This window comes from Homo sapiens, chromosome 3, assembly GCF_000001405.40.
Source record: "Homo sapiens chromosome 3, GRCh38.p14 Primary Assembly".
NCBI lineage: Eukaryota > Metazoa > Chordata > Mammalia > Primates > Hominidae > Homo > Homo sapiens.
This window is the reverse complement of record NC_000003.12, coordinates 72,362,080-72,505,389: the sequence shown is the minus strand read 5'-3', so window position 1 is coordinate 72,505,389 and position 143,310 is coordinate 72,362,080. Positions and strand designations below refer to the sequence as shown.

Genomic DNA, 143,310 nt, shown 5'->3' with positions numbered 1-143,310 from the left:
TTTTGCTGGACCGATGACGACAGCCTGTAGCTCTGGGTAGCAGTGACAGCCGGCTCCCCTTCCATCTCCTGCTGCCTTCCTCCTTCTCCTTTGTCCTGATGTGGGGCGAAAATAAAGCCAATACACAAAGACAGAAGTGGACCTGGGAGAGGAGGAGAGAGTCCCACCAGCATTATTTCCATTTCTTTTGAATTCTCTTCTGTCACTATTGTTACTTTTGATTTTGATTTTGGTTTTGTTATTGCTTTAGAACAAGAAGGGGCCTTAAAAGTCATTGAGTCAAGTTTTATTGTCTTCCAGATGAATAAAATGGGGTCAGGAGAAGCAGCCCCCTCTCCAAAGCCATGCAGCTTCTAAGTCACAACAGCCACCCCAGGCTTCAGGCTCCAAGACCAGCACTCTTGCTCCTGCTCCACAGCCACCAAGGTGCATCAGTGTTCCATCACCACTTGGGTGATTCGCGGGCTGTCTTGCATGTATAATACCTGAGTCCGAATGCTGCCTCCCCACACTTACTGCTCCCGAATTCTCCTTACTTTGGCCCTGTCTCTCATGAGCCAACAGTGTCTGAAATACCACCGTGGTATTGATTCCTTTGGATTATCCTCGTTTTCTTTTTTCTTTCTTTCTTTCTTTTTTTTTTTTTTTTTTGAGATGGGGTCTCACTCTGTTGCCCAGGCTGGAGTGCATGGCATGATCCCAGCTCACTGCAATCTCCACCTCCTAGGCTCAAGCGATCCTCCCACCTCAGCCTCATGAGTACCTGGGGACCAGAGATGCACACCACTTCAGCCAGCGAATTTTTTTTTTTTTTTTTTGTATTTTCAGTAGAGACAGCGTTTTGCCATGTTGCCCCGGCTGGTCTTGAACTTCTGAGCTCAGGCAATCCACCTACCTCAGCCTCCTAAAGTGCTGGGATTGTAGGTGTGAGCCACCGTGCCCAGCCTGGATTCTCCTCTTTATGCTTCTTATGGGAGTAGTAATACAGACAACTAATTTAAACTATCAGATCAATTGCTTTTAAGATCCTCTTTACCTCCTGAAGGAGAAGATGCAGAGAAGAAAGGTCTTCAGGTATCTTAGGAGAATGGATTGGAGAAGGGAAGGAACGTGACAATGGTTCTAAAAGAGGGAAAATGGTACTGAAAGAGGAGCTCAATGCTCCTGAAGACAAACTACTCCAATATTGGAATCTTTCTGTCTCTCTGTCACCATATTCCCCTTCTAAGGGTTCCTACACAGAATCAGGGCTGATGACCCAGCAGCCATTTCTTTCCTTCTTCTCCCCGGCTTTCAGATTCCATCTCCACTTTAGAGGCTGAAAACGTCAGCAACTCACTTTCGCAGCCTGCCTTGTAGCTAGAGTACATGGCCTGTTCTTGGTCAGTTGGACACGAAGGAAAGTCTGGTGGAGTTGCTTCTGGGAAAGGCTTTCCTCCTTGATAAAAGAGAGACTCATAGGGGAAAGCCTTCTTTATGTCTGCCTTTGAATGAGGTAATATAACAATGTTATGGCTGGAGCTGCTGCAGCCATCTTGCCACCATGAGGGAACAAATCTAAGATAAAAGCCAACACACGGAGGACTGTGGCATGGAAAGAGGCAAAGGATCCTAGATGACACCACAGAAACCTAGATTTCACCACAGAAATAATCCTAAAACAGCCCAAAGACTAGATTCTTGTTATACAAGATAGTAAATCATCTTCATCATTTAAGACACATGTAGTGGGGTGCTTGTTTTCTTGCAGCCAAAAATCATCTTAATAGGTATGCCTTGCACTTGTTTCCAAGAAATTTCCATGATGGAATTTAATTTTGCCTCTAAAATAAAGTTTTTTTGATTTTGTATTGTTTCTGGAAGTTCTACTTGAGTCTTTTTCAAATCTGCTGGGTGGCTTTTGATCATTTCCTGTTCCATGTATATATTCCTGACCTTGTCTTTTATTTCTGCAAACATATTACCAACACTTAGTTTCTAATCTGTGCCTGATAACTCCAATATCTAAAGTCTTAGTAGGACTATTTCTGCGGGCTGCTATTTCTTGCTTGTTCTTGTTCATGGTGCCTTATTTCTTTTAATCCCTGGTTATCTTTGATTGTATGCTGCTCATTATACCTGAAAAAATAACTTGCAGGAGTAATCTGAGGTCTAGGGAAAAGGTACCTTCCTCCAGAGATGATCTGTGTCTGCATTTGTCAGGTGTCTGGGGACCACCTTAAACCAGGTTCAAAGTTTGAAGTTGCCTGGACAATCAAACACTGAATCTGGGCCACAAATCTGATACACCTAGTTCACTTTTTTTTTTTTGTTTTGAGATGGGGTCTTGCTATATTGCCCAGGCTGGTCTTGGACTGTAAGCTCAAGGAATTCTCCTGCCTTAGCCTCCAGAATAGCTGGGTCCTTTTTTAGAGACAGGAGGCTCTCTGTGTTGTCCCAGGCTGGTCTTGAACTCCTGGCCTCAAAAATTTTCCCACCTCAGCCTCCAGAGTAGCTGGATTATAGGTGTGCATCACTGAGCCTGGCTAGGTCTAGTTTATTTTTGGTTCACCTTTTTCCTGAGAGTGTAGGGCTTTGGGGTCTCTGTTATTATGGAGAGGGTCTCCAATTAGACTGCACTTTTGATTTCTGCCTCTCTTATCCCACAAGGCCATCAAAACAAAAGTTCAAATTACTGGATTCAGCCAATGCCCTTGGTTCCAAAGTGACTTCCCAGCTCTGCTTATCTCTTTGGGTTCCTGTTTTCCTTTTAGTTTTGGCCTGGTAATATCCTACTATATGATTAACTCTTACGTGCTTCTAAGATGTTCAATTCATCCAGCATGTTTAGTTGTTTCTCGAAGGAGGGTTGGTCCAAACAGCCTAACCCACCACTAGTGGAAGTGGAAGTCTTTCTTCATCTCATCATGAATTTCTCTGCTACTGCCTAAACCTTGTCTCTGAGATCCTCACACTTGCTCTTTCTTTCTTTCTTTCTTTCTTTCTTTCTTTCTTTCTTTCTTTCTTCCTTCCTTCCTTCCTTCCTTCCTTCCTTCCTTCCTTCCTTCCTTCCTTCCTTCCTTCCTTCCTTTCTTTCTTTCTTTCTTTCTTTCTTTCTTTCTTTCTTTCTTTCTTTTCTTTTGAGACAGAGTCTCGCTCTGTTGCCCAGGCTAGAGTGCAGTGGTGCAATCTCAGCTCACTGCAACCTCTGCCTCCCAGGTTCAAGGGATCCTCCTGCCTTAGCTTCCCCAGTAGCTGGGATTACAAGCATGCGCCACCACGCCTGGCTAATTTTGTGTGTGTTTTTAATGGAGACAGGGTTTCACCATGTTGGCCAGGCTGGTCTGGAACTCCTGACCTCAAGTGACCTGCCTGCCTTGGCCTCCCAAAATGCTGGGATTATAGGCGTGAGCCACTGTGCCCAGCCTGCTTTTTCTTGTCCATGGGTCTGTAGCCCACTTGCCTGTGCCTTCTGACTCCCTCATCCTATTCTTGATCTTGCTGCCTTCCTGATTTCAACCTGTCAGCCTGATTTCCACTTGCCTGGACCCTGGCACTTGCTAACCCTGCAACTTCTACTGGGTCGCCTGTGCTGGCTGACTTGGGTATAACAGGGTGCCAACTGCTTACCCTCTTGACCCGCCAGCTGAGCCTCGGTCCAGGACCTTATGATATTTGCCAACATTGTCCCCTCCTCTGCCTCTCCCACCTACAAGCCTCCTGGCTCCCCATCTGGCCTTAACTTTTCTGATGAATTCTCCTTCCCCTTTCACTAACTGCCTTGGCATCTCCTACCCAGTTCACGGCACCATCTTGGCCTGCCCTTGACTGAGTGTTTTAAGTAGATGGGTTTGAGGCTGTGTCTATTTAGCTATCTTTACCAAATACAGGATCACACTGTGGGGAACCTCATGAATGTTTTATAATGATGAGCAACTCTTAGATTTTATTTACTTATTTTGAGACAGAGACTTGCTCTCTTGTCCATACTGGAGTGCAGTGGTGTGATCTCAGCTTACTGCAACCTATGCCTCCTGGGATCAAGTGATTCTCCTGCCTCAGCCTCCCAAGTAGCTGAGATTACAGGAGCCTACCACCACGACCAGCTAATTTTTGTATTTCTTGCAGAGACAATGTTTTGCCATGTTGGCCAGGTGGTCTCAAACTCCCAGCCTCAAGTTATCCACCTGCCTTGGCCTCCCAAAATGCTGAGATTACAGGCGTGAGCCATTGTGCCCAGCCATCTCTTAGATTTTAAGTCATTCTTTAAAATGTAGAGGATGACCAAAGTTTATGATTAAAAAAAGAAATTGAAAATGACAATAAAATCAGACCTACTCGTAAGACTTTTATTTGGGTTCTGAGAGACTACTTGGTCACATACAAGAATTAGGCAGTTGTGTGTAGTGGTAGAAGACACAGTCTTATAAATTCAGTGGGCCCAGGCTTAATCCCATTTCTCCTCTCTGTTAACTGCATGAACTTGTGCAACTCATTCTACTCAACTTAGCCTCGATTTTCTTATCCATAAAATGGTGCTAATATTACCTTCTCATGAGGTTGTTATGGGGACCGAAGAGATAAAAGGCATACTTAGCACAGTGCTTGCAAACCATAAGCTCTCAAAGGCATTATCATCATCATTATCATTATTGATAGCATTAAAGTCCACCTTCCCCCCAAATATTTCACCAACTGTGTTGTCATGTGCCTATTCATCTTCCATCTCATCCTGAAATCTTCATCATCTGAAGCTTGACTTCATTAAGCAACTGTGTCAGGCTGATTGTGCCCAAATGGCCCTGGGTAAAACACACATGTTCCTCTGCATTCATAGGTGGTCGGGATTTGTTTAATGAAGTGGCGGGTTGAATCAAGTCCCGCTTGATGAAATTTGGGGGTTAGGACAATATGAGACAAGTTATATTTACAGATGAAAAACATCGTTGTTCCTCATGAACAAGAGTCATTTTTCAGAAGACAGCAAAGGCAAAGATAATTAGACTCTTACAAGGACACCAACATACATGGCCTTAAGTATCTTTGATATAAACACCTGTAGGATTTTAAGGCTGAATGGATCAGATCCAACCTCCTCATTTGGCAGATGAGACAACCAAGACTCAGAGATATGGACTGACATGCCAGGTCCACCCAGACCATTGGTGGCAAAGTCAGGACAAGAATTCAGATCCTGGTTCTGCAGTTAACCAGCCATGTGACATGCTAAGTGTGGCAGTTTAAAACTATGTTTGCAAATATGTCCACAAATACCTTGACATTTCTCCCTTCAAAAGCAGAGTGTACTTCCCCCTTCAATATAGGCTACTCTTAGTGACTTACTTCTCATAAATAGAATGTGAGAAAACGATGTTATGTGACTTCTGAAGTTGGATTATAAAAAGAATACAACTTTTGCCTAGTGTTCTTTCTCTCTTATTCTCTCTCTTGCTCTCTGAATCTAGCTGCCATGTTTTGAGGACATTCAAGAGGTCTTCTGGGTGGCCTGAAGGCCACCTGAAGGCCTGAAGTGTGGGAGGAACTGAAGCTTCTCACAAACAATCAATACCAACCTGCCAGCCATATGAGTGAGCCACTTTGGAAGCTGATTTTCTAGTCCTAGTCAAGCCTTCAGATAACTGTGGCCCCAGCTGACACCTTGACTGAAATCTCATGAGAGGATATGGGCCAGAACTACCTAGCTAAGTTGCTATCAAATCTCTGACTCACAGAAATTGTGAGAGATAATACATGCTTATTGTTACCATGTTAAGCAACTAAGTTTTGGGGTAATTGTTAAACAGTGACAGATAACAAATACACTAAGATAACTAATACCCGATTTATTCAGGACTCTGACTTGGAAGTGATAAAAATCTAATTCACCTAGTGAAAAAAAAAAAAAGATATATTGCTCCCGTACTTGGGGATACCAGAGATGGAGCTAGCCTCAGGGATACCAAGTATTTAAATGATGTCATCAGGATTCTTTCTCTTTCTTCATCTCTCTGTTGGCTCTGTAGTGGTTTTTCTCTTTCCTAGTGGCTTCATTCTTTCCTACTACAGAGATACTTTCTTGATACAGCATGGGTTGGCTAGAAGCAATGCAAGATTTCTTCATCCCCACTTAATGGTCCTGAAGGATATGCAGGTTTTCTCTCCCCTGACATTTACATATAATTCCAGAGAAGACTCTAATTGGCCAATTGGTTCTTATGCCTGTGCCTGAACCAATCACTGTGGCTAGGGAAATGGGGCACTGTGATTGGCTACCAGTTCCTTGGCCACTACTAGCTTGTTTTTCAAAGTGTGGTCCATGGACCAGTAGCACCTCAGGGCTTGTTTAAAATGTCCAATCTTAGGCTTCTCTTCAAACTCTAAATCAGAATTTGTATTTTAGCAAGTTCCCCAGATGATTTTATATGCACATTAAAATTTGAGAAGCATTTATTATGTTATAATTTATTTCCAGGAAGAAGTAATCTCTTCTCTTCGTCTTTTATGTCAGTTAACTCCTCTCTTCTTGTTTGGTAGAGTACTTTTTTCTTTTAACCCTATTTATCTTTTGTCTGCATATCTTATCTCTCCTATCATGCTTGGGTCCTTAAAGGCAAAATCCAATGTCTGAAGAACAGCATTCTCTTCTGTAAAATGGGGATAATGCTATTTACCTTTTGCTGTGATTTGAATGTTTTTGCTCCCTCAGAATGTATATGTTGGAAGCTTAATTCCCAATGCAACAGTCTTGGGAAGTGGGGCCTAATGGGAGATGCTTGGATCATGAGGGTTCTGCCTTCATGAATGGAATAATGCTGCTAATTAATTTCCTTTATGAATTGTAAAAAGCTTGTGGGAATGGATTCTCTCTATTTCAGTCTTCTGCCATGTGAGGATACAGTGTTCCTCCCTTCTGGAGGATGCAGTTTTCAAGGTGCCTTCTTGAAAGTGAAGACCAGGCCGGGCGCAGTGGCTCACGCCTGTAATCCCAGCACTTTGGGAGGCCAAGGCGGGTGGATCATGAAGTCAGGAGATCGAGACCATCCTGGCTAACAAGGTGAAACCCCGTCTCTACTAAAAATACAAAAAAAATAGCCAGGCGTGGTGGCAGGCACCTGCAGTCCCAGCTACTCAGGAGGCTGAGGCAGGAGAATGGCGTGAACCCGGGAGGTGGAGCTTACAGTGAGCTGAGATCGCGCCACGGCACTCCAGCCTGGGCAACAGAGCGAGACTCCATCTCAAGAAAAAAAAAAAAGAAAGAAAGAAAGTGAAGACCAGGCCCTCAGTACCTTGACCTTGGACTTCCCAGCCTCCAGAACTATAAGAAATAAATTTCCGTTTTTTATGAGTTACCCAGTTGCAGGTGGGTAACTCATAAATATCTTAGCACAAGAGATATCTTAGCGCAGAGATATCTTAGCACAAAACAAGCTAAGATGTCTCTAGAGATTTCATAAGAATTGGGTGGAATAACACACATGGGTGCATAGCACAGCGCTTATCATATTGTAGATACAGATGATGATTAGCTAGTCCTAATTCCCAAAACTGATGGACGTTTATTGAGTGTTTACTCTGCATCAGGTACTACGCAAAGCCCTTTTTTATGCTTTCTCATGGAATCCTTTCAACCGTATTATAAAGAAAATAAGTATTCTCCCTCATTTAGAAATCAGGAAATTGAGTAATGTCACATAGTTAGTAAGTGACAGAGTCAAGATTTGAGTCCAGAACTGTTGACTCTACTTCCTGGCTCTGAGACGGAGTTTCACTCTTGTTGCCCAAGCTGGAGTGCAATGGCGCCATCTCAGCTCACTGTAACCTCCACCTCCTGGGTTCAAGCAATTCTCCTGCCTCAGCCTCCCGTGTAGCTGGGATCACAGGTGTGCACCACCATGCCCGGCTAATTTTTGTATTTTTAGTAGAGATGGGGTTTCTCCATGTTGGCCAGGCTGGTCTCAAACTACTGACCTCAGGTGATCCACCCACCTTGGCCTCCCAAAGTGCTGGATAACAGGCATTAGCCACTGCACCCGGCCTTACAGCCTGGTTCTTAATAGCTCTGCTGGAACACATGGCACAGTGAAGTCCCTCAACCAATATTTGTTAAATTTGTATAAGGAATAAAAGCTTTTGGCTCCTTGAACCAAGGATCATAAGCTCCAAGCCAACTCCAGTCAGGCAGATGACTGAGGGTCAAAGGCGAAGCCAAGGAAACAATCTCCTCCCTCCTTAATGTAAATTGGTCAAGTAAGTGTGATGATAAATGGCAGGTGACCTTCACCTCAGTGTCAAGAAGGAAAAAGGACAGATGGAGACCTTGGGAGTTGGAGAGCACATGGCCCATCTGAAGGGGCAGAGGTCCCAAACTCCAGCCAGGATACACGGACTTGTCCACCCTGGTGGTTCCTGCCTGACATCTGTTCTGATTGGACAATGCCAGGCCATACGCAGTGTTAAAGATTTGGAGTCAGACCTCTGGGAAGGTTGAACCAGTGTTATCAGATCTGATTTTTCTAATAAAACCAGAGATCTAGACTTTTATGTGAAACCCTTGATTTTTAAACACTGGCAAATAATTTATATATTTTTAAAAGAGATGCGAGCCAGGCATGGAGGTGGGGAGGAGGCAGTAACTAGATTATAACTGCTGTCCTAAACTGTGGAAGGAAATCTTGACTGTTTTTTGCTTTTTGCTTGTTTGCTAAGTGAATACAGAAACAAAGAGGAAGGAAAAAGGAAGAAGGAAAGGAAGGAAGGAAAGAATGAAGGGAGGAAGGGAGGGAGGAAGGAAGGAGGCTACTGACCATTTGAGTCTTAAGTAGTAGCTAAGGTGGCAGACAGATAGCTTTCAACTGGGGAGGGAAGAGAAGAGAGAGGAGAGGCCCTTGGTGACTAACTGTCCCAAGGGCCAGGGCCTCCAATGGGAAGTCCCTTTAACCTCCCAATTCCTCCAAGGGCCAACCCAGCTAATCAACTTTTTATGATACTTTATTTTTTTAAATCACCTTGGAGGCCCTTTCTGTCTTTGTTCAGCTGTAATCTTTCTTAATTAGATAATTGAAATAATCATCCAATTAAGTTGGTTCCCATTGCCCCCCCGCTCACTTGAGTACTTGCAGAATCCAGCTGGCTTCTCATTTCCGCTGACTTCGTTCTGTGCCTCATGCAGGGTCTGAAACAGGTTTCAAGCTGTTTTCTTTCCTCTTTTTCAGTTTGCCGTTGCAGTTCATAGGAGCTACAACTAAATTTCAGTTCTGGCTAATGTCAAAATAGACTCCATAGGCAACTAAAAGCCAAAAGTTGTAACTGGCACTAACACAGTGGTAGTTGAGAGTTTCAGATCCACAGGATTTCAATCCCAGTTCTGTTGCTTACTAACTGGGGTGATCTTGAATGCACCACACTGACTTGGAGCTGCAGTTTCCTCATCTGTGAAATGGGGATTAAAAAGAAGACCTACCCTAGGTGTGTTGGGAGATAAATATGTTAACAGAGATAAAATATGTGAGGCCATCAGCCCCAGGCCTGGCATATAGAGAGCACTCACTCTCTGAGCTTTGTAAATGTGGAAAGGATGTATTTCTAAGAGCTCAAATAGTTGATATCATTTATTTGTTATACACATGGGGAAAGAGAGGTAAATTATACAGATATCTAAGATGTAAACGGTTCTAGACCTTTTGGCCATTTGTTGCATTTATTTGGTGTTTATCTCTTTATCTAGTATCTCTATCCAGTCTTCCTTCTAGTTAGTTCACTCTAGTGCCGCCTGAAAGTCTTAGAGATAGCGGGCTCACCTTGGGGTGGATTCTCTGTAGATGAAATTTCAGTATTCCTTTCTTTGCCCACCAGAATGGAAGGTCCCTGTGGGCAGGGCTGTATCTGCCATGTGTCTCACAGTATCCGTTGGAATTTAACAAGGAATAATTGTTAAATAAAATGTCATACATGGAGGAACTGCTCTCTAAAAGGACATCCGAGGCAGTTTTAAGTGATAACACTACAATACTTAAGACAAGGATACAACACATTGTTAACACATTAGCTAAGGGTGGAGAAAAATCCAGAAAAGGGCTACTATTCCCAGGATCACAGAGTAAAACAAAGATCGGTTGTGACTCCAAAACCCAAGTGTCCCAGATCTTACCTGAACCTGCTTAAAATGCTGATCTCACCAGGAGCCAGGCAGCCAGGAACCGCAGTGGATGCTGTCGGCCCAACCTTAGCTGCATTTCATTCCTCAGCAGGACCACAGACTCCCAGAAACTCAGCCTCATCTTCATTTGTTTCAGAAGAGTCAGGTATTAGAGGAGAATGACAGCAACTCGGTGCAGGGTGTATTTTTCCTTAATGCTTTTTCATCCTGTAAAACTTACATAAGCCATACATCATTTTTTAAAATGAGAAAAATGCCTTCAAGTCGAAAGTGAAAATGAATTTAAAATGATTGTTTTTTAATGGTATTTTTTTTCTGGAGTAGACTTTTTAAAAGTGGTAATCTTAATCTCCCAGATAAGGCAACAATGTGCTTCCTATACAGTCCATTTCTCATGCTGGCAGAAACAAAATGTTTCCTCACACTTTGCTCTAGAGTTCAGCAATGGAAAGAACTTGTAAATGCTCATTTTGCCAAATGTGCCAGTGGGTCACTGTTCTCCAAGACTGGATGACTGGACTTAGGCTAGAGAGGACTGGCTGGGGCTGAGGATGGAGGGAAGTCACTAAACATTCCAGACGAACTGCTCAATCACTTGTTCTCTGAGCACATGCTCCCTATATCTGCCTCTGTGCCTTAGCGACACCCAGTGTGGGAGCCAGCCTCCGTGATGGTCCCCAACAAGCCCCACCTCTTTCTATTCACAGTTTGTATAGGGCTGACTTATGTAATAAATGGAATGTTATAGAAACAATGGAGTGTGCCTTCCAAAGCTAAGTCATGAAAGTCATTGCAGCTTCCACCCTGCTCTCCCTTGAATCCCTTGCTCTGGGGGAGGCCAGCTGCCATGTTGTGAGGAAGCTCAAGCAGCCTGCAGAGAGGTCCATGTGGTGAGAGGCTCTGCCACCAGCCACCCCAGTGAGCCAGCATGAAAGCAGATCTAGCCCCAGACAAGCCTTAGCTCAGCACAGCTCCGGCCAACAGCGTGACCACAATCTCGTGAGCAACCCTGAGCCAGAGCCATCCAGCCAAGCCACTTTCAAATTCGCTATCTGTAGAAACTGTGGGGGGTCATATTTATTTTTGTTTTAAGCTCCTAAGTTTTGCAGTAATTTGTTATGCAGCAATTGGAAATTAATACATACACTCTCCTGTCTACAAAAGCTTACTCTTTTCTTCTCCAAATCATTCTCCCTCAAAATTCACATCAAATTCATCCTTAAGCTTGGATTCTCCAGCCCAGAGGGATCACTCTTCTTTCTAAGCTTCATCACCGTGCTTATACTTTTTTTTTTTTTTTTTTTTTTTTTGAGATGGAGTATCTCTCTGTCACCCAGGTTGGAGTGCAGTGGTGCGATCTTGGCTCACTGCAACCTCAGCCTCCCTGGTTCAAACAATTCTCCCACCTCAGCCTCCCAGGTAGCTGAGATTACAGGTGCCTGGCTAATTTGTGTATTTTTGGTAGAGATAGGGTTTGACCATGTTGGCCAGGCTGATCTCGAACTCCTGACCTCAAATGATCTGCCCACCTTGGCATCCCAAAGTGCTGGGATTACAGGTGTGTGCCACCACGCCCAGCCATTGCCCTTCTTCCTTGGTGTTAACCTGAGCTAGAAGGAAGGGCTGTGCAGGCAGACCTAACATCTGATGTATCATTATTAATAGGTGACCATATTATCCGTACTGAGGCATTTCTGAAAGCTGGTGGGGGGGGTTGCTATTAATAATAATCCTGAAAATCAGCAAAATCTAGGACAGTTCCAGGACAAACAACAGCATTCAGCCACCCATTCTATCTGTAAGAGGTACCTACACCTCCCAAAAAATGTAAGAAGAGGGAGAAAATTGTTTAGCAGGGATGTGGCTTTATTTGCCCAATGCTTATATATGCAAAGAAAATGTAGCTTCTGGCTGGGCACAGTGGCTCATGCCTGTAATCCCAGCACTTTGGGAGGCCGAGGCGGGTGGATCATTTGAGGTCAGGAGTTCAAGACCAGGCTGGCCAACATGGTGAGACCCTGTCTCTACTAAAAATACAAAAATTAGCCAGACATGGTGGCGCACACCTGTAATCCCAGCTACTTGGGAGGCTGAGGTGGAGAATCACTTGAACCTGGGAGATGGAGCTTGCAGTGAGCTGAGATCTTGCCACTGCACTCCAGCCTGGGAGGCAGAATGAGACTCCATCTCGAAAAAAAAAAAAAGAAAAAACGAAAGAAAATGTAGCTTATTTTCTAATTATTTTTATTATTATTTTTAGACAGAGCCTCACTCTGTCACCCAGGCTGGAGTGCAGTGGCCCAACTACAGCTCACTGCAGCCTCGACCTCCTGGACTCAAGCGATCCTCCTGCCTCAGCCTTCCAAGTAGTCAGTGCACACCACCACACCTGGCTAATCTTATCCAATCTCTGAGATCACTCAGTCATTAGGTGACTGAGGAGGGGGAGAAGTGCAGTCAGAGCTCTGAATCCCACCTCCCAATTCTCATCTCCTCCCAACCCCCCCCCCCATCCTTTCATGATGGTACTTAGGAATGTGCGAATTTGGGGTAAAACTGGGAAGTGGAAGGGGAAACAGAATCCGCCCAGGCTGTGAGGAATGGCTGTTCTGAGAGACTCCCTGGACTGGCTGGGGACTATCATTCCACCCAGATTTTTGTAGTGATGTCCTGGAATGAGTGTCATGTCTAAGTGCTGTGAGAGTTACGCCCTCCATGAGGGTGTCCACAGAAGAGCTGAAATCTAGCCAGTGCTTTGCTAGCCAAGCCACAAGCCCATGGGGCTGTGTGAGTCAGAAGAGCAAGCCTTTTTCTAATTTGCACAAAGGCATCCCATGGGCTGGGGCAGGCCCTGGCCAGCAACCAGATTCCAGGTCATTTGCTTCTGGCCTTGCATTCCCTGCCTGTGTCAGCCTGTTCATCCTGATCACAGGCCAGCGTTCTTTTGGCATCTCCCTGGACCCAGCCCAGGCCCCTGGGAAATTTGGTGTCCCCCACAGTCCATGCACAGGCCATGGAGGGCCAAGCCATCTTTCTCAGATTCCTCTATCCACATTCTTGCCACCACCTGTGTGCCATTGCTTTGGGCCTGGGGATACATGGTGCTTAACCAGAGGTGAGGTCCCCCATGGCTGGCAGACTTCCTCACGCAGTGCCCTGTGATGTGATCCACTTACCTTGATGTTCTCAAATTTTCCCCGTCACTTCTTGGATGATTCTAAATCTCCCCACTCCCTAAAGACATCTGACCTTATGAGTGGCCCTTGAGATTTTCCTTCTTTCCACCATCCTCCCAGGGCAGCATGAGCATGTTTGGGGCATTTCTGCAAATGGCAAAACTCAAGGATCTAGGTCAGTTCTTTGACACCTTTTTCTTTTCTTTTTTCTTTTTTTCTTTTTTGAGATAGAGTCTCGCTCTGTTGCCCAAGCTGGAGTGCAGTGACGGGATCTCGGCTCACTGCAACCTCCACCTCCTGAGTTCAAGCAATTCTCCTGCCTCAGCCTCCCGAGTAGCCGGGATTACAGGCATGTGCCACCATGCTCAGATAATTTTTGCATGTTTAGTAGAGATAGGGTTTTGCCATGTTTGCCAGACTGGCCTCAAACTCCTGACCTCAAGTGATCCACTCGCCTCGGCCTCCCAAAGTGCTGGGATTACAGGCATGAGCCACTGTGCCTGGCCAACACCTTTTTCATGGAGTGGCACACATATAAAATAATAAGGGCATGATGTGCTGCATGGCCAAGAGGGGATCTGGAACCTCAGTGGAGGCTATACCAGAAGACTAATGAGATCCCCACCTGTCCAGATCGTGCCAGGCTGCTCCAAGGGCAGAGGTTATCAAATCTCTCAGGGGGTGGTGAGACACTCTGATTGGGAAGATCTCCTTAGAGCTGTCAGCTTGACTTTGCTAGAAGGGATCTGAGGAGTTGAGAAATACCTTTTCTCCTCCATAAAGCCTTGCTTTCAAGGCCCTTGTCCCTCCGCAGAGGTCAAGAATGTCAGCCTGGAGACGCTAATGCTGATCAATGGCCTCTTTATTCTCTGCTTGTTCTCCTTCCCTTAGGCAATAAGCCTGCTGGCTCAGCCCTAGAGCTGGGACATGGCAAAGAGGTACGGTTTAAAGTGGGAAGCAAAATTACTGTAGGCATAAGGTTGGTGAAATGGGATCCCCATACAATTGTAATGATGAGAACTCCTCTGGAAGTGGAGGTAAGTATGGTTTTGGGGTTGGGGGGTGAGACCCCAAGGGAGCAGCACGCTTGAGTGCCAATAAATTGTGGCTTAACTGCCTTCTAGAAACACAGGTTCCTGTCACTTCCAAGGGCGTTTGTTTTGCTGAGTAGTTTATGCAAATGTGGAGCCCTCTGGGTGGCGAGCTGGGTGATGAAGTCAAGAGGGAACTGGCAGTCCTTCTCAAGCCACCCCAGAGGGCTCCCTGGTGCCTCTTCCCAGTCAGTCCTGGTCACCAGATTAATTTTGCCTGTTTTTTCTTTTTTTTGTTTTTTGAGACAGAGTCTCACTTTGTTGTCCAGCTTGGAGTGCAGTGGTGCCATCTCAGCTCACTGCAACCTCCGCCTCCCGGTTCAAGCGATTCTCCTCCCTCAGCCTCCTGAGTCGCTGGGACTACAGGCACACGCCACCGTGCCCGGCCAAGTTTTGTGTTTTTTAGTAGAGACAGGGTTTCGCCTTGTTGAGCAGGCTGGTCTCGAACTCCTGACCTCAAATAATCTGCCCACCTTGGCCTCCCAAAGTGCTGGGATTACAGGCGTGATCCACCGTGCCTGGCTGTTGTGTGTTTTTTGTTTGTTTGTTTGTTTGTTTTTAGAAAACATTATTGCTAAAATAAGTATTGTTTATTTCCGATAAAAGTAATGCATGTTCATTTAGTAAAAGGAACATCCAAAAGTGCAAAGCTTTTAACAAATCATCATCAATACATTCAGTTTTGTACTTGGCTTTTTTACTGAAAATATCGTGAGCATTTTTTCATCCTAGTCCATATGGAAGGAGGCTTATCCTCTTTTTAATTCCTTTTGGCCCCGTTCCTTGTATAGGCTGTCAGCTAATATTTGCAATGATTCTGAGGTTTTACCCAGGAGAGACCTGGAGACAGCTGGTCACCTACCCCATCCGCCACAACCTCCCAGACAGATGCGGGCTGTCTAATATGAGAAAGCGCTGGGTCGAGAGGGCAGGGGCCTCCCTCCTTCACACACTGAACTATCACAAATGGACCTAACAGAGTGGAAGGACAGGTTGCAAATTGAGAAGAGAATGAGGAGTGCGGCAGTGAAATTGGAAAACAGAGTGATAGTCAAGAGGAGGCAAGCAATGAGTTTAGAAAGCAGTGTCGCTACAGCCACTACAAGCGTCTAGGACAGCTCCCCACTGCGCATGAGCTGTTGCAATGTGTCAGTTCAGTAGGATCCACAGATTAATGTTATACAAAAACAGAAAATTACAGAACAGAGATAGAACGAATGGCTTCTCTTTTCCTCCTACTCTTAGTTCATTCCAAATATTGGCAAACTTGGCCAGGTGTGGTGGTTCATGCCTGTAATCCCAGCACTTTGGGAAGCCAAGGTGGGTGGGTCACTTGTGGTCAGGAGTTTGAGACCAGCCTGGCCAATATAGTGAAACCCTGTCTCTACTAAAAATACAAAAATTAGTTGGGTGTGGGTGGTGCACGCCTGTAATCCCAGCTACTTGGGAGGCAGAGGCAGAGAATCAACCCAGGAGGTGGAGGATGCGGTGAGCTGAGATCAGGCCACTGCACTCCAGCCTGGGTGACAGGGAGACTCTGTCTCGAAAAAATAAAAAATTAAAAATATATATATTGGCAAACTTTTCTCAATCTTTTGCCAACACTCATTTTTGCTGATTATATTTGCTTATAAACCTAAGTATCTTGAAGTACCTCTCTGTACTTCTGTGTCTTCATCTGGAAAATGGGGTGAATAATAATCCCTATCTCTGAGAGCAGGACTTCTCAACCTGGACACTATTGCAGTAGGGCCTGGATAATTCTTTGGTGTGGGGCCGTCCCAAGAACCATAGGTTGTTTAAGCAGCATCCCCGGCCTCTACGCACTTAATGCCAATAGCATCCCCCCTAGTTGTACCACACAAAAATGTCTCCAGACATTGCCAAATATCCCCTGCGTAAGGGGCAAAATAACCCCTAATTGAAAATCTCTGGTCTAGCACAGTGGCTCATGCCTATAATCCCAGTGACTTGGGAGGCCGAGGTGGGAGGATCACTTGAGGCCAGACTGGGCAACATAGGGAGATCTTGTCTCTACATGAAAATTAAAAATTAGCCAGGCACGGGGGCTCACATCTGTAGTCCTAGCTACTTGGGAGGCTGAGGCAAGAGAATCACTTGAGTCCAAGAATTTGAGGTTACAGTGAGTCACGACCACGCCACTGGACTCCAGCCTGGGTGACAGAGCGAGCAACCCTGTCTCTTAAAAAAAAAAGAAAGGAAAATCACTGGTCTAGAGTTCTAGAGTTCCTGTAAGTATCACATGAGATGATTCAGGTAAGGTGCTTAGAAGAGTACCTGACACCAAATAAATGCTCAGTAAACTTACGCCATCAGCATAGATGAAGAGGCCCTAGAATAGTAGGGACCATGGCCTGAGCTACTTCACAAACCGATTTGTTTGTTTATCATTATGGTTTTGTGCCTCTTAGGTTCTACCTTCCTAAAGTGCCATGGTTTAAAAAGCTCTTTTATGAGAGGTGCCTTTCTTTGTAGGTACAGAAATAAAGCTTCGAAGTACTGGCATTTGCAAGTGGCTTTTGAAACTGGAGAATGTCAAAGAAATGTAAATCATACTCTTTCAAGAGCACAAGAATGTATCTTTCTCTAAAAGCTTTCACAACTGTTAACTCAGTGGCTACTGAGACAAAGTGTTCTAGTAGGGGTGATGGGAAGGCACCTAAACTGAACTCTGAGTTTTGCTGTTTGTGGAAGGACCAAGCTGGTGAAACCACAGCATCGGTTCGCACAGGCATTTTGTTTGTTTCTGGCTGATGAAGAGAGGAGACTATTCTGTGAACAGCAAGGACTGAGAAAGATGGAAAATGAGGAAGAGGGTGAGATGGTGTTGTCCCTTCAAGCACGGATTTGAATGATGCGGGTGGGGTTGGTTAGGGCCACCTTGCAGGAAAATGTTGGGTAGGACCAGAGGAGTTGGGGACAGCATCCTCATGTCAAGCCCCTCTGCCACAGACGCTGTCAGCTCCAGGAACCTAGGAGCTGGGTGCGTGTGGTTGCAGGTCACCCTCATGCCAGACCCCACTGCCACCAGCAGCCACAAAACACCAAAGTGTGTGATAGGGACCTCTTCCCTCATCTTTTTCAGGTTCCTCAGGGTCCATGGCCCAAGTAGGTACAACCTGTCACTGCCTTTAGCTCAGTTTCCCCCGACTCTGCCAAAAGTTCTACCTGCGTTGAGGGACCAGGAGCACGAATCTTTGAATGATGCCATGTGGTCACTGAGATGAGGCCAGTCAGCAGCTCCTCCTTTTGTTATGGCTACTGCTGTGAGGCTGGTGGCCACAGCCATGGCCACAGCCCCACCCCCAGCTACAGACACAGCCACAGCTTCATAGCCCAGCAGTCCCAGCTACAGTCACGCCCACACAGCCACTCCCGTGACTGTGGCCACCACCGCCCCCCACCCCCCTCCACGGACATTCCTCCTCACAGCTGCCTTCAGCCAAGTGTCTGCCACCAAGTTCCTGAGAAATGACTCACAGGAGCTTGCTAACTTTGGGGGAAATCTCGTGCTTGATTTGTTTGTATGTTGCAAAGACCAATATGATGACGGACCAACAGATTAATACCTGGATTCCAGACCGTTCGGAACTCTACATTCAACGTTTTTCATTTTACTGGCTCCCAAGCCCCCTCTGGGTGAGTCCCTGGGCCTGGTTCCTTCTTTGCTCTCTTGGAGGAGGAGACAGACCAACCCTGAGTACCCTGGCACTGTTGTCTAGCATTGCATTTCAGAGAGGACTCAAAGGACCACAGGACTTCCAAACTGATCTGTGCAGCCCAATGAAACTTAATTTACCATTCCGTCCCTCTGTCCCCAGGATCCTCCCCTAGAGCAAGCGGTTCTAGAGTCAGTTTAGCCCTGAGAACCATGCCATGCTGCCTTGGAAGACCTCAATATCCATTTGGACCGGCTGACCAGCTTTTCCCTCCAGAACCTGAGCTCGCTGAGGTCACAGACTGTGTCTGCTTTACCCTTGTTTACAAGACAATTATGAGCCTGCAAATGTTCACATTTCTTCTATCACCCCACCAGAGGCAACCTTGTCATTGATAGCCCATCTCTTTCCTCTTGCTACAGAGGAAGGATTTGTTTAGGCTGGTGAGAGACTAGATTGATCTGTATAATTAAGGAATGGAAGGCCGGCACGGTGGCTCTACACTTGTAGTCCCAGCACTTTGGGAGGACTAAGCAGGCAAATCACTTGAGCCCAGGAGTTTGAGACCAGCCTGGGCAACATGGCAAAACCCTATTTCTACAAGAAAGATAAAAATTAGCTAGGTATGGTGGCGCATGCCTGTGGTCCCAGCTATTCAGGAGGCTGAGGTGGGAGGATCACCGGAGCCCAGGGAGGTCAAGGCTGCAGTGAGCCATGATTGCACCACTGCACTACAGCTGGGGCAAAGGAGTGAGACCCTGTCTCAAAGAAAAAAAAAAAAAAAAAGAAATGGAGAGAGGAAGAGAGTGTATCCATGAGTGATTCTTAAACTTCACGTGCATCAGAGCCACCTGGGATATTGTTAAAATGCAGATTCTGATTTGGTAGGTCTAGGGTGAGGTTTGAGATTCTACATTTCTAGCAAGCTCCCAACTTGCTAGATTAAGTCAATTAAACCTCTTTCCTCTATAAATTACCCAGTCTCAGGTATGTCTTTGTTAGCAGTGTAAGGAGTGGACTAATACATTATGATACTACTTCACCATGTTGAAGCTGAACCCATGGGCACGCTGGCTTTATACAGATTACATTTGGAGATTATAAATGCTGCTGGTTCTCTGAATACATTTTGCACAGCCGGGGTATAAAAGAGTGGATGTTGGGTGAGGTTTGCGTATAACTGTAGGGAGAAATCCTGTGGAGCAGCTTCAGCGTGTGAGAGAAATGGATAGAAGAGAAAGGGGGATTTTTTTTATAAGTGTTGTCACAGCCTCAGTGGTTGGCTGTCATCATTCTCAAGAAATGCAAAGACCTTCGTTGTTTGTCATCTGCCCAGCTGCTGGTCCATCTTCCAAATTGTCTAGTGGAATGGTTAGCCAGGCCAGCCCTTCCTCCCCAGTGCATGACTGCCAGCAAGGCCAATGGGGACTCCCTCCCTGAAATCTCAATCATGGATTCAGGCCCAAAGCAGAGAACACTTGGAGTGTTCTCATTCCAGCCACAGCAGCTCAGTGAGATTGTTGAGCATTTTCTGCTGCCAAGAACCTCCTGGAGAGGCTGGGTGCCTAATGGCTCCAAGCCTGACTTTTTAGCCATTCCTTTGCTCTAGTGTGCTCTCTAATATCCTTCCAAGAAATTCCCGTTCTGCCTAGATCAGTAGAGGCAGTTTCTGTTGCTTACAATCAAAGCATCCTGACAGATAGAGCCAGTATAATATTTTGAGCTGTTTTGAAATAATGTTTCACCTCCAGATACACGGTGTGTGTGGTATGTATGTGTGTGTGAATTATGTGATATGGTTTGGCTGTATCTCTGTATCCCCGTGTATCAAGGATGGGGCCAGGTAGTGATAATTGAATCATGGGGGTGGTTCCCCTATACTGTTCTTGAGGTAGTTAGTAAGTATCACGAGATCTGATGGTTTTTTTTTTTTTTTTTTGAGACAGGGTTTCACTCTGTCACCCAGGCTGGAGTGCAGTGACGTGATCTTGGCTCACTGTAACCTCCTGGGTTCAAGTGATTTTCATGCCTCAGCCTCCTGAGTAGCTAGGATTATAGGCATGTGCCACCACGTCTGGCTTATTTTTTGTATCTTTGGTAGAGACAGGGTTTCACCATGTTGGCCAGGCCAGTCTTGAACTCCTGACCTCAAATGATCCACCCGTTTCAGCCTCCCAAAGTGCTGGGATTACAGGCGTGAGCCACTGCACCCAGCCTGATCTGATGGTTTTATAAAGGGAAGTTTCCCTACACAAGCCCTCTTGCTTGCCACCATGTAAGGCGTGACTTTGCTGCTCATCCACCTTCCGCCATGACTGTGAGGCCTCCCCAGCCATGTGGAACTGTGAGTCAATTAAACCTCTTTCCTTTATAAATTACCCAGTCTCAGGTATGTCTTTATGAGCATACTTTATGAGAATGACTAATACATTATGATATCACTTCAACACTTTGAAGCCGACCCCATGGGCATGCTGGTTTTATACAGATTACATTTGGAGTACATGCTGAGCACTGTGCCTGAGAGACACACGGTAGGTAGTCAATGAATGGCCACAGAAAGAATGAGCAGTCACTTTACAGCATCTGTGCTGAGCCCCAGCACCTCTCAGCTCCCCCATGCCCAGGGACACTTTAGATGTCCATCAAGCACTAAAATAGCAACACTTATAGGAAGGCATGGGCAAACTTGTAGTAGCACTGGCAAGTACGCTTATGACCTTTTCCTCCAGTTTCCTTTCTCCCTATATATTCTTTAAAGCAAAGGGTTGCAGAAGGTCAGAATGGAGCATGATCTTTGTTCCACGAGTATGTTGTGCTTTGATTAAAATATTCCCAGTTACAGGCTCGGTGAGGTGGCTCGTGCCTGTAATCCCAGCACTTTGGGAGGCTGAGGTGGGTGAATCACTTGAGGTCAGGAGTTCGAGACCAGCCTGGCCAACATGGTGCAACCCCGTTTCTACCAAAAAATACAAAAATTAGCCAGGTGTGATGGTGTGTGCCTGTAGTCCCAGCTACTCAGGAGGCTGAGGCATGAGAATCGCTTGAACTTGGGAAGTGGAGATTACAGTGAGCCGAGATTGTACCGCTGCACTCCAGCCTGGGCGACAGAGTGAGACCCTGTCTCAAAAAAAAAAAAAAAAATTCTTAGTTACATGAGAAGCAGGCCAGTGTTGCCTTCATGGCATTCCCAATTGAAGCACTTATCCCTATGAAGTGACAAACTCTATACATACTATAAAGGTTAATAGCTGGCCAGGTGTGGTGGCTCACACTTGTAGTCTCAGCACTTTCGGAGGCCAAGTTGGGGGGATTGCTTGAGCCCAGGAGTTCGAGACCAGCCTGGGCAACACAGTGAGACCCTGTCTCTATGAAAAGTAAATAAATAAATAAATAAATAAATAAATAAATAAATAAATAAAAAGTTTAAGAGCCCAGCCTGTGGAAGCAAGATGACTTTAATTAAAATTAATCCCAGCTGCTTTATGAACCAGCTGTTCTTGGGACGTCTCAGAGCCTCAGCTTCCTCACCTGTAAAATGGGCATGATAGTAATATCTTTCTCAGGGGCTGTTGTGAGGATTTTGAAAAGCAATGAACATAAATGGCTGACATTCCACCAATACACACTGAGTAAAGTGCCTAGAACATTTTCAGCCCTCAATAAATATAACCTATTAAAACACATGTTCTGCTGAAGCCAGAATCTATGATTCTTCCCTCTCACTCTTAAATAGATTTTTAAAAAAGCATTTGATCTAATTATGTTAAAGATATATATACAAGGGGAAGACAGAAAGAAAACATACTATGATCTTTCCTGTTTGTCTACGTGTGTGATGCTATATATAATTTTTATTTTCTTCTTTCAGGCCTCTTGTGTTCCAGATTCTTTTGCAGTGAGCATATATATTAGTTTTACGACCAGAAGATAAGCCTTGACAAATGCTATCTTTAAAAGAGAAGAAAATATCGAGGCAAACTGCAGCATGATTTTATAGAAACTGAGTGAAAAAAAAAAAATCCCAGCTAGATGGAGAATTAGATGTTTTCTGGTCAAGAGCTTATTGGGAGGGAAATGACATCAATTTGGGTTCGCATCAGCTTGAGTGAAAAATCATAATGCAAAATGAAAGTACACGGGGCGGGTGCGGGGAGGGGCGCTGAACCCACGCTGGGATTTTGCCGTGTGAATCATCAAGCTAGAAATGACCTCAGGAGGGCATGTGGCCCCGCCCCCACCCCTCACCTCGGGAAGGTTGCCCAGCGACTTTTCAGGACAAATGAGCAATGGTCCTATTTATAAGCCCTCTAGGAACTAAATCTACACACATTTCCTTCCTCCTAAGCTTCAGGCAGTCTTGATTTAGCTTTTGCAGGTGCCCTCAACTAGCATTCTCCAACCTACTTCTCCTTCTGCCTGGAAGAGGCCTGGGAGTTGTCCCAGATCTTTCCTACCTACCCCTGAAGGACCCTGGGTCCTTGAGCAAAACCAAATCCCCCGGAAGTCAGTTTTGTCAGCTGTAAAATAGGGATAGGAAGGATTTGAAGAATGCCTAGCTGGGAGTGAAAAGGAGGCCTTCCAGTGCCAGAGGCCGTGTCTTTAACCATGTCTATACCTCCCTGGTGGGAAAAGGCAAGACACAAACAGAGGTAGCTTGTTTACAACAAATTGACAGGAATTTGAAGTTGGGGGTGGCAAGCTTGTTAAGAAGAAGCCAAGGCCACAGAGATGGGAAGCAGGAAGGGATTGAGAGGAGAGGGTCCAGAGAAAAACAGAGGCAGCTCAGGAGAGCAATGATTAGCAAGGACATCTCTAGAGCAAGAGAAGCCCCCGGTGTAGGGACAGTCCAGAAAACTCAAGAACCAGGATGCTATATTGCTTTTTTTATTTTTATTTATTTTTTACTTTTTAAAATATTTTGAGATAGAGCCTCGCTCTGTCACCCTGGCTGGAGTGCAGCAGTGCCATCCTGGCTCACTGCAACCTCCACCTCCCAGGTTCAAGTGATCCTCCTGCCTTAGCCTCCCAAGTGCCTGGGATTATAGGTGTGCACCACCACACCCGGCTAATTTTTTGTATTTTTAGTAGAGACAGGGTTTCACCGTGTTGGCCAGGCTGGTCTCAAACTCCTAACCTAAAGTGATCCACCTGCCTCCCAAAGTGCTGGGATTACAGATGTGAGCCGCTGCACCCAGCCAAGAACCAGGATGCTGTGTTCCTGTAATTGACCAGATATGCAGGACTGCAATACCCCTTCCGTTATCCACAAACACTTTTGGGAACCAGCTTTGTGTTCATGATGCTATGAGGCATGGCAGATGTGAGGTGGTCCAGGGGTAACAGAGATGGGGAGAGAGAATGGCAGCTTCAGGAACAGAGGATGATGGCTAAGGACCAGATGACAGTGGTGACCGAGGGCGTAACCCCCACTGACCAGGAGAAGGTATGTCTTTCTGGAAATCTGTGGAGTTTTTGAAGATGTGTCAGAGTGCTGCAGTGGGGCTGAAACCATTTTCTTTGTTTGTTAAAGAGTGATTACTGAGTTCTGAAGAACCTGGGGCTCTCCAGGAGGGAGGTTTTCTGGGTGACAAGTATTAGCAGTGTAAAATGAGTATTAGTGAAGTGCATTGCTAGCAGCATTTTTTTTTTTTTTAAAGGCAGAATCTTGCTCTATCACCCAGGCTGGAGGGCAGTGGCAGGATCTCGGCTCACTACAACCTCTGCCTCCTGGGTTCAAGCGATTCTTGTGCCTCAGACTCCCAAGATTACTCAGGGTTACAGGCACACACCACCATGCCTGGCTATATTTTCAGTAGAGACAGTGTTTCACCATGTTGGCCAGGCTGGTCTCAAACTCCTGGCCTCAAGAGATCTGCCTGCCTTGACCTCCCAAAGTGCTGGGATTACAGGTGTGAACCCCATGCCCAGCCTGCTAGCAGTTTTGATGTTGGTATTGTATTAGTATTAGTATCTATCTTAGTCTGTTTGTGCTGCTATAACAAAATACCACAAATTGGGTAATTTATCAATTTATTTCTCACAGTTCTGGATTCTGATAAGTCCAACATCAAGGAACTGGCAGGTTTTGTGTCTGGTGAGGGCCCAGTCTCTGCTTCTAAGATGGTGTCTTGAATGCTGTGCCCTCCCACGCAGAAGGCAGAAGGAAAGGCAAAAAAAGAACCAAACTGCCTCCATCAGGCCCTTTTGTGATAGCATTGATCCATTCATGAAGGCAGAGCCCTCCTGATCTAAACACCTCCCCAAAGGTTCCACCTCCCAACACTATTGCATTAAGGATCAAGTTTCCAACACATGAATTTTGGGGGACACATTCAGATCACAGAAATATCCATATTCCTTCCCCTCCCTCAAGTCCTGGATGAGCTCCTACGTGTATTCTCCTAGGGCCAAATCAATGAACCACTGCCCAGACCCTGCCTCCCTGCATGTTGATGAGAGTGGCATGTGGTATTGAATTAAAAGCCCTCCAGAGGCGAGGAGATACACTTATTGCTCCCTTATCCGCATGCCAGGTCACTTCATCATGAGAGGAAATTAAATTGGCTTGGAATGAATTGCTCCTCCCAAAGCCATGCTGGTCCCTAAACCTTCCTAGATGGCTCCAAAGCTGAAGGGTTGATTATCTATTGCAGCATAACAGATTTCTGCTCAGTTAAATAGCCCAAAGTGACAATACACTCACAGTTTATTCTCTCACACAGTTTATGGTAGGCAGGAAAGAGGGAGTGGCTCATTGCATGGTTGTGGCTTGGGGTTGCAGTCAGGAGGTCACCTGGGCCTGTGGTCATCTGAAGATCTGGGCTGGAGAATCTGCTTCCAAGATGGCTCACACCTGCTGGCAGGTTGACAGGGAGGCCTCTGGTCCTTACTTGCAGGACCCCTCCATAGGGCCACTGGAGTGTCCTCATGACATGGCAGCTGGCTTCCTCTAGAATGAATAACCCAAGAGAATATAAGGCAGAGTCACAACGTATTTGTATTAGTCAGTTTTCACACTGCTATAAAGAACTGCCTGAGACTGGGTAATTTATAAAGAAAAGAGGTTTAATTGTCTCAGTTCCACATGGGTAGGGAGGCCTCAGGAAACTTACAATCATGGCAGAAGGTAAAGGGGAAGCAAGGCAAGTCTTACATGGCAGCAGGAGAAAGAGAGAGAGGGGGGAATTGCCAAATGCTTTTAAACCATCAGATCTCATGAGAATTCACTCACTATCATGAGAACAGCATGGGGGAAATCACCCCCATGATCCAATCCCTTCCCACCAGATCCCTCCCTCAACAATTACAATTCGAGATGAGATTTAGGTGGTGACACAGAGCCAAACCATATTTCTCAGCCTCAGAAGTCACGTGCTCTAATTTCTGCAACATCCTATTGGTTACATGGGTCAGCCTTCCTCACCATGGGAGGACACTATCAAGGGCATGAATACCAGGAGGTGGGAATCATTTGGGGCCATCTGACAAGGGCCACTTCCTCTATGCTATAATTCTCAGAACCATTGTTTTTTCTTCTTTGTACATGAGTATAACATTGGCCAATTTTCAGTTATGTAAATAATTATACTAATATTCCCACTTGACATTTGTGCACCAATTTCATCTCCTCAGAGTAATTACTGCCCCATGCTGCAGATGAGAAAATGAAGGCTTGAAGAAGTTAAGTGACGTCTCCGAAGTCCCAAAGTTAAAAAGGTCTGCAGGGCTGGGAACTGTGTTGTGGTTCCTAGTTTAGTGTCCTTTCCATCATACCTCACAGCTGCCATGAAGCCACAAAGACACCTTATGCCTGCTTGTCTTCCAGGGCAAATGGGAATTAAAAAGCAGCTGTAGTGTAGCAAGATAAATCTTATTTTTCTTTAAATTTTTGTATTTCACAGGTGACCCACACTCTTTATGGAAAAGCTATAAAATAGAAATAATTGGGAGTTAAAAAAAATTAAGAAAAGCCATTCCCCCATACTTCTCCCACCCAGATCTACCACTGTTAATATCTTAGTATGTTCCCCTAAGAACAAAGGACATGGTTTTAAAATACGTTACATTAACAGCATTTCCAGGGCAAACTCTGAAGGAAACCTCATCCACTCAGCTTCGCCTGTGGGGAGGAAGTATGTGAAATATGACCTTGAGCATGCAGTAGGCTGTGCATCTGTGTGCGTGTGCAGGTGTGCACACATGTGTAAACGCCTGGTGCTTCTCTGTCCAGGTGGAGAGAGGCTCTGCATATCAGCAGTTAGCCAAGTTGAAGGGGAATTTATTGCAACCTCAGTAGAGAGTGTTTCTTCAAATGAGAGGCAGGGCAGCTCTGGCTTCAGGTGGCAGAAATGGCTTGCCCTCTCGTTTGGTTTAAGTTCCTCTAGGCAGGGAAAGGTTGATTAAGTTTAATTCAATCCATTTGGTCTTCTGAGCTGCCTGCTGAGGTTGGGTCCTTGTGTGCTCCCTTTCATCATATGCCTTACACATGAAATGTCTTGTTTGTGACCAGCTCCCCTGCCCCGCCATGCCCCAACCAGAAGATCAGCCCCAGAGAGGGGGCCTCATCTGCCTTGTTCACCTGTATCTGCCTCTCAGCACCTGCCTCAGGGTCTGGCAGCTTGTATTTCTCAAAATGTGTTTGATTGAATTGAGTGCACGGTTTGGGGGATTGTCCACAAGAAAGTTGCTAGGGGCATCCACAGTTTGTATCCAGAAGGAACTAGACCCCACTCAAGAGGCAGAATCAGGGTCCCAGGCACCTTCTCTGTGTCATCTATTTGTAACTCGGGAACCCCAAGGTCAGGTTGCCACCACCTGGAGACAGAAGAGCTAGGCCACGTTACAAAAAAAAAAAAAAAAAAATTACAAGAACTGCAAGGACTATTCCAAAGTGTTGGGCATCTGTTTTGTCCTGAACTAGAGAGATGAAATGAAATTCACTCTGTTTCATCAATCTTACTCAATTTCAGCTTCTGTGGATTCTTTCCAAGTGCTGGGTCGGGAGGCAGTGAGGTAATATTAAATGTGATGAGCATCAGATTTGGAGTCAAATGCCAGGTCATCTACATTTGAGCTGCATGAGCTGGAGGAGTTTATCTCTCTGAGCCTCAGTTTCCTCATCTATAAAACAGGAATAATAACACTAAATTTGCAGCATTTTGGTGCTTGAATGAGATAAAAGTGAGAGTCGTTAGCATGATGCCTTGACACAGTGTGCCTAAGAATATGTATTTTTTTCTCTGGGAATATCTCCCTAAACCTTGAAAATCTGAAAGCAGTGCCAGCCACGTGACTCTCAAGGTTTCTGCCCATGAACGGCCTCCCATGAGATTAGGAGATGGTGGAGCATGACTCCAGGCAGTGGGGCACAGGAGCCCACTGGGAAGTCCCAGGAGCACAGCCCCAGCATCGGTCAGGCCTGGATAGGATACCTGGGCCCTGAAGGGAGAATGTGGGTAGGAGGCAGCTCCGGGCTCTGCCCATAGCAGGGTCTCCTTTCTTCTCCTGCTTGGGTGGTGGCAGGTGGTCTTTCTCTAGTAGGAATCCAGGTTTTGGGGTCTGAAGCTCACATCACAGGAAAACCAAGGTTTCAGATGATGACCCAAGGACTCGTACATTATCAAATGGGTTGAGTCTGTCCCCTGTGGGTCCCCTGCCAATCTCCTGCTAGACTCCTTCCTTCCCTTTTGGCATCTTTCTTATCAAAGTGGCTCTTGGTGCTTCAGGCTCTCTTATTGTGGCAACTTCTTTCCCCATCAAAATGCATCCACTAGCACTTTGAGAATGTCCAACTCTCTTGAAACCTAATTGCTTTGACAATCAGATCCAGGGTCACAGTTTGCAGTATGTGACAATTTACAATTAACTGGAATGCTTTCTGAAGATACAGCCTGCATTTTTTGGGCTGGAGGACCAGAAATTACTACAATCCTGCCTCCAGGCTCTTCTGTCTTCCCACAGCATCTGAGAGAGCAGTGACAAGGATTAGGTATTTGTCATCTCTGATCTAGACCAATCCCACGGCCCTATTTTTGGATGAGAAATCTAGGGTTCTGAGGGGTGAAGTAACTTATCCAAAGTCTCTTGGTGACTTTGAGGCAGAACCTGTGGAAAAGAAAACCACAGATCTCCTGACTTCTTTCCTACTGCCTGTCCCTCATTCCAGAACTTTCCATCTCAAAATGTGCTCTCTAGACCAGCAGCATTGATGTCACCTGGGAGCTTATTAAAAATGCTGATGCTAAAATCCAACCCCAGCCTGACTGAAACAAAATCTGCATTTTAATACAAGATCCCCAGTTGATTCACATGCACTTCAGAATTTGAAAACCACTGGGCTAGAACTTAAATTTTTCCCTCTTGTTTCATTTCTTATCATTACTTCAACCCCAAGGGTCTATGAATCTCCCAGGCTGAAATTAACCCAATCTCAACATATAATGATGTTCAAGGAGTCCTGGTATTATTAAATATAGTACAGTTTTCCATGAGAAAACATTTCTGCCCTGTTTTCTGACATTTTTTTCACTTTCCTTAATTTAAAATTCTAAAAAGAAAAGCCTCATTAATGGAGTCATTTTTAGAATGGGCAGGAGAATCCAGCACTTTGAACTTAAACAGAAAAGGTTTCATAGAAACTTAATAAACAATCAGACCTGGGTGGTGAAATGTACATGAAAGTGTGTGGTAAATTATAAAGTGGTGCGCAAATGTTACTTATAATTTCCAGGCTGTATGATCACAGAATGATATCCTTCATAAGCCCATTCTGGGTTAAAATGTTTCTCAGGAATATGATGTGAAATTTAAAGTTTTCTAATTATTCTCATTTTATTAGATATCTAAGGAGCTACAGTAGTGGTTATCAACTCTGGTTATGCATGAGAATAACTTGGGGGAGCTTGGTTTAAAAACACATGAGCCTGGGCCCTGGCCCTAGATTTTATTTCTTGAGGTCCTGCAGGTCAGAATTGGTCAAGGGTATGGTTTTAAACACTCCCAGGTGATTCTAATACAGAGTGAGATTGGAGAGCCACTGAGCTGGAAAGTCATTATTTTCCAGGTTTACAGTAAATATATGTGGGTGAGAATTTTATCCATATTTATGATATATCTGATGACCAAAATTTCTAGTTTCTAAATTTTAACAATAATAAGACCATTGGGAGATATCACCTGAATTGAAATACTAATGGTTGCTGATTCTAAATAGTATTGATATGGCAATGACAATTTTGTTAATCATTCACTCTTTCAAAATTTGACATTGCCCCGCTACTATCGATGGTATCAAAGACTGACCTACATCTAACAGTCCATTTGTGTACAGGCTTACACCCTGGTGTCAACAACTGAATTCTTAGGTTCCATATAGTATTTATTCTAATGATTAGAACTTTTTGACAACACAGGCTTGAAAGAGTATTCATGAGGACCTAAAAGCCCTAAGTTCTAGGTAGTGCTCTTTCCCTGAGTTGGCTGATGTTGATTCAATTTCCTGCTCTGAAAAATGACAGTGTTGGCCCAGAGGAGCTCAAATCTGGCTGACCATCACATTCACCTGGAGAGCTTTTCAAAGCCGCAGATTTCAAGGTCCCAGACTTTGAAGGGGAAGGGGGAATGTTGGAAATCCGGATTTTCAAAAGAATCTTTGGAAGATCAGCTGTGTTTGGGAGCCACTGGACAAGATAAGCTTCCAAGTCCTTTTCTGCTCTAAGAGTCTACGGCATTAGATCCACTTAGTTAAATTCTTATATAAGAAAAAGCTGATCTGGGAGCAGGCCTGCCCAGCGGGCAGGGCCTACAGAGAGAGAGAACAGAAAACCGAAAAAACAGTAAAAGGCCTCATCTTTGACTCCCTCCTCTGTATGTCTCAAGGTTTTGTGTTCATGTGGTTTCTGTTCATATCTTTTCATCATAGTCATATTGCTAAATGTTGAACTGTCATTTCATCACATTACCTTTAAAAACTGTTGGAAACAATGTTCTCGGAAGGAATAATCACTTTTCCTGCTACCCATTTCACCTCACTTCTGCTCCAAGACTAAGTTTCAGTAGGCAGAAGAATCTCCCTGGGAAGACTGTTCAAAATACAGATTGCTTCCTGGCATGGTGCCTCATGCGTGTGATCCCAGCATTTTGAGAGGCCAAGGCAGGCAGATCACTTGAGCTCAGGGGTTCGAGACCAGCATGGGCAATATGGCAAAACCCCATGTCTATTAAAAATACAAAAAATTAGCTGGGCATGGTGGCACGAGCCTGTGGTCTCAGTTACTCAGGAGGCTAAGGTGGGAGGATTGCTTGAGCCTGTGAGGCGGAGATTGCAGTCAGCCTAGATCACACCACTGCATCCGGCCTGTGAGACACAGCCAGACCCTGTCTTTAAAAAAAAAAAAAAAAAAAAAAAAAGATTTCTGGGCTTCCCCTTGATTCTAACTCAAGAGATTTGGAGTTTGGTCCAGAGACCTGCATTTTTACAAGCATCCTGGGTATCCTATCTGCTTTTGATCTCCCTGTACAATTTAGTATGTAGCCTTTCCCCAGGTTTCCTTTACGGTAAGAATCTCATGGACTCATCGACAAGTAAACTAAGAAATAAAACATGCTATATCCATACAATGGAATATTATTCAGTCGTAAAAAGGAATGAAGTATTGATATACAGGACAATGGTAGATGAACCTTGAAAACATTATGCTAAGTAAAATAAGCCAGACGCAAGAGGCCACATATCACATGGTTCCATTTATATGAAATATCCTGAGTAGGCAAATCGATAGAGACAGAAAGTAGATCAGCGGTCGTCAGGGGCTTGGAGGGAGAGAGGAATCGGGGGTGACTGCTAATGGGTGTGGGTTTCTTTATGGGGTGATGAAATATTCTCAGATGGTGGTGGTAGTTGCACAACTTTGTGAATATAATAAAAACCACTGAATTGTATAAAAGGGTGAATTATATGGTATGTGAATTATACCTTAATTTTTTAAAAAGGCAAAAAAAAAAAAAAAAAAAAAAAAAGAATGCCCTGGGCAATTGTTTAGAAAAACAGATTCCCAGGGCCCACTGAAGCCGACTGATTTACCACTTCCAGTGGAGGAATACAAGAATCTGTTTTTTAATATCCACCCCCCATCAAGTGAATCAAAAGGGAAGTTTAGGAAACCTTATCAAAAGGGAAGTTTGGCACACTGGAGGCCTGAGCCATCTTTCTGCACGGACCCTTCAGTCCCATCGGTGCCTACTGATGGATGAATGGATTTTTAAAATGTGACATGTACACATGTCTTAGCCCATTTTGTGCTGCTATAACAGAATGCCATAGACTGGGTAATGTATAAAGACATTTATTTCTCACAGTTGTGGAAGCTGGGGAGTTTAAGAGCAAGGTGCCGGCAGGCTTGGTGTCTGGTAAGAGCCCTATCTCCACTTCCAAGATGGCACCTTGAACGCTGTCTCCTCTGGAAGGGAGGGACACTGTGTTCCTCACATGGCAGAAAAGCAGAAGGACACAGACAGAGAACCCACTCCCCAAAGCCCTTTCTAAAAGGCACTAAACCCACCCATAAGAGTGGAGCCCTCATGTCTTAATCACCTCTTCAGGGTCCTACTTCTTCATATGGTTCCAATGGCAATTACATTTCAACATGAGTGTTGGAGGGGACAAACATCCAAACCACAGCAACATACAATGAGCTATTATTCAGTCTTAAAGAGGAAGGAAATTTGGACACATGCTACAACATGGATGAACCTTGAGGACATTATGCTAAATGAAAAAACCAAACACAAAAAGACGAAGACTGTATGCTTTTATGTGTATGAGGTACCTAGTATAGTCAAATTCATAGATACAGAAAGTAGAATGGTGGTTTCCAGAAGCTGGGGGGAAACAGAAATGAGGGTTGTTGTTTAATGAGTACAGTTTCAGTTTTTCAAGATGAAAATTCTGGAGGTCCGTTGCACAACAATGTGAATATATTTAACACTATGAAAGTGCACACTTAAAAATGGTAAAGATAGTTTTCTTTATGTTTGAGACGGAGTCTCGCTCTATCACCCAGGCTGGAGTGCAGTGGTGTGATCCCAGCTCACTGTAGCCTCTGCCTGCCAGTTCAAGCAACTCTCCTGCCTCAGCCTCCCGAATAGCTGGGATTATAGGTGCCTGCCACCATGCCTGGATTAATCCCAGCACTTTGGGAGGCCAAGGCGGGTGGATCACCTGAGGTCAGGAGTTTGAGTCCAGCTTGGCCAACAGGGTGAAACCCCATCTCTACTAAAACTACAAAAAGTAGCTGGGCGTGGCGCCACACGCCTGTAATCCCAGCTACTTAGGAGGCTGAGGCAGGAGAATCTCTTGAACCCGGAGGTGGAGGTTGCAGTGAGCTGAGATCTTGACACTGTACTCCTGGCCTGGGTGACAGAGCGAGACTCTGTCTCAAAAAAAAAAAAAAAAAAGATAGTTTTTTTTTAAAAAAAGACTGTGGCTTCCATTTCGAGCTCCCTCACTCTGTCTTGCTGTGCTTACTCTGTTGTTCACTGGCTCTCTCTTTCAGATCACCAGCTGCCATGTTGGGAGGACACTCAGGCAGCCTGTGGAGGAACTCCCATGGTGAGGAGTCTGCCAACAATCAGATGAGTGAACTTGGACATGTATCTTCCCAGGCCTGCCAACATGTGAATAGGCTGGGAAGCGGATCTTTGACCCCTATGTTGAGCCTTCAAATGAAACCACAGCCCTGGTGAACAGCTTGTTGCAACCTTATGAGATACCTCAGAGCAGCAGTCCCCAACTTTTTGGCACCTGGGACCAGTTTCGTGGAAGGCAATTTTCCCACAGACCGGGGTTGGGGGGTGGGGATGGTTTTGGGATGAAACTCTTCCACCTCAGGTCATTAGCCATTAGAGTCTCATAAAGAACACACAACCTAGATCCCTCTTCACGCTCCTATGAGAATCTAATGCTGCTGCTGATCTGGCAGGAGGCGAAGCTCAGGCAGTAATGCTCACTCGCCCACCGCTCACCTCCTGCTGTGTGGCCTGATCCTAACAGGCCATAGACCAGTACCAGTCTATGACCTGGGGGTTGGGAACCCCTGTCTTGGAGTACAGGTACCCAGCTGAGCTGTGGAAGATTCTCAACACAGGGAATGTGTAGAATAATGAAGATTTATTGTTTTAAGCCACTAAGTTTTGGAGTAATTTGTTATGCAGCAATAGGTAACTAATACACCATCAAATGCATTTGCTCAGTCAGATTGCAAGGCAGAAACTACTAGAGCTCCAGCTGCAACCCTGTTTTTCAGGATATAAAAGTATATATATTGTGGTAGACCAAATAATGAGCCTCCCAAAATGTCCACGTTCCTAATTTCCTGGAACATATTGTGAGTGTGTTACACTACAAGACAAAAGGGACTTTGCAGATGTAATTAAAGTTACAAACTTTAAAATACATTATCTTAGATGAGCTGAGTGGGTCCAATCTAATTACCTGAGCCCTTAAAAACAGAACTTTGGCTGGAGGCAGGAGAGATTTGCCAGAAGTGGAAGTTGGAAAGATTCAAAGTGTGAGAGGACCTCACTGTTGCTGGAAAAGGCAACGTGTAAAGCATGAAAATGAAGATGGGCCGCCTCTAGGAGCTAAGACTCCACCCCAGTTGATAGCCAGCAAGAAGACGGGGATCTGGGCTCTGCAACTGTCAGGAACTGAACAACCTGAAAAACCCTGAAAGCAATTCAGTGCTGGAGTCTCCAGAAAGGAATGCAGCCCTGCTAACACCTTGATTTTGGCCCTGTGAAAGCCAGGGAAGAAAAATCAGTAGCGCCAACTGGGACTTCAGACCTACAGACGTCTAAGATAAATAAATTTGTATTATTTTCAGTTCACTAAGTTTGGGGTAATTTGTTATGGCAGCAATAGAAAACATATCTATATATATGATATTTATTGGTTTTCAGTACTTTCCTACCAAGTGTCATTGCTATGCAGACGCTGCACAATGCTGTTTATCGTTTTCCACTTACTCTGCTGAAGCAGTCATTCACTCTCTCAGTGTCTCTGTGTATTGCAGGGTTGAATGTTCCATGCATTGTTTTTAAGGCTCTCTTGGAAAGACACTCCTTCTTTGGGAGGCTGGCGTCTGGCTGGAGAAAGACTGAATGCCTGCTGGTTGTTTCTGAGGCTACTAATCAATATTTACCATTAGGATGACAACTCCATGCATCACTAAACTTTGACCTTTGTGCCCCAGAGCAGTCCCAAGATGCCAATTGATGTACGGGCAATATACATATTCCATGAACACAATACCCCTTTCATAGACTTTCCTGAATTAAGTTTTAGAGGTGCTGGCAATAGCAAAATAATGTTGCTAGTGTACCAGCGAGCTCAGGATATTTAGAAAGAGTGCTTGGATTGAAGTAACAGTGTTTATGATTTTTTAAAAGATCTTTTGGATGGATACTGTGTATGGACTGCTGACTAGATGTCCCTGTCTTCAGCATAACTGGGTGATGTTGGCATCAAGGGTCCGTTAAGCCAGCCTTGAAAACAAGCACATGCCTATAGGCCCAAGACCTGTGGTATTCCCAGTAAAAGGTGTTGATACTTCAAATGAGATCAATTGCCAAACAGCTGTTTGGACTAAAACCAAATGATTAATTAGGCTTTCAAGAGGCAGTTATTTTGATTAAAGGGACCATATATGAATGGCCTTTGGCAATTTCTTATATCTAATCAGAGAGGTCCACACACTCAGCCCTTGTGTGGAACCAGTGGGTGATGAACAGCTCAAGTCAAAAAGGGTTTATCAGAAGAGAAGATGCATGGAGCCCCATTAAAGAAAGGGTAGCTGAGACTCATAGGAGCTGAAAAACCATTAGGAACCAAGGAAGGCTATTCCTTCCATCTCTTTCCCTCTCTCTTCGTAGCTACTTAGCCTCTCATCATTGCTTTCCCCTGGAATTCTCTGCTTGTTAATGCCCAGGGCCAAAAATTCCATCAGCTTTGATTTTATATCACTTTCAACTCTGTGGAACTGATTCTGAGTCTGAATTCATTTATTTATTTATTTTTGAGATGGAGTCTTGCTCTGCTGCCCAGGCTGGAGTGCAGTGGTGCGATTTTGGCTCACTGCAACTTCTGCCTCCCCAGTTCAAGTGATTCTCCTGCCTCAGCCTCCAAAGTAGCTCCACCGTGCCTGGCCTGAGTCTGAATTCAAATTCACCCAATTTTAAATTCCCAGGACAGAATCTGATTGGCTTAGTGTGATCTGGTGTCTAGCTGTGGTCCAATCAGCTGTACCCAGGATGAATCAGGGGACATATGACATGGTGGGAGCTGGCTCTTCCAAGTGACAGATGAGGCAGGGAAGAGATGACAGAACACCTCCAGAATATTTTCTGAACTGATAATAGCAGATGCCTCTTTGCTACTTCTTTTTTTCACCCATCTGCAAACCTGTTAAAGGGAAAGGACATTTTTTTCATTTTTGTCTTCACTACCATACTTAGCTAAGTGCCTCAGCCAGAGAAGATGCCTAATAAATTTTTAAAAAGATATAAAGGTGGTCATGTTTTTTCCAATCATACATACTTTTTTTTTCTTTTTTATTTCTTTTCTTTTTTTTTTTGGAGTCAGGGTTTCACTCCGTCACCCAGGCTGGAGTGCAGTGGTGCGATCTCGGCTCACTACAGCCTCAACCTCCGGGGCTCAAGTGATCCTCCTGCTTCAGCCTCCCTAGTAGCTGGGAGTACAGGTGCATGCCATCACACCTGGCAAATTTTTTTTTTTTTTGTAAGTTTTTTAGAGACAGGGTTTCGCCATGTTGTCCAGGCTGGTCTCAAACTCTTGGACTACAGTGATCTGCCCACCTCGGCCTCCCAAAGTGATGGGATTACAGGTGTGAGCCACCACACCCAGCCCAATCATACATGCTTCTAATAGTGCTAATCATAATCCAACTTGGTATTGAGGCAAAAAAAAAAAAAAAAGAAAAAGAAAAGAAAGGGGGTCATATATTCTGATCACTCCTGAGTTCTTTCTTCCAGCACTGCTTAGGTTAATAATGGCTATTATTTACTGTTCATTTTCCATGGGGCAAGAATTGCATAAAGTGCTTTATACGTTATTATCCCATTTATCCACTATAATAATCCTTTAAGGAAACCAGAGCTCACAGAAGTGAGCTCAACTTGCCTAACTACACACAGTTCCAAAGTACTATGGCCAATTGTAAACCTAAATCATAGCCCAGTCCTCTTAAGAACTGTATTGTCTTTCCTCCAGTGCTATGAGGAATTGTGAATGAGGCTGAGAGATGAGGCTAAAAGGAGAGGTATTGGCTGGGTCAATGCCAATTTTGTGGAACTAAACAAAATGGTTCCATTCTAACAGTTTTTGAAAGCATTTTGAACATGGCCTTGGGCCTTTCATGGTTCTGAGGATTTCCTACAACACCTCTTAATTGAGTCTTTCCAGGCTGAGCTGCAGGATTTAAGTAATTCAACAACCAAAAAGTTCTCAGAATTTCCCTCCTTTTCCTTTTAGCTGAGTGAGAATGTGTCCCCCAGCTTTCTGCTTTTAACAACTGAAAAATAATCTGGAAATCTGAGTCAAGACCTGGGTCAAACCTGCCATTTTTTATCGTACCTTGCACAGTGAGGGCCAAATTCAGCCTGGCCTCCACTCACCAAATCATGTACTCTGGCACAAGGCTGTACTGCCCAGAGGAAGAGATGCTGTGTTCCAATTCACATCCTAAACCACGCTGTGGGTGGCTTGTGGGCTAGGGGCAGCCTTGGATGGATATAACATTGTTTCAGATATCCCCTGCTTTAGATTTTGATTATGACTTGTGATCATTGTATTTCTGGATAGTATCTCTAATCTCTATTTTGGAGAGAGGAATCCAAATTCTAGAAGTCATTCTCAAGGGAAAGAGGGGCTGATATTGGTACCTAGAACTGGGTTTCTGCATGTTCACTGGAGGGTTTTCTTTTGTCACCTTCTGGCTTGTCTCCCACACACCCCTAGTCCCATCCACAGAGGGCAATCTGGGCAGCTTTGGGACTTGGTTTAGCAAAACAACTGAGTGAAGATACAAACTAAGGAAATCCAGTGTTATTCCTGAGAAAGCCTGGCTTGTCTTAGAGGTTTTTTATTGTAGTTTTTTTTTGTTTTTGTTTTTGTTTCTGTTTTTTTTGAGACAGAGCCTTGCTCTGTAGCCCAGTCTGGAGTGTAGTGGCACAATCTTGGCTCACTGCAACCTCCACCTCCTGGGTTCAAGCAATTTTCCTGCCTCAACCTCCCAAGTAGCTGGGACTATAAGCGTATATCACCATGGCTGGCTAATTTGCGTATTTTTCGTAGAGACAGCGTGTCACTATGTTGGCCAGGCTGGTCTCAAACTCCTGACCTCGGCTGATCTGCTCACCTCAGCCTCCCAAAGTGCTGGGATTACAGGCGTGAGCCACCGCACCTGGCTGTCTTTGATTTCTTTCTAAGGAAGGTGAAAATCCTCTCTCCAACCCACAAGACACTATGGGCACAGCTAAAGTGTTACACAGTATTTTGTTTCTAGGCACTGTTAAAATGCCTTTCCAACATGCTGCCATGATTTTAATTGTGTATGTGTGTTCATCCTCAAGTATATACATTTTAGAATATATGTGGAATGGAATTTGGATTTTAAGGGGACAGAAAGACTGTGAATTTTAAGATCTCCTTCCTTCTGCCCCAGGTGTTCATTTGATACCTAGAGATATTTATGCATGGCAGTACCTAGGGAGTACCTAGGCAGTAAAGTGTAGGAGGTAAAAATGATCAGTCTGGAGGGACAGATCTGGGTGGGTTCAAATCTCATCTCTGCCACTCACTAGCTGTACCTCCTTAAACAAATTCATTAAACACTCTAAGCCTCATTTTCCTCAACAAAGATGGTAAAAGCTTCTTCTTCATAACTTCATTGTGAGGTTCAGTGAGCTGATGCATGTATAATAGAATGCTTAGCATAGAGCCAAGAACATAACACCCAGAAATGCCAGCTCTTCTTCTCAGAAATCAAGATGCAAACCTCAATTCTGGTTGGAAACATGTTGAACATCCAAGACAGCTTTTGTACTCTTTTGTTGGGGGCCCCCTGTTTCCTCAGTGTGAATCCCCTCAGAATTTGTTCACTGTCCCCCAAATCTCATCTGTGTGGCTGCTCCAACCAAGGAGAACCTCTGGTTGCCATGGCATACATTTATCCGGTGAGCATGCTTAATGATCTCGTTCTCCAGGTCCCTGGAGTACAATGTAAGACTAGTGAGCTTGTTAACAAGGGTGCAAAGCTGGTAAGAATGGGCTGTCCGATGTATTTGCTTTAGTTACAAAGTTGTGTGGGAAAATGGAATTGCTGAAAACTCAGGACACTCCTAGAGAATGCTCATGGCAGCAGATTTTCCATTCTCACATGCAATTGCTTCCACCTCCAGGGTATAACAAAACCTTCCAGCGACTTCTTTTTATGTAAGGAGATAGTAGAATGCAGTCAGCTGGGCTGAGGTTGGGCTGAGAGAGCTGTGGGTTGGATGCTGCTAGCTGAGAGACTGGGCAAATTATTGGACCTCCATATACCTCAGTTTTCTCCTCTGCAAAATGGAAATATTAATAGCATCCATCTCACTTGTATTTTGAGGATTAATTGAGATAATGAATATAAAGTGCCTGGCACATAGTAAGCAATCAATAAGAACACTTTATCATCAGCACCATCTTCATAATTACTACCTAGCTCTTGGTATTACGGGGTGTAGAATATAAGCTCTGCAAAGCAATCAGCCTTCTGCCCAACATTGGTATGCTATTAATGGTGGATATTAAAATGTTTCTGCTGTGAATATCAACTACAGAAGCGAATTACTCTTTTTGAAGCTCTCCAAGGGCTTGCCTCATTCTGTAAGGCCTCTGGTTTGCCCTCTATAGCTTGCCCTCACCCTGTGAAAGGATGATTTCCTGCAGCAGACACCATTGGTGGCCACCCCCATTGCGAGTCCCCCTCCTCCCTTGTGAACAGAACACAAATTTTGCTTAGGCAGCCACGTGCCTAGCCCCAGGGTAAAAAGCCTGATTAATGCAAGCCATTTATGGCAGTCTCATTTGGCTTTACCTTAGTTGGTCTAGGTGAGGGCATGTGAATGCATTCTGGCCAATGAGACATAAGGGGAAGTGTCATAATAAAAGGAGAGAGGAACATGAGGTGAGCCTCATCTTGGTCCCTGCCCTCTTCCTCCCTGCTTTAGCTACCGTCATGGGATGCTTGGAGCTGCAAGCTGCTATTTTGGGACCATGAGGGAGATACAAGCATGAGGACAAAAGCCAACACTGTTAAGATGGCAGAGCAGAAAAATAGGAAGAGTCCAGATTCTTAATGACATTGCTAAGCTGCCAAATCAACTTGGAGGCTGCTGCTCTCCAGACTTCTTTCTTAGTATACAATAACTGTTCTTATGATTTGGGCTACTGTTAATCTGGTTTTCTGCTAATTAATCAGTATACTCCTTTTCTGTTTGCCAAGCCTGGAAAATGACTGCTATTCAAATTCTGCTGAGATATAAAGACATTCTGTTCTTATTTTCTTCCTCTACATTTGGGTAGTCAAGTGTCTTTAAATAAATTCCACCCTCACTATTAAAGTGAAACTGTTGTTGAAAAGGTCATCAATGACCTCCTGATTGACATGTCCAATAGCTCCATCTGATTTTGCATTCTGCTGAACCTCTGTTCCATTAAACAGCTTAACCATGTTCTCATTCCTAAAGTGAATCCTTCCCTCAGTGGGCCTCACTGCTCTTTCTTTCTACTTCTCTGGCCCCTCCTCTGTGGTCCCTTCTTTCTGCCTCCTTACCTACCTACGAACCCTGACATTCTGCCCTTTGCCTTCTCTTCTCTCACTCAGCACTTTCCTGGCATGCTGCTTTCACTTCTAAGATTTTGGTTACCATCTGTGGGTGCTAGCAATGGTCCCATTCATATCTCATAGACAGATCTTTTTGCAGCACCAGATGTGAGCAGAACATGCCCAACTGGATGTCCTCATAGGACCGTCAACATCGCATTTCCTAAACTGAACTGTGTCCCTTTACAAGCTTCTCTATAACACACTTCACCACTCATACTAGCCCACAGCTAGAAACCCCAGAGTCATCCTAAGCAATTCGTTCTCTCCCAATATCCAATTCATCACCAAGTATAAAAATTTCTCTATTCTCAGGAGTCTATTGCAGCTTCCCCATGTTCACTGCAACAGCCTCCATTTATCATTTCTATAGTGCATAAGGTTTCACCTGCCTCCAATCTCTTCCCTCTCCAATCATCTGCATTGCTGGTAGAGTGGGTTTTCTAAAAGCAAACTGAATCATCTCACTGGCTTTAAAAATGTCCAAGAGGGTATGTGTGTATGTGAGGGGGGGTATGATGTGGAGACTGTATTAGCCATCATGCCCTCCAAATAAAGTCCACATTTCATAGCACGGCATAGAAGGCCCTCTAGTCTCTCTGAGTACACACTGATTTTTGCATTTCGTCTCCTACGACCTCCCCTCACTGTCTCTGTATCCTGAGCTCAAGCTCCTGTGAATTCCTCTTTCCTTCCACTATTTCCTCTGATTAGATGGTGGACATCAATTCTCAGCACTCTGAACTCCTGGCATCATTCAGTTCTCAAGTCAAACTGCACTTCTTCCCAAAAGCATTACTTGACCCAAGGACCACACCTGAGTTTCTCAACCTCAGCACTACTGGCCTTTAGAGTTGGATAATTCTTTTTGTGCGGGGGCTGACCTGTGCCTTGTAGATGTCTAGCAACATCTCTGGCTTCTGCTTACTAGATGCCAGTAGCAACCCCGCCAACCCATGTGACAATCAAAAATGTCTTCAGACACTGTAAATGTCACCTGTGGAGAGTAACTTCCCCCAGTAGAGAACTATGAAACTAGACCAGGTCTCCTTCTTATCATCCATAGCTTCCTGGTCTTCCTTGATCACCACACTCACGGCACATTTTTATTTTATTTTTTGAGACACAGTCTCACTCTGTCACCAGGCTGGAGTGCAGCGGTGATACCTTGGCTTACTGCAACATCTGCCTCCCAGGTTCAAGCAATTCTCCTGCCTCAGCCTCCTGAGTAGCGGGGATTACGGGCACCCACCACCATGCCTTGCTAATTTTTGTATTTTTAGTAGAGGCAGGGTTTCACCATGTTGGCTAGGCTGGTAATAAACTCCTGACCTCAAGCAATTTGTCCACCTTGGCCTCCCAAAGAGCTGGGATTACATGCGTGAGCCACCACGCCCAGCTTGTGACACATTTTTGAAGTGACTTGTCTGATTGTCTCATCTGCTTCCAAAGGCTGTTATCTAGGAGGGCATGGCACCCAGTAGGCATGCAGTCTAGCTTCATGGAAGAGTGGGCTCTGTGATGGGAGCAACTTCATCTGTCATCTTCATCATTATAGCTTTAGTAACCAGCGTGGTGTTGGCACATAATAGGTGCTCAGTAAGTATGTGTCGAACGAAGGAATGATTGAATGCTCCCATTCAATCACTTCTTTCTCTCTAACCGAAGAATCCTAGTTGGGGTTTTGAGCCTTGTCTTCTCTTCCCTCATAATATTATCACAAATGGCCCTGTTCCCTAGTACTTAGTACACTGGATAACAATGACAATCAAGACAATAGGTGAAATCATGTTTGTGGGAAAAATGATGCTCTATTTTGAGGGCTCTTTCTAAAAACAGAAAAACCAAGTCCAGTGCTGTGCCCAGCAACCTCATGGTCTAACTTGTCCCTCTACTGCCACGCCTGCTGTGCCCCTGGCAGCTCTCAACCACACCCATCACACACACACTGGCCCTAAGTGGAGGAATCACTCAGGGCTGCTGAGATTTGAAAGCTCACTTCCACTCCAAAGCATCATCGTGCCTCGCTCCTCGCTGACTGTAACCCCAGCCCCCTGCACTGCATTCTGCCAGTGAGTGATTACACGGAGCTCACTCGCAAGCCTCTCCTGGGCATGGGAACAGTCCTCTCTGCAGCGTGCTCTCCACCTGATGACCTGAAATGAAGAGGCCAGTGAGGGCTCCACAGCAGAAGGGAGTCTCGATACTATTCAGGCAAACAAACATTAAAAAACGGTTGGTAGAAAGGAAATCTGCCTGCTAGGGAGAAGAGTCTGGTACTCAGAGTAGAGGTGGGTAGCTCTTCATGCACAGTAGATGGTGAATATGCATCCTTTATATGCATCCTTTAATCACAAAGCCTGTGGAGAGAAGATGCTGTAGTTATTATTTATACTTGGCATCCAATCTTCCACATAAATAACAGCACCGAGGTCTGGTGTTTGGTTTAAGTCAGCTCCGTTTAAACAGCCTGGCCAGGTGCAGACACACACTCTGGACCTTTGAACTCTGTGTGTTGTAATCCAGATGTTTGGTCAAGGTGATGAACTTGGGTCACTGACGGTGAGAGAGTGTGCGCTGCCCTCTTCTAGCATCTTCCACTGGGAGCCCTGGACAGTAGGCCTGGCCCCAAGCCCACTTTCTTCGCCAGAGTCAAGAAACAGTAGCAGCTGCAGTTGTTGCTAGGGATGAGGGATCATCCACTTGGGAGTTGAGATAGCTGGGAGGGGGAGGTGGGTAGCAGGAAGGAGGTCATGAAATTGACCGTGCTTAGCTGCTGCCCACGTTTGGATTACTCGGAGACAGTCTGCAATGGGGGAAATATTAGGCTTTTAATGACAGCCCTGACAAACATGATCCGTATGACCAAATGAATCTTAAATGCAACTGCTATCATTTGTTAAAGGAGGATTTGCCAAGTGGCACGGTTCTCCTAGAGTTTTCCTAGTCCCACACTTTGCCTCAAACACGTACACAGAGCGAGGGGTTTGAACTTTCTGAGTTTCATGCAAAGCACATATGTTGTTTGGGTTTTGTTTTGTTTGTTTTTATTTTTGCAAAATATGTTATATAAGAAAGAAGAATATATCAATGAAATGGTAAATACAAACCCTCCAAAAGGATATAACATATTTCTAATGAAAGGAAACAACCACCTTCGCTTTATCCACACAAAAAAATTTAAAAAGATGAAGAGGGGCCATTTTCATTCACAGATTGTGGAATCGTACTGTTTAGTGCTCTCCAAATGAGTATTTTTGAGGCATGACTTCAATGGGAATTCTCAAAAGGAAGCAGCTCCTGGCATAGCAAAGAGAACACTGACGTTGGCAGCCAGGCAGCTTGGATTCCGGGCTTGACCGCTGACCCCTGCTTCCTGGCTTCCAGCCCCAGCACTCCACTCAAAGTGTTCTTGTCAAGGGTACCAGTGACCTTCTAATTGCTAAATCCAAAGGGCATTTTTCAGCCCTCTTCTGACCTGACCTCTCTTCAGCCAGATGACATAATTGCCAACTCTTTCCTCCTTGAAGTTCTCTTACCCTGTGGCTTCAATGACACCATCCCATCCTGGCTATCCTCTAGCTTTCTCCATCACTCCTTCTAAGACCCTCTTCTAGGCTGCTCTCTTTTTCCTCAACAGCTATGGGGTAGCAACTGTGGACTGAAGGCTTTGTGTTTAGGCTTTGTATGCCTCTTCGTATCAACAATTCATAGCATTCCTGGGCTTATTGGTTCCATTTTAAAGATAAGAAAACATCAGTGATGGCTCATGACTATAATCCCAGCACTTTGGGAGGCCGAGGCGGGCAGATCACTTGAGGTCAGGAGTTCCAGACCAGCCTGGCCAACATGGTGACACCCCATCTCTACTAAAAATACAAAAATTAGCTGGGCATGGTGGCACACGCCTGTAATCACAGCTACTTGAGAGGCTGAGGCCCAAGAATCATTTGAACCAGGGAGGCAGAGGTTGCAGTGAGCCGAGATCATGTCACTGCACTCCAGCCTGGGTGACAGAGCGAGACTCCATCTCAGAAAAAATTAAATTAAATTTAATTTAAAAAAAAAGATAAGAAAACTGAGGCTCTGAGTGATTAAGGGATCCTCACCCAAGGCGGCATAGCTAATAAGTAGCAGGAATGGGAATCCCAACCTAGGTCTGTTTGAATCCAGAGTCAAGTTCTCAGCTATTAAACTCTAATGGTGCCTTCTCAAGTAGCCCCTCCCTTAAATAGAGGTGTTCTCCAGAGTTCTGTGTTTGGCTCCTTTTTCTCCTCTCTGCCCCTGTCTCAGCTGGGGCTTCTTCTCAGCCTTTCCTGTAGTTAACTCCTCTATGATATCTTCAGCCAAAATCTGTCTTCTGATGCTGGTTTCCAACTGTTTTCATGCTATCTCCATTTGCATGTGACACAGCCTCCTTGTAGAGGTGGGGTGGTGTACTCCCCAACTGCCATTTCATTCCTGATGGTTGGCTAAAGCCAGTGATTATTTTAGGAGTGGGCTCATGACCCAATTCTGCCAGTAAGACACGAAGGGGAAGATTGCTGGGGACGTCTGGGAAAGGTTTTTCTCCCTCCTAAGAAGACACATGAAAAAATGGTCCCTCTTCTTCCTTTCGATGCTGCACCTTGTAATATTGGAGTGGTGACAACTGTCTGCAGCCATGAGGAGAACCAATGTCAGGTTGAAGCTAGTAAGAAAAGGATGGAATCTGTGTGCTTACGAACAAGTTGATTGTACCTCATCTGGGACTGGAGCTTTCAACTATGTTGAATATTAATAATACATTTCCTCACGGTTTGTATGGGTTTGTTGTTGCTGTGGTGGTTGCTACTTGCAGACACAAGCGTCCCAAATAACACACTGTATTCATCATATCTATAACTTAGGTCAATATTTCCTCCTCTAAACAGCCTCTCCTCCTGTGACTCTATCTCTGTGAATAGCACCACGATCCACTCAGTCACCCAAGTCAGAAACCTGGGTATTATTCTTGACTCCTCCCTCTGCCTTATCCAGAGTGTCCAATCATGAATTAAGTCCAGCAGCTTTTACTGTTGGAAATCTCTTCATTTTTTCCCAGAAACCCTCTCCGTGTCTTTTTTAGTTATTTGTTATTTTTACTGGTCTTCTGTTCCCTTTCTCACTCTGATCCAAGCTACTACTATCTGCATTGTTCCTAAAGACATTTAAAAAAATTCAATGTAAATTCTATAAATTTCCCAATTATAGTCTGTGAATAGGCCATCATTTTCTTCAAGATAAAATCTAACCATCATCAGTGAATAGCCCACCGTTGTCTTCAAGATAAAATCCAACCAATCAGCATGGTTCGTAAGATGCTTCAAGGCAGAGCTTACCTCTCTGGATGCTCACATCCACCAATCCACATGCACTCCAAGTTCCAGCACACTGGTTGCCTTGCAGTCCACAAGGCTCTTCTCCTTAGTGTCACCACATGTGCTGTTCCCTGACCTTGGATACCCTTCCTGACTTGTTTCCCTGAACCATACTGCTTGGCCAGTATGCTCCCATACACTTTGATGTGTGTCTCTCATAACATAGCAGGTAGGAATTTCAGACATGCCAGAAATGTCTTTCCTTATTGTTCTCTCTCTGTCACCTTGATTTTTATTTTGAACCCATATCCTGACTCAATTTCAGTGCTAAGGGGGGTGTCTATCTGGTCTCAGGGCATGTGTTAATCACAGGTTGCCATAGAGATATCCCTAGTTTCCCCTTCATGGCCCCTTCAAGTCCAGGAGTTGTCTTGGCAATGCCCAACCCAGGCTAGAGATCCTGGAGGCTCTGCACAGTGGCCTGTACATAGACACACAACCACTGCCACTCCTGCTCCGGGGTCCGGCCACCTTCCCACAGCCCCATTTGTAGGCAGGCTCCCCCTCCTCTCTGGCCCACAGCCCCCTCTACCTTATGAACTTTTCATCTTCTCTCCTTCCCCGGTGCCTGGAGGAAGCACTCCCCTGACCTTCCTCCTTCCAAACATTTGTCTATCCCCCACCTACTCTCAGTTCTCCTACCAGGGACTTCGGGGGTTTAGAATTACGGATCAGGGAACACGAGAGGCAGAGATTGACGGGCCTTTTTTGCTTCTCCTCTGCCACATTTCCTAAGACGGGCAGCATCAACAGTCTGCTTGAGAAAGGGGAAAATACTGGCAGACAAAAGAACATAGGGTGACAAGTGACCAATCACCCGGCCACCTCCCTGTTCCCATCACCTGCTCATGTGCCTCCTTCTTCCAGACTGTGAGGCCTGCAGTGTCCGTGATCCTTGTATTGTCAGCACGTGGTATCTGGCTCATAGTAGGTACTTCATAAATATCTGTCAAGACTAAAAATAAAAGTAAGAAGAGAATGGACTTGGAGTCAGGAGACCTGAATGCATCCCGCCAACTGTCTTCCCAGTTGTGTGACCTTGGGCAAGATACCCTACCTCTCTTCTCTTGGCGGTAGCAACAGGGAGAAGAAGCTCTGAAGAGGTGAGGGACATGGCGCCCTTCAAACCTCTGCAGCTGGTACTTCCCCCTCTTCCCAGCCTTCTCAGATTCTGGCTCCATTTTACCATCTTCCTGTCATGCTTCAAGTGACCCAAAACTTTTATATCAGGTGCCTCTCCCCCTTGCAAAGCTGTTTTGTGTATAAATAGATTTTTGCCCTTCCTCCTCCGGGTGGGCCCCTTTCCTTCCTTCAGTTAACAACTTTCAGGATTCTTGAGTTCCAGGGATTTGGTTTGTGATGAAGTACAAAGAACTGGAAATTCTGGTTCTGCCACACCCTGGCTGTGGGGTTGGACCAGTGTCTAAGTCTTAGTTTCCGCATCTGGAAGATAGAAATGATCATAACTGACTAACTAGCTCCTTCAGAGCCTGGACTCTGGAGCCCAAGCTGCCTCGGTTCAAGTCTCAGCCCAGTCACTTCCCAGATGTGCGACTCAGGGTAAGTGACTTAACTTTACTGCTTCTTAACTTCCTAATTTATAAAAGGGGCACTGTAATATAATCTACCTCATATGCTTATTGTTAATATTCATTGAGTTATTAGTTCATTAGTTAACACCTAAAGTGCTTAGCACCTTGTCTGAGTAAGCACTCCCTATGTGTTGGTTATTATTATCTCATAGGCAGCCTCTCTCTTGTTTTTGTTTTTTGGCAGGGTCTCGCTCTGTTGCCCAGGTTGGAGTGCAGTAGCATGATCTCAGCTCACTGCATCCTTGACCTCCCTGGCTCAAGCGATCCTCCCACCTCAGCCTCCTGAGTAGCTGATTACAAGCATGCACCACCATGCCCGGCTAATTCTTGTATCTTCTGTAGAGACAGGGTTTTGTCATGTTGGGCAGGCTGGTCTTGCACTCCTGAGCTCAAGCCATCCGCCCACCTCGGCATTCCAAAGTGCTGGGATTACAGGTGTGAACCTCTGCACCTGGCCAGGGCAGCCTCTCTTTAGCTACCCACAAACTCATGATGTGTGGATAAGTTTGCTGGGTCTGCTGTAACAAAGTAACTCAAACTGTTCTACTTAAACAGCAGAGATTTATTTCCTCACAGTTCAGGACCTAGAAGTCCAAGATCAAGGTGTCAGCAGGTTTGGTTTCTCCTGAGGCCTCTCTCCTTGGGTTGCAGAAGGCCACCTTCTTGCTGTGTCTTTACGCGGTCTTTCCTCTGTGTGTGCATTTGTCTTCATTTTTCTATGTAGAGTGTCTAAATTTCCTCTTCTTATAGGGTTACCAGTCAGACTGGGCTCACCCAAATGGCATTATTTTAACTTAATCACCTCTTTAAAGACTCTATCTTTAATACAGTCAAACTCTGAGGTAGCCAGGACTAGGGCTTCAACATATTGATTTGGGAGTGGGGGTGGGGACACAGTTCAGCTCATAACAATGTGTACATAGACCCGAACATTATTAGATGTTCCTGTGGGTAAGTCTCTTTCTTAACCTTACTCTTAATGAATGTCAGGATATTTGAGTTCTAGGGATTCCATTTGCAGCATAATAGAATCTGCAATCAGAAAAGCAGGTTTTGAAGTCCAGGTACAAAACCTGGAGAGTTGCAGGAATGAACTTGGATGAACTACATACCCTGCCAGTGTCAATGGTAATTCACACAGAGGCAGCTGTGAGAGGCAACAATGTATGTGAAGGCCCTCTGTGATCTCTCTGCCCCTGGGTTTTTGCCTCTGAACTAAGACAGTACTAGATGGATGGTCTTAACTCTTCATTCCATCTTCAACATTCTATGACTCTGACTCTAAGGGTGGAAATTCAAGTATCAAGGACAAGCTGCCAGTAGCCGAGCACAGTGGTATGTGCCTGTAGTCCCAGATACTAGGGAGGCCAAGAAAGGAGGATCTCTTGAGCTCAGGAGTTCGAGACCAGCCTGAGAAAAATAGACCCTTGTCTCAAATATAAAATAATAATAAAAAAAGAACAAGCTGCTGGGGAAGCAATTTCTGGGCCCGGGGCTTTAATAAACATTGCAGAACTGGCTAGGCGCAGTGACTTACGCCTGTAGTCCCAGCTCTTTGGGAGACTGACGCAGGTGAATTGCTTGAACCCAGGAGCTCGAGACCAGCCTGGGCAACAGGGTGAAATCCCGTCTTTACAAGAAATACAAAAAGTAGCTGGGCATGGTGGTATATGCCTGTAGTCCCAGCTACTTGGGAGGCTGAGGTGGGAGGATCACTTGTGCCCAGGAAGTCAAGGCTGCAGTGAGATGACATTATACCCCTGCACTCCAGCCCTGGGAACAGAGTGAGACCCTCTCTCAAAAAACAAACAACAATAATCACAATAACAACAAAAAACACGGCCGGGCACAGTGGCTCATGCCTGTAATCCCAGCACTTTGGGAGGCTGAAGAGGGCGGATCACCTGAGGTCAGGAGTTGGAGACTAGCCTGACAAACATGGAGAAAACCCGTCTCTACGAAAATACAAAATTAGCCAGGCGTGGTGGTGCACACCTGTAATCCTAGCTACTCGGGAGGCTGAGGCAGGAGAATTGCTTGAACCTGGGAGGCAGAGGTTGCAGTGAGCCGAGATCACGCCATTGCACTCTAGCCTGGGCAACAAAGAGCAAAACTCCATCTCAAAAAAAAAAAAATTATGGAAAAACTGAAGGAAATCATACCATCATAGGGAACCACTCACCTGAATATTCACAAGGCTCAAACTGGAATGTACTAAAGTTCATCATCCATTTCCTGGGCTCTGGCATGTGTGGCTGGACTGCTATGGCAAAAACTCACAGGGAGACAGGCCCACAAACTAGGATTGAACAAAGGAAAGTCCCTGTCCCAACAAATATTACATTCTACTGGATGAACCAGGCCAAAACATACATACACACACACACACACACACACACACACACACACACCATCATACAGTGCTAGGTCATGCTAAGGGTGTAAAGAAAGATAAAGCAGGGTGAGGGTGGCAGTGACTGGGGATTATGCTATGTAAGATGTCCTAGTCAGGGAAGTCCTCCCTGAAGAAGGGGCATTTAGCATCCACCTGGACTATGAGAGCAATGTAGCTGTGGGAATATCCAGAGGAGAACAGGCAGAAAGGCCCTGAGGAGGGGCCGGACATGGCAGGAAACAGCAAGGGGCCCAAGTTCCTAGAGCTGAGCTGGGGGTGAAGAAGCCAGGGGTGGATGAAGTTAGCAGGTCTTGAAGGCCAGAGTCAAGATTCTGGATTTTCATCTAAATGTCATGAAAGTCATTTGAGGATTTTGTGCAGGTGAGTCACCAGCATCTTAAAAGGATCTCTTGACGTGGTTTTGAGAGAAGACTTTAAAGAATCATGGTAATCACAAGGCCGATGGCCAAATATTTCTTGCTCTCTACCTCCTGGGCACATGCTGGCTTCCTGTTTATGCTTCCTGTTGTGCAGCGTGGCCATGAGACTCTGACCAATGAGTTGTGAGCACAGGTCACTGTGTCACTTCCAGGCCAGGCAGCTGGTTGCCAGAATGCGTGCCTCTAGAGCTCCTTTACAGCCACCAATGATGTTCAAGCTGGATGCAGCTCAGAAAGCCTGGGTCTTTGTTTGTGCTGCTATCACAAAACACCCAAGACTGCTGGGTAATTTATAAAGAACAGAAATTTATTGTCTCACAGTTCTGGAGGCAGGGAAGTCCAAGATCAAGGTGCTAGCATTTATTGAGGGCTGCTCTCTGCTTCCAAGGTGGCACCTTGAACACTGTATCCTCCAGAGGGGAGGAACGCTGTGTCCTCACATGGCAGAATGCAGTAGGGCAAAGAGGATGAACTCCCTCTGCCATGCCCTTTTATAGCAGCATTAATCCATTCATGAGAATAGAGCCCTCATGACCTAAACACCTCTGCAAAGGCACTACTTCCCAACACTGTTGCATTGGGAATTAAATTTCCAACGCATGAATTGTGGGGGACACATTCAGGCCACCACAGCCTAGGTCCAAAGAGTGAGGAGAGACAGGGTGGAGGTGTTGACCTGCAGACAAGTGGCTTTAGCAAGAAATCCCTTTAATCACTTTGTTGGGATAAATCACGAAGATTTGGGAGGGTTACCATAGCATAACCAAGCATATCCTGACAGTACAGAGTGCAAGAAGAGAAGACTAGAAGTCCTCCTCTTTTCAGTTAGGAGGCTGAGAAGTAATTCTTTGTTGGACTGGAGCGACAGCAATAGAGATAATGGGAAGTGGTCAGATTCAGGATATATACTGAAGGTCAAGTGCAAAGGCTGGACTGATGTAGGGTATAAGAAAAAGAGAGAAGTCAAGGATAACTCCAAGGATTATGGCTTGAGTAACTGGATAAATTACTGAAAAGAAGAATACTCTGGAAAGGACAGGATTATTCACAGTGCCAGGCAGACAGCAAAGCTACACGATGCTAGGTCTTATGGTTATTACTTTAAGAGGGGAAGGAATATGGAGTGTAGATGCTTAGGGAACTTTTCAATCCAGAGTTATTGAGATGTAACTTATATACAGTAAAATTTACTTACCTTTTTTCAGAGACAGGTTCTTGTTCTGTCTCTCAGGTTGGAGAGCAGTGGCATGACCATAGCTCACTGCAGCCTCAAATTTCTAGGTTCAAGCAATCTTCCTGCCTCAGCCTCCTGAGTAGCAAAATTTACTCGTTTTGATGTACAGGTCTGAGTTTTGACAAATGCATTCTATCTTCTAAGTACCTCCATAGTCAAGATGTAGATAACTTCCACCCTCCCCCTGCATTCTTTTTTGCTGCCACTCCTTTGTAGTCAAATGCTCCCTCCACCCCTAATCCTTGGCAACCACTGATCTGTTCTGTATCCCTCTAATTTTGCCTTTTCCAGAAAGTTACGTAAATGGAACCACACAGTATGTGACCTTTTGAGACTGTGTTCTTTCACTTAGGATAATGTATTTGAGATTCATCCACATTGCATAGATCAGTAGTGTGTTCCTTTTAATTGATGAGTAGTATTCCATGGTATGGATGTGCCACAATTTGTTTATTTTCTCGCCAGTTAAAGGGCATTTGGGTTGTTTCCAAGTTTTGGTGATTATGAATAAAGCTGCTATAAATATCTGAGCACAGGTTTTTATGTGAACATATGTCTTCATTTTTTTTGGTAAATCCCTAGGAGTGGGACTGCTGGCTCATATGGTAAGTGTATGTTTAACTTTATAAGAAACTGCCAAACTGTTTTTCCAGAGGAACTGTACCATATTGCACTCCCACTGGCAATGTGTGAGGGTCACTCCACATCCTCTCCAGCACTTGGGATTGTCAGGTGGTTTTTTTTGTTTGTTTTTTTGTCTTTTTTGCCATTCTGATGTGCAGTGGTGTCTCTTTGTGGTTTCAATTTGCATTTCCCTAATGAATAATGATGTCGAGCATCTTTTCATGTACCTATTGTGCATTCGTGTATCTTTTGGTGGAGTGTCCACTCACATCTCTTGTTCATGTTTTCATTAGGTGGCTTGTCTTCTTATTGCACGGTAAAAGTTCTTCATATATTCTGGATATAAGTCTTTTATCAGATATGTGCTTTGCAAATATTTTCTGTCTTTGATTTGTCCCTTCATATTCTTAACAGTGTCTTTCAGAGAGAAGTTTTTAACTTTGATGGTGTAGAAGCTATCAACTTTTTCTTTTATGGATCGTGCTTTTCGTTTAATATCTAGGAAACCTTTGCCTACCCAAGGCCACAAAGATTTTCTCCTATATTTTCTTCTGGAAGTTTTATAGGTTTAGGTTTCACATGTTGGTCTATGATACAGTTTGAGTTAATTTTTGTCGAGGGTGTGACGTATAAGCCAGGACAATTTTGACTTGTGATATTTCCTACTATGGAAGAGGCAGATCAATGAAACTTCACATCTCTGATAAGCACGTGCACAGATGACACTGTAAAATGTCACCAGGTTGCAAAATCTGGTGAAGGTTCAACGCAGATGGTCAGGGAAGTTCCATCTCGCTCTGACTCCAGGGGAGCTTCTTTAGAAGTTAATCTTATCTTCAGCATTAGTCTCCAGATGTACCCAGTGATACCAGCACAAGCCTCAGGCTTTAAGTGAGATGAGCTGGGTTCTCCCTAGTTCCTAAGACCCTCCAGCTCCAGGTAGGTAGCTGCTCCAAGCAACAGTTTTCTCTTTTAAGCCACTGAAGGAATATTATGTGCAAAGCAGGGCATTAATTCCTAGCTATTAGGATTGACATTTTAACCTTTCTGGCTTCACTCCTTCTTGGGTGGCTTTTTCAGTCACCTCGTGATACAGTTTTCTCCTTCCTCTTCCCCTCAATCACACATAACTCGGAAAGCTTCATTAAGATCATCTAGGTCTTGGTGCCCTTAAAACTACACGGATAAAATCAGCGAGGGCAGAGAATTGAGAAATCAACACCGAATTGCCCACTGGTGATCTGGTCAATTGAGGACATTTTAGGAAAGGCAACTGCCACGTACTATTGCCATCATTCCATTAAAGAAGGGACGCTTAAATTACCCAAACCTCTGAAAAAAGAAAAAAAGTGAAAGAACATCATCTCAGAATAAAAAATAGTCTTTCCCAAGAATCAACCATTGGTAATTTATCTGGTCATAGGAAAGTACTCATACATTTACCCTTTATTTTTCTCATTGCACTGCAGATTGTTGAAAATGTCACCCCCGATCAGGGTGTGGGACTCAGACCATAAGAAGGTGTATCATGGGTGGGGCAGGGGTAAGCACTGAGGTGTTTGGAGCAAACCTTTTTTCTCTCACTTGTTTATAATACCTTCATTGGGGATTCCTAAGGTTCAAAGTCCTAGGCTTAGTGAGTATTCAGGTTTCCGTCTAGGGAGTAGCACTTGCAAATTTAACGGCAGGAGGAAGCCTGAGTTGATAACTTTCCAGCCCTTCCCATTGGCAAGCCTCAGTGGCTTTCACTTCTTTCTTGAGCTGAAGAAAGGAGGGAAGCCCACCCAAGCTGCCCTTCATGGTCTGAATCTGGGCCACTTTAAAGGTCCTTCCACTACCTCCCCTCCTCCAAGGAGTCTGCTTCTCCCAGCATCTAATTCTTTAAGGCAGACACTGACAGTCCCAGGTAGACATATTCTTGTAAACTCATCAGTGGCTTCCATCGCATTCAGGATAAAGACCTCACTCCCAACTCACTCCCTACCCTGCCATATGGATCTATCCAGCCACCTGCCTCTCCAGCCTCATTTCTCCTCTCTGGCGGGACTCTGGCCACAGCTGCTTGCCTTTAGCTCCTCCAAAGCACCAGACACCTGACTGCTTTTGCCTTTTTTTCTTGTGGGCAACTTAACTTTTTCAGGGGAGTTCCCGGCTCCACCGGCTACATCAACAACCTCCCTCTCTTAGCACCCTCTCACCTCTCATCTCGTATTTTGTCTTTGTAGCAATTGTCACAATTGTAATTACTTGTATAATGTCTGGCTCCTCAACTAGGAGGTAAACTCCAAAAGATTAGGAATGAAGTCTATTTTGTTTATCTGATCTTCCATTCCCTGGCATGAGCATGATAGCTAGTTGCTACTCAATATATTGTTAAATGAAAGAGATTTTTTTTTCAACGAATGTACACTAGTCAGTGTTCTAGGCACTTGATATATACTAGGTGGGATGGTGGGGGGAACACAGCAGAAAAATAAAATCCCTGCCATCATGAAGCATATATTCTACTGGGGCAAGGATCTGCTTAAACAAGATAACTGAACTGTGGGGTACATTAGAGAAAAAGTCTCCTCATTATAAGAGCCAAATGTAGGGTATGCTAAGGAGAGAAAAGTAGAGCAGGACAGAGGGACATGGGACATCAGGTTGTGGGTTGGTGTATGAAATTTTTAGATTGGGCCGGGTGCAGTGCCTCACGCCAATAATCCCAGCAACTTGGGAAGCTGAGGCCGGAGGATCTCTTGAGCCCAGGAGCTCCAGACCAGCCCGGGCAACATGGTGAAACCCTCTCTCTACTTAAAAAAAAAAAAAAGAAAAAAAAAGAAAAATTAGCTGGGTGTGGTATTACATGCCTGTAGTCTCAGCTACCCAGGAGGCTGAGGTGGAAGGATTGTCTGAGTTCAGGAGGTTGAGGCTATAGTGAGCCGTGCTGTGATCCTGCCACTGCACTCCAGCCTGGGTAACAGAGCAAGACTCTGTCTCCAAAAAAAAAAAAAAAAAAAAAAAGAAAAGGAAAGGAAAAGAAACAAAACACATGCAGATGTAGATTGCGTGACCAGGGAAAATCTCAGTGAGGAATTGACTTTTGCGTAAAGACCTGAAGGAATTGAGGCAGCTGACAATGAATGTGGGTATCTGCGCAAAGAGCATTCCAAGCCAAGGAAGCAGTAAGTGTGAAGGCTCTGAGGCCCTGAAGGTAGGGAACTGTTTTAGGAACAGCCAGGAAGCCGGTGTGAGTGAAGCGAATGAGGGGAAGGAAGTCAAAATGTAGACTTCGAATGTGTCTTATGTATCTGTGGAAACATTTATACTGGACATTTCTTGGCCAGTGCTTCTAACCAGCATCTACACTAAAACCACGGGTTTCAAACAATTTTTTTTTTCTCTTTGAAGCAGAGTCTCACTCTGTTGCCCAGGCGGGAGTGCAGTGGTGTGATCTCATCTCACTACAACCTCCGCCTACTGTGCTCAAGTGATCTTCACACCTCAGCCTCCCAAGTAGCTGAGACTACAGGAGTGCACCACCATGCCCGGCTAATTTTTGTATTTTTAGTAGAGACAGGGCTTCACCATGTTGGCCAGGCTGGTCTCAAACTCTTGGCCTCAAGTGAAACATTTGCCTCGGCCTCTCAATCAAATAATTTTTAAAGCAGTAGAACCCTTTTGTCAAATGAAATATGAAATGGAGGTTCAAGGGAGGAAACAGAGGAGCAGGGACTGGCTGGCAACTCTCACTGTTACTCTCACCCCATACTGGTCCAAGATGACATCTTAGAGGAAAATTAGTTCCCCACCCAGCTCAGCCTCTAAACCCCACTCCAGAATCACAGTACGCTCTGCCTAGAGCCACAGCACTCTGGAGCACACTGTACCAGAAATAGTCCCATTTGACTCATACAACTACAAGGAGACTTTCAATAGATATTTGCCTCCAACATCTGAATGAAATTAGAGCCTCTAAAGTTACAACCACATGGTGATCCTTGGGTCTGATAAGTTCCTAGAGATAGTTCTCTACTCTGAAATTGTTTTTCTTAAACACATTTTTTTGATTTTTTGGTTTTTTTTTTTTTAGACGGAGTCCTGCTCTGTCGCCCAGGCTGGAGTGCAATGGTGCAATCTTGGCTCACTGCAACCTCCGTCTCCCTGGTTCCAACAATTCTCCTGCCTCAGCCTACCGAGTAGCTGGGATTACAGGCGCCCATCACCACGCCCGGCTATTTTTTTTTTATTTTTAGTAGAGACAGGGTTTCACCATGTTGGCCAGGCTGGTCTCGAACTCCTGACCTCAGGTGATCCACCCACTCGGCCTCCCAAACTGCTGGGATTACAGGTGTGAGCCACCGTGCCTGGCCCTTCTTAAACACATTTTTAAAAACTTTTTCTTTTTTGAAAAGATAACACAAGACAAAGATACAAAACGACATACTAAAACAGTCAACCTCCTATGGATAAATTACAGTGTATTTGCAATGGAATTCTACACACTTAAGCAAACAAAAATGAACTATTGATGTAGGCAACAACGTGGATGGATATCACAAATATGCTGAGCGAAAGGTGCCAGCCAGACACAAGAGTACAGACCATATGACCCCTGCATATGACCTTAAAGAACAGGCAAAACTAATCTTTGGTGACAGAAGTCGGAATTGTGGTTACCTAAGTGAGGGATGACTCATTGGGAGGATAAAATGTTTTATTGTTCTAATGGTGGAAAGAGGGGTGTAGATGTATGCACTAAGCTGCAGTGTGAAAATTTGTGTATTTTATTCTATGTATAGAATAATAACAAAGTCTCCTTTCCACTACTATGGCTCCCAGCTACCTCCCCGGAGGCCACTCTTCCAGTGAGGATTTCTTAGTGCCCCGTTTCTGTCACGACCTTCATGCCAGGGGCAGAGTCCTGGGAGCATGCCAGGGAGACACCAGAGGCCAAGGCTGCTCCATGGCGCAGCTGCACTGGGCCATGGCTTGTGTACGTACCCTTTGGCTTTCTACGGCCCTTTTACCCCTAGAACGCTATCCCTCTCTCTTCCTCTTCCTTCTTTCATCCCTCCCCTAAGGAGGCAGCTGTGGCATTGAGGCCTTGAGAGGTTGCTGACCCTTGCTAAACAGTGTTGCTTCTCCTGGCCCTCCTGGGTGCGCCTGCCTGGAGAGGACACTGCGTGCTGATCAAACTTATTGTTGACACATTCATTCTCTCTTTTATTCTCTCCCTTCTGATCCCTGGACTGATCTCTAGGAATTTCTGCTCCCTGGGTGCTCAGTCTCAGTGAGCTTCCCTGGTGGCAAGCCCTGATATGCTTCCCTTCCATGGGGCAGTCCTGATAACAACCTATTTTATATTTGCATATAAACCTGGCTGAGGGTCTGTCTTAACTCCAATCCCCCCACCCCCGGGCCCCAACTCCTAGCAGCATTCTAAGACTCCGTCCCTCCCCTAACCTGGGGCTTCAGCACAGCCGCGTCTGTGTCTTTTATCATCTGGGGTCGTCCTCCTACCAGATCTCCCTGCCTGAGGACAGAGGGTCCTGAGTCACGTTCAAGTCAATTTGGCAAGCGTTTTTGGAGCAGGGCAGAAAGTGAAGGGCACTACCCTGTTCCTCGACTTCAAAAATCGAACGCGGGGGAAATGGTGCACAATTCAGGCCCAGTTATAATAGCTCCTAATACCCAATATCTTGTTTTGGTCCTTCGTGAATACCAGGCATCCATCAGCGAACCTTCCATGCCTGATTTCTCCGAATATTCAAAACAACCCTGGGAGGATGAGCCCCATTTTGGAGATGAAGGAGCTGAGGCACGAGGTTTTAATGCGGGCATGTGGTCGCCAGAATTTGAATAGCAACTTCCCTAAGGAAACGCCCTATTTAGACTCTAGGGGAGAGGAGGATCCCAGGAGGAGTCCGCCAGCAGAAGCTCAGAGTCTGGCCTGGGGGCATTTAGTTATGCCACGCCCTTTCTCTACTGTTCCCTCCCGCGACAGGGGCCTGACAGGGAGTGGGGCTTCGGGCCAGCGTCTCGGCCGGACGCAGGGACTTCAGAAGAGGCAAATACAAAGCTCCGCATGGCAGAGGAACAGAGGGGCGCGGGGGAACGCGGTCCAAAGGTGGACCTTGTCGGCCCCTGGGCACTGCAAGCCTCGAGGCGCTGCGAGCGGTGAGGCTGTTGCAAGCTCCCGCGGCGCGCGCAAACTGCGTGGAACTACTTCCCCGGGGCGGCTTCGGGGCCGGGGTCCCGGCAACAGCCTCACGGGGCGCCGTGCGGGGCCCGAAGCCAGTTGCCAGCTCCCGGGCGCGGCCACGTGCGCCCCGCCGGGCTTGCACGCTCCGCCGCGCCGGGCCGCGGGGCCACCGACAGGCACGCGCGCCCCCAGCGCGCACACACTCCCGGGCACGCACACCGACCGCCCGGCCCACGTCCGCCACGCCCCGCCTTCCCCCGCGCCCCGCCTCCGCCCTCGCGGCGCCGGCCGCCGCCCTCCCATTGGCCGCACGGCGCGTGACGCGCGGCGCCAGGCCCCGCCCCTCGTCAGTCACTCGGCGGAGGCGGCGCTGGCGGGGACTAGTCTCGTCCGGAGACTGTGATGGATTTAACCAGGTGGGGAGGGAGGGAGGGCGCGAGCTTGGGAGTGGAGAGGGAAGGAGCCGGCCCACTCCCCGTCGCCGGCCTCGGGCTGCCCCTGCGCGCCCCCTCCAGATCCGGCCCGCGGCTCCCCTCCCGGCCCCCCCAGCCCCACGCTCAAGTCCACAAGTCCGCCCGCTTCCTGCGCCCGCCGCGGCCCTTCCCGGGGCGCCGCCGCCACCGCCTGGTGTGCGAGGCTATCCGGCCCGGGCCCGGGGCTTGCAGGGTGCCAGTGGGGGCGCCCGGTTCCCTTCCTCGCTCTCTCTTCCAGTCCCCGGAAAGGGTGGGTGGGTGGTCTCCCGAGCGAAGTTTCCAGCACTGGATTCCTGCGAAATTACGACGGCTCACCCGCGTCTGTGTTTTGCTGTCTCTCCCCCGTTTTCCTGCTCCCTGCCTCTTCCCTCCCTTTTCCCCCACTCTCCACTCCTCGGAAGGCCAAAAAGACAAGCGAAACCTGCCGCAGACGAAGGGTTTTGGGATTGTAGCGTCTGCACCTTCAGAAACAGTGCTGAAGCCTTTAAATGCAGCATCTGCGATGTGAGGAAAGGCACCTCCACCAGGTACTTGAAGATCTGTGTTACCTTTTGTTAAAGGACTTTTTTTTTTTTTTTTTAAGTGAGAGGGTAGTGAGCCTTACTTTCTGCCCTTTTTCCAACTTGTTGATTACGGCTTTTTTTGTATTTGCGGGTGGGTTGTGTGTGTTTTTGGGTTGAGTGTATTAAGTGTTGGGTGAAAAGCCTTGTGTTCGCTAAATGATTTATGGGAGGGAATTTTTCCAGGTTTTCATTTTATTTCAAACGGACACTGGATTTATTTGACACTTGTGTCTATTGGCTTATTGGTATTGGCTGGGGAAGAGAGGAAGCAGTACTATCGCTATGGATTGTAGGACATAGATGTTTTATATTTTTGCCATGTGTAGAATGGTTTTAATTTGCCTGTCCCGAGTTACTTTTCTCTTGTCTGAGAAATTTAGTGGGGGTAGTAAGGCTGGCTGTGCTTTTCCTGTCTTGAGCTGCAAATGTCTGTTACTTTCTTGCACTTGAAAATAAATGTCGGTATTTGATAAAGTAAGTGCATTTTGTGGGAGACTGAGCTGTCAGTTTTTTTTTTCTTTGACTAGCTTATGTGGGGTGGTGATGGGGGACGATTTTGTAAAATGGTGAAATGAGCAGTGACTGTGGAAGTTTGTGTTTAAAGCTCTGTGATGATGAAAAGAATGTTGAAAGAATTCCTTTTCATTTTGATGAAGGTCGTAAACTGCATGTGATGTTAAAACGAGTTAACTACTTTAGATTTAACATTCATAAATACTTGGATAAAATGTCAAGACTCATGTAGTCTTTTGGTCATCTTTTAATTTATGTCTGAATTTGTTTCATTGGCGTTAGAGTTTGAAGTTAAACTGTTCTTGGTGTCATTTAATGAACAGGCATTGGGTGTGTGTGTGAGACAAGAATGAGTTTTTGGTGGATCCTTTAGAACATTACAGTTGATTGCCAAAAGTCTCATTTTATCAGGTACTTATTTTTGAATTGGTGACATTTCAGTGTGACTGTGTAGTAGTACTTCACAGTTCCAACTGGATATTGTTCTTTGATTAGATGAATATGTCATGTTAAGGTTTCATTGGTTTATTTATACTTGGGATTAAATAGGATTATTGGGCAACCTAAAATAATCTAACTCTGAGATTAATTGGCCTAATTATTGTTTCTGTGAATTGCACTCTTTAAATGATGATACCTTTGAATAAAAATAATCAAAAACTAAAAATATTACTCCATACGTTGTTTTAAGAAATTTTTGTCGGTGTTTTGTATTATCATGGAATATATCTAAAGTAAAAAACACGCATCAGTAGTTTCATAGATTTTGTTTTGCTGTCTAAAATAGGGAATTCCATCAAATGGCATGAAAGTTTTTAGAAATGTATTTGTTATTTAAAGCAGTAGTGATTGTATATTATTTATGAGTAATGTTTTTTACATGTAGAAGCCCTCAGAGGCCAAACCTCTTTATTGTGGTTTTGCTTTGAGTGTTACCGTAGATGGTGTTCAAGTAAATGATTAGGAAACTCCTAAGAACTTGAGAACATTACTGGTGAAGAGAAACGTAAACCAAATTCAAAAGTTTATGTCTGATTTATCGCTGGGAATGATTATCTCATAATGAAGTGCATTTCAGCTTTTAACATGTATTTTAAAAAACCTTACTCATCAATTTTTCGGAAGCACATGGAAGGTGTTGACTTTTAAAAAAGGTATGTATGTATGTTTAAAGTTTTTTCAGAGCCGCAGATGACTGTTGAAACTTAGTTAAAACTACTGAATTATTTACAGTGAAAATATTTTAGAGTCTATTCAGGAACAGGGAAAGGCGTCTACTTTAAGGGTCTTCGAGTAATTTTCTGATGTCATTTAATAGAATTTGAATACAGATTTAACAGGTGTGAGGACTGAAAACTGTGTGCATTCATGACACTCTTAGCTGGCCACAGTTGGTTTCATTTTGGTTATTGTCAATATTTTGGTGTTTTAGATCTATTCAGAAGTCATCGTTGGTTGGAATGCAAATAACGTTTTGGTTTTCCTACATTATGAACAGGTTTTATGTGGAGAAGTGAGTTTGACAGGTTTTCATCCTATCCTGTCTTGTGTGTTAACTGTTGGTTAATCCCTTTGTGATACTGGTTACTGCCATGTTTTTTTCTTGGCCCTCTTGTATTTTTTTTGTACCTCAAAAGTTTGAGTATGAACTTGACATTTTCTATCTTGTGTAGTTTTAATCAGACTTGGTATAGATTGATGGCAGTAGAAAACTTGTGTTTTGGATGCTGGGTAATAGGCAATATTTGTGATTTTTAGAATAATTTGTTTCGTGGCACAGAAATTGTATTTTATTGCTCTGAGCTGGTGTTATGTATTTTAACAATTCTAGCTAGTTGGCTAGCCGGTGGTTATTTTGCAGTTTTTGATCATTCTCATCACTGTCACCTTCATCTACCAGTCAACCAAGGAAACCACCTATGACTTAGTGGTAGGCCAGTATGATAGAGAACTATATTTGCCCTTTGAGGGTAGAATTGATATTGCTGATGTGATTGGGAAAATACTGCCATTCGTCTGAAGAACACTTATTAAATTCGTAGGATATGAAAGATGCTGCTGAAGGGATTGGAGAGAGGAGAGGGGAGTGTTAAAATGTTGATAAGCCGTGTATGGGAATGACCATAATTCCAATTATAAAGGCTGTACGGAAGCAGGGGTCTGGCTTAGGGAATCAGTTAGAAGGATTCCTTCTTCTCCACTTCTTTTGGACAAGGAGAATTAAAAAATCACCTGTCACCTTTTCACTATTACCATGTACGTCAGATATTTTTAGTTCTGCAGGTGGAATTGTTAAGGTGATTGAGAATGAGGTCTTTTTTTTCTTTTTGGAGCAGCAATAGAGCAGAATGAAAGGTGAGATGGTCTTAAGGAATCTGTTAAGGGAAGAAGGTGGCCTAGGCTGTGTGGAGGTTCAGGGGCAGCAGGAGAGATCTATATTTTAGATGTATTATCAGTATGTGTTGGGTGTCTTTGGTTTTTTGATAAACTTGTTTTTCTAACTAGACTGTCCACTCTTTGTGCCTTTTCTGGTTATATATATATCCTTTTGTTTGGAGACAGGGTCTTTCTCTGTCACCCAGGCTGGAGTGCAGTGGCATGCTCATGGCTCACTACAGCCTCAACCTCCGTGGCTCAAGCGATTCTTCCACCTGAACCTCCTGAGTAGCTGGGACTACGGGTGTGCACCATCACATCCGGCAAAGTTTTGTAATTTTTGTAGAGACAAGGTTTCGCCCTGTTGACCAGGCTGGTCTTGAACTCCTAACCTCAAGTGATCTTTCTGCCTTGCAGGAGTGAGTGATAATTTACTTATAACACCCATTGTAAGTCTGCAAATCAGTGATTTCTAGTCATTTTAAAGAGTTGTGCAGCCATCACGGCAACCCAGTTTTAGAACATTTCCATCATGTCAAATGGTTTCGTTATATCCGTTCTGTAAGTCTAACAGAACAGAATGGAGAAGTCATGGGCAACAGGTTGCTTCCCTACCATGCTGATGTACCCTGAGCCTTTCAAGGTAGAAAATAAAAGTGCATGTTAGAATGTGTGTGTAAGGTGGCAAGTGGCTGGGGGAGAAACACTATCCCTTTCTTAAGTGGTAAAGTAGTATTTCCCATCCTGCTTTGCCAGTCTCAAGAAAGAGGATACCGGCTTTTAAAAGTAGAAGAAAAAAACTACAAATGCATGAATGTACCCAACTGTGTGTGTTTTTTTTTTCTTTGTATTTTCCACCTTCCTACACTTCCAGCTGATGTTTTTTTTGTTGTGGTGGTGGTTTTTTTTTTTTTTTTTTAAATGAAGAGACAAGGTCTTGCTATGTTGCTCAGGTTGGTCTTGAATTCCTGGCCTCAAGGGATCCTCCTCCATTGGCCTCCCAAAGTGCTGGGATTTGCCCAGCCCCTAACTGTTGTTTTGTTAAGTTGCATTTCTCAAGATTGGGCAGAGTAGCTTCCTAGACTTGGTGATTTAATTTTACTTTTCTTGTCTTGTTATTTCTCTGCATTCAATGTTACCTTAATTGTAAAATAAAAATTACCAAGACATTGCTGAATATAGTTGTTGATTAGTGTTCCCTTGATAGTAGTCCTGCATTTTTACTTTCAGCTACTGCTTAATCACATTCATTTGCAAAATTGGAAAATTTTTACTTTGGCTAATTACCATAGGTTTAGAACTTTCTGGTCTTCAGCTCCAGAAATGTATCGCTGTGTTGAGATCATGTTTTATTTCATCCATGTTTATTTGAATACTGCCCCTCTGAAAAGCTGACTGTTTTTGGAGCTTTTATACACAAGTATGAGTGAGGAAATTACTTTAGGTGTAGAATAAAATTGTGTAGAAATAATTATCTTTGAAAAAATTTGGTATTCAGGATATTGAATTGGAAGTGTTGAAGAAGCAGCTGTTTTGTGTGTAATACGTTTCTCTTGTTTGAGAATTTACCAGTTTTTTGCAGTTGTAGCTTTGAACTATCCATTCCCCCCTTAAATTTAGATACCCTGACAACCAAAAATCTCTTGAATTGTCATGAAGTACTTTAGTAGAAGTTTTATGGAAAAACACAACATAGCTATGATCTTTGCTGGAAGCTTCAAAAAGGCATCATCGTGTGATGCTTTTTAGGTAGAAAAACTCCCAGAAATAAGATAAGGTACCTACACTGGGCAAAGCCCAAGCCTCTTACTCATGTTTCCTGGTAATCCACAGCAGTGGTTTTGCTCCTTTCATGACATTGTTTTTGTTGTAGTGTTTGTCTTTCATAAAAATTCTCCATAAAAATATATAAAAATTACCTGTCTTCCAAATCAAACTTTTATCAAACCTTCCAAGCTGAAAGCTGGTACAATTTAAGATCATTTTACCCAGGAACAGAGTAATAATTTATTTTGTGTTTACTGTTTCATTGGACTTACTGATTTATTGGTGGTGACTTGATCTTATGTGTACTTGGTGACCTTAAAGTAAATTACCTGGGTAGTTGTGGTCATTTGACAAGTTTTTATTGAGCACACAGCCATTTGCGCTCTTGGTGTACAGTGGTATAAAGACAGACCAGGTCCCTGTTCTTACGGAGCTTAAAATACTATGGAAAGGAAGAGAAAATAAACTAACAGAAAAATAACAATTTCAGCTGGCGACAAGTGCTACGAAGAATTTAGAGAAGGGTAAGGAACTACAGAGTGATGAGAACTGGGTGGAGTGACTGCTTTATAGACAATGTTGAGATAATGCATTTAATTTTTTAGGAAAAAGTAATGCTACTTCCTTTTGGAGCCGGGGATAATTCTTATGTAGGTTTACCTGTGCCATTTAGCTCATTTGGTTGGGGGACAGACAGCTTTTAGATTTGGAGCCCTTGTGCATAGGCTGCTAAACTTATAAACTTAGTTCCATGTTGTAGACTAAACCTAGGCCAGCTAATTTACTAGTATTGTTAGTCATTAGGGTGGGAGATTATGAATGGATTCACTTACATATTATTTATTCATGTGGCATATATTTGTTGTGTATTTCAGTAGGTGCTGAAGAAAATTCCAGGATTAAGAAAAACTTTCTCAAGTAGCTGTAGTTTACCAAAATAGTTATCAGAACTAATTTGGTTCATTAGGACTTTGAGTAAATAGTAGGTCTCTCGTGTCCTAAATGACTTGAGCTAACACATTCTGCAGTCTTTCTGGCACTTCTTTTCTCTTTTGCCTCATCACCCATGCTTTTTCTCTTTGTGGCATCTTCTGTGTTACTTTTCATAACTAGTACTCCCACTTCCCTTTTTACCTATAGATACAAACTTTTTCAACGGTCGCATACATAGAAGTGCACAAATCGTAAGTATAAGGATTTGATAAAGTTTTGCAGAATGAGCATATCTTTGCCACTAGCACCCAGATTGATTTTTTTTTTTTTTTTGAGACAGGTATCTGGCTCTGTTGCCCAGGCTAGAGTGTGGTGGTGTAATCACAGCTCACTGTAGCCCCTACTTTGAGGCCCAGGTGATACTCTCACCTCAGCCTCCTGAGTAGTTGGGACCATAGACATGTGCCATCATGCCTGGCACATTTTTAAGGGCTTTTTTTTTTTCTTTTTGTGAGACACGGTCTCCCTATGTTGCCTAGGCTAGTGTCTTATTTCTGGGCTCAAGCGATCCTCCCGCCTCAGCCTCCCAGAGAGTTGGTATTATAGGCATGAGCCACTGTGCTGGCTTGCACCTAGATTCTTAAAGAGAACATTACTAGAACATTACCGGAAGCCCCTTGTGCACTGTCCCCTGTGGGCCACTTCTCCCACCCCATTCCTGTCTTTTAATACTAGAGATCAGTTGTGCTTGTTTTTGAAATTTATGTGAGTGGAGTATACTATGTATACAGTACACAGTAAATACTGTATGTACCACTGCCTATATACAGTATACTCCACAGTGAGTGAAACAAGCCAGACTCAGAAGCATACATACTGTATGTACCACTTTGCTTAGTAGCCACAGTGTATGCACCATGGTACATGCATATACTTCTGAATCTGGCTTGTTTCACTCATGGTTAGGTGTGCAGGATTCATCCATGTTGTTGTGTGCAGTTCTTGCTTATTTTACCAGTCTGTCTTATCCTGAGAATATCTTTGACATTCAACTCTGCATGCAGACCCTTCCTTACACGTTCTAGAGAGAGGACCTGTCTTCACCCTGTGTTTATTACCCACATACTTGAACAGCTGTTTCCTCCAGGCATCATTATGCAAAAGGAATGAAACCCGGTGTGTGCAGCTTTTTTAGAGGACGTAAAAGGAGTCAGCTCTTGCCTCTCATCAATAGTATTGTTTATCAGTCATTTCTCTTTTGAGGCATTGGTTGAATAAATGGGAAAATTCCTGCTTTCAAGGAACTTAGCAGACTTGTTGACAGATAAGACCATAAGAAGAAAGCCAGTGAAGTACCCAGTGATGTGAACGCCATGGTATGAGCAAGTACATAATAGAGACCACAAGTGCTTTTTAGAAGTTAGAGATAGTCATTCTCTGGGGCTTCCTCAGGAAAATCCTCGCTGAATCTGGGATCTAAACTGGGCCTTATGATTCTTGGATATAAGGTTTGTTGTATAGGTTGATACAAGTTACTTATTAATAGTTGTTTGCCCCCCTCCCTTTCACTATCTTTAGGTGATGATGTCCACACCTTTCCACATCTCCTCAGGAGCTGGTGATTCCCAGATACTATTTGTTAACCTGCATCACCACTCCCATGCACACGAACACAGGACAAACAAATCCAGCTGCTTCCTGGCATCTCTACTTGAACAACTTAAAGGCAATTCAGATCCCACAGGGTGAAAAGCTGAATTCATCTATCAGAGTGTTTTCTAAAATCCCAAGTAGATTATGTCCCATTCCTGCTTAAAATGATCTCCTGATTCTCATTGCCTTTTGGATAAAATCCAATCCTGAGTATCAACAAGGGGCTTGTGATTTGGTCCTTTTCTGTGTCATTCTTTAGAATTTCTGGAAGCAGCCTATCATCGCTCCGTCTGCCCTCCATACACAGCGTTTGTGTGTGTTATGCCAAACTGCTTGGTGTTTTCCAACCGTGGACCATGATATCTCACTTCCTTAACCTTACCTTCATATGCTTTTCCTTTGTGTCTTCTTCTGAAATGCTTCTTCCTTTTGTCCAGGCTGACTCCTGTTTGTCTGAGACTTGTGTCTCAGGAAGCCTTTCCGTTCCCCTCCAGTCATTCATACCTCTGTCATAACACATAGACTGTATTTTTAATTTGATTTCCAATCTGTCTCTTTTAGGTTGTCACCTTTTTTGAGGGCAAGACCTTTTTGTTTCATGGCTTTAGTTTGCTGTGTTTGTTACAGTGCCTGGCATTTGGTAGGGGTTGAGTAAATGTATACAGAATAAATGAAGCCTGGGAGAAGGAGTTCCAGTTAAGAGTTCTAATAAATAACTGTTTTTTCAAAATCTTGGGGCTTTCATCTTGTGTGTTGAATGTTACTGGATTAGGGGAAAGTTGTCTTTATGAAGTGGGCCCTTTAAACTAGTATTCCTGTTTTTCTGTTATAGTTCCCTACTCCCCGCCCCACACCCCCTCTAAAAAAAAAGTACTAGAAGTTACACACAGAACTGTAGCCTTGGAGGCTGTAGGCAGTGCATTTAAAGTACTTCTGGAGTGGTTTTGAGCTTCAGAGCATTGACACACTTCCCTAAATAACTGTGACAATTCTTTCTATTTGCTGTTGCCCATCGGTGATTTCAGTGGCCAGTAGTCATACTGGAAAGTCTGATAATAAAGCAGGGGATCAGTCATGTGGTACCAAACCAGTTGTGGGGAATGTTAGATGTGTTAAGATGTGATTAGCAACGACATTCCTGTTTGTAAACTGGCATCTATGGCGGTTTAAAAATGGTGGCAAAACCATTTTGAGTATTGTTGGAAATGTTATCTGTTCTGCCGTGTTAATATACCTATAAGTTGGTAGTTGCATCTTGTACCCTTGATAGTCATACTTTGTACATTGTGTATGCCACTCTTCTGTTGAGTAATTTGGATTAATTACTTTGGAGATTGAAGTCTTGACTCATTCACTTCACTCATTTATTTAGCTGTATTTTCAGTTCCATGCAATGAGTGACACAGACTGTGCTGCCAAAAAGGAATTCTCAGTAAGGGCAATGCACATAAATTACTGTGTTACTCAGAAATCATGAATAGTTGAGATCACAAGGTAAATGGTAAAAATTTTGTTTTTAAATAGGATTAAATATGACTTTCTCTCCTCCTTTCTCCCTCTGTCAATTTAGGAAATCTACTTAAATTGTCCTGTGGTTGGGAAAAGAAACTAGTGGAAGGAATATGTTAAAAAAGCATCTTTCTTAAAATGTATTCAAAATATTTTTCTCTACAATTTAAGAGCATTAGCAAATACAACCTAGGATGAAACTTTAACAGCCTTTGAGAGGGACAAGAAATGAAATTAAGGGTGATATATGATGCCAGTATCATCGGTGTATTGGGTCTCATAATACATACAATACATGGTAGTTAGTCATAGGGAGAAAACAAACCTGGTGGCTGCTTTCTAAGAACAAATCAGATTTCTTGTGTAGCTATGTGGTTTAACTGTTCTTGCCCTTCTTTTACAAAACTAAACAGGTTTAGTATCATAAGTGCTACAGAAATAGTCAAGATTGCAATAATTAGGAATCTAGCTCAAACTACCTTAAGTCAAAAAAGCCAAAAATTTATTGGCCCACGTAGCCAATGAGAGAAAGTTGATGTTTAAACTCAGGGAAACGGGAAGAACTGCAGGAATCAGAACTCCTGTCACTTGACTAGTCCCTAGATTAAAACAGAAAAACAAATAAACAAATGTCACCCATCATCCTGCCATTCAGAATTATTTATTGAGCAGTTTGTTCATTGGACTTCACGTATTTGAGTAACTACGGTTTTCCAGGTGCTTTGCTTTAATAATGATATTTCACTGAATTTTCAAAACGATGGTTCCCTGTGGTAGTGGGAATTATGCTATGTGTTATATGAAACAAAGTAAGTTTGATTTTTAAAGGCGTGTATTCTGGCCTGTTGGTTGATAGAGTTCATTTTGATTTCTTCTTCTAGGGGAGAAGTTTTATGAACACTTAATGGTTTTAGAGTTCTATTTGTAGAAAATAAAGATAAAATCCAGATTTATTTCAGGATTATTTTCATTTTGGGAAGAACCAAAACATTGGATTCTTAATATCTATAGCATAATTAACTTTGCCCAAATCTTCCATTAAAGAATAATTATGTATACAAGAGAACCCACATGTAATATTTTTGTTCTAAATTTGTTTAGAGTGCTGGTTCTCAAACTTTAGCATGTTATCAGAATCACTTGGAAGAAGACTTCTTCAACACATTGCTGAGTCCCATTCCCAGAGGTTCAGAAAATTAGATGTTGACATTTTCAAAGTGAACTTAAGAGAAGTAAGTGGTCTGCATTTATAGGAACCATGTTTTTGGCATTTGAGGTGATGCCTTAATTGATGAAAACATTGTGCAAAGTATAGGAGTGTTTATAAATTAGGGAACCATATCAATTAAACTCTTATCTTTTTGCATTCTAAAATCATCTATCTTGCATTATTAGCACTTAGGATTGGATTTCAGATATGTTTAAAAAAAAAAAAAATCTCATTTCTGGCTGTGATGTGGTGGCTCATGCCTGTTATTCCAGCACTTTGGGAACCTGAAGCAGAAGGCTTGCTTGCTCACAGTTAGGAGTTTGAGACCGGCCTGGGCAACAAAGTGAGAACCCGTCTTTACAAAAATAAAATTAGTTGGGCATGGTGGTGCATACCTGTAATCCCAGCTACTTGGGAGGCTGAGTCAGGAGGATCCCTTGATCTCAGGAGTTCGAGGCTACAGTCATCTATGACTGCGCTCCTATACTCCAGCCTGGATGACAGAGCAAGACCTGGTCTCAAGAAAAAAAAAAATCCTATTTTTTTTTTGCATTGCACAGCGGAGAGATGGAACCAGGTCTTATAATCAGTAAACCAATATTCCAGTAAAAAGCCTGCAAAGAATGCAAATAAGTAATAAAATAACTACAAATTAAGTCAGTAAATATGAGAAATGTATAGCCTACCCATTACTCAAAGGAATACAAAGTAAGATAACTTTTTTTTTTTTGGCAAATCAAGTTTTAAAGATTAAAAAAATAACTTCAGTGAGACTGAGAGATAGGCATTCTAATAGACTCTTTGCGAGTATGGGAGTTGATTTACATTTTCTGACTGCCAGTACGGCAGTTAGTATCAAATGCCTTTGAAATATTTGTACCCTGTGATCCAGCAACATAACTTCTAGGAATTTGCTTGACCTGCTTATAAAAATTTCTGTTACGAATTACGTCATTATTACAACAAAAAATTGAAAATGACTTAAATAGGGATCCTTAGGGAATTGCCAAAATTATGGAACCACCATGATGGAATATTTTGCAGCTGTTAAAAATGTTTGGTAGGTTTTCATACCTGTCATTTGTTTTTTTTTTTTTTTGAGAGGGAGTCTCTCTCTGTTGCCTAGGCTGGAGTGCCGTGGTGCGATCTTGGCTCACGGCAAGCTCCACCTCCCGGGTTCACGCCATTCTCCTGCCTCAGCCTCCCAAGTAGCTGGGACTACAGGTGCCCGCCACCACACCCGGCTACTTTTTTTGTATTTTTAGTAGAGACAGGGTTTCACCGTGTTAGCCAGGATGGTCTCCATCTCCTGACCTCGTGATCCGCCTGCCTTGGCCTCCCGAAGTGTTGGGAGTACAGGCATGAGCCACCGTACGCAGCCCATACCTGTCTTTTTTTTTTTTAAGTTTTCAGATCTGCCACACATTGCTGGTGAGAATATAAAATCGTACATTCCACTTTGGAAAATAGTTTGGCAGTTTCTTACAAAATGAAACATATACTTACCATATGACCTAGCAGTTGCCTCCTGAGCATTTATGCCAGAGAAATGAAAGCTAATGTTCACAAAAAAAACCTGTCCACAGCTTTATATGTAATAGCCCAAAACTAGAAAAAACTCACACGTTCTTCAGTAGGTGAATGGTACATTCATACTATGGAATACTATTCAGCAACAAAAAGGAACAAACTATGGATACATAGAATAACTTGGGTGGACTCCTGGGGCTTTATGCTGAGTGAAAAAAGCCAATCTTAAAAGGTCTCGTACTATAGGATAATTTCAAGAATTAACATTCTTGAAATGACAAAATTACAGAGATAAGAGAACACATTAGTGGTTGCCAGGAGTTAGGACTAGTGGCAGGAGGGAGGGAGATGGATGTAACTGTAAAAGGGTAGCAAGAGGAAGATCTTTGTGGTGATGAAGTAGGTTTGCATCTTGATTGTAGTGGTAATTACATGAATCTAAACGTGATAAAGTGGCATAGAACTATATGCATACCTACCAGTGTCATTGTGTTATCAAGAAGGTGCACATGTTGGGAAACTGGGTGGAGATTACATGGGACCTCTGTGTACCATTTTTGCAACTTCCTGTGAATTTATAATTATTTTCAAAATAGTTAAAAATGTTGAGAATATGTGATGATAAAGGAAAAGGTTCATAATCAGAAAAACAAGTTACAAAATGATAAAATTACATGAAACTAATATTTCATACCATTCATACTAATACATATACCTGGAAGGAATGACTGATAAAAACCTTAACTCTGAGATGATGGATTCTTTTTTGCATTTCTGTAGTGTATGTGTGGATGAGTCAGTATCACTTTTATAGTTGGAAGAAAGCAGTTTTCCTAATAGGAAATTTTTAGAATTAATCTGGTTTGGAATATTTAAGTGACAATGTGTTTTTACATTAAGGGATTAAAATTTTTATCAGGCACACTACTAACTTAGTATTAAAACAGCTGTTAAGATTGGAAAGTATCTGAATGTATTCTTTAAAATATATTGTATTTGTAAATTTAAAATTGTTTCGTACTCTTCATATATAAGACATTTTGTGTGATGTTCTAAATCAGTGCTATCCAAAAGAAATATATTGTAAGCCACATGTAATTTTAACTTTCTAGTAGTCACAGGAAGAAAGTAAATTAAGCAGGTGAAATTAATTTTAAGAATATGTTTTATCGAACCAATTATATCCAGAATGTTTTTTTTAACATGTAACCAGTATTACAGTGAGATAGTTTACATTCTTTTTTTCAAAGACAGTCTTCAAAATCTAGTGTACATTTTAGGGTTACAGCAAAGTTTAGTTCAGACTAACCACATTTCAAGTGCTCAGTAGCCACCTTTGGCTAGTGGGTACCATATTGAAGAAGAGGATGAGTAGTTGGGAGTGAGGGCTTTGATGTCAGACCCAAGTTTGAGTAACAGCAGCTCTGCCATTTGCTCACCTTGTGACCTTGGGTATGTTACATGAACTTGTGCTTTTGTTTTTCATTTATAAGGTAGGGATAATAACTTCTCCATAGTGGTATTAGAAGGATTAAATGAGTCAATGTAGGTAGCATGCTTGGCACAGGACTGGGCACAAAATATGTACTGTAAATAGTATATGTTACACAGTGATAATTTTTTAAATTCCCATATATTGTGTACTGAATTGAATGAGTAACCATTCTAAAAGTGTGACTGATTTCTTAGTAGTAGTAGTAGTGAGTAAATATATAAGCAGTACATGAAATAATCCTTACTTTTTACAATTAAAGTTTTGGATCCTTTTAAATTATGACTGATTGAATACACAAATATTTGAGTACTCATGTGCAAAATATTGTACCAGCCACTTGAACATTTAGAAGGTAGATCTTAAGATGATATTCTCAGATACTGTATATTTACATAAGTACTTGACATTTTGCATGCCACTTTTGTGTCTTTTTTTTTTTCAATTAATACTCAAAGCAATCCTGAGAGATAGTTGTTACTCTAACTTTCACAATTGAAGACGCTGAGTTTCAGAAAAGTAACTTACTTGGTGTCATACCCAGTTAATAGAATAGAAGACAGGTGATTTAATTAAATGGACAAATTTAATGTGATGTTTAAAGTGTTTCAGCTACACTCCTTTGATTATTTCCCTTCCAACTTTGCCATCTTTTCCAGGACCATTTAAATTAGAGGAGGACAATAAGATGTCACTTGAGGAGTTACCTTGCTCCGAATTATCCTGAGGTTATTAGCCTATTCAGATAAGCTATAATGTAAAAAGTTAACATAAGCCTGTATAGATTAGATGATTTATTTTGCTTGTTGCAGTGTTTCTCTTTATAAAGTTGAGTATTCTTCATCCTGTCTTTTGGATACATATACCTATAAAAACGGGCCAAGAATATGCATTCTGTGCTGACTGCCTTAAAATCGGATTCTTTGAAGTGTAGTTTGTCGCTTCACTTATTCAGAAAATTACACAATTCTTTTAAGGAACTGCGTGCCACCATTAAAATCACTAGTGAAAGGCAGTGAGTTTGTGAATGATTGACTTTCCCAGGGCAGTGGTGCAGTGGAAGGCACTCGTTACCTGGGCAGAGTTAGATGGAGCATATTTCATTAGTCGTTCAGGCTCTGTGTTCTAATGTGTAGATTTTGTTTTCACTGTATGCGTTGCTGGCTTTATTTCCAGTTTCTTCTCTAGTTAAAATATGGAGGAAGTCACAGGACATCCAGTTTGTTCTTGGGTACTATGGGACAAAATATATGACAGTAAACTATCAGCTCATCTTGGCAAGTACTTTTGGTGTGGACCACTGAAGCATATTTGTAGGAAGGGAGTTACATTTTGGTGCTCAGGATGGGAGTGATGATAGTTTCAAAGATTTCTATTTTGGAAGAGGGATCTCAAATGCCTAGGGTTTCTGAAAAATTTCACTGTATACAGTTTCTGCTACTGCAATTACGTTATAAATAAATGCTTTAATTATAAGATACAACTTTATATGTGTAAAGATGTGTATACTAGGTTAAGATTTAAAACCGTGGGTTGCAATTAAAATAAAAGATTCCCTGAAATTCATGGAACTGGACGATGTCTTTCCTTTCCTTCTTTATGTTTTTTTAAAGACAGGGTCTCGCTCTGTTGCCCAGGCTAGAGGGCAGGAGCATGCTCATAGGCCACTGCAGCCTTGAACTTCTGGGCTTAAACAATCTTCCCATTTCAGCGTCTCAAGTAGCTAGGACTACAGGCTTGTGCCACCAGGCACAATTTAATTTGGTTAAATTTTTTTTTTTTTTTGTAAAGATGAAGTCTTGATATGTTGCACAGGCTGGTCTTGAACTCCTGGCCTCAAGTGATCCTTCTGTCTTGACCTCCCAAAGTGTTGGGATTACAGGCATGAACCACTGAGCCTGGCCAGAACTAGATGATGTCTATGTCTTTTCCAGTTCTAAAATACTGTGTTATGTCAGTTTGGGCAATTTGTCATACAGTAAGATGACTCTTAAAATTTTACAGTGCCAAGTTACTTGTCTACAAATATATAGAGAAGATAATTTGTCATTTATTCTCCCCCAATGTGTTGTATAGATATTCATGCGTTTTGTGACGACTTTTCTTTCTTTCTTTCTTTCTTTCTTTCTTTCTTTCTTTCTTTCTTTCTTTCTTTCTTTCTTTCTTTCTTTCCTTTCTTTCCTTTCTTTCTTTCTCTCTTTCTCTCTTTCTCTCTTTCTCTCTTTCTCTCTTTCTCTCTTTCTTTCTTTCTTTCTTTCTTTCTTTCTTTCTTTCTTTCTTTCTTTCTCTTTCTTTCTTTCTTTCTTTCTTTCTTTCTTTCTTTCTTTCTTTCTTTCTTTCTTTCTTTCTTTCTTTCTTTCTTTCTTTCCTTGTTTTTGATGGAGTCTCGCTCTGTTGCCCAAGCTGGAGTGCAGTGGTGCGATCTCGGCTCACTGCAACCTCCACCTCCCGGGTTTAAGTGATTCTCCTCCTTCAGCCTCCTGAGTAGCTGGGACTACAGGCGCCTGCCGCCATGCCCAGCTGATTTTGTATTTTTAATAGAGACGGGGTTTTGCCATGTTGGCCAGGCTGGTCTCAAACTCCTGACCTCAGGTGATCCACCTACCTCGGCCTCCCAAAGTGCTGGGATTACAGGCATGAGCCACCGTGCCTGGCCGCATTTTGTGACTTCTAAAGAGGAAAGCTTTATCTTAAAAATTTTTGGTAGTGTTATTTATGTGTAGCTGAACGGTTTTCTTATTTAAGTTATAATTAAGGTTTTAATTTGGAAATCTTCATTCAGGGGTTAACAAATCTTTGCCCCATTCTAAGAAATTAAACTCAATGCAGACTGACCAAAGACAAGATTCAGTCAGTCTCCTTTTCAGGATCTCTGAGATGAGGGCTTCAGGACAGAACACCTGGTATGGAAGGCTAGTGTTTTCAAGTATAAACAGGTGTACTGCAGCCCTAAGGCTGTTCTTACTTAGACCTTGGTTATATTAATTAAAAGAATGACACTGATACATCTTTTTTTTTGAAAAGTGTTTTTATTACTGAAATGGTTAATACTGAATCATGCTCCATAGCAAAGCTTGGTTCTAATAGAACAGGTGTACATTGGGTGTTTTTCCTGCTTAACATTTTTTGATACCCATCCCTAGCATTCAGTCTGACACCAAATTCTGCTGACTTTATTTGTCCAGTATCCCTGCTGCGACTACCTTAATTTAGGTTCTCATTATATTTCATTTTTTATTTCAATTCTTAATTACAAGCCTGTATTGCCCAGACCTGTACCATTGCAGTAGCCTTGAAACTGTTCTGCCAAGTCTAGTCTGTTGTGCTGCCTAGAGATATCTCTAGAAAGCACATAGATCATGTAGTGTGCTTAAAAAACCCTGGATATACTGCCTCATTGCCCAAAGAGGTCTTGCCCTTCTTAGCATGCACTTTCTGGTCAAACTGTTCAGTGTCTGAACATGTTCTTTTATGCCACTGTGCTGCCTGCCACATGTACTTCTAGAACTGCTTGAAGACTTACCTCTTTGCTACCGTGGTAAATGCTAGCTTCTGCTTCAAGACCCAGCTCGTGGTAACTCTTTGGGGAAACCTTCCTTGATTCTTTTTTTTTTCTGTGACAGGATCTTGCTTCTTTGCCCAGGCTGGAGTGCAGTGGTGTGATCAAAGCCCACTGTAGCCTCAGAACTCCTGGGCTTACGCAATCCTCCCACCTCAGCCTCCCAAGTAGTTGGGACTCTACAAGCATGTGCCACCATACCCAGCTAATTTTTTTCTCTTTTTTTGAGAGATGGGGGTCTCCCCCATTTTGTCCAGGCTGGTCTTGAACTCCTGGCCTCAAATGATCCTCCCACTTTGGCCTTCCAGAGTGCTGGGATTACAGGCATGAGCCATTGCTGGGCCTTGATTTTTGTCTTTTGTGATCATTGAAGCACTTTGTGATATACTTACCGTACCACACAATCATGTTGTACTGGAATTTCGTGTTCACATTTGCTGCTCCATATCCGCCCCGTATGAGGCTCTCAGGGATAGAGACTGTAACCTGTTGAATCTTTAGAGGCAAGGTCTTACTATGCTGCTTTTGTGTTCTTCAAATGTATTTAGAGGGCAGTCTGTTCTTCTGATTTCTTATTTAAAATGTTTACTTTTTAAAATAATTGTGTGATATATTGGCTAACCCCCTCTGCAAATAGGTTTATTCATTTAAAACCTTTGGGAAATGCCTTGGAAATACTGCTACACTACTTTCCTTTTTCACTTCAGTTTCTAGTTTTACTCTGTGCATCATCTCTTTTGTTACTCTTAAGATGATTCCCTTGATTGTCTGTCTCTCTTTGAAGTTCATGCCTGCTTTTCTGTTCATAACAGGTACAACAGTTGATTGCTAAATAGGATTCTTCTGAAGCACTGTCTGTTTTAAAACGGTGATCCCTCTTAGTAGAGCTCCCATAGAATGCCTTCCGAAGTTCTCTTCTGCTCTGTACTCTCTGGCTGAAAGTTTCAGAAACAGAGCGACTAGAGTGGTCTAGAGTCAGAATACAGTGTAAGGAAGCAAAGGGGATGAAAATTGAGAAAATCGTGAAGTCTGTATTCTTCATGAGATTTTGCAGCTGAATAGGACTCAGAATAGTTGTAGTTCTCTTGGGCTAGATAATTGTTTGAACTGATAAATAATTTAGATACCGGAATTTTCTCTCTCCTTTTTCAGGAGCCACCTCCTAGATAATCTTCCTCTTCAGCTGGTACTGTTTTATAAATGAAGCCTCTGAATTGTTCATTAGTATTTTCAGACCTCTTTTATCTAGTAAGTTTTATGAGAGAAGACATTTTTCCTGATGAATTGGAATGTTTTGATTAAAATTTTTTTTTTATGTTTTAAGTTAATTTATTAGACATTAGTAAGCACTTAATTTTTGGGGCACAGTATGTGTGGAGACTAATGCTCAACTACAAAGTTAGTTTCTCCATAGATGTTATGTAGAAACTTCTGTAATCTTCAGTACCTAGTTTAAAAAAAATTAGAATTAGGAAATGATCTATATAGAAGTGAATAAATTTAGTACACAGTGACTAGATTGATCCCTAGATTGGGGGATTTTTGCTAATTTAATATTAGATTTAATCCTAATAGTTAAATCAACTGGTAATGCCATGAATAATTTTGATCCTTTTGTGGTTTTGAAAGATGTATTTTCAGAATTAATTTTATTACCCTCATAACATGCTCAGAGAACTTTGGTGTAAAGATAATGCGTTGTTTTTCTTGGTGGCCAATACAATCTTTTAAAGTGTACTTTTTAGCTTAGGTATCCCTGGAAGTTTTTGTTCTCAGTTTAATGATCTTGTCAAGTAAATACCACCTAATTATCTATTCCTATTCCGCTATCATTTATCCAGGCAATAGAGTTTTATATTAAATAATGCTTTAGGAATGAGAGATTTATTTGTAATTCCTATTCAGCTATCTTGTCTATAAAGCAAAATTCATACTTACAGTAGTTTGTATTCTCTTAACTTCTCGGTTAATAGGCAGTGTGGTGAAGTGGAAAAACCCTACAAACTAACACAATGACAAATACATCTTGGATATTTTTGTGTAGTTCCCTTGTCATTTTAACTTTTTCTAATCTGCTAATGAATCAGACTTTAGAGGAAAGAGATAAGAGCTGACCTTCTGACTTCCTCCATATAACTGAGTAAACCTATCGGGATTGTAGATTTCATTTCATTTCTTTTTTTTTTGAGACGAAGTTTCACTTTTGTTGCCCAGGCTGGAGGGCAATGGCAGGATCTCAGCTCACCGCAACCTCCGCCTCCTGGTTCAAGCGATTCTTCTGCCTCAGCCTCCCAGGTAGCTGGGATTACAAACACGCGCCACCATGCCTGGCTAATTTTGTATTTTTAGTAGAGATGGGGTTTCTGCATTTTGGTCAGGCCGATCTCAAACTCCCGACCTCAGGTGATCCACCTGCCTCAGTCTCCCAAAGAGCTGGGATTGCAGGCATGAGCTACCACGCCTGGCTGTAAATTTCATCTATAAGAGAGTGATACTTGTGGTGTTCTTGTGTTTATATATTTTTTCCTCTAAGAAAGTGGGCTTTTTGACTGATGGCTTGTTCTTTAGAGTCATAATATCTTTAGTGTATAGATAAACCAAAATTCTTCTATATTTCTGTGATGGAGGACATAATTTGACCTTCAGGTTAGTGAATATTTGCATTGAGTTGTGCAATATTTCTTCTACGTATATGAATGAACACATATCTGATTCTTGTCACAGGCTGTTTAGAATCAGAGGAAACAAGGCTTGTTGGTCTCTGCTGCTTTACTGCAAAAGCAATGTGAGAGTGATGAATGCAGAACAATTAGTGTAGCTGCCAGTTTTCAGTTGTCTTATATGATTGGAAAGTTCCTCATCTAAACACTAATTTATTTTAATCATTAAACTTTTCATTATTTTCTCCCTCAAAGATGCGCCCCCCCTCAATCAAAAACAAAAACCCACCCAAGCCCTAAAATTAAACCAAAAAAAGACTTCTGGCAAATAAAGTTGATTTGCTTTTCTTTCCTTACCTCTGGCCTTTGAAGATTCAGAGACTCAAAAGTAGTGAAACAAGTCATACTTCTCCCTATATCCTGCCCACAGAAACTTTCAGATGACATGAAGGAAGAAAGAACTAACTAGATAGTTGACTTTTGAGTAAACTCAGGCTTTGTTTCTTCTCTATCTTGTGGTAGATAAGAAAGACTTTGGACCAGATACTGGTGTGAAGATAGGAAGAGTAGGATTACTTTATTGTTGGGAATATGGGAAATATATTCAAAATATATGAAGCTGTGTTCCAGTGTAAATATGCTAGGTTGATTATCTCTTCCAGTCATCACGAAAACTACTTCATGCCTTGGTGAAACTGGCAACATGGGTTGTTTCTGAAGAGATACATGTTTTAATTTATGAGGTGTATTTTTTGTGTTTGTGTGTGTAATGGTAATGATGATATTCATACTGAATTTACTGCTACAATGTTACAATCTGTTGCCAGTTAAAATTACCCAGGAATGAAGATAGAGCATTTTGAAAATACAAGTTAGTGGTAAAATACTTTGTTGTACAAAAATAGAATTTATTTGTTGCATTTCTATACTACATCATCAAATAATATTAAACAGTTGGATTTTATCTCCTGGTAAAACTTGTCTAAAGTAAATGCTGTAGACTAATGTGTAATTTTGAATTATTTAGTCTCTGTATTTAAGAAAATCCAACAAGTATTATACTGCAGCCAGCATAAAAACACAGCATTTGCCATCCTTATTTAAAATTTTTCAGCTTTATTAAAGTGTAATTGGCATGTAAGTAACTTTACTTTTAAAATATTACCTGGGAAACTACCACTGTGAAGATAATGATCACATCTGTCACCCCTAAAAGATTTCTCCTGCCTTTTGGTAATTCCTCCTTCCTGTTCCTTTGTCACAGGCAGCCACTAATCTGCTTTCTGTCACTATAGATTAGTTTGCATTTTCTTGAATTTTATATAAAGATAATAGTGTATGCGTTTTTTTTTTTTTTTTTGGTTTGCCTTCTTTCAGTTATCATGGTTATTTGAGATTAATCAGTGTTTATTTTGTTATTGCTGAATAATATTCCATTGGGTGAACAATCTGCAATTTAACTGTCCGTTCACCTGTTGAGGGACATTTGAGTTTTTTGCAGTTTCTAGCTCTTACAGATAGAGCTGTTGTATGCATCCCTAAACAAGTCTTTGTGTGGACATATGCTTTTACTTCTCTTGAGTAAATACCTAGGAGTGGAATTGCTGGGTATTTTTAACTTTTTAAGAAACAAGCTGTTTCTCAAAGTGGTTGTATCACTTGAAATCCTACCAGCACTGTATGAACTCCAGTTTCTTCATATCCTTGCCAGCCTTGATATGGTCAGTCTGTTTAATTTTAGGCTGGTGGCAGGTGTCTAGTGGTAAAGTAGCTCATTGTGGTTTTATCTTCTGTTTCCCTAATAACTAGTGATGTTGAGCCTGTTCTCACGTGCTTATTTGCCACCTGTATTTTTATTTATTTATTTGCTTATTTTGAGACGGAGTCTCACTCTGTCGCCCAGGCTGGAGTGCCGTGGCGCAATCTTGGCTTACTGCAACCCCTGCCTTCTGGGTTCAAGCGATTCTCCCACCTCAGCCTCCCGAGTAGCTGTGTCTACAGGCATGCGTGACCATGTCTGGCTAATTTTTGTATTTTTAGTAGAGATGGGGTTTCGCCATGTTGGCCAGGCTGGTCTCAAACTCCTGGCCTCAAGGGATTCGTCTGCCTTGGTCTCCCAAAGTGCTGGGACTGCAGATATGAGCCACTGGGCCTGGTGGCCCCCTGTATATTTTTTAAATGTCTTCATATTGTTTACTCATTTTTCAATTTGGTTGTTTGGCATTACTGAATTGTCCTTTATCCTAGATTCATGTATATATTTTGAGAGTGTCTTTTGAAGAGCACACTTAACTTTTGCTTTTTGTGTGATAGTTAAAAAAATCATTACCAAACCCAAGAACACTAAGATTTTCTCATAGCTTTACCTTTAGAAGGTTTATAATTTTAGCTCTTATATTAAGTACTTGGATCCATTTCGAGGTAATATTTGAATACATATTTCTAAGGGTGAGGTAAGTTCATTTTTTTTTTTAAACGTACTGCTATCTAATTGTCCTGGCACCATTTATTGAAAAAAATTACCCTTATTGAAGTGCCTTTGTATCTTTGAAAATCAATGGGCTGTATATGTGTGAGTCTCTTCATTTTGTTTCATTGATCTTTCTTTACACCAGTACTATTACTTAAATAATGTAGCTTTATAAGTCTTGAAAATTAGGAGAAGTGTAAGACCTTCAATTCTTTTTAGAGTTATTTTGGATATTCTACATCCTTTGCATCTCCTTTAAAATGTTATAATTAGCTTGTCAATTTCGACATAAAAGGGATGCTGCTGGCATTTCTATTAGGATGCATTGCAGATATAGATACATTTGGGAAAAACTGAAAATCCAAAACATTGGACTCAGTATTCCAATCCGTGAACATAGGTATCTCTGCATTTATTTAGGTTTTCCTTCAGCAGTGTTTTGTAGTTTTCAGTCTCATTTGTTAGATTTATCACTATTTCATATTTTCGATACTGTGTAAATGTTACTATTAAAATGCCAATTTCTGGTTGTTTCCAGGTAGTTTATATACAGATTATTTTTGTATATCTTGTTTCCTGTAACTTGGCTAAACTTAATAGGTTCTAGGAACTTTTTTTTGTAGATTCTGTAGAATTTTCTCCATAGACAATTTTGTCTTTGAATTGAGACAATTTTTACTTTCCTTCCAATGTGGACACCTTTTATTTCTTTCGCTTGCCTGTTGTGCTAGCTAAAACTTCCAATACAGTGTTGAATGGAAGTTTTGAGAGTGGACGTTCTTGTATTAGTAAGTGTAATGTTAGCTGTAGTAAACATTTAAATAGGTTTAGGGAATTCCTTTCTGTATTAATTTGCTGAGGGTTTTTTTTCCTTAGTCTGGGTCTTGCTCTGTGGCCCAGGCTGGTGTGCAGTGGTGCAGTCACAGGTCACTGTGGCCTCAAACTCCTGGGCTCAACCTGTCCTCCTGCCTCAGCCTCTTGAGTGGCTGGGACTAATGCACCACTATGCCTGGCTAATTGTTTGGGGGGCCAGGGGGGTGGAGATGGGATCTCACTGTATTGACTACACTGGTCTGGAACTGGCCTCAAGCCATCATGCCATCTGGCTTCGGCCTCTCAACGTGCTGGCATTACAGGTGGGAGCCATCGTGCCCAGCCCACTGAGCGTATTTATTAAGGAACAGAAGTTGGATTTTGTCAAATATCTTTTTCTCCTGCATTTAGTAAGACAGTCATACAGTTTTCCATATAATGCTGGATTACATTGGTTGATTTTTGATTGTAGGAATCCTAGACCAACTTGGCATTCCCAGATTAAATCTTACTTTGTCATGATGTATTTTCATGATGAATAATCCATGTTGGATTATTTTGTTAAGAAAATTTGCATCTGTCGTCATGAATGACATTGGTCTGTACTTATTTTTTACCTTCTAGGCTATTTGTCTGGTTTTGGATTCACGGTAATGTGGGTCTCATAGAATGAGTTGGAAAATGTACTGCCCTCTTCACTTTTCTGGAAGAGTGTGTGAAGAATTGAAATTTTTTTTTTCCTTTTTTTTTTTTTTGAGACGGAGTCTCACTCCATCTCCAGGCTGGAGTGCAGTGGTGCAATCTCGGCTCCCTGCAACCTCCGCCTCCTAGGTTCAAGTGATTCTCCTGCCTCAGCCTCCCAAGTAGCTGGAGCTACAGGCACCCGCCACCACGCCTGGCTAATTTTTTGTATTTTTAGTAGAGACGGGGTTTTACCATGTTAGCCAGGATGGTCTTGATCTCTTGACCTCATAATCCACCCGCCTCAGCCTCCCAAAGTACTCGGATTACAGGCGTGAGCCACCGCGCCCGGCCTGAAATTATTATTTTCTTAAATGCTTGGTAGAATTTACTAGTGAAACCATCTGGTCTAGGATTTTCTTTCTGGGGAGGTTTTACTACAGATTCAATTTATTTAAAATACATAAGGGTATTCAGATTATTGATTTATTCTTGAGTGAGCTTTGGCAGTTTGTACCTTCCAAGGAACTTAGGAATTTGTTTGTTTTATTGAAATAGTGTTCATGAGATTTCCTTATCTATACCTGTAGAATCTGTAGAGATGTCACTTCTTGTTTTCATTGGTAATTTGTGTCTTTGTCTTTCGATGAGTCTGGATTATCAAGATTTTATTGATCTCAACAAGCTTATGATTTCACTTTTTGTTTTTGTTTTGTATTTCATTGATTTCTCATGTGATCTTTATTATTTTCTTTCTTTTGTTTATGTTGAGTTTCATTTGCTCTTCTGTTTTTAGTTTCTTAAGGTGTATACTTTGCTCCTTGGTTTGAAACTTTTCTTTTTTTTCAATATGGGTGTTTGGCGCTGAAGTTTTTTCCCTCAAGTTCTGCTTTAGTTGTAACCCACAAATTTTGATATTTTTGTGTTTTCATTTTCATTCAGTTTCAGATGCTTTCTAATTTTTCTTTTTTTTTTTTATCTTATGGGTTATTTAGAACTGTCATTTAGTTACTAGATACGTGAGGATTTTCCAGATACCCTTCCGTTTTTGCTTTCTAATTAAGTGATGTTCAGCTTTGTTACTTTGGTGCATAAACATTTACAATTATGTCTTGATGAATTGACCCCTTTTCCATTCTGAAGTTAACCCACTTTGTCCCTCGTAATAGTATTTGCTCTGAAATGTACTTTGGCCAATATTAGTGTAACCACTCCAGCTTTGTTTCGAATAGTGTTAGCATGGCATCCCTTTACTGTATTTGTGTCTTTGTATTTGAAATGAGTTCCTTATAGGCAGTATGTAGTTGGGTTTTGTTTTTCTAATCAGATATCATAATCTCTGCCTTTTAATTGTGGTTTGTAGACCATTTGTATTTAATGTGATTATTGACATGATGAGTTTTAAATCTACCATCTTGCACTTTGTTTCTACTTTATTTTTGGCTTTAGTTGTTTTTTAAAATATAATTTATGTCTTTTATTAACTTACTAGCTATAACTGTAGTTATTTTATTTATTTATTTATTTTGAGACAAGCTCTTGCTGTGTTTCCCAGGCTGGTGTGAAGTAAGGCAATCTGGGTTCACTGCAGCTTGGACCTCCTGGGCTCAAGCAGTCTGCCCACCTCAGCTTCCTGAGTAGCAGGGATTACAGGCACATGCCACCACACCTGGCTAATGTTTTGTGTTTTTTTTTTTTGTAGAGACAGGATTTTGTCATGTTGCTCAGGCTAGTCTTTAACTCCTGAGCTCAGACGATCCACCCGCCGTGGCCTCCCGAAGTGCTGGGATTACAGGGATGTGCCACTGCTCCTGGCCAGTTATTTTAGTTGCGTTAGTATACATCTTTAACTCAAATCAGTTTGCCTTTAAGTGGTATTACACATCTTCACATACAGTCTAACAACTTTATCAAAGCTCCTTTTTTCCTTCTGGCCTTTGTGCTGCTATTGTAATACATTTACTTCTGCATATGTTGTAACCCTCCCCACAGTGTTGTAATAATTTTTACTTTAAGTAGTCCGTTATTGTTCAAATATTTAAAAAAAAGAAAATTTCCCACATTTTTATCATTTCTTGTGCTCTTCATTCCTTTGAATAGATCCACATTTTCATCCAGTAATATTTTTTTTTCTACCTAAGGGACTTTGTTTAATATTCTTATAGTACAGGTCTGCTGGTGATTACTTTTAAAAAAAGTTGCAAATTTTTTGTTTTGCCATTTTTCTGGTAACAGCTTTATTAAGGTATAATTCACATATTATACAGTTCATCCATTTAAAGTGTGGAATTTATGGTGGTTAGTACATTCACAAAGTATGAACCTTTGCCATATTTTGTTACCCTCTCTCCCCAACAAGGAATCCTGTACCTTTTAGCGGTCACCCTCCAGCCTTCCCCAACTCCCAGCCCTAGGGAGCCTTTAAAATAGTATCTGTCTCTAAAGATTTGCTGTATCTTAGAATTTTGTATAAATGGAATCATACAATGTTTGGTCTTTTGTGACTGTCTTCTTTCAGTAGCATAGTTTTCCAGGTTCATTTATGTTGTAGTGTGTGTATCAGTACTTCGTTCTTGTTTATGGCTGAATGGTATTCCATTGTGTAGACGTGCCACATTTTCTTATCCATTCATCAGTTGATGGACATTTGCTTTCTACCTTTTGATTATTATTAATAATGTTATTGTGAACATTTGTATACATACATATTTGTGTGGATGTATGTCCTCTTGGATATATACCTAGCAGTGGAATTGCTGAGTCAAATAAGAACTGCCTTTAACCTTTTGAGGAACTGCCCCACTGTTCTCCAAAGTGGCTGTAGCATTTTACATTCCCACTAACAGTGGTTTCCCATTTCTTGCCCTTGTTTCAAAACATATTTTCAATGTGTATAGAATTTCCAGGTTCGGTTTGTTTCTTTTAGTTGTCTTAAAAGATGTTACTCCATTGTCTCCTGGGTTACATAATATTTGATTATCATTTTTGTGTGTGTGTGTGTGTGTGACAGTCTCACTCTGTCACCCAGGCTGGAGTGCAGTGGCGTGATCTCTCCTCACTGCAACCTCCCTCTCCTGGGTTCAAGCAATTCTCATGCCTCAGTGAGTAGCTGGGACTACAGGCATGCACCACCACGCCCGGCTGATTTTTGTATTTTTAGTAGAGATGGAGTTTCACCACATTGGCCAGGCTGGTCTTGAACCCAACCTCAAGTGCTCTGCCCACCTCCCAAAGTGCTGGGATTACAGGCGTGAGCCACCATGCCCGGCCAGTATTTGATTATCATTCTATCGTTTTTATCTTTGTTCTTTAAAATAAGTCTTGGTTTCTCTGACTGCTTTTAAGATTTCACTTAATCACTGGTTTTTTAGCATTTTGATTATAAACAGCCTTGGTATAGTTTTCTTCATGGTTGTTGGGCTTGGGGTTTGCTGAACAGCATTTTGCCACCTTATTTAAAGCTTATATCCTACTGGGAAATCTATAGAATTTTATAAAATGAGAATGTTAAATCCTCATTCATATTAAGAAATATGCCATAGCCTATCTGGCCAAGAAGAGCTAGAATCCTTTAGATTGCCCTTGGTTGCTACTGTATCTTTCTCTTTGGAAAAATTTCTTTAAGACAGGTTTTAGAGATATTGCCCAAGCTTTAACTAAAAGCCAGTGATTGGCACAAGGTTATGGAGCACATTAATAGTAATAGAGCCTGCACTGGACTCTTGGTCTACCCTTGGGTCTTCCCATCAAATTACACCACCTCTCTGACAAACCAAGTACTAGGGAGATGACCAGGGATACTCCTCTGGACCCTGTGAGTGTGACTGCTGCTGTGCTCTATATTTTAGATTCCTTTACCTCTAAGATAGAGAAAGAAATGGTATGCCTCATGCCCCTTCCTTTCTCCCCTTATCCATCCTTCCCTGTCTTTCAGAACTATGGTAGACTCATGTGTATTTCATAATGAAATAAAAACTATTCAATTTCCAGCTCTTTCATTTCTCCATACAAACACTTCCGTGAAACTCTTTTTTGTTATAGTCCACAAACAATGATAACTATCTCAGACTTCCAATTATGTTACTTTAGGAAGTCTGTGATTTGGGTTGGCTTGCTGTTCTCAAACAGCGGTTAGCTTGACCAACTTTTTTATTTGGTACGATGGGCTTTGGGATGTGAACGTGCTTTCTCTTGACATACGTTTCTGTTCTTGTGCCCACCTTATTTCCCCCTAGCGGGCAGTATGTATGAGTGTGGGTTGGTGATTTTAAGTTACCATCTGTATCACATCCCTAGCGCTTCCTTTCCCTTTGTAAGATTTCCTTTGTTTTTAGAATCCTCTCATATTGGTTATTCGACGGTCTTTGTAGATAATTATGGAGTACCTGGAGCATTTTGGCTGAAGTGGAATGCTTTACATGTCTTTATCCTTTTTGAAGCTTATCTGATTGGTTGTACATTCCCATGCATTAGAAACAGATCATCTAGTAATATGGAACATCCAGTCAGCTTATCTTGCAGAGTTCAGGAAGTACATGTATCTTCCGGAAGTATCTTCTGGCGTTCAAGAGGAATTTTCTAATGGAAAACCAAAATGTTGTAATTTTGAGAAATCTTTTTTAAAGTTAAATTGATTGAGGTATGATAATATAGTAAGAGTAACCCTTTTTGCTGTATAGGTTCTGTGAATTTTGATGAATTTAAGTCCTATGATGACAATCAAGAAAAAATAATGTAGTTTTAATTTTCATTTCCTTGATGACTAATAATAAGCATCTGTCCTGTGCTTATGTGAGTCATCTATATATTTCTTTGATGAAGTGAGTTCAGATTTTTTGCCACAATTTCTAGATTGTGTTGCTTTCTTATTACTGAGTTTCTAGAGTTTTCTGTATATTCTGAGTAATAGTTTTTAATTAGGTATTTGTTTTGCAACTATTTTTGCTGAGTCTGTGACTTTCCATTTCATTTTCTTTTGATTTTGACTTTCCATTTTCTTAATGGTGTCTTTTGAAGAGCAGAAATGTTTGATTTTTATGAAATCCAGTATATCAATTTTTCTCCTTAAAGGCTTATGCTTTTTTAGTTCTTCTGTATGGAGAAAGATATGGATCGAGGTTCTTAATTTTGATGAATGGATGCCCCATTTTTTTCTGCACCATTTGTTGAAAGACTCTCTTCTCCATTGAGTTGATTGGCATATTTGTAAAAATCCTGATTACTATTAATATATATGTGTGAGTTTATTTCTGGACTGTGTTCCATTGACTCTTAAGTGTCTGACTTTTTGCCAATACCACGCTGTCTTAAAAATTGTAAATAGGTAAATCATGAAATCAGGTAGCATCAGCTCTTCAATTTGGTACTTTTTTTCCAAAATTGTTTTGACTTCTAGGTGTTCTCTTTTTCCATGTAAATTTTAGAGTCAGCTTGTCAGTTTCTATGAAACTTGCTGGAATTTTGACAGCATTGCATTGAATGTGTAGATCAGTACTCTTCAATAGGATTATCTGTAATGATGGAAATGTTGTGTATTTACACTGTCCAGTGTGTGGTAGTCACTAGCTGTCTATGGCTATTGACTACATAAAATGTTGCTTGTGTAATTGGAGAAATGAATTTTAAAGTTTATTTCATTTTAATTTATTTAAATTCAAATGTAGACACATGTCACTAGTGGCTATTGTATTGGACAACATAACATAGATTATTTTGGGCACAATTATATATTATTTTGACTTCTTAAAGTCAGTATTGAGTTTTAAAGCCCACACATGTGGTATATCTCCCTATGGAGTCCAAAAATTTGAGATTGCAGCGTACGTAACAGATCTTATAGTACATATTTTGTTAAATTTATCCTGGAGTATTTAATGATTTTTGGATGTTGTTTTAAGTGATATTTTTTCTTTAATCTTTTAATTGTTCATTGCTAATATGCAGAAATAAAAATGATTTTTGTATATTGACTTTGTATCCTTTGCTTGCTTAGCTTCACTTATTTTATTCTAGTAATTTTTTGTATGTTCTTTGGGATTTTCTGCATAGACAATCATGTAAACTGTCAGTAAAGACGGTTTTATTTTTTCTTTTCAGTCTGTATGGGTTGTATGTATTTATTTTATTCTTTTAGTGCATAGGTGAGGATCACCAGCTAGTTTTGACCAAAAAGTCTTAGTTTGCTGAGTTTTAAAAATTACTATGAATGGATGTTGAATTTTATTAATGTTTTTACTGCATCTATTGAGATGATCATATAGTTTTTCTTTAATCTGTCGACATGGTGAATTACTAGTTTTTCAAATATCGAACCATCTTTGCCCGACCCACTTGGTCATCATATTTTTTTAATATATTGCTGGATTCAATTTACTAATAAATTGGGTCCATGTTCTTGAGGGCGATTGATCTGTGTGATCTGTGGTTACTTTATATTGTCTTTGTCTAGTTCTGATGTTCTGGTAATGCTTGTAACATTGAGGTGAGAAATGTGTCTTGTCCACCCCTTCAACCCCAAAGACACACACATTGTGTAAATTAGCCAGGCGTGTTGGCGCATGCCTGTAATCCCAGCTACTCGGGAAGCCGAGGCAGGAGAATCACGTGAACCCGGGAGGCAGAGGTTGCGGTGAGCCAAGGTTGCACCATTGCACTCCAGCCTGGGCAAGAAGAATGAAACTCGATCTAAAAAAAAAAAAAAAAAGAAAAGAAAGGTTACCTTGGTGGGAAGAGGGAGGGGTGTTTGGTTTAACTGTTGAACGTTTTGAAGCACACACCAGTTATTTGAGACAGGGTCTCACTCTGTCTCCTAGGCTGAGTGTGATCATGGCTCACTGAAGCCTCGACCTCCCAGGCTCAGGTGATCCTCTCACCTCAGCTTTCCAAGTAGCTGGTAACATAGGTATGTGCTACCGTGCCTGGCGCATTTTTAAGAAAAATTTCTTGTAGAGGCAGAGTCTCCCTGTGTTGTCTAGGCTGGCCTCAAACTCCTGGGCTCAAACGATCCTCCCTCCTTGACCTTCCAAAGAGCTGGGATTACAGGTGTGAGCCACTGTGCCCAGCCCAGTTTAATAGATATAGACCTATCTGTTTGTTCCTTTATGTTATCCAGTTATTCCTTTTTGAGAACGGGTCTTGCTCTGTTGCCCAGGCTAGAGTGCAGTGGTGCAGTCATACCTCGTCAAGTGCGACCTCAAACTCCCAGGCTCAAGCGATCCTTCCATCTTGACCTCCTGAGTAGCTGGGACCAAAGAAAGGCACATGCTGTCATGTCCAGTTAATTTTTGTATTTTTTGTAGAGACGGGGTTTTGACACGTTTCCCAGGCTGGTCTTGAACTGGGCTCAAGCAGTCCACCTGCTTTGGCCTCCCAAAGTGCTGGGATTACAGGTGTGAGCCACCATGCCCAGCCTAATTTTTATTTTATTTTGTTTTTTTAAGTGTAGACAAGATCTCACTATATTGTTCAGGCTGGTGTCGGACTCCTGGGTTCAGGCAATCCTGCTGCAACCTCTCAATTATCTATTTATTCTTAAGTGAACTTTGGCAGTTTGGAAAAATTAGAGATCACATTGCATTTAAGCTGTCAACCTTAATATTTACAGAATTGTTTGTATTCCTCTTTTATTATCCTTTTAATTTCTGTAAGACTTGACATGTTTTCCCTTTTGTTTCCAATACAGAGAATATTTATCTGGTTTTTTTTTTTTTTGGTTTTATATGCTACCCCTTTTAAAACTTAAGAAAAGAAAAAACCGTAATGCTTCAAACGAATAGAAAAGCATACACAGTGATATAAGATACCCATATATGCTCACCACCTAATATTTGCTTTAGTTTTAATTGAATTTTTAAAACAATGAACATTTAGCGTTGCTTTAAAAGACCAAATGCCTCTTCTCTTCATCTCCCTTAGTGCCTTTTCTAACCACTGTCACTGAAGTAGGTATACAGCATTCTTATGCATATTTTCCTATTGTTCTTGTTTGTATCAGTCCATCATCATTCTATACCTTTTTTGTTTGGTATAGTTACTTAAGTGATATACTGTACATATCCTTTTGGATCTTGTTTTTTTCACTCAGCATTGTTTGAGATTACAAGAATGTTGACACTACAGTGTGTGTACTATGTTAGAAATTAGATTCTAAACATCATGTCTTAAATGAGAAACTGCTGCTCTCTTCTTTTTATCTTATTTGCAATTTATGTTTGAAAACATAACCTATTGTCTGTTGGCAAATAATAAAATGTGAGAATATTTTGAAAATTGTATTAGCCTCTATATTGAAAAGGTTAGAATATTGGATTCTAAGTTTTATTGCCATGTAATTTACATACCATACATGTTGCCCTTCAAACAGTTCAGTGACTTTCAGTGAATTTATAGTTGTGCAACCATTACTGAAGTTCAGTTTTAGAACATTTACATCATTCCCAAAAAGTTACCTCATGCCTGTTTGCAGTCCGTCCACTCTCCTTAGGCAACCATTGATCTGCTTTTTGTCTTCATAGAAATTTTATGTCAGTGGAATTATACAATATGTAGTCTTTTGTTTATGTCTGGCTTCTTTCACTTAATATAATGAGTTAGGATTTGTCTACCTTGTTTGTTGCATCATCAGTACTTAATTCCTTTTTATTGCTATGTAGTATTCCATTGCATGGATAAACCACATGTAGCTGGAAACGTAACTAATGAACTCTATATTGGCTAGTTGGTGGACATTAAGAGTGCTTGCAGTTTGTTGCTGTTGTGAATAAAGCTGCTGTAAGTACCTCTGTAGCAGTCTTTGCGCACACACACACACACACACACACACACACACACACACATATATTTTTTTTTTTGGAGTGGATATGTAGGAATAGATTGCTGAGTTGTATAGTAACGAGATGTTTTAACTTTTAAAGAAACTGCCACACTGTTTTCCAAAGTGGTAATTTTATATTACCACCAACATATGAGGGTTCCAGTTTATCTGTATTCTCACCAACACTTGGTATTTTTTTAATTATAGCCTTTTGAGTTGGTGTATTGTGAAACCTCATTGTGATTTTTAAAATTTGCATCTCTCAAATGACTAACGATATTTAGCACCATTTCTTGTCATTAGCTATTTGTAGATCTTCTTTGGTCAAGTGTCATCTATTCATATATTTTACCATTTTAAACATTGGGTTGTCTGTCTTATTTATTGAGTTGTAAACAGTTGAGGAATGGGCTTTACCAGATACCAGATAACGCTGGTGCCTTGATTTGGGACTTCCAAGGCTCCAAAATGTGAGGAGTAAATTTCTGTTATTTATAAATTACCCCGTATCAGGCATTTTAAGCCCCCTGAATAGACTAAGAGTTCAGTTTATAATTTACTTATACAGAAGTGTATTTTTCAAGAAGGTAATTTTAGCACTGAAACAATGAGGTATATACTTCATGAGCCTTTTTTAGTTGGTTTCTAAAACCATGTTGGGATACTGCCTTGATTCTTGGTTTTTAGCTTTCTTATCCCAAAACGAAAAAACCATTTACTGTATCTGTATTTCTGTTCTGAACCTTCTGGATGTATACTAGTCTTCCCCACCGACCCCCCGCCCCATTAGTGGGAGATAAATTTTAAGACCACCCAGTGGATGCCTGAAATTGTGGATAGAACTGAACCCTAGATAAACTGTGTTTTTTTCCTATGCATACATTCCTGTGATAAAAGTTTAATTATACGTTAAGTACAGTTAAGAGATTAACAAAAATAACCTCACTACTCTTGCATTTTGGGTCATGAGTAAGTCAAATAAGGGTGACTTAAACACAAGACGGATACTACCACAGTCAAACTGAAATGGGTATTGACAGGCAGGATGGTGTCTACAACATGGATATCTTGAACAAAGGGGTGATTCATATCCCTTGTGGGACAGAGTGGAACAGTGAGGGATTTTATCACGCTGTTCAGAGCAGCATGCAATTCACAACTTAAGAATTGTTTATTTCTGGAATTTTCCATTTAATATTTTTGGACCACGGTTAACTTCAGAAAGCAAAGTCTCAGATAAAAGGAGATTACTGTATTACAAATCTGTGAGAAGTTTTCATTGTATTACTTTGTAGTGAAAAGTAATAGATACTCTCAGCCTAGGCCTGCTCAGGTTGTTTTCTTGAAGAACAAGTAATCAAGCCACCGACTAATTAATTTACAAAAAATAGTAGAAATTTATTTCTCACAGTTCTGGAGGTTGGGAAGTCCAAGATCGAGATGCCAGCATATTGTGTCTGGTGAGGGCTGCTCTCTACTTCCAGCTTTGTTGCTGTGTCCTCACATGGCAGAAGGTGGAAGGGCAGAAAGGCCTTGCTAGTTCCCTCCAGCCCCTCTTTTTATTTTATTTTATTTTTTATAGAGATAGCATCTCCCTGTGTTGCCCAGGCTGCTCTTGAATTCATGGACCCAAGTGATCCTCCCACCTTGGCCTTTCCAAAGTGCTGGGATTACAGTGCTCCCGGTCCCCCTTTTAGAAGGGACTGATCCTATCCATAGGGCACAGCCAGAATGGCCTAATCATGTCTTAGAGGCCCTGCCGCTTAATGCTGTCACCTCAAACGCTGTTGCGTTGGGATTTTCAACATGAATTATGGAGGGGACACAAACATTCAGATAGTAGGAGTATACATTTTCCAATTCATATGTATTTTTTGCCTGCAAAAGATAAAAATTTTTCTTGCTTAAAAAGTAAAATTGACTTCCCTAAACTGGTGGTAAGATGGGGAAGAAGTTAATAGGGATTTCATTGGTGCTTTACTGCGAAGCTTCTTAAATGAAAACTCTGTGAGGGAGAAAGTGAGTGACTTGGAGTGCTGGTGGATTAACATATAAGCTCTGCTGCAAGATTATTCCCATCAGAGAATTAGTTGTGCCTTTTTGGAAGGTATCTCTTTTATTTTGTATTTTACACAGTTATGTGGAGATTGATGTAACATATGAAGCACCTGCTTCATGCAGACATTAACTTAACACAATGTTTTTCCAGCATAGTTGATGCACAGAAGTGCTAATATGGAAAATAAGGACGGTGTTTTAATAAGCATGTTATAATCTTTTAAACATACATTATCTTGGAGCTTGCCTGAAATGGATTTTGAGTGTTTTCAAGTCTTCTCTGGTGATGATAGGTACTACTGAGTTAACCACAGTCTTTTGGTTAGGCTACAGTTAGTTAGCAAAGAGCTACATGTAGCTATGTAGGTAGTCTGATTTTGTCCTCTTATCAAGCATAGCCTAATAAACTGAATGGATTGCCCAAGCTGATTTGGATGTTTTCCCTCAGTTACAAATCAGGAAGCATGTTTTGCAGGCTGTTGAAGAAATGTGGATAACAGGTGACTGGACTTGATTTCCTTCTTTAATTCTTCCCCAAGCATAACAAGTTTTGCCCTCATTAGCTGCATTTTCACTGTGTGGTTTAATTAGGTTTTCCTTACAAGATTCAGCACTAATTATGCTTTTTGCTTTTCTGTTTTTGAAGAGTATTCTTTGACACTTTTGTTTATTAGTGTCTTTGGGAGTGGGGAGGGAGGGCATTTGGGGAAGGAATGCTGATATGACTGGGAGACTTGTGCTACTACCTCAGCTCTAGGCTGCTCTACTTCATGTGGGCATAAAATGTGTATAAAAAGTTAAACCTGCTAACAAATAATGGAATCTCATTTGGTGCAATATAAAGGTAGTATCTCTTGTCTCTTATTCTCATCATTAGTATAGCTGCGAAAGAGGATTGTTTGGAACCCTTCTGAATCTTTCGAGTCTGATAAGAATAAACCAACTTTACTGTTCACCTCCCTGCAGATCGTGGCTGTTAGCACATCTAAGGTGCATCTGTAGTTCTTGTCACTGATGAAATGGCTTCATGGGATATGGGGGATCCTTTTTTTTCTTTTTTTAAACATTGGTTTCCATAGATAAACATTGAGATGGCTTCTTGTAACAGATTTATGAATTGGCTGACTCATCCTTAATCTTTGCTATTTGTTTGTTTACAATTTGTTCTCTGGGCTAAAGTTGATTTCTCTTTCTCCTTATATGTGTGTAAAATGTCCTTAGGTTTGTACTCTGAGATGTCTGTATGGTTTATAATATACTTTAAAATTTCTAAATAGCTTAGAGTAAAAGATAAGTAATTATTTGATAAGGCTTAACAGTTAAATTATTTGCACATTTTTATAGATTGTGGAAAATAGCGTACCTTACTTCTTTTGTAACCACAGTGAAAGTTCCTTACTGTTTACTAGCTTTCAGATAAGAGCACAAACCTCAGATAGAGTTCTGTGTGTTCAGTATTTGGGTAACTGCAAAGAGTTCTTATACCCATCAGCCTTTCTTAACCAGCTCTGAGAGAATTAGCCCTCCTGCTCCAAGACTTCCATTGTAGACAGTTACCTTTTCCCCTATGCATTCAAAATGGTACTAGTTGTAATAGATAGTTGGAAGAATTGAGAAAATAATCACTCATGTCATTTTTTGGGTGTTCTGTGGTTCAGACTGAGAAAGGCCATGGACCTAGAGAGTACACTGTGATATTATTTCTCATTCAGATTTACAAATGTAAAACAAAACTGCCTGCAGAGTTGTTCTTAGTACTTTAAGACATAACCTGGCATATGCTTTTGGCTTTTCAGTAACCCAAATAGTTAGTGAACCGCCTGTAGTCCTTTCTTTCACAGGCAGTAATGTGCTTTGGCTGCTCAAATTATTTGGAATTCCTGTACTTTTTATTTGTCTCTCACCTTACATAGGTTTTCTTCTCTGTTAGGGATGTTCCCTTTGTTCACCTAGTTCACTGAACTTGAAGAGTCACTTCCTTTGTGTAGCCCTTAGTCAACTGCCAGCACAAGGTTGGTATTCCCTCTTTTGTGCCGCAGTACCTGCACTTAAAATCATTATCTATCACATTTAAAAACAATATTTTACAGAATTGCCTCACCATTCCTATCTCTATCCATCCCTGGAGGGCAGGGACTGTTAGGTTTGTCAACACCTAATGTATGTTGGTTGAATGTTGAATGAGTTGTTGATACACGTTTGCTGTATAAGGTAGGCATTTTACAGTAAAGTTTTGCAGTATTAATAATGGCAGTGGCCGGGCACGACGGCTCATGTCTGTAATCCCAGCACTTTAGAAGGCTGAGGCAGGCGGATCACCTGAGTTCTGGAGTTCAAGACCAGCCTGGCATACATGTTGGTGAAACCCCGTCTCTACTAAAAATACAAAAAAAGTAGCCAGTTGTGGTGGCGGGTTCCTGTAGTCCCAGCAACTCAGGAGGCTGAGGCAGGAGAATCGCTTAAACCCGGGAGGTGGAGGTTGCAGTGAGCCAAGATGATGCCACTGCACTCCAGCCTAGGTGACAGGGGGAGAGTCCGTCTCAAAAAGCAACAAAAAACAAAAACCCAGAACGAAACATTCAAAGGGCACCAAACAGCGGAACACAAAGGTGAAGCTGGTTTTCCTTCTTTTGGAAACAGTTACTTGTTTTTGTTTTAATTATTTACTGAAGGATTTAGTCAGACTTTTAAGTTTGTTCTGTTACATTGAACATTGGTCATACTGTGAAGAAGGGTCACAATTGATAATGCTTATTACCTATTTTTAAAAGATCAACTGATGAATGAGTAGTGGCAGTGTATTGTGAAAGCTCTGAATTTGCAGAGGAAAGTAACAGTTGAATTTTCTTGAAAGTAAAACTAAGAACTGTGTGTAGTAATTTAACTTCCCACGTCAGTGAGTAATTTAACCATATTAACCACCCAAAGAAGTAATGAAAATAAAGCTTTTATTCAAATATTTGGCTGTACACATTATATCTGTTTTACATTTCAAAGCTACATTTATTGAATGGACAACACTTTTTTCTCTCACACTTCTTTACCTTCTGTAGAACAGATAGAGCGAGTCACTTAAGTTTTTAATTCCTACCTGCAAACCTTCTTCGTAATTACATTTATTTCTGAAATGCCTTACAGCATCTTGTCAGCTTCCTCCCCTCAGCCCCAGAGATTTAAATCAGGTAGATTCTTACGATATCAAGAAGTGTTCAGCTTCTTCTATAGAAAGTCATGATTTATTGCAACATACTGCTATAACTGCTTTGCCAGTTCATCCACTGTGAATCCACTGACTGTACTCTCTAGTGTGCATCTTAGTACATTTTGTGTTGCTGTAACAATACCTGAGACTGGATAATTTATAAAGAAAAGAATTTTATTTGGCTCATGATTCTGAGGTTGGAGAGTCCAACATTGGGCAGCCCCTTTGGTTGCGGGTCTTGTGCTCGCTCCTTCAGTTCATGGCAGAAAATGGAAGGAAGCCAGCATGTGCAAGAAGGAACAACCCACTCTTCGAGTAATGAATCCAATCCTGTGAGAGCAAGAACTCACTCCCACAAGATGGCATAGTCTATTTATTAGGTATCCCTCCCATGACCTAAACACCTCTGACTAGGCCCCACCCTCTAACACCGGCACATTGGAAATCAGATTTCAACATGAGTTTTGGTGGAGACAGACCACATCCAGACTATAGGCACATGCATCAAATATTTTTGCTTTGTATGCTCTGAATGTTTTTTGGTGTTCATAGGTTTAGCTCATAATCTCCAAAAGGGAAATTGTAATAACTTCTAACTTGCAATTGAACTCAAACCAGTATAAACAGGGTTATTACTTTAAAAAAAAGTTTTAGGAAGAAGTGGTAGTTTAGTATTTTAAGCTGTATCAATTGGATGAAATAAAGTGGAGGAAATGGTTTAGAAGTATTAAATTGCTGAGTTTATAGAAATAACTTATATGTACTGCATGAAAAGGAATGTATTTGAAAAAGATGCCTGATGTACGATAAAGCAATTTAGCATTATTTCAGCGCAGAGATTGATTTATAAGTTAATACTTTAATATAAAGTCATACCATTGCTTTAATGGTGATGGTGGAGCAGAACACATTTCTAAGAATTTACTGTTGTTAAAACAAAGATTTCTATTGGAAGACATATGTAAGTCATCCTTTTTTTCAAAGTGTAACTGTGTTTGGGAAGGAAATAAATATATGAATAAAATGTGTTTTAAATTATGTCATCAAAAGGTGGGATGTAATGTTCTTCGCAGATTTAAAGAAGCATTTCATGTATATTTGAACTTAGAAGTTTTGGAGACTGAAGGCATTTGCTAAGCATTGTTTTTCTGTTCATTCATTTAAGGCTCCGTATGGCATCTGTGTCAGGCTGACAAATTCACGTGTTACAGAGTTCAGTCAAGAGGCCAGGTGTGCAACTGTTAGCTAACAGGTGGTATAAGCGTTAAGATGCCCAATAACCTGTTCTCACATCTGTCTCTGTATACCGTGGTCAGTGAAGACTGTACAAGTGTAGCTGTGGAAAGTTTATGGACAGTAAGTGGGATAGGTGTTGAAAGACACTTCTGGCATTGATGGGAGACTGTTTCGGTGGAAAGTGACTTCAAACAATAGTGCCAGGATGGTGTAATTTACATTTGGCCCAGATTCACCTTAGTTCTTTGAGAGAACTAATTTTTCTCATTGTGGCAATTGTAATTGGCCCTCGGAATGGATCTGTTTTTAAAATAGTGAAGTGAACATTACATTGCATTTTTTACTTTTGAGATAAATTTTGGTAAACAAGTCTTGATTTTTTTCATGCGTAAAACTGCCTGCTTAATGGTTAAAGTCTCCTTATGCTTTAATGTAAACGTTTGTTATCAAAGATGTGCAACAGCCTGATAGCAAAAACAGATGCACAGATAAGCTCAAGTAACCAGTGAAATCTAAAACTATTCATAAGGTGAGTTTAGTTTTGAATTATTATATACACTAACCTGTGTATATAACCAGTATTGGGGGCAGAGTCCTATTGGTACAGATAATTAACACTGGCTATCAATTTTCCTATATAACAAAGCACAGGCTTTTTATCCAAGGTGTCTCTATTTGTATTTAGGCAATTTTAATAGCTAAGGAGTTGACCTATACGTGACTTGCATTTGAATTCTTAACTGTAATATGCCAGTAACTTTAGTAGTTTTGAATGCAGCTCCTCTCTTCGAGCCTCTTGGGACACTGCGTCTGTCCTTGTCTGTCAGATTCTCAAAAACTTTACCTGGGACACACACAAGTAAACCTGGGTTCAGTAGTTTCCCTTTCCTTTTTTCCTTTCTTGAGAGTGGGGAGAAGCTTCTTTGTTGGACAGAAATCACTCATCTCATTTTTTTTCTGGCACTTTATGGATTTTACACCATCTCCTACAGAATAGAGTTTTGATTAGAGTATTCAAGACCAAATTGCTTACTTTCAGGGTAGCTTTATTATTCCAGCCCAATACTGCACTCCCTACTGCATTTTTGATACAAACTTGCTCATTTGAAAGGGTGTGAAAAGAATGATGTGGTTCCTGAGATTTAGCTACTCAGGGAGTAGGAGGAGACAGCAGGAGTTGGGTTAAATCTAGGAGGAATGAGGTGGGGGAATGTCTAGTGTTTTGAGGAAGGGCTGTGAGAAACAAAATGCTATTTTCTGAGAAGCTTGTTAAGAGAGTTGTCCCTAAGGCAAGTAGTTCTCTACTGGGATTTCACATTTCTAGAATCTCCTCGGGGGATCTATTTAAAATACCTTTGTTTAGGTGGGCCCATCTCCTACCCATTAAGTCAGTGTCTCTGTTAAGTAAACAGCATTTCACCTGTTTGAACTTAGGAGTTTTAGAGGCTGAAGGCATTTACTAAGCAGACTTTGATTTTCTTTTAATTAATTCATTCAAAGGCTCCATATGACACTTGTGTCAGGGTGACAAGTCTCCATTTGTGACATAGTTTAGGCTGGACCAGAGCATCATTGTTCTTTAAAGGCTCCCCAGCTGATCTAATGTGCAGTCAGATTTTTGAGCCACTGATCTCCAGGACAAGCATGGTTGAGAATCAGTGATGTGATCTGGTGGCTTTGTCTCCCAAGCTGCTTATTTTTTAGTAGTGTGTGTGTATTTTGTTTAATCTTCAAGTGAATTTTAAGTTTCCAGTTAGATAGTACAATAGTATGGTATAGGGGTTCATAGTAGCTGAGTACATACGTGATCCCTAAGTAACAGTGCTGATCTGGCTCCTTGCCTTCAGTTCCTGCCTTGTGTTGTCAGCCCGGTCTTGTCAGCCCAGTCTCTTCAGCTTAGCCACCCTAGTCTTCTTTTAGTGTTAACTAACGTATGATTTTTCTTCCTACCACAGGGTCGTTTTCCATGTTTTTCCTGGCTGAGACCACCCATGCGTGGCCACCCCCTTACCCCACCGCTGGCCCAGACGTGGCCACAATTTTTGAAAAAGTCCTTGATGTTCCTGTCCTTTGGAACACTTCCCTCATTTGCAATTTTCTATCCATGTGTGTGATTATTTGCTTGTTTGGCTCCCTTATTAGACCAAGCTTTTTGGATCTGCCTATTCTTATCCACTTTTATTTCTAGCATCTCCTCAGTGCCTGAGATACAGCAGATGTTGAATGAATGAATAAATGAAAAGTGCAAGGTAACTAGACAGAAATTCAATTAGTTGTATGTGTCTGTAGAACAGAATAGGAGAGCAGTGCAATAATGTAAAAGCTTCTGGGGCTGGAGAAATTGTAATGGACAGGAATAGTCAGGGAAAGCTGTAAATTGGAGGTAGAAATAGGGAAGAGGGTAATGGTTGTCAGGTTTGGGGGTGAGAAATGGTGGGAAAATAGGTAAGGTAACCAGACCTATTTGTTTAGGGTATAGGGATGTTGCTTGGGAAAGGCAAACATTAAATTGGTATCAAATTGAGGGGTTTAGGTTTTAGTTGAAAGACATTGAGGGTCTTAGAGGAGGGATTAAAGCAGTACTGGTAAAAGATGAATTTAACTTTAGGGTAGAGGCTAAAGTGGGAACGGTAAGGAAGGAACTGGAAATACTGTGTGTGAGACATGAGTAGGATATGGGTTTTATCTTGGCTTCCTGGAGTGTAGTTTTGAGGAATCTGGGGCCCCATTTTCTACCGTGTTGCCTATGGGTTTAGGAGGGAGAGCATTTATTTATGCTTGGGTATTTGTTATCTCTGGGCTTTTTGGAAATTACTAAAGATGAATGGTAAAGTCAGTGTGGGAAACCTTGTGGAGGAGAAATAAATAGCCAGTGTTTATAAAGGGTGGTTATTTTTTAGAGGAATTGTTATCAAATGATAGTTAATGCTTATTGTAGCAAAATTTAAGTAGTTTGAATTTCTTTGGGTTGATCTTTTTTTAAAAAAAAAATTAGGATAATCCAAACCTTTTTAAAGTTCTAAATTGGCAGGCAGACTACTTGTTCGTTCTTTTGATTGTTCATTAATAGCAGATGAATCCTAGGGCAGATTTTTAATATTTTAGAAACATATTTTCATGTATTTATGAACATTAATCCCAAGATATTTATATGAATTTTATAAGGAAGGCAGTGTTACAAGATAAAAAAAAAAAAAAGACTACTGTACCCAGAAGTTAGCAGACACTAAACTTTTGGCAAATCACTTAGTATTTGCATTTCATCTTTAAAATACAGTAGTCCCCAGTAGCTGTGATTTCATTTACCAGTTAGTTACCCACTGTCAACTTCTATCAGAAAATAGGTGAGTACAGTAAGATATTTTGAGGTAGGAAGAGAGAGCAACATATACCATGTTCACATAATTTTTAATACAGTATATTGTTATAATTGTTCTGTTTTAATATTGTTAGTCTCACTGTGTCTGATTTATAAATTAAAGTTTATCATAAGTATGTAAGTGTAGGTAAAAACGTAATATGTGGGGGTTCAGTACTGTCTGAAGTTTCAGGCATTCACTGGGGGACTTGGAACATATCCTCTACAGATAAGGTGGACTACTGGTAGAAGAAATCTGACTAAATAATTCTAAATGGGAAGGGGCAGCAGAACATGGTTGCCCACTATTTATTGTATGGACTTACCCCACAGCTTAAAAGAAAACAGATCCTAATACAAAGAAAAATGGTAATCATGATTGGTGTTTTTTAATTTTTTCGATAATTATTCCTGTTTTTAATTGTCCTGGGAGTAAGATGCATGGGGATTTATCACTGTTCTTTGCTAATAACTAGCCTTGCAGGAAGCCTAAGCCTATTTAGTGGCTAAGCTCATCCGAAAGCATTGTCAAAGCCAGAATATCCGTGGCAGTATCTTGAAGGCTTCTGTGATCCTGGTGGGCACCTGGTTGGAAAATTTTCCATGCAAAGGTTACCTTAAATGACCTGTGATGCACAACTTTGGGGAGTCAGTTTAGTATTGGTACATGTGCTGAGGTAGTCCCTCCAGATACCTAATGGCTTTGCCTTCAGCTGTCTCTACTATTTACCCCACAATGGGGTAGGATGGTCTGACCTGATTTAAGTTCCTTAATTTTTGCCATACTTCAGCACCTATCTCTATACCTGGTTTCTAATATCTAGACCCCTTAGAAAATGCTTCCTCTGCTGCTTTCTATCCAGCTTCTTCCCAAAAATGGCAAAAAAAAATTTGCATTTAAGGAAGATTAGAGGCAATATCATCCCTTTTCCCCAAGACTGTCTTTCCTGAAGGATCAAATGGAGCTAATCAGAGGCTGTTAAACCTGGGAGAGTGTCAAACATGCAGGGACCCTGTCTTGTCTTATCCTAAGAAACTTATTTGCTTTGCTGGCTTCTCCTGTGCCCCGCCCCCATCCTTAATTCATCCCCCTCTTCTGTCCTTTTTCATCAGAGCTACCTGGAGTTCATCCAACCATAGCAAACATGTTGTATGTTGTATATTTGTTCTTTTTCCTAGTCCCAATTTTCTACTAGTAAGCACATTTAAAATATTTGTTTCATTTCTACTCTGTACTTTGAAACATACAGGTGTTTTCTATCCTTGTCTTAAACCTACATTAAAGTAATATATAGAATACGTTTATTGGAAGGGAGTTGATTAGCCATGGTACAGTGCTAAATTTACTAAAAACTAAATTTTAAAAATTACGATTTCTTAAAACATGGAGTTTTCCTAAGGTACTTAATATTTTTCAGTTTTTAAAGAATTTTACTTTAGTATGGACCCTATGTAAAGTACATGCACAGCTTTAGACTAAATATGTGGGAAATTTTGAAGACTTTAAACAATTTATCAATGCATATTGTAGTTAGATTCAAGCTGGATCCTTACCTGTTATCAGATGCCAAATATAGGATAATGCTCTCAGCCACCAAGTATAGCCAAGCGAGTTCAAGACTGTATAATTTCACACCGAGCACCCAGCATCCATTTGTGGCACATGTAGCTTGATCCTGTTATTTTTCCTATGGGGATATTCAGGATCATAGATTGGCCCACTAGACTGATTTCAAGGCTTTCAGTGATATTTTCACTGGAGAAAAGGACATTTAATGGGAAGCTTTTATTGGGGAAAAAAGAATTCTACCGAGAAGATTAATGGGTCTATAATTTTAGAGACAGAGACGAAACACTGTTTTAAGACAAATTAAACAGGGGTACTGGCATTAACTTCAGAAAACATTTCACTGGGTTCTTGGAAAGAAAAATTTTCCTAACATGAGAACCTAAGCAGTGGCGCATTTTCCAGACCAAAATTTCTTCTTGTCATTCAAAGGTTTCAGATATAATAAATTATAGCCCCATCATGAAGAGTCTGAATGCCAGAGAAAACAAATGACGGGGCAAGGATGGCACAGCTAGTTACTATGCATGAGGGCTAGACGTTGGTCACTTCACCGCCTTATTGTTATGAGGGCTAATTTAATCAGATTAACTTCATCTCAAGCATCTATTGGTTCGAATAAATTGAGTTTACAGTGCTGTGCGCTTTTTTTTTTTTTTAACATGAAGCCTGTAACCAAAGGATGTGATAATGGCAGTAGTCAAAAAGGTAAATTGTATACTTGTTTGCTTATGTGGGTCACCAATATGTCAGCCTTGCTACTCAGACCCCTTACTTGCTTAATGATAGATATTTGCTAGGAACATTACCACCGCCAGCCCTGTCTTAATCCGTTCAGGCTGCTATAACAAAATATCATGGACTGGATAGTTTATAAGCAACAGGAATTTATTTCTCACAGTTCTGAAGGCTTCGAAGTCCAAGATCAAGGTGCTGGCAGATTGATTCAGTACGTGGTTCATCACAACTTTTTGGCTGTTCTTACATGCTGTAAGGGGAGAGGGGTCTCTCTCTAGAAGAGCACTAATCCCATTCATGAGAGCTCTGACTTAACTACCTTCCAAAGGCCCCACTACCTAGTATCATCACCTTGGGGATTAGGATTTCAACATATGAGTTGTGGGGGCGGGGAGGACACAAACATTTGGATCACAGTAAGTCCCTTTTCCCTAATATCCTAACTGAAAGAAATGTGCATTTTTCCAGTTTGACAGGATTGTATGTCTTTATTCTTTAGGGCTGTGTGGTTGAGTGGATACCGAGTATTGTTAACTTGAGAATAGCAAACCTTACTCTCATGAAAAAGCAAGGTTTGCCATTCCTTGTAGCTCTTGTCATCTAGACTCTAGTTGCCCTACCCTCTGTATTTTTAGGGTCTGGGAGCTCAGGATGGTTTTCACAGTTTTAAATGGTTGTTATGTATGTGTCTACTTAATATTCTTGATTTTGTTTTTTGGCCTAAAAGAGTTATTATCAGACCCTTTACAGAAAAAAATTGTTGATCCCTGGTCTAAAGGAATACCATACAAGGCCAGGCACAATTCCTCATGCTTGTAATCCCAGCACTTTGGGAGGCCGAGGTGGGTGGATCACCTGAGGCCAGGAATGTTTGAGGGTGTGGAAAGTGCATATGTATCTATTCATTGTCTGTTGGTGTGTAACACATTACCCTGAAAATAGCCACTTAAATATTATCTCACAGATTTTTGAGAGTCAGGAATCTGGGAGTAGCTTAGCTGGATGGTTCTGGCTCAGAGTTCCTAATGAAGCTATAACAAAATGTTAGCTGGGGCTGCAGTCATCTGAAGGCTTGACTGGAGCTAGAGGATCTGCTTTTCAAGATGACTCACTTACATGACTGCTGAAGACCTCAGTTCCTTGCTGGTTCTTGGCAGGCAGGTCTTAATTGTTGACCATATGAACCTCTCCATAAGGCTTTATGAGTGTCCTCATGATGTGACTGCTGGCCTCTACCAGTGACCCAAGGGAGAGCAAGGCGGAAGCCAGGATTTCTTTTATATTCTAACTCAGAAGTCACTCAGAACCTCATATTCTGTTAGCTGTGATTCTCTAACTCCAGCCCCACAGTCAAGGAGAAGAGAATTAGGCTCCCTATTTTCTTCTTTTAAGGGAGGAGTATCAAAAAGTTTATGGACAAATTTTAGAGCCACTGCAGTCTATTTCAGTGGTAGTGGTGGCAGTGGCAGCGGCAGTGGGCTGTAGTATATATGCATTGGAAGGTATTAATGGATTGTATTTTTTTAGGAGTATGGTTGGTTTACATATAGTAAGTCTTGGTGACCTTTCTAGGCAAGCAGCAGAAGGGAGGCACATGAGCATGTATATTTTGGGTGAAATTAGGCGTGTTTATTTGGATGGTGTGTGTATTTTTTGTTGGTATCTTGGTGTGTGTATGCATGTGTTTGAAGGCATGTGCATTTGAGGGGTGTGTGCACTTGTGTGGGGATAGATTGCTTGAGGGGCATAGGCAGGTTTGTGTGTGTGTGCATGTGCGCACACGTACCTGTCTGAAGGGCGAGTCTATGCTGGTGTGTCTGGGATGATGTTGGGGTAGGGTAACACTGGGATGCTGTGTTAGCTGGAAGGAAAGTTGATTGGTGGGAAAGAATAGACTCCCCACTGTCATCAGGTGGGTTAGGATTTCATTTGGAGGCCCCTAGGAGAGGCCATATCTCTACTTTTGGGGTCTGCTTTTGCCCTGAACTGGGATTATTTCATTACAAACGCACATATGTATGTACATACATACACATGTGAATTTTATATGGATGACTTCGCTGTACGAGCCTGTGGAATGCATCTCACCCAAGCCACCCCATTGTAGTCTACCTCCATCAACTCAAAGGTTTGCTTGAGATATCTCTGGACTCTTAATTTTCATGTTTCCAAATTGGCCCAATGGATTTATCTATGAAGGAGATTGATTAATATACAAAGACTTATTCCCTCCTATTAGAACATATCCCAGAGCATCTCTATTCTGAGAAGACCTTAAACTGTGGATTTTAAAATCAGTCTACTGGTCAAGTGTCATCAGAGGAAAGAAATACAGAAGTGATTGATCCTGCAATACCAGGTGTTGACACTCTTCCTTACTCTTCAAAATATTATTTCCAGAGGCTTGGGTTTTAAAAGAAAGAGTGAAAACTTTATGAGGTACTTAAGATTTAGTTAGGGAATTAAATACATACGCAAAAACTCAATTTAAGAATATATAAGCAAGTAAAAACAAAATATAAACTCTGTTAATTCTTCTGCAATAAAAAGCATTGACGGGGCCGGGGTGGAGAGGGAAAGTTCTTGGATGTAGATATTAAATTGCTCCATGATTGTGTCACTGTGTAGATGAAAGTGTCTGTAGAAAAGAGGTAGACGACATTTGTGTATGGTCATTTTCAGTCAATTTAGCTATGTTTTCGAATACTCGTCAAGGCATAATCCAATGTAAATACTATGTTTTTTAGTTCTCGTAGTTGATAACTTGAGAAAAATTAAAAATCAGACATTAAATGTACCACCTGAGATTCTGCAGGTCCCGCATGGAATATTAGCCAGTCATCCTTGTTGTTTGTCTTTTGTAAACGGGAATATGCTGGACCAGACGTTTATTATTTGAGATCCACAAGGCCCCTGAAATTGCATGCAGACATTTGTATGTGTACTTACTTCTGAGTAGGTTAAAGTTTCAACATATAGTCCTTTGTATCCCAAGTTTCACTCCTCAGATTCAACCAACCACTTGTTGAAAATATATTCAAGAGAATAAAACCAATAAAAATAACAATACAACAATTAAAAATAATACAGTTTGATAATTATTTCCATAGCATTTACATTGTATTAAGCATTATTAGTAATCTAGAGATTAAAAGGTATATAGGAGGATGTGCATAGGTTAAATGCAAATATGCCATTTTACATAAGGGACTTGAGCACCCACAGATTTTGGTACCCGTGGGGGTCCTGGAACCAATCTGCACAAGGAAGATTTTGGTTGGCAGCACCACTGTCCAGTCTAGTCATTGCAGCTGTTGGTCTGAGTGTGGAACTCAAAAATTCAGAGGGGGAAATCACCATATGCTGTACCCTCCCCCACAATCAGGCACTTACCACTTCGTTTTAAACATGCTCATAGTTAATCTGTGGGACAGTTTGTTCAGTTCTGCCAAAACCTTGTCAGCCGGGGGTTTGTCATGATCTTAAATATTTGAGAAGGTTGAATAAAGTTAATTGTTATTATGCAAACAGATCAGTTAAATTGAAAATTATTGAGTATTTTTTCTGTGCGAAGGCTTATTTTGAGTTTTGTGCTTTTGGAAATATTCTTAGTTGAATTTGCTAATTCCTTCAGAGAAGATGGGTCATTTGTTGGATAGGCAACACCTCTTTTAGGATTAAGGTTTCAGTGGTTAGTCCTGATATGTCCTGACCCATATCCCTACCAATCCCAAATATATTTCCTAGCTCTCGTTTGAAAGGGAACAATTTTAGCCCTGGGTGACTGTATTTGTTGTTCCCATGAGATAATACTTCATATAAGAAATATTGATGTGTTTGAGTCTTCTTGAAGTTTTTCCTTACTAAATGTTATGTTTGGGGATGTGGAAACATACTGGAAATAACATGGTGTTGTGGGTTGCTTATTAAAAATAAGTATAAAAGGAAGTTGGTTTTCTTTTCTTTTTTTTTTTTTTTTTTTTTTTTTTTGAGACAGAGTCTTGCTCTGTCGCCCAGGCTGGAGTACAGTGGCGCGATCTCGGCTCACTGCAACCTCCGTCTCCCGGGTTCAAGCGATTCTCCTGCCTCGCCTCCGGAGTAGCTGGGATTACAGGTGCACACCACCATGCCCAGCTAATTTTTGTATTTTTAGTAGAGACGGGATTTCACCATGTTCTCCAGGCTGGTCTCGAACCCCTGACCTCAGGTGATTTGCCTGCCTGAGTCTCCCAAAGTGCTGGGATTACAGGCATGAGCCACCATGCCCGGCCATAGGAGGAAGTTTTAAACGTGCTTTTTATGACTGATACATTTAATGCAGGAATACCTTATTTAAGAGGGTGAGTCTCTTTAAAGGACACTTGGAGAAGATGCTTTATTATTGGTCATGGATGGAACTCAAAATTGTGGTCTGGTTCTGAAACAATTATATTCTCAATTCTAGTATGTTGCTTTAAATGCGTTTGTTTCCCATAATGAGGGCTGGGTGCTGTTGTGGAAGACACAGTAACAGTAGGAACCATGGACAGCTGCTAGAGTAACAGGTGGGACACTGTCATTGCTGTAAACCATCAAAACAGTGGCAGGAGCTGTATTGGGTAGGGCAGCTCTGAATACTTCTCCAGGGAATCTCACCATAATAGCAACCTAAAGTAATCAAAAGAAGAAAAAATTCTTTTCCGTGTAATATTAAATGATACAGGGTCTAATAGAATACAGTTTTTAAAAACTAGAATCAGTGGTGGTGCTCAATAAATGTAGTGTGGCAGTTAAGGCTTTTTTTTTTTTTCTTTTGGAATATTTTTTCTGTAGCATCCACATTCTGAGGTATATATGTGTCTGAAACTTGGGGGAAAATATATTCTTCTGATTTCACTAAGACCAAAGTTTTTAAAACTTGAATTTGCCTTATTAATATGTATATACAAGTGTGTAAGAAAAACAAAAATAGCACTTGTATACTTTTTCTTCCAAGTGTTTGTTGTACTGATTCCAAACCTTTTTTTCTCAGTCATATTGATGAGAATGTAGGACAGGTATTTTCTTTGTTTTAGCAGTTGGGAAAACAGGCTGAAGGCTGTGGTTCGTTCTTAAAAGTCATCTGCAAATTGATAAAAGAGCCAGGGCTAAAATTCCATTTTCTTAACATCTGTTACTCTTTTCACTGGCGTTACATTCAGATTAAGAAATGCAAGGGCTGATCACGTGTCTCATCCTGGGGGTCCCAGCACCTTGGGAGGCCAAGGCTGGCGGATTGCTTAAAGCCAGGAGTTTGAGACCAGCCTGAGCAACAAAGCAAGATTCTGACTATAAAAAACAAAACAAAACAAAACTGGAAACGGTGGTACGCACCTGTACTCTCAGCTACTCTGGAGACTGAGGGAGGATTGCTTGAGCCCAGGAGTTCAGGGCTACGGTGAGCTATGATCACACCACTGCACTTCAGTCTGGGTGACAGAGCAAGAGCCTGTCTTAAAAAAAAAAAAAAGCGAGCAGATGAGCTCTATAAATATTACTATGCTGTGAAATCTTGTCTGATCTCAGAATCTATTATTCCAGTTCTCTGAACCCCTTCAGATTTTGGTTGTCTCATCCAAAGTGCAGCATATCCATCCTGCTCTCCTTTCCAGTAGACGTCGCTTGTCTACTGTGTTTACTTCCAATTCACCGATTCTACAAACCTTTATGCAGTGCATACACTCTTACTCATCTAGGTCAGTGCTTCATTTTTAAGAGATGGTTGATTGTACCTTCTTATAAAGCTGTTTAGCTTAGAGTAAAAAATGCTTTACTCTATTACTCTGCTCCAAAATTAGACAAGTAGCTGTCTTTACTTTCATTCTCTTCTGAGTTCTTGTACCTCAATTAAGACATTCTTTGGCCATGAAACTGCGTGGGCTTCTAGTTTATTTTTAACTTTTAAAAATGGATATAACTGAAACACAAGAATAGAAATAATCTCCCTGTTCATCACCCAGCATCAACAGTTTGTATATTGGCAGGCCTCTTGATCTTCATAAATACTGTACGGACTTATTGTTTTTGTTAAGCCATCAGCTTAACAGTGCACTTGTATAAAAGTGCATTCTGGGCAAAAAACTGGCTCAACACCATTAGTCATTGGGGAATTACAAATTAAAATCACATTGGGATGCTACTATACACCCACGTTAATGGCTCAGATTAAAAAGACTGACAGAACGAAGTGTTGTTGAGGATATGGAGCAATTGGAATGCTCATACTTTGCTGGAGGGAATGTAAAATAGTACAATCCCTTTGAAAAAGAGTTTGGCAGTTTATTATATAATTGAATATATATCTTGCCATAAAGTTAAACATATACTTGCCATAGGCATTTTAGCCAAGATAAATGAAAACATATGTCTGCACAAAGACTTGTTAATGAATGTTCATCTCAGCTTTATTTATAATAGTGGCAAGCTGGAAAAAGCCCAAATATCCATCAGCAGGAGCCTGGATAAACAAAACACATAACAACATGGATGATTCTCAGAAATACTCTGCAATGAAAGTAGCCTTACACATAAAGAAGAGTATATAGTGTATAATTCCATTTATGTGAAATTCCAGGAAAGACAAATGGAATCCGTAGTTACAGAAAACATCAGTGGCCTCCTGGAGCTGGGAATGGGGATTGTCTAGAAGCGGCACCGAAGAGGATGAGGGGTGATGATTAATAGCTGTATACATTTGTCAAAACTTCTTAAAACTGTACACTTTATTGTATATAGATTGTACCTCATTAAAATTTACCCTGTGCAAGCATTGGCCATGTCAGTAAACTGCAGCACCTGTTCTTCTTCACGTTTTTTGTTTTTATTTTTGTTTGGATGGCAGGTAATCATTCACCTGTAAACAAGCAGGGTGTAATTTTGGAGGTACCACTAGTCTTTAGTTCTATTCCAGCTGTAGGGAGGGCTGGATAGGGTCAGAAGTAATGGGATTCTTTGCTGCTTTCCTCTACTACAGGCTGTTTGGGTCTTCTTTGGAAGATGAAGCTTTGGCTCTTAAATCCTTATTCCTGGGCAGGATAGCTCCAGTTTCTTTCAGAGACCGAAATATTTTCACCTCCCTTCCCCACTATCCCAGAAAAACATACTTAATGTTTTAGAGAACACTTTGTTTAACTAATGAATCTATCGTTATTTCTCCTGATAGTTCTACTTTTGGCCACAAATTGTTTGATGCTCAAGTTTGTCTTTAGAACACAGCAGTTTCTCATTATCTGAGGTATTCGATTAGTGATACAAATTAGTTTAAAACTCCAACAAAATATAGTCATAATGATATTCAGAGCTCCCCCACCTAACTTTTGGTGTTGGTTATGCTGTCTGGAATATAAGGCTAATTGGGATAGGGTGTAATGATATATCACTTTGCGTCACTTACTAGTTAGAATATTGTAATCCTTCTCTAGGTGGCCCGTAATGGTTTTGAGTACAGTGCTTAGGAATGTGAAGAAGTCCAAGAAACATCTGTTCCTAAAAATCATCTAGATTTTTAAGAGTTCGAGAAAGGATTGGGGCTTGTCAAAAGGAAATAGGGATTGGGTGCAGTGGCTCACACCTGTTAACCCAGCACTTCGGGAGGCTGAGGTGGGCAGATCACTTGAGCCCAGGAGTTCAAAACCAGCCTGGGCAACACAGTAAGACCCTATCCCTACAATTAATTAGTTAATAAGCCAGGCGTGGTGTCATGTGCCTGTATGTAATCCCAGCTACTCAGAAGGCTGAGGTGGGAGGTTCACTTGAGCCTGGATATTTGAGGCTGCAGTGAGCTATGATCACTCCATTGCATTTCAGCCTGCTCAGTAGAGTGAGACCCCGTCTCTTTTTATTTAAAAAAAAAAAAAAAAAAAGAGAGAGAGAGAGAAAATAGGAGACAGCCCAAAGGAGGAGCTCCTGATGGCCAAAGCTGGAACAATTTGAGCAAAAAAATATATAATGACAGTTTTCTATTTTAACCTATAGGATAAAATAAGTATCCATGAATTCATATTGATATAAATAATTGAGTAAATATATGGGAGAGTAGAGACAGCTCTTAAAGAAAAATTCCACTTAATAATTATAAAAGGAAAGCGGGAACTAGAAAATCACTATTAGGACAAAAATACCACCACTACCAACAAAAAGTTAAGAGATTTTTGCCAAATCACGTTTGGACGCTAAAATTAGTAGCTTAAAGTTTCAGGAGAAAGAGCTTATTTATATAGTCTCAATATCTCTGCCAAAGTATTTATTTGAAAGACAATAACTTTAAGGTGGAGAAACATAGCAACATCATGAACCCTTTGGTGTGATACACTGAGGAGGGCACATATTGCCGTGGTGTTGTAAAAAGGCACGACCTTCATTCTGATAATGAGAAAACATCAGACAGACCCAAATTAAGGAGCATTTCTGCAAAATAACTGACCAGTCCTCAAGAGTTTCAGGTTCATAAAGGACAAAGGCCAGAAAACTATCACAAGGAGCCCAGAAAATGAGAAATAACAACAGAATGTGATGTGAGACCTAGATAGGATCCTGAAACAGAAAAAGGTCATCAGTGGGAAAACAGGTGAGATTCAGGAAAGGTCTGTGGTTTAGTTAACGGAATTGTACAGATGTTAGTGTTCCAGTTTTGATCATTCTGTGTTTATATAAGATGGTAACATTAGGGGGAACTGGGTGAGGGGTATATGAGAGCCCTACTATTTTTGCAACTTTTCTGTAAGTCCAAAATTAGTTAAAGCATCTAAAATTTCTACTTCTAAAAGGCATTCGAAAAATCTGTTTTCTCTTTGCAAATTAGTGAATCATTTTCAGCAAGTCTTTGCAGAAAGTATACTTACAGCAGTTTAGTTTGGTGGGGAGGGAGGTGTCCCCTCCCTCTCTCCCTCCCTTCCTTCTGTGGGGAGGTATCTCCCTCCCTCCCAACAGGGTCTTGCGCTGTCGCACAGGTTAGAGTGTCGTGGTGCATGATCACAGCTCGCTGCATCCTTGAGCTTCTGGGCTCAAGCAATTTGCCCACCACAGCCTCCTGAGTAACTGGAACTGCAGGTGCGTGCCACCACACCCAGCTAATTTTTTTGCATTTTGGTAGAGTTGGGGTCTTCCCATGTTGCCCAGGCTGATCTTGAACTTGGGGGTCAAGTAATTGGTCCGCCTCAGCCTCTCAAAGTGCTAGTATTACAGGTGTGAGCCATCACACCTGGCTTCCCTCCCACCCCCCTCAAATAAAGACATTTCAGAGTCATTTATGGAACATACAGAATCCTCACCTTGTTGGAAACTTTTTACAAGGGATAAAAATTGGATTACACTGATGCCAAAGGCAGATAATTTGGAGTGGAATACTAAATTGAAAAGCTGTTGTGTCAGAATGATTACACTCATGCAGGTACTTTCATGTATGCAGTATACAATCCCAATTTTCAAAATACCTGTTTTTTAAAGCTACGATTTTAGGTAAGTCTGTAATTGGAGATCTTGCTAGTAGTGTGAGAATCTCACTTGATGCCACAATACTTGGGCTTGTGATAATGTAGTTTCTCTGAGGTTAAATAAGCAGGCATATTATGCCATGCTCTGGGGACTCAGTTTTTACTAGCTATAGACCTTTTCTGTTTTGATAGAGAAAGAGAAAAAGACAAAGAGCATTCCTGAAGGACTAGATTCAACTTCTTGTGAAGTTTGTTCTAGTTCCTTGTTCTAAGATTTTTTAAAATCATAGGCATTGTGGAGCAGATTGCAAAAGTAGCTTTTTTCATACCAGTATAGGTGGGACATGTTTTGATAGTTGGACTATTTGAGGTAGGAGGAAAGGTGGAGGGTTAAGGGGCATGTATGTAATCTGGTGAAGGAATTGGAAAAGAAACGCTTTGGAAGGATACCTTCCTGATTGCCAGGTTCAGAGGCTTGTCCTCAGGCCTTATTTGCTATAGCTTTTAAGATTATTTTTAATATTATTGACCATTCTTTCCTTGAAAAGCTTCTCTCCCTTTTAAAATGGTATCTCATTCTCTTCGTTTTCCCCTCTTTTACTGGCTTCTGTTCATCTCCTTTCTTTCTCACTGTTTAGTGGAAAGAGCAGAAACTTGGGTTAAACTCTGCTTGTGCTAGTCTCGTTTTTACTGTTGGGTGTTTGGTTTATTTAATAACTTCAAGAAGTCATGAGGATAGTGAGAAGTAATGTATGTAGAATGCTCAGCACAGTGCTTCCTCATAGGAAACATTCATTACCTGTTAATTTTCTTACTTCTTTCCCTCTTTTAACGGGGAGCAGTTCTATCTCTGGGTAGATCTTTATATTCATTGAGGTCTCTCTCTCTCTCATGTATCATATACATTGAGATCTCTCTCTCATATATATAATATCCCTAAAGAGCTCAGTTCTGAGGCCCAGAGAGAGACAGTTAAGTACATCATTATAATACAATGTTATGCAACATGCTGATGTAGCATCTGCTGTCTGCACTGCATTGTACAGAGGACATACACTCTTGTAGCCAGCATTAGCTGACCTACTGGCAGGAAATTATTATTTTGATGCAAGTTTGGGGAGTATACATAACATTGAAAAGATCGGTACTGTCTCAGAGATGTTAATCATCTAGTAGGGAGACATAGACAAGCAGGGTGGTAAATTATAATGTAGAACTTTAAGTGGTGGACGTATGTCAGGGTGGTTTGGGAACACTGAAAACCTGACCACAAACTTATTTGCCAGGAGAAGTTGGGAAAGAAGCGGCATTTGAGCTGGGTCTTAAAGCAGGTATGGGTTTTACAGAAGAAGTATGGAGAAAAAGGGCATTGCAGAAGCTAAGGAATAGATAAGCAAATAAAACAAGTAGTAAAAGGTATCTTCTGAAAAAGATAAGATAAAGTTTAGTGTGGCTTGAGTTCCTATGAATGAGAGACCTGGGACAGTGAGTGTGGAGAAAAAGCAAGCTGAGAGAAATGTCTGAAGAAACTTGTGAAGAGTCTATATATCATGCTAGGGAGTTAGGATTTCATTCTGTTAGCAGCAGGCTGCGGCAGAGTTTTAAGCAGAGGAAAGGGAATTCACCTTTTCTCTTTAGGCCCTTTGGTCTTTAGCATCATGTATGATAGCTAGAGGGAGGACTAGAAAAGACCAGATAGGATCTTATGGACATAGGAAGATATTTAGGTCCTGAACTAGCATGGAGGAAGACAATGAAAATGAAAGGTGGGGATAGGAGATTAGAGAGTCCTTTCTGAGGTTTCCTTGGCATGTGAAGAATGAGGGTGGGGGGAGAATTCACATACTAGAGTATTCCCAGCGGTGTGTTCTGAACGTAATCGTCTTAACTAACTGATGCTGAAGACATTAGATGATACACATTCTGATACATTTTTTTTTTAACATCATTTCACCACACTTGTTTGGAAAGTTCTTTGGAGAATTTTGCTTAGGTAAGAAAAGTACTCATGAGTGGGAGCTGTGCAGAATTTTTATGTAGAAGTAGTTATTAACACCACTCTGGTCCTTCAAAATGAAAAGAGTACAGAATGAAAGAATTGATTAAGATTTTCCGACAAATGTTTTCTTTAGTTAGAGTGGACTTTGATACTTGCATGATTAATTTCTTAGGCACTAAGATGTGCATGCTTGAGTGTGTTAGGATGTGATACGTGACTACTGACAGCCTCAAAGATTCTCTTCTTTATTCAAGTTTCTATTCTTATGCAAATGTTTTCTGGTTATTCTGATAAATATTTCATCCATATGTAAAAAAATATGACCAACATTTTAAGTTCAGAGATCACTATTTAAATTGACGTACGAATTGTCATCTACCTGTGCCAATCTGTGCCCTCCCAGCCCCCAGAAAAACAAAACCATATTTATGGAGTTGAAGGAATTATCAGACTCAGTGCTAGTGTCTCTAGTAATAGATACCAGTAATTTTAGAGTCGTCTTCACCTTTATTAATATCTGATTTTTCAGCCATTTGACCAAGTAAATAAAGATACCCTAAAACTTTTCTTCCCTTACTCAAAAGCCATTTCCTTCCGTTACTGGAAATAAAGACCATGATTACCAGAAATGTTTGAGGTATAGATGGTATTGTCACAGTTGTAATTGTATAGGGACCATCAAATTGTCTTTCCATCTGGCAGGAGAAGAGTGATCACACATCTCAATACAGAGATAACATAGTATCAGTATACTCAGTGTTCTTGGGATTCCTCTCCCTATGTCCTACCCTTTTATAGCCTGGCCTACCAGTCAGAACAATGAACACATTGCAGATGTCTTGGGCAGGCATCTTTTGATAAAACTGATGAGAGAAGTTCTCTTTGTTTTAGATTGCCCTCCCATATTTGCAAAAATTTCTACTCCCTTATATTGTATTCCTGTAGTTAACGTTAGACATTAGCCCAGTGATTCTCACCTGGGAGTGATTTTTTCCTTCCAGGGAACATTTGGCAATGTCTAGAAGCAAATTTGGGTGTCACAACTTGAGAGAGTGTGGTACTGCTGGCGTCTAGTGGGCTGCTAAACATTCGCCAATGCATAGCACGGCCCCCACAACAAAGAACTAAGGGGCCCAAAATAATCAATAATGCTCAGATTGTGAACACTGCAGTTAGTGAAGTGTTGAGAGTCTTCTGAAGTGATAATGGGCTTCAAGAAAGTTTTTAATAACCAGTAATGTAATTTTTAATAACCAGTAATAACATTTTAAAGTATTAAAACCAATAAAGTTTTAATAACCAGTAATTATAATAGATCTCTTGACCATGAATGAATTTGTCAGGGCTGTTATTTTGTATTACTTAAGTTTTTGTTTTGTTTTAAAGGTTAGATTTGAGGGAAACCTTAAAAGTTTACCTTAGTTTAGTTGGAATCTTAATTTGATAGGTGAGGAAACTCACACCTGAGGAGGGCAGCTAGTTTAGTATTTGTTAGACTGTGGCTTATCTAGTAGCTTCTTTCTTTGATGAATTACTAATTCTTTTGTGTTTTGGAAGTACCCATGTTTGTGACATGAACTGTAATTTCAGAATCGTTAAATGCATTTTAAATAGGATCTTTGACAGCTTTAAAGTAATTTGCAGAGCAGATTGGATTGCTTTAGTGTAATGTTTCTTGGAGAAAGACTTGATTTGTCAAATTTATTTGCATCTGAAAATAGCATTTGCTTAGAGATTCTTAGTTTCTGGGATTCATCTTAATCATTGACATGGTTTAGAAGGTACATTTGTGTATCTTTTTTGGTGGGTGGCGGGGAAGGAGCAGTCATGTCTAAGTCACTAAACCAACAGTATGTAGTTTTAGAAGGTTTGTAAAAGCATGATGTTTATTTCGGACTTGAATGAGTTACTAAGAACATAAACTGCAAACTTGCCTGCACCTCAAGAACAAATACTTTATTTAAGTGTCTTTATTAAATACTCAATACAAGTGTCTGAGCTAAAGGAACCTTAGAGATCACTTACTCTAATCCTTTTATCAACAAAGAACTTGAAGTTTGGAGAGATTATCTAACTCATCCAAAGTCACAGACTTAGGGTTCCAAGATAATATGAAAGTGAAAAGGGGAGGTCTAGATATCTCTACCACTAAAGGCCTGTGTCCCAGCTTGTGTGACAGGGCAGACCCCATGTAAGACAAAGGACCTCGCCAGAGGTCTGGGCTGTTGGAGTCTCTTGTGTTATTATCCCATCGGCCCCTTGGAAAATGAGCGTGTATCCACACACATCCAGAATACACAGCACTGTGCCTCTACATTTAGTAGGCACTGGGAGAAGTCTGTTGCATGAGTTTGAAAACGTAAGTCAAAATGCTAAAGGTGAAACTGAGATGGAGAGGAGATCGCATAAGCCAAAATGCCAGAGATAGAGTTGAGATGGGAGAGGAGATGGCACAAGAAATGTTACATCTCTGACGCAGAGAGTAGGGTTGGGTGTCCAGGTAGGCTTTGCTCCTTCCAAGGAGGCAGGTGAGGAGAGGTTTGCCTCTACCTCTCTTGTAGTTGCAGTACCAGCAGCTGCCGTGGTGCTCACACTGCCTCAAATGGGACAGTGATCCTACAGCACTACTAAACCAGATAATCAGCAAGCAAAAAAAGTCTTTTACCATAGAAGAAAGTTTATGTTGAAAATATGGAATGGAGGTATCAAAAAGAAATGTAACCATTTTCAAACAAAAGTCCATTTTCAAAACAATTTAGGAAATCTTTTTCTTTACGTGATAAATTGAACTAACACATTCTTTGTCAGTGGGCATGTTCTTTGGAGAAGGGCTGAGGGAGAGCTGAAGGGCTTATTTATTATGGGACATTTACTTAAAATATTTGAATAACCACGAATAAAATTTGTTATAGGCACCACAAGAGAGAGGAAATGGAAGGAAGCCAGCATTATAGTCTATGGCTTAAGTACTCGAAGCCCATTTTTAGAGAGTTGTTCTAGTTTTAAATAAGTTTAAGATTTTTCTTTATTCTCAAAATGTTTCCAGCAATTCGAGTCAATGCTCCTTTTCACCTTCTTTTTTTTGTTTTGTTTTTTTGAGGAAAAATTTAAGCCTGAGAAGTTACCTTCTCAAGACTGTCTCTTTCTTTGCCCGCGATGCAGTAGACTTGCACAGTCCAGTATTGGGCATGGTGCTGCGGTGGCCGTTTGCAAGCGTTTTGGTCAGAAGATCCCTTACATTTCCTAAGAGTATTAATGACCCCAAGGAGCTTTTGTTCATCTTAGTTATATATATAGATACTTCCCGTATCAGAAATTAGAACTAAGAAATGTTTAAAACATGGAAATATACAAGCTCTCAGACCAATGACGTCAGATGTCATTGCTTTGGAAAGCTGCATTGTAAACTCTTGAAGAAAGGAAAATGAAAAGGCAAGTAATGTTTTAAAATTATTGTGGAAATAGTTTTGTCTTGTAGATCCTCCTGGAAGGGTCTTGGGGACACCCAAGAGTCTCTGGATCAATACTTTGAGACCCACTGGGCTGAGATAACTGTCTGTTGCTGCCAGATTGGTTTATAAAATAGGTCTTTTGTTTCCAAAAATCAGAACCACTTTTAGTTCTTTTTATTTATTGAATATATGTTCCTGAGTTGCAGAAAAGTTACGGTGCTTTCACCTATTGGTGCTCAGGTAGTTAAAGTCTGTTTTCAGGGCATAAGAGACATTTTAATATCCAAAATGAAAATTTAAGGTGAAGGAGAACATTTCAGAATCTGCTGTTTATTAAGGTAAAGATACCTGTTAGTCGTGTGGAGCCAGTTATTTCTAACCAAGCAGTATCTGGTGAGAGTTTGTGTAACACCATGTGTGGATATTTTACAATTGAAGTTCAGTGGCCTTCCCTAAAGGCATCCTCTTTTAAAAGGGATTTCTGCAAAACCAAAATTCTCTCCGAAATACGCAGAAAAACTGGCAGCTATGTTAGTGAGGCTCCTTAGTGCTGCTGTTGCTGTTAGACAGCATAATTAACTTTAGGATGCTAACATATGCGAAGGATTTATGTCTCTAGAACCATTTCCCAGGGCGCAGACTTACCAGCTCCTTTCACTTGTAAATCTTTCCATTTGCCTTCCAGTATCTGAAGAAGGGTGGCAGACACATCTACGGCTGGAAAAGTAGTGCTTTGGAATGTATGTATTACTTGTACAGGGAATTGTCTTGTGGAATATCTCTCTACATGTCCTGTTGCAAGAGCTAAGTGAATGGTACCTAATTTTGTCCTCATTTCATCCTGACCTCAGCCCTGTGAAAATAGGTGTGGCCTCATTCTCATTTCAGGTAATTTACCTTAGCTCAGTAGCAGGTGTGGATAAAGTCCAAAGGCTGTCTTAACTCCAAAGTCTATACTCTTCCTTTATACTACTCCGTTTCCCTATTACCTGTGAAGATGACAGAAGGAAAGATCAGGGAGAAAGGGGATGACTTGAGTTTTGAAATTCTGATAGGATCAAATTTGAGGGAAGTTTTAGTTCTCTAATACAGAGCAGAGTGATTCTCTTGAGTCAAGGATGTGTGTGGGAAAGAGTAACCTAGAATGGGACTAAGACCCCCTTCAGGTCACCTAGTAGCTCCTTGTAGATGGGTCGAAGGATTTGAGAAATTGAAGAAAAGTGTTTACATGAAAGAGGAAAGTACTATTTAAGAAAAAAAAGAACTACAAAAAAACAATACTGTTTGGGAAGCAGAGGGAAATTAATAATGTCCTGCAATGTATGATCCTGGTAAAGTGACAGTTGAGTTTTTAATTATCCATATTATAATGATGGTTGGCTTCAGTCAAGTCATGAGGTCATATAGGTTCCTTGGTATATAAAAAATACAATGGAACAGACTGTATGGGTTAAGTGAACAGAAAACAAATTTTATTAATCATCAAAGCCAGAGACCAATACTGTTTACTGGACAGTGCTGTTGGGATAAAACAACTCAGGTGCTTTCACACTTTAACACTGCTTTCCTTAGAAGTAAATACATATGTTGCCCAACTTAAAAATGGATTGTATTCCACAAACATATTTGCAATTTGGTTATTTACAACTTGGAATACATTATCGTAGACAAGTCCAGACAAAGATTTAGCCTCAGTATGTCTTTAACAAGGTACTTTTGCAAAGAAAAAAAAAGTTGTGTTCAGTTTATAAAGCATTTTCACACATGTGGCCCACCTAGTTTCCTGCAGTTGGATTTTACTACCATTCCTATTTTGTTTTTAGAATGTTTTAGTCAGCAGGTGTTAAAGAATAACAGCCGAGTTGTATACTTCGGTAGGTTCCAACCTGGGATATATGCATTTTGGGACATCAGTAATATAAAAATTCAGTCATTATTGGATGGGGTAAAATCTGTCCTAGCCAATCCAGTGCACATGTGTATGTCTGTACAGTGTACATGTATATGACCTTCTGGATGTAGGGACAGGAAAACAGGTCATGTGAGAAGGCTCCTTTTAATTACAGTATCATAATGTGACCTGTCATAAAGAGTCCTGATAAAGAGTACATTCAGTGGAGTGACTTGCCCAGAGTTGCTAAATTCTTTGAAGTTGCTAATTCTTAGACTAATAGATTGCCAAGGCAAGGAAGGGTTAGGGGGAACATAAAAGCAGCATATGAAGAACTCAAGGGCTCGATGTAAGCTGATTTGATGAAGACATTTTGTAGGTTGTAAGGAACTGTCTTAATTGTAAAGTACCTTTTGTTTGAGATGGATGGGTTTATTGCCTTAGTTCCACAACCTGTGGGTATTTTAATCGAAAAGTGAAATGCCAGGTGGAATTAAAAGTGAGCACAATGGACACATGATTGATAGTTTATGAAAAGCTGGACACATAATCAAGGAAAAGATACAATTTATTAGAGACTCTTCTTGCTCTTTATTGCCTGAATCACAAGAAGATGGCTTTGTCATCTCGTTGCTCGTTGTGGTAGCTGAGATCCAGAGAAGTATATGAGAAATGAGCAGTAAGATCTCAGGTTGCACAAGAGGAAAAGGAAAACAAGAGTAGTACACGGGGGAAATGCCTCTTTAAAAAATAACTGTTTTGCCTGTGCTCCCTGAAAGTGGTATCGGTACACATACCAAAGCAATCCAGAAAAGGTGTCTTGTTTTCTGTTCTCATTTGTGCTCGTGTACATTTGAACTCTCTGAAGTTTTTCCTTTCCAGACACTAAGAATGCCCCAGATAAAGATCTGCTTCACTTTTTATAGAATGGACTCTTTTCTAAAATGTTAGCTGTTTAAATGCAAATAAATATTTTCCTGATGATGTCTATTATTGAAGTTTCATAGCACATTTTCACTTACATGCTACTAAAATGGCAACAATAAACCTGTAAAATAATATTTCAAGAAGACACCCTTGTCATAAGAAAATATAGTCGTGAAGAAGATACAAAAAGCTTGTTTGCTAAATTTATGAGGGAAACTGTGTTTACTATCTTGAATCTCTGGTCTTTTTTTTTTTTTTTTTTTGGAGATTGGTGGTGGCGGTGGTGATGATTGATTGGTTTTAATTTGAGACTTAGACACCAAAAGTTGTAGGCCATGGGCTCTGATCTAATATTTACCACTGTATTGTGAAGGTGTTTAACTGCTTATTTAACGTTAGTTGGGGAAACTTGAATGATCTCGGAGACTCAGACTGTCAGCTTCGTATTGAAGAAATGACTTGCCACAACATGTTGAAAGTTTTGCCCATTAAATGAGTGCTATTTACAGTGTGTTGTATGACACTTAGAAGACTTCATTAAGCAATGCGAATTTGTGGGAAGTCACTGTTTCTCACTCATCAGCAGTGTTAAATATCATAATATGGGTGTTCATTCCTTACAGAGAATGTTCTGAAGGCAGTGGAAAGCAAGGAAAACATTCTTGCCTGTTCCCTCTGCCCCCTTTTCTTTTCTTAAGGACAACCAAGTAGTCCCCTTCTTGCCGGAGTAAGGCACGGTGAGGCTAACAGGTGGCAGTGGTGTTCTCAGGGAGGAGTCCAGCTAAACTGTAACTTGGGGACCTGAGTTTTTCAACCCCTAGTACCCTCATCACCCTTTTCATCTCACATTGCCACCCCTGACACACACGCAAGGCTGTACTCTTCAAAGGCATACCTGTAGAGTGTTTAAGGATACCTGAAGATAAGAGGAGTCCATGAAGAGTTCAGATGGAGCTGAACCTTGGATGAATTTCTTAACTCTTTCTGCTCCTCAGTCTTCCTAATTTGTAAAATGGAGATGACAGTTCCTCCTTGAGGGGAGGTTGTGCTGACTCTGACTTCTTGATGTGCCTGTCCTGTGATAGCTTTGAAAAGGTTCTACCTGTCTCCCATGTTGGGTACATTTGTAAAGTTTAACCAACCTGGAGAGCCTGGCACAGCATCCCAGGAGTGGAATGTGGGAGTGTGCATAGCTCTCAATGGAAATTGGACTTTCTCATTCTTCCACTTGCCACGCAGCGAAGAGAGTATTAGCCCAGAAGTGGGGAGGGGACAGATTTCAAGAGCTGCCAGAACAGCTCTGATGGTGCAGTATCTTTATATGGGAGGGCTCAGCCTGGTCGCCCTTGTATTTTTCTTTTCCTTCGCCTTCCAAAAGGTGAATTTCCCTACCTCATCCCCTGCCCCCCAACTCTAGGAGTACTGTGGCATTTATTGGGAGAACTAGTTTGAAAAAGCAGTTATGCTAATTAAGATGATAAATGCTCACCTGTTGTTGAGGGGTTTGGGTGGGGAAGGGGGGCAAGTGATGGTTTAAGAGTTAGGTTGTCATTTAAGGACACATAGAAGACATTCAGAACACAGCAGCAGTTTTCAAACAACACAGGTAGTTTAGCAGATGCCCCATTTTTCTTGGTAATAACCAGATCCCAAATAGTCTTGCGGCCTTTTCATTTGTGAAGTTTTGGTTTGTTGACCAACAGAGGGAGAAACGCTTCACCGTACTAGTCAAACATTTTCTTAGGAGCAAGTGAGACATTCACCCAGTTGTGCTTATATGTTGCATTTTAGGAGGACTTATGGCTGAAATTTACCTTTTGTACATACAGACTTCATCCTGTAGATACCAGATTGTGTTGCATGCACTGAAGAATTCTGAGCGTGCATTTGCTGAACTGTTGAATGATAGCAGTGGCAGAACCATCCAGAGGGCACCTTACATGTTGTCTACAGTGTGCCAATAAATAGTCCTGGCAGACGGGCCGTGTTTTAGGGAATAAGTCATTTTGGATAAGCATGATCTCTGGGTAGTGGAGACCTGCTTCTTTTAGGCATACTATATTCATGCTATTAAGGGTAATTTGTGAGATGCGAGTAAATTTCCTTTTCTCTCTCTGTTCATCACTTGCTCTCTTTTCTCCTATACTGTCCAAACCAGGCACTGCTTTCGATCTCCGTGGTTCATTTAATCTCTTTTCTGATTTCTCATTTCCAAATTCTGCTCACGACCCCTACACTACCTCTGCCATATTGCCTGCCTCCCTGTGAAGGGAGAGGCCAACTGAGAGAACGTCCTCAGATTGTCATCTTTCTAGTAAAAATGTCACTTTATCTTTACCTAGCATCTCTCTTATGTCTCAGCAGAAAGTGTCCCCATTTCTTTCCCCAGGACTTCTGTTTGATTGTGTTCTTTCTCTCCCTTTGACCAGTGATTTAACCTCTCTGTCTTGCATGCCCTCTATCGTTCTCCCTTTTTGATTGTACAGCATCATCCAAGACCCTATTTCCTACAGAAATTCTTCTCAGTTTGCTTGGGTAATAAGCAGAGCAATCTCTTAATTCAGCACCACAGTTCTGAGGTAAGGAAGAGCTCCTGTGCTCTTCGTCTGACAACCTTCAGGCTCTTAATTCTTGCCGCCCTCATCCCACATAGCCTGCTCTCCTAAAAGTCACCAGCGACCTCGATTTCCAAAGCTTGGGCCCTTTTCTCAATTTGCATCCTACTTTGTCTTTCTCTGCAGTGTTCATTTATTCATCCAGTAGATAATTTTATTGAGTACCTAGCACTGCTTAATGCCACGATGACAAAGATGATTAAATGTGGTCTTTGCTGTGGAGTAGTACACAGTTGATTGACAGTTACAGTGTAATGTGTTAAGTGACAACTTTTATAGGTTGTCCTGGAGTAAGGTAGGCTCCTCCGTCTCAAGATTGGATGGGCCTGGTGATTAGGCTGAGATTTCTCTGGGGCCAAGCACGTGGCTTACCTTTGATTCTCTCTGTGTTTAGGATAGTCTTAAATTGGTGTTCAGCTGTCCTCTCTTGTTCTTGGATCAGATTTCTCTGGCGTAAAGTACCCATACTGGCTTAATTGAAACTCTTCATCAGGGTGTAGTTTCCCATAAAGTTTGAGTGGTTTATTCACATTATTAACTCTGGCTACATTATTTCATTTTAACACCTAAATATTGGTTAATGTATGGTAGTTTATTTTAGCACTAATTTAAACTGTTTGGTAATCCCTCTAGACATCTAATCTGTGGCCCCAGTGAGTGCATGTGCAATGTTTTGTAGCGGTCATTTTTTTTTAAGTATTAACACAATCATACTTCCTCTTTAAAAGGAGTAAAATGTGTTAGAATGGCTACTGCTGCTGTTAGAATCTGTGAAAAAGGGAAAGTCACCTTTCACCTAGGGGGTCCTGTGTGTTTCTTGGAAGAGAGGGGCCTAGAGTAAGTACATGCCCCTTCTCCAGGGTGCTTTCACATGTGTTTGAATCCATCCCTTGTCACTTGTGATCCAGGCTCAGGTAATACAAGGTTTCGTGGTATGCCATCCCATGACCAAAACTTGTATTGCTAGAGGCCACGACCAGTACTGAAACACTCAGAATATACCCAGTTCAATGCTCAGATTAACTTTGATACTGTCATGGCATAAGCATCTGTCCCTACCTCTCCTGCGTCACCTGTCAGCTGTATCATAGCCACTGCCCAAGAGGTGCTCCAGTAACCACACTTAGCTTAGGGAGCCAACATATCATGCACCTAGTGACTCTCATTTTGTTTCCTGGTAAAGAATAGCAACATTGGCCAGGTGCAGTGGCTCACACCATATTACCCCCAAGCACTTTGGGAGGCCGAGGCGGGTGGATCGGGAGTTCGAGACCAGCCTGGCCAACATGGTGAAACCCCGTCTTTACTAAAAATACAAAAATAGCCAGGTATGGTGGCAGGCGCCTGCAGTCCAACCAAGCTACTCAGGAGGCTGAATCAGGAGAATCGCTCAAACCTGGAAGGTGGAGGTTGTAGTGAGCCAAGATCGTGCCACTGCATTCCAGCCTGGGCAACAGAGTGAGACTGTCTCAAAACAAAAAAGAATAGCAGCATTAGGTAAGAATGCAGCAGCTTTGTTTTGGGTTTTGTTTTTAGATTTTTGTTTTCTAATCCTCCACCGCTGACTCTCCCATTGATGAGTCAGACTTGGTCTGTCCAGTTATTTTTCTCCAGTCCCTTTCTCCATCCTGGGGAATTGGAGAGGGAGCTATCGGTTCTGAAGGGGACTATTACATTGTGGCAGCCAGTTGTTTTACTTTGTTAATGAACCATTCGTATATTTGTTTTCCATCTTAAACTTGGAGAGTTTATTATATTGTAAATGTCTATCTAGATGGGAATGTCTTGGAGAGTTAATATTATTTAGAAATAAAGCATAGGCATTCCTGTCTCCCTTTCTCATTTAGGGCTGTGAATGGTCATGCATTGTGAAAGTGTTTGGCATCTCTTAGAATTTGTGAACAATAGTGCTAAGAGCCAGTGTCAGTTGGAGATTGGCACAGACATAATGGTTTATGGCACAATGAATGTGTCACTTGTGTATGATTTTTTTACAGTGACTTTCAGTCTTCACTCCCTTGGGAGCTAGTATGAGCCATAGTTACCTTTGTTGCTCTCTATGTGTTGTCTGTGCCAATCACAGAGCTGCAGGGGAACAGAACAAGTTGGAATAATTAGATTGAGGAGTGAATGTCACACTTCTAATTTCATTCTCTTTTCAAGGGATTACCAGTGTCCATTTAATAAAATGAGATTAACCCTCTGCAGCAGGAGTACTTGAAAGCTGTCAGTCAGTATAATCTTGACGGCTTGAAAGAAGTAGTGTTCTCAGCACTCTTAGAAACACTGTCATGTTTTATTGGCTCAAAAACTATTTTACTGCACAGGGATGTGTATGTTAGTGTTATCACATGTGAATGTATCATTTCCTTTGAAAAAGGAAAAGTTTAGTATCCATACTAAATAATCCATACAAAATAATGCAGAAATAACATGAACCTTATAATTTAGTTTTGAGTTGGCAGATATCAGTAATAAAATACCCAAGGAATGTGAGACCAGATAAAAATGTTTAAAAACTTTATAAAGCAAATAGTGATATATATTTTTTGAACATTTCAGAAAACCTCGGATCAATTCTCAGCTGGTGGCACAACAAGTGGCACAACAGTATGCCACCCCACCACCCCCTAAAAAGGAGAAGAAGGAGAAAGTTGAAAAGCAGGACAAAGAGAAACCTGAGAAAGACAAGGAAATTAGTCCTAGTGTTACCAAGAAAAATACCAACAAGAAAACCAAGTAAGTTTCTGGTTAACTAAGTACAGGATATTACTTTGCAAGTGAATTCAAGATATCTTCTAAATGCCTGTTTTTTTTGTTTGTTTGTTTGTTTTGTATCTCCCTCATTTAGACCAAAGTCTGACATTCTGAAAGATCCTCCTAGTGAAGCAAACAGCATACAGTCTGCAAATGCTACAACAAAGACCAGCGAAACAAATCACACCTCAAGGTACTTGGAAACTAGAATGACATACTAAATCACTGCTCTGATTTACTTAATCGTAATCATGAATCCAGGGTGGTTTTGTGCCTTGGGTTTGTAGGCTAAGAAGGTGAAGAGCTAAGTATGGGTGGGGCTGGTGACTTTTTCTCTTTTTTAAATACTGTGGCCAGAACAGGAAACAGATAATAGTAATTTTACATTGGTCCCAAGCTTTGCTATCCGTGCTTGTTGGATTATTGCTAAAACTGAGTAGCACACTCTGTAGTCGGCTTTGGCATGTGTGGTAGGCAGTTCGGATTCATTGCCACAGTGTCATGAAGTCTTGTGCGTATTGATGATATTCTGCCAGAAGCTGTTTTTGATCCATAACTTACTTAATTGGCTCTTCCCCTGTGGTGTTGCTTCTAGGCCCCGGCTGAAAAACGTGGACAGGAGCACTGCACAGCAGTTGGCAGTAACTGTGGGCAACGTCACCGTCATTATCACAGACTTTAAGGAAAAGACTCGCTCCTCATCGACATCCTCATCCACAGTGACCTCCAGTGCAGGGTCAGAACAGCAGAACCAGAGCAGCTCGGGGTCAGAGAGCACAGACAAGGGCTCCTCCCGTTCCTCCACGCCAAAGGGCGACATGTCAGCAGTCAATGATGAATCTTTCTGAAATTGCACATGGAATTGTGAAAACTATGAATCAGGGTATGAAATTCAAAACCTCCACCTGCCCATGCTGCTTGCATCCCTGGAGAATCTTCTGTGGACATCGACCTCTTAGTGATGCTGCCAGGATAATTTCTGCTTGCCATGGGCATCTGGCCACCAAGGAATTTCGCACCCTGACGATTACTCTTGACACTTTTATGTATTCCATTGTTTTATATGATTTTCCTAACAATCATTTATAATTGGATGTGCTCCTGAATCTACTTTTTATAAAAAAAAAAAAATCTGCTGTGCACAATTTTCCATGTACATTACAACTGGTTTTTTGTTTTTGTTTTGTTGCCGGTGGGGAGGGCTGGGAGGGGGAGGGAACTTTTATTTATTGTGTTCACAAACTCCATCCTTTCAGCATATCCTTTTAAGTTTAGTTCTTTCTTCCAGTTATACTATGTACTATCAGTTTTGATATAACTATATATATATAAATATAAAATTATATATAAAGGGTTATTTGAAACCAATCCATGGCAACGCTGGTGCTTGATACACTGTGAAGTGAATACAACATTGAACAGTTACAGATCTGGGACAGTCCCTTCTATGAAAGTGCTGAAATTTAATTAAAATCAGTCTTATATGAAGTATGTTCCAATCCATGTGGGAACTTGACTCTCTCATCTGTCTAAAGAGTACTGGACGATATAAAAATATATATTTTTTAAACAATGTGATCTCAAATTTAAAGACTGCTCCAGATAGCCTGCATTTGCAATGGAATAACTGACAAATCACAAGTGGTTTAGTTGGGCAGGGCTTTGATCATTCAAAAGTAACTAAAGTAGCTCCAGAATGCCAAGTATTCGTGTAAATTACGGTTACATGTTATCATTTGCTGTTCTTACATAAGCACTCATGAAAATATGGTATTCTGTAACTTGAATTCCATCCATTTTCCAGACCTCTACTCATGTCTGAGGTAAATCTAGAAATTGTCTTAGTTTTAGGATTGAAACAGTCTATAAACTGTATTTTTGGTCCATCCAGGAAGCTAGTCCCTTGTTTCTCCTTTCTACATGACATTGCAGTGGTGGTTTCTGTAATTAAAATTTGTTTGCCTCATGTCCCTTTGTCTGATAAACCTTCACTCTACCGATTCAGTTGTGAGCATTCTTTTTTTCCTTCTCAAAACCTACTATGATTTGTTTTACTGAACAAAGGTTATCAACCACACATCCAGTCCTGACATGGAGCTTTTCAGTGTTTGGAGACATTTCTCAATCCCCTGCTGTGGTAGGAACTCCAGTGGTGAACGGCTTGCGCGCCTGCAGCCAGAGTTGCAGGGAAAGCTCGTACTTACTGCGAGCAGCATGTAATCTTTTTTCTTCCTGGACATAAAGATAGCTTGAGTAAACTGTTCTATTTCATTCTCTTCACTCTTTTTACTGTCTTGCAAAAAAAAAAAAAAAAAAAATAATCAAAGACCACTAATAAGATTCCACCTCTCCTTATTAAAATAATTTTTTAAAATTTTGTTTTGCTTTTGTTTGGATGTGGGGTCTCTCTTCTATTTGACTTTTACATTTAGATACAGAGTTTGTAGTACTTCAGAGACATTTCAAGCATGAGAATTTGAGGTTACCTCTCTTTATTTGACCTTTAGGGACTCACGGGAGGGCAGCCTGATTTGTAATGAAGCACCACATTTTGGTGTTAAAAACCTGGTTTGCTTAATAATAGCAGTAATTTCTGTCTGTGGAGGCAACAAATAAAAAAATTAACAGCTTGAATTGAGTAGCCAACAGGAAAGGTTCCTTTCACATTTACATTAAAACTATTCTGTAGTCACTAATGTACCATAATTTAAATTCTTTTCTCAAAGGTATAGATTATAAAGCAGTGCCATTTGTTGCTGTGGTCCTATTCTCAAATGCATGGACAATGTTCCCCCCTTTTTAAAATAATGCTTGTGTCTGGGATGCAAGCTTTGCTTATCTTTTTAAATACATTTTTAAAGTATTTATTAATGAACCAAAGGAAATCAGATGCTTTCTATAAGCATCAGAATATATAATACATAGTGATTTGACTATGAATTTTAAATCCACATTTTAATATTGGTGGGATATTGCAAAGACATTCCTTCTAAAGTTTTAATATTCCTTTTATTAAGGGTCTCAGGGAGGGTAAATTAGTCAGCCATATTTATTTTCCAGAGGTTTAAGAAATTGCTGTTTTTAACTTTTTGAAAAAACTTAAATGCCACCAAACTCATGTAGGTTGCACTGCTTATTGAACCAATAACTGTTGGTATGCACTTTGTTCAGACACACTGTGTACTTTTTCAAAAACTAGTTTCATGTAAAGTGATTGGACCCCATAGATTAGTGGAAAAAGCTGATTAACCAGCTACTCATAGGCTGCTAATTCATTCATGCCAATGTTTTGGTTTTTCAGTTTTGCCTCCGTGATAAATTAAAGAATGGGGAGGGGTGAAGGAAGGGGAAGAAGATTGCTTTAGAACAAGTGGCATGAAATTACCATCTTTGTAGAAACCGCAGCTAACAGTGGGAGTTATCTAAGCAATCAGATGTTACAGGGCCAGCCCTTTAGCTGCTGTGGTGTATTCTGTTGGGTAGTGAGGTAGTAGGTACTTTATAGACTTTTAATTTTGGAAATTGATGACATCCCTCAGGCATGTATTCTGGAAATGGAATTCCTGTAACTTCCTGTGTCTGCAGTATGCCCTACAATTAGTAGGCAGCGTGTAAAAACACTAGTGTAGATTATAAAGATATACATTAAAAGAGGACCAGAAATACTTGGTATTCAGTGGCACAGAAAGCAGGTTAAACAAACAAAAAGCACAGTGTTACGCTTGCAAGTTTCCATTTGTTTTAATACCACGCAATCTTTCACACTCGTGCGTGTGCGCGCACACAGAGCTTACCTGACTTGCTCTGCTTGAGTCATGCAGTTACAAAAAAAAAGACATCTTGACACCCACACAATATTCTAATCAAAACCTTTCAGTTTCAATCTGGATATTTAAAAACATTGGCAGAAGCTTCTGTGAGTTTAGTTCCACTAAGATGTTTCACCTGCCTTATCAAGACCATTCTCAGTCTACTTTTTTAAGCTACCGTATCTTAAATTATTGAAAATTTATTAATTGCTGAATATATAATAACCTTTGCTTGTATGTAACCGAAAATGGTTTAAGAGCCAACATTTAGAGTATGACAATGGAGCTGAACAGTTTTTAATGCGCAAGCAGTTCTGTTCTTGTGTATGACTTGTAACCTTAATTTACTGTGTAAAGATGGTTACATTATTTCCTTAGCTTTGTTTGTTGGAGACAAATAGAGAATGCTTGTTAAGTATGTCAAAACAATCTTATCTTGTGAATTTTTGTTAATGTATTATACGAGCTATATTTTTCATTTGCCCAGAAAGACAGCTTGTATAACGCTTTTGGAAGTTTCTGCTCTGTAATGTCTTTAGAGCTGACAGTCTGTTAGGTTTGTTTTTTTCTTCATGCTAAAGTGTCAGTTGGTGGTTTTGTGAACTGGTCAAAAATTCACAGGTCTTAAATGTTTTGGGGGAAATTTATATTGGACACTGCTCTTTGTCTAGCAAATAAAAGATGTTAATATATTCCTGTTACTGGCATGTGCACGACTATGTTATTAGAAGCCACTTTATCATTTTCCTGCTTTAAATAGAAATGTCTATTTATGAATTCTGCTTGTAGTTTTTTCACAAATAAAATAGTAAAATTTACATTGGAAATCTTTATTTTTGTGTGTATAGATTTTAGCCTTTAGAATAATAGTTAATTTTTAATCTGTGGAATATTTCCAATGTGAATAGGAAGCTCACTTTGTATTTTAGAACTTGTTTATCAGAAGCTGAAATAGCTGGGTATCTTAAGTACATACCTCAAAGATGCAAAAGGAGACATAATGGGGCAAAAGAATCACCAAAATTTGAAAGAAAATGAACTGTCTCCTAAGTGTAACCTTTGAGATAGATTGCAATGATGTAAAGGAAGGAAATGGGATTTAAGGAAAGAAAATGGAGATGATGCTAAAATATGCTAATTGAGGACTGAAAATCCTCAAAAGACAACCCCTGTTTCTGGCCAACTGGATTTAGGTCAACTATGTCTCAGAGATGTGAATAAAGTGTGTTACTAACCTAAAAGCCACACAAGCTCACTTATTGCCCCATGCGAGGGAGACTCCTGCCTGCTGCTGCAGGTGCTGAGGCATACCAGTCTATAACCTTCCAAAGAATTAAGAAACCACTTAAAACATGTCAAGATCCATCCCCGATTATTTTGTCCTGGGTCTGCACCTGAACTAGCACTGGAAGGAAGAGAGTGTAAATAGCGCAGGATGTTGAGTTGAAAATGGGTCTGTTCTGATAAAACAGCAAGTTCCATTCTTCGTCCTCATTTTTTAGTACTGAACGTGACCCAAGTTTGGCCCCTCAGAAGTCTTGGAAAGGATCTGGAAGGGTTGAAGGACAGGGATTGGATGGGGTCTCTCATGTTTCCCACAGGCCATTTTGGATACAGACGTGCGATCTGCTAACCCCATGCCCCTCTGCTTGCTTTTGTGCCTGAGGAGTTCACTGTGAGGGCCCCCACTGCTGGTGGCACTGGTACCATCCTTTGGAGGAGGATGGGAATTGTCTCCCATACCAGGTGTGGACCAAAGCAAGCACTTGGTCTTTACAGGGGAGGCACAAGGAAGAGTCGTTTCTTTCCAGTTGTGTGGACGGAAAGGGAGGCAAAAAGGTTTTCTCTAATCCTCAGCCAAACTCTAGTGTTAACACCAAGTGTCCAGATCCCCATTGAGAAATCCCATGGCTAGAGTGTGACAGGATCATGGAAGCAGCTCTTGCTCAATTATTCTTGATCAAGGGTGGAATGACGACTTCAGCCAGCAAGGGCCCAGGCTTGTGCTCTCTGATTTCATAGCCCTACGGCGTGGAAATGGAAACCAGCCAGACTCCACCTTGGGCAGTGAAGAGAACATAAGGGACGTCCAGGAGGCCCTTGGTCTAGCACGCCCCTGACCTCCCAGCGGTTCTGGAAGGCCACTCCTAACCCTTCAAACCATAGCAAGGAAGGTTAGAGCTATCTTTGTGTTAGGATCAAAACTCGAGAAGGTTCTGTTTGCTAACCACTGAAGGAAGCCCACGGCCTGTCTTTAGGGCTTCTGTCAGGAGAGGACAATGGACATAGACAACTAGATACTGCAGGAGGGCTCTGGTTTTCTCAGACAGGATCCTAGGATGTGTCTGGAAGCCTGCGGAGTGAAGGTAGACATGCAGGTGTGATGTTCTGCCTGATAGTGCCTCTCTCCAGGCATTAACTACAAGGCTGGGTGGGGGCTTACTGTAAGGCATCGAGTCCCTAAGCATTTATACAGTCCCAATTGTGCATCAGTGCAGTGCTGGTTATAACAGGGAAGAATTTGTGGAGGGGAGGGCACAGGCTGAAATTGGCCCATTCCTACACATGCTCTTGACCTAGACCTAGAGTAAGTGACATTGACCCCAACCGTCCCCCTACCCACCTCCAGCTTGTGCCAGACATCACTAATCAGTCACAGCGCTTCTTTCCAGCTGAATCCAGACTCAGAATCCTCATTAGAGCTCATTGTTAGCACGTCTTCCTGAAGTGCAACCCATTTGCCATTCCTTCCCTGGACGAAACCCACCCCAAATAACTGGGAAACCCTTCAAGGCAGTTTTTAATCAACACTTCAATTGTGGAACTGCATGAATCCAAGAAGGCCAGCTGAGAAGCTCGGAGGAGTCAGGAAGGAAGAAAACTAAATATCCAACACCCAACTCTTCAAAGAGTTCAACTTCCTGTTCAAAACAGGGTCAGACCAGGGGATTCTTAGTGAGGCCAGTGATGAGCACTGTAACTTTAAATGCAGCCCTGAACCCCAGACCTGAAGGCCTGCCAGTGTCTTACCCTACAGGCCAGACCGGGACCTACTTGCCCAAGCTGTCCTACTGGTTCTGTCAACCGGGGGCTCTCAAATAACAGAGTAGAACACCACATGGATATGATTCCTGGAAACCACAGAACTAGGTGAGACTCCTACCTCTGACTGCCTGGGTGTCCTTGGGCAAGTCAGCTGACCGGGCCATTTCCCTCAGTTGTCAAGTAGGGATTAGAGGTGTATGTGCTCCTACTGTGTTCTCTGCTCCAAGGAATCATGGCGCAGTGCTCCCAGAGGTGGGTTGTGTGTTACCATGTTTTTAACAACGGGAAGCAAAAACTTTATTTGAACTTTCATTCTGATGCTTCACTGATGACACCGGAAATGAAGATAATTTGTTTTGTGATTGTTTTATTGTGTTTTCAAGTTTTAATTCATGAATTTTCCTGTACTAAAACAAAGAGCAAAGTTGGTTAAAGCCTGCATGTAAATAAAGTCCAGTGGGATTTTTGACACCTGCTTGACGTTTCTATGTCTACAAACAGTGTTGTAATGAATACGGCCTTTCATCATTAAACATTCGATTTTTTAAAAATGACGTTTACTGTCCTGTTATTATTGAAAAGGTAAAAGTTGAAACTTGATGGAAGAAGTAGAGATGTGCACGGCATCTGCTGTGATCACACTGTAGAAGCTTACTAAGCATTAGTTGCTGGATTGTGCGTAAATAACACGTATAACGTACACACATGTATATCTTCTTAATTGAGAATGGGATTCTTTTCATGTGGTGCATAAATGCCACAGGCTTCTTGCACAGAGAAGTTTGAGGTACAAACCCCTAGATCTGCCACAAACACACTCATGGTGTGAATTCTAGATGAGAATCATTTTTTCAGCCTGAGTAATTCGGCCATCACAGCAGCCCCAGAATGAGGAGCACTCGGTGTCTGGGAGCCAGGCAGATTTATAAATTGTATTCATTGCCTCTTCACATTAAAAGGAATTTGTACCCGTTTGGAGAAGTCTCCAATAGAGTTATCTTATTGGTTGGAATTATAGCAATCTAGAAAATGTGTGAATCCAAGGCATTCCCAAGAGGCAGAAACCTCTAATAAATTGTACTGTGAAGTTCCAAGCAACTCCTGCTTGTAGAAATCACCCTGACAATGCACACGAAGGCAGCAAACTAATAGGGGAATAAGAGGGAGAATTGCAAGTGGCTTCCATTCATCTTAGAACAATCAGCGGCCTCCGGCGCTGTTAATGCCATTAATCGTGTCGTGGTGTCGCGTGTGGCCTGTGCTGGCCGGCAAGATGGGGACCACTTTGGTGGGCTGCTGAGCAGAGGCAGGAATGCCAACACCCCAGCTGGGCTCGCCCCTCTTCTGCAGAGATTGATAAATCCCGAGTGGGAGCTTAGGCCTAGATGAGACTGAGTGAACTGGAAATGGGGACACATGTGAGTAGAAGTGGTGGGACCAACAGTTCACTCTACAACCTTTGTTTATGTTCCCAGCCCTCTGACCGTTATTCATTAGTGGTTTGTTTTTTGGTTTTTTTGTTTTTCTTGTTTTCTGAGACGGAGTTTTGCTCTTGTTGCCCAGGCTGGAGTGCAATGGGGCAATCTTGGCTCACGGCAACCTCCACCTCCTGGGTACAAGGGATTCTCCTGCCTCAGCCCTCCAAATAGGTGGGATTAAAGGTATGTGCCACCACGCCCAGCTAATTTTTTGGATTTAGCAGAGACAGGGTTTCACCATGTTGGGCAGGCTGGTCTCGAACTCCTGACCTCAAGTGATCCTCCCGCCTCAGCCTCCCAAAGTGCTGGGATTACAGGCGTGAGCCACCATGCCTGGCCAGTTATTCATTAGTTCTATGCAACATGGATTGGTATCATCACAGCAAAACTTATCGAAGTAGAAAGAATGGCACATTTTATTGGTACTGTTTTATGCCTTATGTAGACACGTTTCATCTTCACAGTGACTCTATTGAATATAGCAGGCGTTGGCAACTACAGCCCATGGGCCTAATCCATCCCAATGCCTGTCTTTGTACAGCCCTCTAGCTAAGAATTACTTTTACATTGTTTTAATGGTTGAAAAAAATATTTAAAGAATAATAATTTAGGCCGGGCGCAGTGGCTCACACCTGTAATCTCAACACTTTGGGAGGCCAAGGCAGGCGGATCTCTTGAGGTCGAGAGTTCAAGACCAGCCTGGCCAACGTGGTGAAACCCCATCTCTACTAAAAATACAAAAAATTAGCTGGGTGTGGTGGCGTGCACCTGTAATCCCAACTACTCAGGAGGCTGAGGTAGGCGAATCACTTGAACTCAGGAGGCGGACATTGCAGTGAGCCGAGATCATGCCATGGCACTCCAGCCTGGCAACAGAGCGAGATTCCATCTCAAAAAAAATAAAAATAAATAAATAATCTTAATGATTATTAAATGATTTTTGAAGAATAATTGTGATGTGAAAATTATATGAAATTCAAATTTTAGTGTTTGTCAATAAAGTTTTATTGGAACACAGCACACTTATTCATTTATCTATTGTCTATGGCTGGCTGTTTTCCCCACTACGATAGCAGAATGGAGTCATTGCAACAGAGACCGTGTGGCCCAGGGCCTAAAATGTTTACACTCTGGCCCTTTCTACAAAAAATGTGCTAACCCCTGCAATATACTCCCATCTTAGTCACGTTCTATGAGGTAAGCACTGTTACAGCCCTCCATGTCTGGAGACTTAGTAAAAACTCAATAAATCGTTGTGGATTGCAGGAATCCTAACTCCCTGCTTTACAAATGAGGACACTTGGGCACAGGAAGGTTACCCAGCTAGTAAGTGGGGGAGTCAAGGTTTGAATCAAGGCTGTCTAATGTAGAGCTCTGGCTTTTAGTTTTCAAGAGACCGAATGCACAGCTTGCCCCAAAGCGTGTTCCTTGAAACATCAAGTAGGCCAGATGCCTAGCTTTGGCCAAATGTGTTTGGCAATAACTGTTTAACATAGACGCCTTCTTGAAGTTTCACAGTGATCATTAGCGTAACAAAGGCTCTCAGAAGTGCTACAGGAAAGAGACCCATTTAACTTTCTTTACTATGGTGTTTTAAAAACTTAAAAAAATTTGACCTACCTTCCACCAACTTATATAGCTTGGGTGAAAGCTTAAGTGAACAGAGCAAGGGAGTTGCAGGTAAGACATACTAGGTACAAATTGCGTCTGTGACCTTGAGCGCATCATTAAACCTCTCTGAACCTCTGTTTTTTTTTCTCTGTAGAATGCTAAGACAGTTGTAAGGATTTAGTGAGCTGATGAGGTCCTGGCTCCTGGTAGATGCCCAGAAAATGACAGTTCCCTGCTCCACCTGGGTACTAACTCAGATGTCCTGCAACCTGCTATTTCCCACCATAGGGACCACATTGGGAACCAATGTAGCTTTGCAAAGTGACAGCTCATTTCATGTTCAGGAGCCTAGTGGTTACAGATAGGACCATTCAGAGCCATCAAATGCAATCCCAACTGCAGAAGAGGGAAGGTTCTGGCATCCTAACCGCAGACCAGAAAATGCTCCCGGAGCATCTGCATGCCAACAGCATGGCCTGGCCCAGCACCGTGGCAGGGAGCCACACTCCCTGCCTTGTGGGTTTCTCGTCCATCATTTTCTGGGAGAGATCTAACAGTGTACTCCGGCTGTCAGTAGCGCTCTTGAATCTGCTCTCATCTTAGTCACACTCCTGCTTAAGTGAGTCGTTCTTGATTCCCTGGACACCAGAAGCCTTTCTTCCTGACAGCAGGTGAGAGGCTGGCAGCCTCTTGACATGACCATTCACTTCAGTGCTTTCGAAAATCCCCGGCTGCCCCGCGACCCAGACATCTGAAGATTTTGCTTAATAGACTCTGCTGCCAGAAGGTGTGTTGGGACTTGGCGAGCCCAGCCTTGGACTTGCTCTGCCTGAGCCAGGGTAATTCCTTCATCAGTGCCTACCCTTGCCTTCCTGGAAAAGGCTGGCCCTCCCCAGGGGGAAGAGAGGGAAGGTGGCACACCACCTGGCACACAGCAGAAGGTCAGTAGATGATCTCACTGCCCAAATTATGGAGTTAGGTGAAATGCAAATTCAACATGTATTCTAAGAACAAAAGGGAAGAACTCAGAAATTTCCTTTTCTTAGTATACTCTTCTGCCCTGATGGTGCTTTGGCTGGAAAGTTTGAAAAAGCCTGCTACCTTCCTACCTCGCACTCCACAGAGTGCCTAGTTTGGGGAGGGTCGGAATGAGGGGGAGGTATATATTGACAAAGTATGAGTTCCCAGGCCCTCCCATGGGCAGGGTTTTTTGTTTGTTTGTTTGTTTCAGATTCCATGTACATTTGCTAGTTTCTGGCAGTTGGCAGATCGAGCCAGCGGCTGTCTTTCACACATACTCCTGAAGGCCTCTAAAAAGCGTGAGAATCAATCACCTCAGCACCCCAAGAAGCCAATGGAGGACCAGCATTGACTGTGCTGCCATTTTTGTTTTGTTTTGTTTTTGAGACAGAGTTTCGCTCTCGTTGCCTAGGCTGGAGTGCGATGGCACGATCTTGGCTTACTGCAACCTCTACCTCCCAGCTTCAAATGATTCTCCTGCCTCAGCCTCCCAAGTAGCTGGGATTACAGGTGTGAGCCGTCATGCCCCACTAATTTTTTGTATTTTTAGTAGAGACGGGGTTTCATCATGTTGGCCAGGCTGGTCTCAAACTCCTGACCTCAGGTAATCTACCCACCTTGGCCTCCCAAAGTGCTGCGATTATAGGCATGAGCCACTGCGTCTAGCCTCTGCTGCTGTTTTGATCAAAGGACATAGTTGCAAGATAGTGACCTAGTCAATACCCTCACCCCTTTCTCCAGCTCCTCCCTGTCCTACCTCACTGTCCTCTTGGGGAACAGGTGCTCCCATTCCAGGGCCAGCCATCCTGCTGGGAGTTTGCATCTCAAGCAGCAGCAGGCCCTTCGGGAGGAGGGGAGCCAAGATGGCAGTCAGCCTTCCACTGTCACTTTGAAAGGCGTAACATTTTATTACCTGAGTTTTGTGTGCCTCCGCTTAGCTGCTCTCTTAGTGCACAGCCAGGCTGAACACCAGATTTGTCTGACAAGAAGAGCTTGTATTTGAATATAAAAGCAATGACATCTCTCAATAACTACATGGTAGAGAATTTAAATTGCTTCTCAATCTCCTTCCTTCCCCTTCTCTTTCTTTTTTTTTTTTTTTTTTTTTTTTTTTTTTTGAGACGAAGTCTTGCTCTTGTTGCCCAGGCTGGAGTGCAATGACATGATCTCGGCTAACTGCAACCTCTGCCTCCCAGGTTCAAGCAATTCTCCTGCCTCAGCCTCCTGAGTAGCTGGGATTACAGGTGCCTGCCACCACGGCCGGCTAATTTTTGTATTTTCAGTAGAGATGGGGTTTCACCATGTTGGCCAGGCCGGTCTCAAACTCCTCACCTCAGGTGATCCCCATGCCTCGGCCTCCCAAAGTGCTGGGATTACAGGCATGAGCCATCACACCTGGTCTTTTCTTCCCTTCCTTTTTCATAATGGAATCCCAGTGATTAGCCGGGCTGATTGCCTTCTAGGATGAAGACAACATTTCCCAGCCTCCCTTACAAAGCTAAGCATGGCCATGTGACCATTTTCTAGCCAATGTGAAGCAAGCTGAAGTGCCATGTGTCTCTTCTGGGAAGTGTTCTCGAAAGATGGGGGTGGAAGTGGAGAGACAAGCATCCTCTAGCTTTCCAGCTTGGAACTTGAATGTGATGCCTGGAACTCTACCAGTGATCTTAGACCATAAGGGAAACATTAAGGATGGAAGTCACATGTTAAGTATAGCAAGAGCTGAACGACAGAAGCCCGGGTCCCAGGTGAACCCATGGAGTTGCTGTTCCAGGTTGGCCCTGGCTAGCATTTGACCTCTCATAGATGTCATAAATAAAGTTCTCTTTTATTTAAGGCACTATTACTTTTGAGTTTTCTTTCTGTTATATGCAGATGAAGTTAATATTAACTGATTTTAAAAATTTCTAGTAAAACTGCTGCTCCCCTCCCCCCAGAAAAAAATAGGCCACACTTCTCCTGAAGCCTCCTGTAGCCCTGGGTTTGAGTAGCTTGGAACTACGGACAATGCAAGGGTTTAAGGTCAGTGGATTTGGGGTCCAAATCCACCTATCACTTAATAACTAGATGACCTCGAGGATTTTTCCTATACAATGAGGTCATATTAATACCTTTTTTCGTAGAGCTGCTGTGTTTAATCCAATATATATTTCTTGACTGCCTGCTTTGTACCAATTACCATATTGATCCAGAGCTGAATAATACAGTCCCTGTCTTCTAGCAGAAATTGTCTTAAGTGCTATGTTAGGTTTCAGCTAGCCGACTTAGTCTCTGCTGCTGGGGAGGTTTTAAAGATGAGAGTGAAGTTAGATCTTAAAGGAAGGATTCATGAATGGCTTCAGAAGGTCTGTGACATGAGTTCCTTGAAAATTTTCACAAAAATTGTGTGTGTGTGTGTGTGTGTGTGTGTGTGATAGCAAATGTGCATTTTTATTGGAGGCAGTGTTTGTAATTTTTTTTTTTAAACAGAGTCTCTCTCCGTTGCCTAGGCTGGAGTGCAATGGGTGACCGCAGTCTGCCTCCCGGGTTCAAGCGATTCTCCTGCCTCAGCCTCCCAAGTAGCCGGGATTACAGGTGCCTGCCACCATGCCTTGCCAATTTTTGTATTTTTAGTAGAGACAGGGTTTCACCATGTTGGCCAAGCTGGTCTCGAACTCCTGACTTCAAGTGATCTGCCTGCCTCTGCATCCCAGTGCTGGGATTACAGACGTGAGCCACTGTGCCTGGCCAGGTTTGTAATTTTTATTAGAGTCTAGAATGCTTCCATGGTCTTAAGTGGAAGTGCTACTGCGAGCTAAAAAGGATCCAGATAATCTTGGTATGGCTCTCACTTCTCTTCTGCTAAATGGCTTCCTCCTTGAAAAAAAATCTGTATAATGCAGAGAATGTGATGGCCACATAAGTTAATGGGGCACTGTTGGGCTGCTTCGAATGGAAGATATGCCCACCAGAATCAATCAGCTGAGGCTGTGTTTTGCTCCTGTAACAAATGACCTCAAATCTCCAAGGCTAACAACAAAGGCTTGTTTCTCACCCATGCCAGTGTCCCTGTGCATTACTCTGGAACCCAAGCTGATGGAGCAACCTCTCTCTGGGATATTATTGTCAACCTTGGGGCAGAAGGGATAGCAAACCGTGCACTGGCTCTTCAACCTCTGTTTAGAGGTGACACGCATCACTTTTGCTCACATTTTACTAGGCTAAGAAGTACATGATCACTCCTGACCACAGAAGACTGGGATCCCATGAGAAGGGTGCCAGAGGAAGAGAAAACACACATTCTGAGCATTAATCGATCTACCACACCATGTTATTGGGATACAAGAATGCAAACAGAAATTAATCAAAAACGAGCAGGAATTAAACCTAACCCAGCTTCCTCAATTTCACTGTACTCAACACTCTGCAGTCAAGGAGACACGCTGAACAAAAAAATCTGGTTTTCCATTCTTGCCACATTGTTAAAATTGGAAGAAAATCAAAACCAGGTAGAGGCACTTGGACTCCGGGAGTCTTTGTGATGGGCAAAAGACAAGACTAGTAAAATGGGTGTGTTTAACAAATGTCTACCATTAGCCAAACTCGGGGCCTGCCTCTTTATGCCCCCAGTACTGGCCTTTATATCAGGATGCTTTTAACACATAGTTCATGCTCCCTGGATGTACCTTGCTTAACATACAGCTTGAAGAATTTCCTAGATCCACACAGCATGCTAAGTGTAATGGATTGGATCATGTCCTCGCCACCCCAGCTACCACCACCAAATTCATATGTTGATGTTGAAGCCCTAAACCTGTATTTGGACACAGAGCCTTTAAAGAAGTGATCAAGGTTAAATGAAGTTACAAGGGCAGGGCCCTAACCTAATAGGACTGGTGTCCTTGTAAGAAGAGGAAGAGATACAGAGGAATGGCCATGTGAGGACACAGCATGAAGACAATGATCTGAAAGCCAGGGAGAGAGGCCTCAGGAGGGACCCGCCCTGCTGGCACCATGATCTTAGATGGTCAGCCTCCAGAACAGTGAGAAATAAATATCTGTTGTTTAAGCCACCTAGTCTTTGGTATTTTGTTATGACAGCCCAAGCATCACAATACATTAAGAAAAACTGGCCGGGTGTGGTGGCTCACACCTGTAATCTCAGCACTTTGGGAGGCTGAGGCAGGAACATTGCTTGAGCCCAGCCTGAGCAACATAGTGGGACCCCCATCTCTGCAAAAAAAATTAAAAAATTAGTCACACATGGTGGAGTGCACATGTCGTCCCAGCTACTCAGGAGGCTGAGGTGGGAGGATCATTTGAGCTCAGGGGGTAGAGGCTGCAGTGAGCTGAGACTGAGCCACTGCACTCCAGCCTGGGTAACAGCGAGACCCTGTCTCAAAATAAAAGAAAGAAAGAAAAAGGAAAACAGCAGCCCCAATCCCCAGCCCTACCCTCTTCCCTTCTCCCCTTCTTCAGAGGAACATTTTCTGTTCTGTATCATGATTTCTTTGGTACTCGTTTCCACATCTCTTAAGAATCATGCCTAGAGCTCCTTGCTGTGTTTTCCATCTTAAGTGTTATCTCTTGACTTTCCACTATGGAAGATAAGATTTTAGCCCTTATTCCTTCTGCCCATCCTCATCCTATGTAAGCAGACTTTTCTCTCACCCCCTGCCCAACTCTCAATATTATTATACTGTATTTGGCTCAATCAATATTCATTATTTCTATTGTTTTGACTTTATTAGTGCACATCATCACAGTGGTGTTTTATGGTAAAACCACGATTGTTTTTCCTTTCCTACACAATTTTTGTTTTCCTAGAGTTTATGATTATTTTTTTGTTTGCTTCTTTATCATCACTTCTACCACAAACACAGGCAGGGTGAGTTGGAGTCCTGGTTGGACGCAGCATTTCACACAGAGGTTTTAATCCAAGGGTTTGTAAATGAAGGGGCTGTTGAGAGAGGTGTGGACGAGGATGGAGAGGCACCCCAGGACTTCAGCAACAGTAGGAAGCTGTTGACAGTGCCAGGCCTGAAGGGCAAGGGAAGGAAATAGTGTTCCTGGAGCCTAGGAGATTGAGCTGTAGAGGAGATGCCCGTAGGAGCTGTGTTTGGGGAGGGATGACATAGCCACTGCTGAAATGGCGGTTTATTAGTTTGTTCCCATATTGTTGTAAGGACCTACCTGAGACCGGGTAATGTATAAGGAAAAGAGTTTTAATTGGCTCTCAGTTCTGCATGCTGTACAGGAAGCATGGCGGGGGAGACCTCAGGAAACTTACAATCACGGCAGAAGGTGAAGAGGAAGGAGGCACATCCTACCATGGCGGAGCGGGAGGAAGAGAATGAAGGAGGAGGTGCTACACACCTTTAAACAACCAGTTCTCATAAGAACTCACTCACTATCACAAGAACAGCAAGGGGGATGTCCACCCCGATGATCCAGTCACCTCCCATCAGGCCCCTCCTCCAATGTTGGAGATTACAATTTGACATGAGATTTGGGTGGGGACACAAATCCAAACCTTACCAGGTGGCATCAAAGCAGTCAGGGAGAGGCATGGAATACACTTGGCCTCTCTCTTTTCTTCCGCTCCCATGTCTTCTCAGTGCCTCCCATTAGCCAAATTCAGTCAGAACCCAGGTAAGGGAGCCAGGAGTTTCAATCCACAGAGACCGCTGACCAAAGAAAGGCAGAAAATGGATGAGGTGGGCCATGGTGGAGACTCCCAGCACATTCATCCAGTAGTCTTATTTCTTCTCAGCAGATTCACTGGCTTCAGGTATTATAGGAGTTTCAGCTTTTTGGAGACATGTCTCCCAGAGCAGAGTGTCCTGACCTGCTCCATCCAGGCTGGGGGGCCCTGCTTTCATAGCGGGATCTCCTTGACCGTCATCCTGGGACTCCCTTCCTTCTCTTCAGTGTTGTATCTCCTACTTCCTGCAGGCTCTGTCTTTCTCCTTCTTTTCTTACTCCCTCATTTTGGTGGAGCTCATCGTGCAGTAGCTTCCTGAGAAAGGATGTGTGTGTGGGAGGTACATTCTTTGAGACCTTTCAAGACTAATGAAGTCTTTATTCTTCCTTTACATTTGACTGATAGCTTGACTGGCATAATCTCCCAGGAGGAAGTGGCTTTCCTTCCTCACAACTGGTGACACTGATGAGAAAATCAAAGCCCTCTGATTCCTGATTCTGTGCATGG

At 41.8% G+C, this 143,310-nt stretch overlaps 1 protein-coding gene and 1 long non-coding RNA gene across 2 annotated transcripts, besides 13 other annotated features; one reads left to right on the top strand and one right to left on the bottom strand.

Moving 5' to 3' along the window:
* Nucleotides 12,559-13,063: an enhancer, noted in NCBI's record as "H3K27ac-H3K4me1 hESC enhancer chr3:72541478-72541982 (GRCh37/hg19 assembly coordinates)". NCBI's record gives its function as "activates a minimal SCP1, AML or CMV promoter by ChIP-STARR-seq in naive H9 embryonic stem cells {active_cell/tissue: H9 hESC(naive)}" and the evidence as "EXISTENCE:reporter gene assay evidence [ECO:0000049][PMID:30033119]".
* Nucleotides 14,577-15,281: an enhancer, noted in NCBI's record as "NANOG-H3K4me1 hESC enhancer chr3:72539260-72539964 (GRCh37/hg19 assembly coordinates)". NCBI's record gives its function as "activates a minimal SCP1, AML or CMV promoter by ChIP-STARR-seq in naive H9 embryonic stem cells {active_cell/tissue: H9 hESC(naive)}" and the evidence as "EXISTENCE:reporter gene assay evidence [ECO:0000049][PMID:30033119]".
* Nucleotides 17,179-17,696: an enhancer, noted in NCBI's record as "H3K27ac-H3K4me1 hESC enhancer chr3:72536845-72537362 (GRCh37/hg19 assembly coordinates)". NCBI's record gives its function as "activates a minimal SCP1, AML or CMV promoter by ChIP-STARR-seq in naive H9 embryonic stem cells {active_cell/tissue: H9 hESC(naive)}" and the evidence as "EXISTENCE:reporter gene assay evidence [ECO:0000049][PMID:30033119]".
* Nucleotides 17,697-18,214: an enhancer, noted in NCBI's record as "H3K27ac-H3K4me1 hESC enhancer chr3:72536327-72536844 (GRCh37/hg19 assembly coordinates)". NCBI's record gives its function as "activates a minimal SCP1, AML or CMV promoter by ChIP-STARR-seq in primed H9 embryonic stem cells {active_cell/tissue: H9 hESC(primed)}" and the evidence as "EXISTENCE:reporter gene assay evidence [ECO:0000049][PMID:30033119]".
* Nucleotides 22,381-22,881: an enhancer, noted in NCBI's record as "H3K27ac-H3K4me1 hESC enhancer chr3:72531660-72532160 (GRCh37/hg19 assembly coordinates)". NCBI's record gives its function as "activates a minimal SCP1, AML or CMV promoter by ChIP-STARR-seq in primed H9 embryonic stem cells {active_cell/tissue: H9 hESC(primed)}" and the evidence as "EXISTENCE:reporter gene assay evidence [ECO:0000049][PMID:30033119]".
* Nucleotides 29,825-29,944: a silencer, noted in NCBI's record as "silent region_14530". NCBI's record gives its function as "represses an Ori minimal core promoter by ATAC-STARR-seq in GM12878 lymphoblastoid cells {active_cell/tissue: GM12878}" and the evidence as "EXISTENCE:reporter gene assay evidence [ECO:0000049][PMID:35858748]".
* Nucleotides 32,037-32,086: an enhancer, noted in NCBI's record as "active region_20087". NCBI's record gives its function as "activates an Ori minimal core promoter by ATAC-STARR-seq in GM12878 lymphoblastoid cells {active_cell/tissue: GM12878}" and the evidence as "EXISTENCE:reporter gene assay evidence [ECO:0000049][PMID:35858748]".
* LOC105377160 (uncharacterized) lies at nucleotides 41,815-46,769 on the bottom strand. The gene is made up of 3 exons (XR_940961.3): nucleotides 46,480-46,769; nucleotides 46,265-46,377; nucleotides 41,815-42,383 (listed from the first exon to the last, which is right to left on the bottom strand). It is a non-coding gene; the product is annotated as an uncharacterized LOC105377160 (long non-coding RNA).
* Nucleotides 42,378-42,672: a silencer, noted in NCBI's record as "tiled region #11074; K562 Repressive non-DNase unmatched - State 23:Low". NCBI's record gives its function as "weakly represses a minimal TATA promoter and a strong SV40 promoter by Sharpr-MPRA in K562 cells {active_cell/tissue: K562}" and the evidence as "EXISTENCE:reporter gene assay evidence [ECO:0000049][PMID:27701403]".
* Nucleotides 42,378-42,672: an enhancer, noted in NCBI's record as "tiled region #11074; HepG2 Activating DNase matched - State 8:EnhW". NCBI's record gives its function as "activates a minimal TATA promoter and a strong SV40 promoter by Sharpr-MPRA in HepG2 cells {active_cell/tissue: HepG2}" and the evidence as "EXISTENCE:reporter gene assay evidence [ECO:0000049][PMID:27701403]".
* Nucleotides 57,921-58,330: a silencer, noted in NCBI's record as "silent region_14529". NCBI's record gives its function as "represses an Ori minimal core promoter by ATAC-STARR-seq in GM12878 lymphoblastoid cells {active_cell/tissue: GM12878}" and the evidence as "EXISTENCE:reporter gene assay evidence [ECO:0000049][PMID:35858748]".
* Nucleotides 58,391-58,450: a silencer, noted in NCBI's record as "silent region_14528". NCBI's record gives its function as "represses an Ori minimal core promoter by ATAC-STARR-seq in GM12878 lymphoblastoid cells {active_cell/tissue: GM12878}" and the evidence as "EXISTENCE:reporter gene assay evidence [ECO:0000049][PMID:35858748]".
* Nucleotides 58,767-130,793, top strand: RYBP (RING1 and YY1 binding protein; the record flags this gene model as incomplete). Its single annotated transcript, NM_012234.7, is given in 4 exon segments — nucleotides 58,767-58,894; nucleotides 125,963-126,139; nucleotides 126,252-126,350; nucleotides 126,753-130,793. Coding segments are annotated over 4 exon segments (657 nt in total), but the record flags the coding sequence as incomplete, so codon positions are not given.
* Nucleotides 64,933-65,032: an enhancer, noted in NCBI's record as "active region_20086". NCBI's record gives its function as "activates an Ori minimal core promoter by ATAC-STARR-seq in GM12878 lymphoblastoid cells {active_cell/tissue: GM12878}" and the evidence as "EXISTENCE:reporter gene assay evidence [ECO:0000049][PMID:35858748]".
* Nucleotides 132,126-132,326: a silencer, noted in NCBI's record as "peak4695 fragment used in MPRA reporter construct". NCBI's record gives its function as "represses an SCP1 promoter by STARR-seq MPRAs in K562 erythroleukemia cells {active_cell/tissue: K562}" and the evidence as "EXISTENCE:reporter gene assay evidence [ECO:0000049][PMID:32103011]".